The sequence below is a fragment of the Lepisosteus oculatus genome, chromosome 2 (genome assembly GCF_040954835.1).
Source record: "Lepisosteus oculatus isolate fLepOcu1 chromosome 2, fLepOcu1.hap2, whole genome shotgun sequence".
Lineage (NCBI taxonomy): Eukaryota > Metazoa > Chordata > Actinopteri > Semionotiformes > Lepisosteidae > Lepisosteus > Lepisosteus oculatus.
The window spans coordinates 6909964-7054142 of NC_090697.1; the positions used below are offsets into that span (position 1 = coordinate 6909964).

Below are 144179 nucleotides of genomic sequence, written 5' to 3' on the forward strand. Positions count from 1 at the left end.
GGGAATTTCAAGTGCCAGGACACTAGCTCCATCTCCTCAGGGAGAAAACTAAGCTCTTGTGATAAAAATATCCCTCTTTTCTTTCTTTACCTGCAGATTTTACAGGCATACATAAATGATAAATGATGTAATCCTGTTTTTGCATCATTATACTGTCGATGATCTGGTTTCCAAATAAATGTTTTAGTAGGAAATAAGGTTTAATAGCTGTCTTTCAATGTCACTGATTTGTCAGAAAGAACATTATACATATCCCAAAAAGACATAAATGTCTATTGAACAGATCTCATGCTAACGGGTAAAGCCGATGAGCTGTTAAAAATTACTTATTATGTTTTCAGATGCCATATCTGTTTTTGTCAAAAGAACAGGATTTCAATTTAATCGCAAAATATAACTATAATTTTACATCCATTTACAGTAATAATGTGATCTTAAAGCTGCTTTGTGATTCTCTGACTATTATTAAGAAAAGCACTTGGAATGAGGAATAATTGCTAATCTTATTCTTTATGATTTGGAGTTTCCTAATCCTCTGATGCTAAACTGTGAATCCGAAATCTGAGTATTTAGCATTTATAGAATAATCCTGCCTTTTTCTGTTCCAGCGCCTTTCAACTTTGAGTGCTGGTTTAGATTTCAGAAGTCAAACCACAATTTTAAGAAGATGTAAAGCACAATTGTTTCCTGATTTAATTATTTGATAACATTGTACAGGATATGCTTTTCCAATTAAATTCTAGTATCTAAGCCTGTGTTGTCAATCTAGGCCAAACTTTTTTTTGCCTTGCTTTCTTTACTATTCAAAACTTCATTAGATAAAAGTCTGTACTCTTTCTGACATATTAAAGAACATTTTGCAGTGTTGTACATAATGTAGTCTTTTTGACCTTTTCGTTCAACATATCATTAATCTTGGTAATTGGATGCTTTTTGTACATCTGCATTTTTAAGCTAAACTAAATTGTTTACAAATTAATGGCATTAATGGAAAAGACATGTGGCTTCTGTAATGGTTTTAAGATGAATTAAATGTACAAATAATTATTCCCCAAATTTTCCATTTGACCTACAGTACAATAAATTGTTTAGACAGTATTTGTTATTTGCATTTAGGTGATGTATTGGAAAATTAGAAGAGATTAATCCTCAGGTAGCTGGTGGGTATGGAGGACATTTCTTAATCTCATCACATCTTTTATTACAAGAGTTATCTTGTGAATTACAAACACATATCAAAGATCAAAAACTCACAATATAGTATATTACTAATAAAAACCAATACCTAATGACAGATAAATGTACACCTACATAATTAACATCTGATATTATGTTTTGGGCTCTGAAATTGATTCTTTTTCCAAAACTATTTTACATGAAATTATTATCTCAATTATGACTAATTACAAAATAAAATTGTGAGAAATGTTGTTAGTAGTTACATATATTCACTAGGGCTCTAAAGTATTACACTGATTACCATGCCCTTGACCTTGTGTGTGTGTTTTTATGGCAGTGAGCCTACAGATGGTGAAAGCTTTTCTATCATGGTCAAAAAGGCACAGCTGTGAAGTAGCTCATCTATCTGCACTTGCTGCTAGTATGATCAACTCAGTGGTTCAGTCATCCTGGCTTCAAAGCTATTCAGAACTTAGCACATCTGGCTTCTCCTTTACCTCGGCAAAGAATTAACAGATAAAAAGAACAAAGGAACTTTGGCATATATGTGGATCCTTCTAAATCCTATATAATCCCTTTGTTTCCCTTAAGAAAAAATTAACTAAATCAAGTCAAAAGTCCACATGGATGCATAAATGACAGCACCGAGTACGACTGCATAAAGAGCCACAGGCATCTAAATAATGTGCACAGAGGTTATTCATGGAATAAAAAGAGGCTATCACCATGTGTGTGTGTCTTAATTAAGAGTCATAGCATATGCTTGTAAAGGATGGTTTAATATGACTGCTCAATGATACAAAGAGAAAAAAACAGTCTGACTAAAGATGATGCTTAAGTCAATCCAGTATCAACCTAGGGCCAACCATTAATTATCTGTTAGCTCTGGGCCTCTGCTACATCTGGTGAGTGCAGTATTGATGATTTTCCCTGCAACTTTGATACTAGATGTTACAATGTTATTCATGTTTTCAGAATGACAGGTTCTTAACTAATTAGAAAAAATAAGACCATATATTATCGAAACAAAACCAGCATTATTTAACTGCGTGTAAGTCAGATGCACAATACCGTATAAATATGCTAAATAAGAACCGAACAAAAAAATCAGAAACAAAGAGGTTCGATTTCAACCAAACCTCCTTGTTACAATGTACCAAATGGTGTAAATCATCCAAAATTCAAAATCTGTATGTAATCTGAAGTATTAAAAGTGACATAAATGTGATTATAGTCAACCTACAGAATATTGTAAATTAAAGGAGAAATACAATGTTATTTTCATATTTCGGAGTTAGAATTAATCAGCATTGATGAGTGCATTTCAAATAACAATAAAAGTAAAATGCACACAGTAACTTGTAAAACTTCCACTTTACATCGTAAAATAGATAAAAAATTTCTAGGCTTGTATGGCACCATATTCTGCATTTCAGAGCAAGGCAACAACCTTCCAGTGAGGTGAAGCGGCCCTATTGCACTGTAAACAAGCTGGCTTGTAAATACAGTACATCTCTTTAAATCCAATAGAAATATCGCTCTAGAATTCGAGACAGTTTGGCCAACAAATACTGCTTACTTGTTAACTCCGCACGCAGATCGCAGTTGCACAACCTATATTTATTCACTCAAATATTGCATTACATTAATCGTTACAGTGACTAGTGAGCAGGAAGGGATCACTTCACATTGACGTAAGTGGGAACTCTTGCTCTTGGTGAGACCAGCTGTTTTGAACAACATGGTGACTTTCACAAAGTTCACGATTTTGTGCTTAATTCTGAATTTGTAATTTTTTTCTAGACCGTCAATGAATTTATATTTTGTTCCCAAGACTTAAAAGCTGATCTGAGAAATTGGGATTGCAGTTCTCCATATTGTAACAAAACTATAATTCTGACCTGATATTATTTGCAGAATGAAGCTTCTTCCATTTATAATAACTTCTAAATGTTAGCAGCTGGCTGATTATCCATTTCTAAAGTGTAATTGTACAACACCTAAACAAACGTGTGACTGGAAAATTGTTTTGACATTGGAAAAATGTTTTGAGCCCTGCAGTGTCACATCTTTGTGATTCTCTCCTCTGTCCCTGTTGAAATCCAATCTCAGCCACTTGTGGGGTCTGAGCATGCCTGAGTACTGTTGCAGTGGTAGATTTCAGAGTGAGGTAATGTCACTACTGTCATTCTTTCAGTGCACAGAGTCCTGGTACATTTACAATAATGTCTTTGTATAATGATAAGAAAAAACCTGAAGTGCTGTGTTTCTTCACAGAACTGCGTAAAAGATAAGCAATCACATACAGTACAGTAGGCTATATTATCCAGATGCCTTCCAAAGCATGGCCAACTAATGGAGGGACAGCAAGCTCTTGGAGGATGAAAAAAGATATTTAAAGGTAGCATCAGAGAACATGTTAAATGCCACATCACCCTTGCCAAACAGAAAGAAGTGGCCCAAGATTCAGCCAGTCAGAGGAGGATTGTGAGTGAAGGGTCGAACAACATGAGAGAGACCTCTGCTGTGCTGCAGAGCTACAAATGGCAACAACGCAAAGAGAAACTTGCAATGAAGGCTTGACTCACTTCCTCGGTCACTATAACTACACATAAATGCCCATATTACAGTATAATCTATGGATCACATACAGGTATCAGCCTCTACAGCTGTCTAAAGGTCCACAAGTGACATACAGCAAGGAGGACATCATACTTGACTTCAAGTGATCGTCGATGATGATAACTGCATAAGAGATAAGCAAGCACTTAGTGTACATTTAAAAGGCACATTGAATCTATCTGGAAGCTTTATTTATTATACTGTGATTTGTATCAGTGTGTGCTTATCTTAACATATATATTTCTATATTGTAAAATTCGACTCTGGCTCACCCCCAACCCCATACTTGACATAGCAGTTTTGAAAACGAATACATGAATGATGAGGAAGTTGTCTCATGAGTGTGATACTGTAACTAAGATTTGTCCATCCTGTACTGGGAAAGCTGTACAATTTTGGAAAGCAGAAATGTTGAGGTGTTAGGATGTGCTGTATATTCTTTTAAATAATGTTGTTTAGAGAAATTAACACTTTCTACATACAGTATATACCGTATACACACAAATATACTTTAAATTATAAACTGTTTACAAGTACTGTACATAAAATGTCACCTTCTATCAATATCCCCCAGAATATACTGTAAATAAACATTTTTCATCTGGACAATGGGACACCACCCAACAGCACTTCAAAGTGTACAAACGAACGGGAATTCCTCTTTTAACTGCTAATCTTATTATCTGCCAAAGAAACTGCAAGACTTTCTTCTAAGGAAGCTGTAAAACTGGCAGATCCACCAACCAAACAATCTTTGTGCTGAATGTGAAATGAAATACATGATCAGTGAAGAACAAGTACGGAGAAATAACACTATATACTCCAGATGTACTTTGGCAGAAAGATTAAGTCAAGCTTGAGAAAAGACACATTTTCAGGGTCATCAGAGAACTGTTCTATAAAAATATTTTCACATTCTTGTGGAAGCTTGACTTTATTGTAAATCAGATCAGATAAACACACAAAACATACCACGATTTGTTTTAACTTAAGCTCAATTCTCTGAAAAGGGAGTCTTGGTATGGGGGCTAGATTATCCATCTAGTTTATCCTTAACAGGGAAAAGCATAATACATAATATGTGTTTTTCTGTTTGAGCCCTCTTGTGGTTATGAAATATGGGGCATACCATTACTACTCTTACAAAATTACATAGGTAACTAAATTTTAATTTTAAAACAAATCTACATAAAACATTATATTTTAGATAAGATCACATTTTCAATGCTGTTGAATATTCTTATGTTGCTAACATGAGAATATAATATTTTTATTTTATTGAAAACTGGGAAAACGTGGTAAATTAATTCAAAGAAGATGTTGCAGTGCACATAACGGGAATGTGTGATGAAAATATGACATATCTGGTAATGAACTTGGAGAAATACTGTAAACTGTTCATAAATTAATAACTCATTTACAAATTACTTTGTATGGGTAGAAAAATAAAATACTAAGTCATAAAGTCAAAGTCCTATGAAAAAGCAGAGGATTTAAATCAATAAGATTATATAGTGTACAGTATGAGTAAGACTTCAGATACAGTATATAATCAGTTTTGATCACCACATTACAAAAATGAACATTGGTGCACTAGGAAGAGCTTAAAGAAAACAGACTAGAAAAATTCCTGGACTCAAAGGAATAACATACACAGATTAAAGGAACCGAATCCCTTTACTTTTAAACAAAGGCGATTGAAATGGGATTTGATTCAAGTATTCAAAATCCTGAAAGGTATTCACAACATTAACCCAAAGGACTACTTCACGCTCAACAATGAAACTAGGATCAAGGCTACTGTACAGTACATGTTACAATTATTGTAGGTTCATTTAGAGCCTAAAAATAGACGTTTGCACATATCACAGATTTTCTTAGGCCATATGAGAGAATTGAATATGGCACATCTGAAAAGGAGGAAACTCATTTTGCAACATTTAAATGAATTAAAACTAATTACATACATACAGTAGCAACAACTGCAACCATAGTACTGCAGTTACACAAGCAGTAAAGACATCTCGAACTCTGTGCTTCCACTAATAAAATCTGTATACACTCTCTGCATTGTAGTAGCTCAATAGATATCCCTGTGCTCCAGAATGCAGACAGTTACACATACATGGTCAGATCTTTTTCAGTTGGTTATATTGGTTTCATGGACATGTAGGTGGAATGCAGTTAGAAATGTGTCTGACAGCAAGAAAAAGATGTTATTCATGCAGGTAGCTATAATTGGTGGACATACTGTACAGTAAGTGATAGTGACATGTTTTTCACCTGATGAACTGCAGACAGACGGTATACTGTAATGTACATACAGTACAGTAAGTGAGGAAGGTTTTATTCACTTAGATCTGTGTCATGAATTCAGAATATTAATGCTCCTTAAATTAGTATTTTATTGGTCTATATTTAATTATTCTATTATGTTTTTTATGAATCCAAATATGAGGCCAGAGGCTTTGATGAGAAGGTGGTATATTGCCATAAGAAATGTCCTTTTTTCTACTATAAACCAATGAATCACAACCATAAAACTTGCCTTCACAGCCTTCTATCTTAATAGACATTGGACTCCAATTTATTGAAGATTCAGAGGTCAAGCTCTCTATACTTTTGAGAATCTTTGCATAATAGGATAAACTCTAACAATATGAAAGATAAGATCACTTTATTGGCCATATACAATTTCTTGCATTAGGAATTTGTCTTTTCGCATACCCCAGCTTGCTCTCCATGGGACACCCAGATGGGGAGAGAGAAGCCTGGGTTAGAGCTTCTGGGGTCCCCTGGAGCTGTTGGGGTTGAGGGCCTTGCTCAGGGGCCCAACGAAGTAGGATTCCTCTGCTGGCCGTGGGATTCCTTCCAGCCACAGGCACAGATCCTTAGCCACAGAGCCACCACTCCTCCGAATATAAATGACTGTTATGTCCCAGACGTCCAGAACAAGACAAAGACAGAGGCACTAATTACTTAACCTACCGCCTTGCTCAATCACAACACATCCTCTCCCTATTAAAGTATTTACACACAACTCACCTGTTCCACTCTGCTCAGTATTGCACTTTCTTTTGAGCTTCCTACCTGCTTTGGCGTTCACTTTCAGTCTACAGTACATGGCCCCTGACCTTTCACAAACGGTTGTCCAGATATGAAAGGAGAAAATATGTTGTTTGCTTAAATAGAATATTTTGAAACAAATAGGAGATTCTGATGTGAGCAAGAAAAGAACAAAATAACATCTTCCAGATATCTTCAAGCAACTTGTAGATACATCAATCCTATTTGATACATCTTATTGAGGAAAATAGTCTAGATTTTAATTTAAATTAATCAGGAGGTTACTGTATCTTGAAGACATCTCCTAAAAAGAGCTATCTTGACAACAAACAGAATGTTATATTGCAATATTGAAAAATGAACATAATAATGGTTACCAATGAAAGAAAGGCCATGTGACACATTTAGCCAGTTTGGTAGTTAGTAGCTAAATAATCCAAGGCTTCTAGTCCATTTCCTGAATGAAACCAAGGTAATTGATTCAGCAATATGACTGAGTACTGGAATATACTCCACATTCCCACAATCCAAAAGATAAAGTAGGGCCTTCTGCTCTGAGTTTTAAATGCACTTCCACCTAATTTCCATTTATTTCTACCAGTTCATTTCACTGCTGATTTGAAAAAAAGTCCATAAAAATGACTTTTTCAATACCTTTGAGGATTTTGTGTATTTGAATCAAGTCCCCTCATAATCTTCTCTGGTTAAGAATAAAAAAAATAACAAAGTTAAATTAATTTATCCTCTTAGCGTAGTAAATGCCTTTGAACCTTTGTTCTGATTCCAGAATAGCAGTATCTCTTTTGTGATATGGTAAAAAATAGACAAAATATTTTAAATGAGGTCTTCTAGTAACTTGTACAATTTTAGCATAACATCTCTTTATTTGAGGTGGGTAGCTGCGTCAGCATGCGTAGGCTGCAAAGGAACAAGTAATAGGTTTATTCCATGCTGAAAAAAAAGAAGCATTCCATGCTTCTTTTTTTCAGCATGGAATAAACCTATTACTTAACTCTTTATTTGAATGAGGACTCTACAATAGCAAATTTCCAGTCATTGGATATTACCTCCGTTTCAAGAGTTTGCTGGAAGAGTTTTGTTATCAATCATTTATTTCCTGTAGCTTTTAATGGCAAACTGTTGCAACAGGCACTATAGCAAATAAATGATTGATTATTTATGTGTGGTCAACATAGGAAGCACTACAAACAGTCAGGTTACAGGTGCTGTCTTGTGGGATTCTGTCTCATTCCCTTTATAAAACCAGGAAGACTTAGCCCTCGTTGACATATCCTAGCTAATCCTGCCAATGTTGAATGGGGCTTACTTCTTTCATGTTCATTTATCCACTTTGGAGTCATGGCCTATCATTGCTGGACTGTGTTTGGCTGTAGTAATGTGCAAACTGAGGAAAGTGAACACACGAGACAGTAAGCGACAGTATGCTGGCCTTGTCCAGCCTGTAATGTGCCAATGGTACAAAACATTTTTTTGTAAGCTGGATATATTGGTTACTTCTCTTTCTTTCTTTAATGCATTAAAGAGAACAGTGTTGGAAATCAGGATGGCATACGCCAAACAAGGGAAAACATCATCAATAGTCACAAGTCAAAGTTCACTGACAGGGATAGATGGACACTTTACAGGATAGTTGCTTAAGCTTAAAGAATTACTTCAGAATTGAATCTATACCTTCATGACCCAATCATAAATACTGTATATTGTGAGCTTCATAAAGCAGGACTGCCGTTTAGAACTAAAGCAATGCGTGACCTTGTGTAATGAGCACAAAATCCTGACTTCTGAGCAGTATAAAAAACTGATATGATCTGATGAGATGTCTTCTACTCCCTTTCCTACATCTGGATGGGTTTAGGCTTGGAGAAAGCCAAAGGAAGCCTTCAACCCAAACTACCTGTTCCCCAGCTGTTAAACATGGTGGTGGATCTGTTATAGTATATAGCGGCCATTCTGTGGGAGTCACTGGGTCCAATTATTATTCTGAACAGTAAAATTACAACTAAATAATACAAAGCCAGTTTAGTCGACCAAGTGCAGCCAGAGCTACAAACATTGTTTCCTCAAGATGTTTGCATATTCCAAGATAATAGCAGCCTCATACTGTACGTACATACCACTAAACTGATTCAAAAGTGATTTCATGGACATCATGATAAAGTCAAACACCTTCTATGGTCTCCCCAATTACCAGATCTAAACTTCATTGAACCTTTATGGGACGTTCTGGAACAGGGTGTGAAGTAGATTTCCATCTACTTCATCTCTCAAAGAACTGGAGGCCTTTCTTCTTGAAGAATGGTCCAATATCTCACTCATTATCACTTGTATAACAGTAATCTAAGAAAAACTGGAGCTGTTCTGCAGATGGGGGTGGCCAATTCCTCATTAGTTAATGAAAATTCATATATTGCTTGGTGTTTGCGTTATTTTGTCATACCCCTGTATATACTGTATCACCAGTCACAATATAAGATAAAAGTGTTTTTTGACCAATATGGGTTTTATAGCACAGATACATTTATGATATTTTCAGGTCTTTGTTTGAAAACATTTTAAGCAAAACAAGTAAATAAATGGCATTCTTTTATTTTTATATTGATCATTGTATTGATTTATGCTAAACTATCACAGAATGCACATTTTAACATCAAATATAATGCTGCCTCTGTGTGTGTTCTGTGATCATTCTTGGGCTTATAACACATGGTACTGTAGGAATGGTAAGTGCAGTGTACTATATAGGCAAAGATCTAAAGAATGTTAATTGTGATTCTGATAGCTTCATCACAGCACTTATTATGATGGATATAATTAGAACATGTGGATTGTGATATGAACTTGCAAAATGAGGTATAAGGGCCAAATGGATTTCTCTTATTTGCAGCCTTTCTTACATTCTTAATTGCGTGATTGCTATAGGTTAATATGTTACTGCTGGGTGTGTTGCTTTGAGATTGCGGAATAAGATGGATAGTCGACAGAACTATTCTTTACCTGGCTCTTTGAAATTAGAATTGAAAGCTTAATGTCTTCTTCGTTAAAAAGCCTTAAAATGTGGTGATGACGCATTGCAAGTGAGATTAGGGAATACAGGAGCACTACCTCGAAGCATAACCTCCCCCACAGCCATGCAAAATCTACCATTTCTGCACTTCAAACCTGGACCAATTTGTCTCAGATTATAGTGCAACTTGTCAAGAAGCAATGTCGAAAAACTTAAAGAGCCAGCAAATCCCTAAATAGAATGGTGCCTTTATAGGTGAATGCTGACAGAGGAAAAGAAAGCTTAGTTCAGTAAAAAAGGGGTATACTTTTACCATGTGCAAAAGGCATGAAAGAATTAGAAATGGTCAATAAGTAGCTCTCTGGGTTGATGAGCAGATAATTGGAGTCTGAGAGGACATTCATTTATCAGAACCCATCAAGTCCCATACAGAGAGGAAGTTGAGTTCTATCCCTGTGCTGGATCTCACACTTGGCTGAGTGTGTGGTTAGACACAGTCCATGGATCACAAAATTGGATGCAGTCAGCATTGAATACAAGGCAGCTGAGGAAACAGTAAAATTATATACCTTGCTGTTGGACATAAGTGAAAATCAGTGACTGAATTCTTAGGGTTTGAGCACTTGGAAAACATATCTCACTATCATGATAACTTTGCCTTTTTTGCCAATCTTGTTACATCTTAATACAACATTATTACAGCCTTTGGGACAGTCATACTAAGAGTGCTTTTTATTGTGATGGAGGAATATTATATACTGAGAGGCATTAAAATGCAATAAATGATATTGATTCAATGATAATTTATGTTTTAATGCATCTCGATATATTTGAAGTGGTGAAAACCATTTCAGTAGTAATTTTGCACCTTGCAAAAATTATTAGCTTATTAATAGCATTTTATAAACAAACATGAAGCTTTATAAAAACACATAAAAGTCTGAAGTATTTCAAAATTGCCAAAGGGTCATGGTTAGAGCGTTATTTAAATATAAGCCTAGCAGAATAAATTAGCTTTCTAATAATGTTATTGTCCAATTATGAATAAGAATTACAATTGAAGTTATTTAAAGTTGCTTTCAATAAAAGTATAAAACAATAAATAATGGCAAAAATTGCTCAGACATTTTCAGCAGACTTGAAGGCTGAACATCAAAGGTGTTATGCAGTATCAAATACATGCTTATTCAATTTAGTTGATTATACCAGTTCATACTAGAATAAACTACTATAATAATTTCAAGTATTAATCAGCAAAAAAGTACAGTATATGTACAGAGAAGATATCTAAATTAGATTATCAAAAGGCTTTTTTTCTTGTGAGTAGTGATTGGTATTGAAATAAATATGTAACTGCAAACAAAGAGACAAAAAAAACCATAGTGAATAGCTTCCTTTGCTATAGTCTTAAGTATTAACTTAGGATAGTAAGGGGATTATCCAGAATAATCTAAATGTATACTTCTTTGATTGCGTATAATTAAAATGTGTTATCTTTGCTGCTATGTGTTCTGTAGAAATAAGGAAAATGTATGCAAAGTTTAAGGCATTGGAAAACTTTTTAAAAAATTACCCAAATCTAAACTTGATCTACAACAGCCTTAAATATTTCCTCAAATTTTATGAAGCAAAAAATCAAAGAGCACCTTATAAAAAGAGTTCAATTCTAGTAAACTCTAGTAGAATGTATAGAATCTACTAAACATTTCCAATAGACATTTTAGATATATTCTCCTAATTAGAAATGTTTGACTCCCATAGGGAATCTGAAAGGAAAACAATATGTAGAAACAATCAGAACAGTCTGATGGAATCATTTATATTTACTTGACTGCTAAGCGTGGGGCAATATACTGCAGCAGGAAATGATTGTATCTTTTCTGTATCCAAAAAATGTGAGAGGCACACATACAAGTAGGAATTATATTTTCATCTCTCTTGCAAATATGCTGAGATAAAGAATTTTATGGTTTAATTTATTGGCCATGGGGTGAGTCCTGGCCTAGTGAACCTTCCGTATGGAGTTTCCATACTCTCTGTAGAACTGCTTGGGTTTATATCATGCACTAATTTCTCAAACAGTCCAAAAACTATCTACGTAGGTTAGTTAGTCATGTTTTTGCCCTGTATTTGACTGTGGTCCTGTCCAGAGTGCATCCTGCCTTGTTCTCATTGGCTGCCAGGTTAGCCCTGCTTTGGGCAAAATGGGTATTTAACATGGATGGTAATTATGTACTGTATACAACCCCTTGGGTATGCTTAATATTTTTCTTAACTTGTAGTTAAAACTATTGTGAGTTTACATTAATGTGTATAGCTTCAGAAATACATTTACCTCGTACACATACTGAACACAGAAAGTGACACCTTTACAGTGTCTAGTGCCCCTAGGATACTTGTATTTAAAATATTTAAGTGCAGTCTGCTTTTCAGATGTCTTTCTCCAGTCTGTAAATTATGAATATGATTATAAACCTTAACTCAAAATACTTTCACTGGAATTTTAAAATATAGAAAGTTGTATAAAAATAAAACGAATTTCTGCCCACTCTCCTGACAAAATTATGCATCTCCTCATCACAGTGCTCAGAGGATTTGGGACTCGTGGGCTCAAACTTCATAACTTCATTTAAACATGTTAAAGATACATAATATATGTACTGAAAATTAAAAGAAAGGTGTAGTGCTCTGTACACAATTTAACATTTTTTTCTTTTTCAATCTTATATTTTCCACACTATTTTAAGCTTCCTCTAAAACACACATATAATATATGCATATACTGTATGGCAGGTATTATTCTGTAGACCTGGATTGCTCACTTTCTAGGATGACTGAGGTACCTTACTTACAGTACCTGTCGAATACATTGAGAGATGTAAAAGATGAAATAGTTTTATTTTCTGCCTTGGGACTGCATGATTGCTATATTTTTTAGAGCTTTTACCTATCTCATTCCCACAATATAGAGACTGCAGCAGTAGAGAGTGAGATTAACAAACCAGTGTCAGGTGCTAATGGTTATGGGTTATGCAGTGGCAATACCAATGCCTTTTTTTTACCATGGAGATTTCCAAATGGATTTATGGACCATGTTATAGATCTTGTTCCTGAAGTGTTTTCGCATTATTAAATGTGAATTTTAATATCCCTATCTCTTTTTGCAGAATTGTAGCCAAATGTAAGTAGAAGACAGATAAAAATGGCATTGGTGCTTTTGGGAAAAGCAAAGGTCAGGTTTTTAAACATAAACATAGTCGAATCATCATCCTGCAACACACAAGCTGTGTAATTTTCAGTAAAAAAACCTAATTTGTTAAAGGGTGCTACAATGCCACCTAATGAAAGTGAACAAGCATCTGGTCAACTAAGAGAGAGGGAAAACTGAGTATTTTAAACTACAGTCCGCAAAGTAGCAAGAAAACCTACATGGTTCCAAGCTGCCAATGATCTGAGACAGTTACAAAGGACACAAGCCTTTCAATCTTGCAGTTGGTAAATTATTGTGGGGGAAGGGTGAGGCCCCAAAAACTGTGGGGTGAATCGCGATTCAAAACATTCTCAGAGCTTCTCTTGGCAGCCTGGACTAACTCATAATACTGCACACACTATGTTCAGTTCTCAGTCTCCCTTGAACTCCTGGCTTAAACCTCTCCATACTTCTCTCAACGCATTTTCACAGGAACAAGAAAAACCACTTGGGCTACCACAGACTTACAACATTTTGCAATATATCACAAATTAGCTACCTACATATTTCTTATGATTTTTTTCAGTTCAGAAGCTATATTATACTTAACAGTTCACTCATGGTAGAATAAACTGGAAAACATTTTTTTAAAGACTGACTTGTTCATTTTTCTCGTTCATTTAAGATAATGAAATTCATGTGTATATGTCTTGTAATCACTCACCATTCTTTTAAGGTTACGTTAGATTCGCCTGACAGTTTTTTGGGAAACAACACGCTGTTCATTTTAAGGATATTTTTAAGCATAATTTAAGAAATCTCAAAATTGTTTCAGTGAAACAGATTCTCAGGTTCAAGCTTGGGCTAGGCAGGTATCGAAGCCGGAGAGCAGCGATGAAAAGGAAAGCTCAGCTCCCGTCATGGATTAGACAAATTCAAGCTGCCAATAAACCTGCTCGTCAGTGTTTTGAGACATGATGGAACATGAATCTGTGGCAAACAACCTATAACCTTCTATGGCAAGCACGCCACAGTCAGCACCCAGAATCAAACCTTTGACTGCAGTGTTATGAAGCAGCATAACATAATATTGATTTTCAGAATGGTTTAGTTATTTTGAAAATATCTATTTAGTAATGTATATTGAATTTCCAATAGAGATACATTTCAGAACATTGTTAGAGTTCTCACAAAATGACACTGCTCCTTTAAGATACACGACACACAATATAAGACATCTCAATTTCATTTTAAGACAATTAAAATTCCTGAAAAATCAAATAGAGATGAATGAAACATCTCAAAATATTTAAGTGCTTGATAATTTTGGTGATATCTGAAAAAACTGGAGACGATTAAAATGTTTAAGTGTTTTAAAATGTGACTTTACATCTACATGATAATTTAGCTCATTATAAATGTCACTGACTGTGGGGAAAACACTTATGAAAACGTGCTGTGATGTAATTATCTATGCCTTAGCCACCTTAACCTTTTTATATATCTATATAATGATAGTTTTTTTTCATTTTGTGTTATGGAATGACAGAATAATTTTAAAGAACATTGGAGCTCCTTAGAGCTTTCTGAAATTTCTTCTTTGCTACATTAATGTACTCTAATTGCTCTTAGAAACTAATAAGTCACATTCCTCTTTTTATCTGTCTTTAGATACATAAAATCTTAAGCTGCTCATAGGTCCTAAACAGAGCCACTACAGGGCTATCAATTCACAGCTTGCAGTAACATTTTATTACCACTTCACACTAGGATACATGGATTGCTAAAGGAATATCACTCATTCATACTACTCAGAAACCACTTTTGCCTAATGAAATGTAAACCCATTTGGAAAGATTCACATTTGACACATTTGGTCTCTAGTCATCATTCTACAAAAATAAAATTGATTATTGTCTTATTTCTGTGTTAGGTGGAGAACACAACCATAAAAGGCAAAGTTGTACTGTGTGGGGGAAATAAAGTAAATTAACTTTCTCAAATTACTTACATTAAAGATTATTTTCTAATTACAACACTTAATTTGCCTAGCATTGTTGAAAAACATCACCCATTGCACTCCCAATTTGTCGTTTATGGAAAACCAATAAATCATATCATTGTCTAACACTTAAATTTACACTTAACGTAAAATGTATGCTGCTTCATAATCCTAAATCTTGAATTCAATAAAACAGAGAGTGGCACTTTCACAACACATTTCTATATTGACCTTTCAGTGCTCACAGAGACAGAAGTTGAATTTCAATGAACAGGCTAAGAGTACTTTGAAAAAAAGCATTAATGAAAGTTTAACAAAAAATAAAAATGGCTTCTTTTTATCTTGATTGGAGACTAAATTCCTATCATTCACAGAGCAGTATTTAGCAACCTGGGTCCTTCACTAACGTGGCTGTTATTTTCTAAGCTACAGCTCTCCATGAAACAGCTCCTTAGCATGGACAGCTACCACATACTGTAATTAAGACTGTTAAATCGACAGTAACAGCTGAAGCATAGAATCTTCAGCTCCTCTATGGTGTGGTTTACATAATATTCTATGCCTCACATAATATTCTATTTTATTAATTTTCCAAATTATATATCATCACTTCATTTCCAATACCATTTCAAATTAAACATAATAAATAAGTTCTTTTGTAGAACAGTGTAATATAATGCAGGAAATGTAATTCATTAGTGAAGCATTCTGATAATGTTTTATAAAACAGTACACCAATTCAAGTATATGTTATAATGTATTAATATTGCCATGGACAAAATTCAGTGTCACAAATTAAAGTAGTACAAATCATTAATGATGACAGCATTAAAATAATTTCCTATGGAAATGCTCATATCTCAATTCCAATATTCTTCTCATATTCCATTCCCTTACATTTAGAGGAAGGAAATACTACAGTTAACTCAAAAATTGATTATTCTCAACAATTATCAATCCATAAATATAACATATTTTTTGTAAATGTTCATTTTTTGTAGGAATTAATCCTAACACAGGTGTAAATGGGTCTAGATGTTAAGCATTATGTATATAAAAAAATGACATTAAAGTAGACCTTTAGCTCAGTGATTTCTTCCTCTTCTGCCTGCCTACAGAGTTCATGAATGAGATGACTTAATGGAACTGTTGTCATCATGTAAAAGCTTTTAAGATCCCTGATCATCATAATAATGAGGCTTCCACCAGTTTATGACTATAGCATCTAACGTCTTATTTTAAACACTAGTTTCTCCCATTGGTTTGCATATATGCTAGCAAATGTTTATTCGGAGAAATGCAAATAAGATATTTAGCATGTATCAAAAGATTGTAACAGCAGCCTGTCCAATGCTGATTTTAAGGCTAATTAATAAAATTGTAAATTAGCAATGAACTAATGATTTGCATTTTTATATGGGCACAAGATGCAAATACATTTTATGCATTTTGAGACTATAATTGGTTTTACTTTACAACCTTCCAGTTTGGAATTGACATTTGTTAGTCAACTTGGCCTATGGCTACAACACCTGGACAGCACAGGAAGAATGAGGGCTTATGCACACACTCCTCCATCATGCCTCCATAGTGAGACAATCGTCATTCGACACACGGAGAATGTCAAAGTGCCTTACAGATGGAGAAATGTGTGCTCAGAACTGTAAGATTGCATGATTGCAGCAGATCCCAATGGTCTTTTTTGCACAGCAACCTAAGGATATTCTGGCTGACCTAGGTCCCCAGCAGAATTGTGATTTACAGCTTGGGGAATAGTGGTCAAAGCTGGCTAATGACATACTGTAGACCATGTCCCAGCCTGCGATATCTGGATTATAGGTTAATGCTCAACCTGCATTCCAACCAAGTACCATCGCTGGTTGTGTCCCTCAGACGTGTTAAACATGTTTTACTCACAAACACTAAGGTGCATAATTCTATCTTCCCATTGTCTAAACATTGATCTTGAAAATGTAATGACAATATATTGTCATCTGATTCTCTTCGTATTACTAAGTATACTGGTAATCATAATTGTACCGATCCATCAGTCACTTAACTGTCCTAAACGTCGGCGCATTCCCACAACCTCAGTTAATCAGACACCAGCCCGATCCAATTCTCGGGAACGACAGCGTACTAAATAATCATCCAATCACGCCTCTCGTCTTTCACCGCACCTGTTATTTGAACCTTCTTCAAACCACACTTCATCGCTTGGAATTATACAGCCTGCTGTTCTCCTAGCTCATCCACTGTTTCAAAACGTTTCTAAGGAAATCTTCTTGCCTCAGTCTTTTGGATACCGACACTCACCTTGCCTAGCCCTTTTAGATTGGCAAAAACTTTCTCTGCCTTCCTGGAAACAGACTCTCAGCCTGCCTCTTCGACACCAACCATGCCTAGCCCAGTTGTTTTTGTTCGTGACCTGCATAGGGTTCTTCGGTTCGCATCATGACAATAATCTTTCAATCTCTTCATTTTTTCATCTTATAGTTTATTTATTTAAAAAGGTTACATAAAACTTATAAATATGTCAGCTTGGTGGATATGTAATCAATGTGGCAGATAATACTGTAACTGTTCTGTAATGTAAGGCATGACTTATGCAGCTTTCACTGTCACTTTTCAGGATGAAAAACTCAATTAATTTACATAAACAAAAGAGCAGTCAGTTCTAACACAGTGCTTATACTGTAAACAAGATACAATGCTGAAACAGTAACTGCTGCATGGTGATTCTACCTTCATTTATCGTTTAATTTAATCACTTCAACTCATGATAATAAATTAAAGCCAATAAAAGAAATTTCAGTTTGTGTGTAAAATATGAGGATATGTTCTTAGCTGGCATCAATTAAAGAAAGAAGGAAGGATTGATTTTTAGCTTAATGTTTTCACATACCATTTATCTCACTTTCTCAAAGGTAAAAACTCATGCAAACCTAGTAAAAGCATTCTGTACCACATAAGACTGATACTGTATATAAAAATATATAATGCATTAGAGATTCCCTGTTTAAATGTATGGAAGGAGAAGGTAGTCTGTCACTCTTAAAAATGTTAAAGTAAATCATCAAAAGGCTGATGACAGTAAAATTCTAGGAAACTATTGTAAAAATTATGTCTCTTAAAAGGTTGGGTTTGATTATTAACAAATTTTATTTTTTCTCGATCATGAAACCACATTTAATATGAACACAACAAAATGCAAATAGAGAGTACAGATCTGTATTTACTCTCAGCCTCTCTCCAACTGTCCCTTGCACACGATCCAAACTGTTTTACTGTTTAAATCTAAAGTACTCCACTCTTCAAGCACGAAACAAAAGAACACCCTGCAAAGAAATCCCAGTCCTACAATTTTATGATGATTTGCATAATGCAGAATGAGCTCGAGGTCTAGTTCATGCAGAGCTGTGCCACTCATGCCCATCACCCACCCTGCATAGAGCCCGAGCCCCATCCTTCAACCTGCTGGTGGTGATCACACACGACAGATCCACTAGGCCATTTCAGGCAGAACCCAGCTGGGTTACATGGATGTCCCAGCCACCAGGTGCTCACCAGCAAACACCACTGTGACGACCCCAGGTATCTGGTGAGGGACTTCCTTACTTGCCTCCATCCTGGCTCTAGGTGTGGATCCTGGTGACCCTGATCTGGGCAGGGTTCTCTGAGTCTTAAACTGAACCATCACGGGAATCTAGTTTCTTGTCTGGCAGTTTGCCAAGGGTAAAAGTACCAGGAGAGCAAAGCAACTGACAGTATCGCCTTAAGGCTCCCTTGGGCACTTATCTCAGGAGGAGTGGGCAGCTGGGCTTCTCTCCATGACAGGGTAAGGAGCTCGGCAATCTGGGAGGACCCTGAAGAAGAGTCGCTGCTCCTCTGGATCGGGAGGAGTCAGTTGAGGTTGTTGGTGCATCCGATGAAGATGCCCCCCCGCTGAAGGTGTACCAAGCAGTGGGAAGAGACCCCAGGGCAGACCCAGGACATGCTGGAGGGATCACATCTCTCAGACGGTCTGGAAGCCCCTGGGAATCCCGCAGGATGAGCTGGAGACTATTGCTGGGAAAAGGGAAGTCTAGTCTGCACTTCTAAGCCTGTTGACACCACAACCTTCACTGAGGTTAGAAAATGACACGAGATGGAAATGAACTCAATAAATATTTCATATTTTCTTAATAAGGTGTATACATGTTTACAAAACTTTATTCCATATAATGCCTGAATTTTGATTTGTTGTTATACACGTATAATCTGATGGCATATGATAATGACTTCATCTTAATTAAAAAACTTTTGATTCTTATAAGATTAATACATCTTACAAGGAAGTGAATTCATTTAATGCCTTTATTTCTCTTCTCAGGAATTACTTACAAATCCAATAACTGCTTGACATACAAATTTATTTTGAATTAAAATTTAATGAAATAGATAGGAATTACATTGCATAGCACTTTTTACCTCCTCGGGTTCTACACTCTACTAGCCTGCTTTTAAAAAAAACTCCTGAAACAAAATACTGAAACTAGTATTTTACATTGTTTTACCAACATGTCCCTCTGAATTAACTCAATTCAGATCAGTGTAAGAACTTTGAAATATCTAGCACCTGGGGTTGTTGTTTTTTTTATAAGGGCCTTTAGCTAATAAAATACAATCGATGGGTTTAATTGCAATGGGGTCTGATTTTTCTGCCGGCACTTTGATTCAGTCCTTATATTAAAATACGGTCCTGTAATCACTTTCAAGGGTGCTTCTATCACATAGCACTTTTTGGTCCAAAATGTTCAAAAGTGTTTACTTTAGGTTAGACTACTCAGCATGGTCATATACAGTACATGACATGAAGTAGGAAATACTGTACATCCTTAAAGTAATAATGCACCACATTTACAAATACTGTGGGGGTCATTTCATACAGCTGTCACATTTGAATGCAGGAATAAAGCTATTACTGCTATCAAGGTGCAGATTCAATGAAAATGTTTAGCAATCTACTAATCGCAATTTACAAACCTGCTGCTTGCTGTAAGTTTCCGTTAGCTAGAAACTAGCAGTTGACTGCAAACATAAATCATCTAGGGAGAATTTGTATTTTCTGACAGTTCTGTAGGTTCATTTTTTTAAATCTGCCTTTTATTTAAAACAAAGCACTTAAATATTTTGATATTATAAAGAATATAGAATAAAAATAGGATAAAATGCTGCTAGTAAAATATTAAAAATTAAACATTAGCATTTTATTCAGATACTTCTAAAGCAGTTAAATAATTCTTAACTGTTTTACGTAGTCTATGCCAATGTTAAACTAAACTGTGTGTCAAGGGTATAGAGGATTAACGGTAATTTGCATAATAAATATTAAACAAAAATAAGAAGTAAATAAACCTTGAAGCAAGTCCTTGTCCACTTTTATCAATTTGTAGTGATGTACACAGTTTATTAATCAATATTTGTAGGGCATAATTGCCATTGTTTTTAGTTTTACAAGGTAATGAAGATTAATAAGTGACCTGTAACAAACAGAGTACATGTAGAAGGGTAATGAGTTCTTTTTCATAGATTAATTTATCAGTGATTTGTCAAGCTATCTGAGAGACTGTAAATTAACTTTAAACTTTTTTTAATTGTGTTTTGTGTTTATCTTGATTCTTTTGCTTCACTTAAAACCCCAGCAGTTCAATCTTGTTTTTCAGACCTCTCATGCAGGAAAGTGCAAGGTTGAATTTAAAATCCAAGTCACACTACTTTCGCTACAATGGATTCTTGCTATCTTAAGGTCTCATGCCATTGCATAAAAAATGACCACGCTTTGAACACATGAAGGTGGTTCAAAAACTGATGAGCCTAATATAGAAGGAAATGAACATTTCTTTTGCTGCTACTGATAGTCCACACTGAATGTATTCAAACAATCACAACATGCTATCCCAGGTAACTTTGTTCCAAATTGCCTAATATTTGATGAAGAGAAATCCTCTCAAAGCCATCACCAAGTACTGATTTCAGAATTTGCAATTGGTTGCAATTGGTAGGCAGGTCAAAGTCTCATCTAGACCCTTTGCCTTTTGTAGAAAACGCCACAATGAATAAATGGGAAAAATAATGTGTCGTAATCAGAGTTTTGACAAATTGTCCGGTGAAGACTGCACTGTTACAACTACATCCACAAAAATGATGATCTCTTGTGATTTCATCTTTCCAAAAACAAAGGTTTCTGCTCTCCAACGCAAATGCGTCTTATACAGTTCTCCACCAAAGAAGAAAGCTTTTTGGTTAGTCTGTTATTCTGTTTTGTAATAACTGCATAAACGTATTTTAGATTTGGCCAAATGAAACAATTTTACCTGAAATCTGACCTCCTAGAATCAGGCATCTTGAGATTACTATCTGGATTTCTAGTTCTTACTAGAAGCCCTTTACAAGGGTGGAATTACTTAAACTAGGTGGAAAGCAGACAATTACAAGGGGCTTGAAAAGCAAATAGATTTAAACTCACATTTTGAAAAGTAATTTGCAAATCCCCTTTTTACAAACTTAAGCAAGTATCATAGACATTCTGGTAATGGTGCAATATATACTGCATATCAAATAAATATCAATGCTGTATTGTATTTTTGAGTAAGACAATAATGTGATTTTTTTTACCAATTTAGCTCTTTTATGGCATTGGCATGACTTTTGAGCAATTCCTAGGATTTTATCTTTTTTAAAAAAAACAGCATTTTGTAATGGTGAAAACATTGGATAAAGGGAACAATTCATGGACTTTTTGTATTCTTTTTTAGTAAACTTGTAAATTGTTTTACTTTTTTTTTTCAGGAAACAGCTACAGATTTAAATGATGAAGGCATTAAAAGTGATATACTGTATCTAACAAAGTGTCAGTATACTGTGCCCAAAACTTTTTTATCTTCTTCAATTGCACTTTTTTAATTCAGTACATAGTCCATACATAGAATGCACGCAGTGGACTATATGTGTTATTATAATTTTCATTATAACAAGTAACTAGATTAAATAGTATATACTTATTTTCCCTAACAACTTATTGTTGTACAGTTGTTTCACAACTGTTATACATCATTGTCACACTCTTTTGTCTTTTGTTTTTATTTGTTTTCATATGAATCCTTTTTTTTTGTATAATGTTATGATGCATTTTGATATATACTCTAAAACTCCAAAGTACACAAAAACTTGTCAAAATCCCCACGTGACTTAATCTGATCCGGTAGTTTTCCAAACATTTATATTTTTAAAAGAATTTTAAATTATCTAGAAAAGTAATCATGAGCCAATCGTTTTCTTGCTCTTGATCTTGCACAAATCAGTCATATATCATTTTTAATAGGGTTTAATTTTAATTAGTTTAAATTTAACTTATTAAAGTTCAATATTTTTATTAAAGGATTTATTTCATATTTAAATTCAGTGAAATAAAAAAGAATAACAGTAACATCCATTTCAGGATAAACAAGTGAAGACGTCTTGTATAAATTGCACTTGAAAAGCAGGTGAAACAAAAAAAAACTTACTATTACTATTGCATATTGTTTTTACACCTCATAAAATTTGCAGCTCATAAAATAGAATCAATGGATCTAACTACAACGGATTCATATTGGGGTGCCTGCAATATAATTCACTCCTTGTAATCATGTTCTAAAGCACTACTTTATACAGTATGTCATCATCTGAACAAAAATGTTTGAAACAGCATACTTCTAGTGCAGACACAACCAATCTAATCATATGGCCACTTAATAAATGAAGAGATTTTTAAAGATATAGATGGACTTGTGATGTCTTGTGGAGCATCCCACAACAGGAGTACAAGTTCTAGCTGGGCCTCGAGCACAGTCACACCCCACACGCAAGATTTAAAGTGAAAATCTTGTCCTGTAGTAAAAATAAGCATAGCTAATAGAGCTCTTCCACAGAACTATAGGTAAAATAGATTCGGTCTGTGCTGGTTGTAGCTGGGCGATCTGACAGGGCATCTCCTAGGATTCAGCTTGTCAACACTGTCTCCTTCTCTACTCTGAGCTTAATGTATCCTGTCTGAGGCAGGATGAGCAGCTGATCCTGCTCCAGTGATTGCAGGGGTCCTGTCAACCCGCCCGTGTTCTGCACTCCACCATCTTGGGCAGGGGAAAGCTTTGGAAAAATGCATAAGTCTAAGGGAAAGGCACCAGCCCTTGAGTATTTGGCCCCATGCAGTGTCATGGACTGTAATAAAGAGCTCCGTGCTCTCTATATATAGTTTATCGGCATTTGTGTAGATCTTTTTGATTCTAAAGGATCCCAAAGTGTTTTTAATATAAACGGCGGCCCTCATGTGCTAGTAGACCCACAGCATATCGGGTAGAGAAGAAACAATTTAATTCAACATTTGAATCAAGGAGAAACCTTAGGTAGACCGATTGTGCAAGCCCAGCAATTTAGCCAGGACATCAGGGTTAAAATCCCTGCTCTTAAGAACTGTATAATGGGATTTTTAATGACCAGGTAATTAGGACTTCAATTTAACGCTTCATGAATAGGAAAGCACTGTGTCTCTGGTCACCATGCTGGGGCATTGGGTTAAAAAGTCCCGAGGGAAAAGTGTCACCTGTTAGTTCACCAAGGTCACCTGCAGCAGTCCCCTGACTTTTTCTTGGTGGCCTTCCATCCTAGCACTGAACAGGCCCAGCCTTTTTTTAGCTTATGAAATCTGACTATACGTTTTCCTAAAGTAGTCAGGACTTCTGTTTTACATCTCATCAGATGTTAAGTGAGAGAGTACATCAAACAGCACAGTATTTTCTGTCACCGTACTAGTGCTTTTGATTAGCAAATTCTGGTCGAGGGGAAATAGTGCCTCTTATGGATTCTACAATATGACTTCAACAGAAGCTGGATTCCCCATCTTACACCCCATTACTGACTAGGTCCAGCCTTACTTCGTTTCTGAGTTCTTACAGGCTCGTGCTAGAAGGTGGAAAGTATTCTTTCCTTAATGTTTGCTCAACCACTGAAGGGATGGTCATTTCCCATGACACATCTGGCCCTTTCAGGAAGAGCAGGTGTCACGGACTCGCCATGGTCCATCTCTTGCCGGCCTCTGTAGATGGAGAACCAGTGCAGCCCTCTTTGTGCCTGTGGGATGGAGCAAATAATGCCGCACATCCTAGAGACTAATTCCCTCTATAGTCCCAGTGGGGGACTATTCACCCTCAACACAGCTGGACCAAAAGGTATCACTTGGCTTAGGTACTTCACATTCACTATATAAATAGCCCCTGAAATGGAAGGTGCATGTTTACATTAATAAATCTTTTAAAATTGCCCTCCAAAATACACATTAGGGCATAAGAAACAAATCATATTAAAACATTTGAGAATCATGACAAATAAGTAAAAGTATTTAATATTATATAGATGTATATGTATATTATACATAAAAAATGCACTCTTATTGTTTTGCTATTGACTTTATGGGTTCTGGGCACCACGGGAGCTTTTAATAAAGGTTTATTCATCACTATTAGGTGAAACATACTCTTCCGAGTCATTATGTACCATACATCACCATATTTCATTGTTCACATACATTTAAGTGTTTTTTGTAAGTTTAAAACTAGTCAATTATAGCGGGTGGTCAGCAACAGAACGAACTGAAAGGGTAATGCTTTGCTCACATTTTTTAGAACCTACAGCTTCATGCGTTAGCATGTTAAGACAACGGATATGACACTATATTATGAATCATACTGTAAATCCATGCGTGTGCAAAACACTTAAGAGGTCTTTATTTAAAAAAAAAAACTTTTCCATGCTTCAAAATGTCTTCCTTTTTACTTTACTTTGATTAATTCCGCGATCAAAGAAAGAAGACAACATTTCGCTGGTGTCACGGCTGCCGAACCGCTAATTTCTCTTCCTTTCCATCGTGACATTTACAACTGCATATTGCTTCGCAGCCACCCCTCTGACGCCGCAAATTGAAACCACACAACACACACGTACTGTACGTTATGTTAGGGATAAAACTACCATTCTGCCTCCTCTGCCAAATAAAATCGTATTAGGTCATCCCATCAAAGTTATACAGCAGCTCATCCAAAGAAAATCTTTTCCAGTGCGAAAATTAAACAAAAAAAAACAAAACCTTTTTCATTTAGATGAAAACGTTTTGCGCTAACTGTAGGCCTAAATAACTAAGGGAGGAGTGAGATCTACAAGCAGTTAATAATGCATCTGAAAATCGGTCTTCCTCTTCTGGCTAGGACAGCTTCCCCACGAATTCCTCCGGCGCAGGTTCGCCAAGTTTCAGAGGCGGCTCTCTCTCGTTATTAAGTTGTTTCCCCGTGTCCCACACACGAAGTCCGCCTCTGCCCTCCTTCCATTCGCCCGACGTTACTCACCTTGGAGGGCGAGGGGGGCTGTGTTTGGACGCTGTCTCCATCGCTCACGCTGCCTGTGGCTCAGTCCCCTCCCAGCAGCTGTTCCTGCTATTTGAGTGAGAGACGAGTGGAGGCTGCATTCAGAGCTGGTCTTGCGCTGTCAATGGCACGGCGGAGCAGTTGGAAACCAGACACTGACTAGCTAACTTCCGATCGCACCATGGTCTCGACAGCGATTCCTTCTGTGTGGATTGTATTTTGCATTAATTTGTTTCGTTACATGGACAGCGGGATAGCACAAAATGTGAAAGAAGGTAAGCTCGATAAAGTTTTTTTCTCTCTCTCTTTCTCATCCTCATCTGAATATTGCTGCGGTAGTGTTCTGAAGTGATTCGAGGCAAGAGATGTGCTAGTTTCTCAATGGGTAGCAACATTATTACGAGGTGTTAGAAGGTACGGTGCTTAAAAGCGTTTGACAGCTCATGAGAGATGGGGATAATGGTAGACCTCATTTTTTGCTGTCTTTAAATATTTATCTTTCTTATGTAAAGACCATAACGTCTACATGCAGTGTTCAAATTTCATATGCCTCTCCGTAGCGTTGTCGTGCCGCTTCAACTTTTGTCTTGTGCGAATTCTGCACCAAAAGTATGCGAAAATGATAGACAACGCAAAACGTCTGAAAGTTAACAACCTAATGCGGTTTCCGACATGCTTTTGTATTCTACCTGAAAAATGTGTTAGGTGAAGTTTTAAGAATGTTTGCTTCTCGCTAAAGCAGCTGGAGACGGCTCATAAAAAAAGTTCAAAACGTCAATGTACGGAAACCGTAACACTTTGCGGTTGAAGAGGTTGCAATGTTTATGAATTCATAGATATTTTTATTAATTTCCTGAACACAAAAATCACTTCAGTAATTAGCTCGCGCGATACGAAATGCAGCGTTTTCACAAGAGAAGATTTAATACACCATACGTACTTGCAACTGAAAATCCTGCGAAACATACTGTGTAATGCACGTTTTCGTAGAGACGCTTAATGTTTAAAATGCCGTACGGTTTCTGCAATGATAAATCTCAGAAGTTTTTGTGTTTTTTAAATGTTCTACAAAGTGTCCAGCTCACAGGAAGCAGATTACATTTATAGCGCAAATGGCTATAATGTAAGCATAGTGACAGTGTTGTTGCTTTATTCTGTTCATTTGGCCTCAGAAATAAATTCTGCGGTATATGCTGACGTCTCACAGAAATAAAAAAAAATCCTTATATTTAAGTCGGCAATCCATTTGAGAAAATATAAAACCTGTTGTATATACAGCTACATTTCGAATCTATTGCTGAATAAAATAACCTAATAATGAGATACTTTAAACAGGTTGAGAGGCTTCAACAGTAGTATTTACTGTGTTTTTAGCTGGAAAATTAATCTCAGTAGCCCGGAGGCGAAGTGTCTTTTGATTTCGGCGCGGAGATTGGCTCAAAGGGAAAGAAAAACGAAAGTTTTTGTTTTACGTGTACTGCCAAGTGAGCAACTGGAAATGGAGCAGTTTTTTAAATACGAAATGAAATATTATGTAACGGTGAAATACGAAATAAATGGCGTTGCTTCAGCCCTATCCTACAGTAGACGGAATTCCAGTAGCTGCACAATACAAACTGTGTGATCTGTAATCCAGTTGCGTTGCACAGAGATTATCCAAGGCATCTTTGAGGGAAAATGAATGCCAATTTGTTAATTAGGAGGCAGTGACTGCCTTCTATGACTGGATAAAAAGGTTAAAATGTTTAATGAATGCATTTCTAAAATTGCATTTGTAAGAACTTGAAAAATTAAAAATATATATAGTTTAAATGCAGTACTGGTGCTGATTAGCCTATGCTGCCTATTTCATTTGGTCAAAATGGTTATTTCCTCCCTTTACTCTCACAGTAATCCTGCTGGACTCTAAAGCACAGCAGACAGAATTGGAGTGGATTTCCTCTCCTCCTAGTGGGGTAAGTACTAAATTACCTTTACTGCGACCGATATCCTCTCATGACAATCTCACCTTTTTTAGGTAAATCTATATTTGACGGGCAGGGTTACTGTATATGTCGCGGTACTCATTTGCAGCCCTTCCGTATTTTTTATATTGAGGATAAACGGGAAGAGTTTTGGATTTACCCGTTTTTCTTATTTTTTTGTAGTGATTACATTTTCGGCAAGTGAAACACTTCCACCAAATAAACATCTATCGGCACTGAAACATAAATATTGCAATCGCAAATGAAGTTTTATAATATTGCTGCGGAGACTCATTTGAGACCTATATTCATGTTAAAGCCAATAATGTCTCACTGCGAAGTGCACAGCACAGTACTGTACTTCCAAATGAAAAAAAACGTAAACATTAAAAAGCCAGACAATTAATATATACCATTTTAAAGATACATTTTCCCTTCTGTGCGATTAACCAGTCCCCTGCTAAATATTCTAAAGACATGTTTGTAGTCATTAGCTGTTAGCTTCTTGTCTAAGTGAATCATTCTTCGTGACTTGAACAATTTCACCACAGTCGTCACCGTCTTGTAGATAACTTCGAGAGTGTTACTGATCTTGTGACTCAAATGGCCAGAAAAGGCCATTTGCAGACTGTTTGTCTATGTAAATGAAGTCGATAGAAAAAGCATTCCAAAATTGTGTAGTGGGTGACATTCTGCTGGGTGGCTGATACTGTTGTTTAGCTGTTGTCATGTGTTTTCTAAGATAATGTTCTGGACTGGAATGTGGAACATTTGTTTTTGCTCTTTGACGTTTTGGCTATGAAGAGAAAAAATAGAACACCTTTGTCTAGAGAAGCATAAACATATTTTATGACTCTATATAAAAAGAAAAATCAGATTTGAGTCATATGGACCTGACATACAGCATATCTATATAAACTATATAGTGTTGTTGATACAGTATTACTTTATTGCTTTAAGGCAGAATCAGACAATTTTAAAATTGTTCAACACTGCAGATGATATTAGAAAAACTTTCCTGTGTGGAACTGTGATCATAGTTACATTCTTCTATGCAGTATTTCATTGTAAGCTATAATTAAGAATAACATTATATTACTTATAAAACCTTTGTACTTATTAGTTTCTAATGAAATTGGTTTGTTAACACGCAATATTAAGGTCTGTGGAAAATAAATTAAATATGAATCATGAATGAATATTTCCAATCTTTATATTGTTCTTCAGATGTGTGAATGTCACCCTTGTTATTTATTAATCCCTTATGTTTTATGGTCATGTTCATTTTTGTTTCTAGGACAAAATTAAACATAATTAGAATTGTAATTCCACTCTTTGCTTTTAGGCAGCATTCCTGTTGATATTGTTCACATTGAAGCTTTCCCTTAAAAATCAAAAGTGTAGTTCCTATTACTACAAATGTATTATAAGTGAATCATGCAATAACTCTTACTTGATAACTTCACTGTTATAGTTTGTCAATGTTAAATTTTCAGTATAAGTAGAGAGTAGAATAGTTCATTGATTTGTTTTGGATGTATGTTTTTACCATCAGCATTTAGTTATACACGGGCCTGTAGCCTGAAAGGAAAAGAGTAAAACCTTTGCAACATGAATTTAGGTATCAAGGTCTACATTTTACCTTTTAGTGGGAAGAAATCAGCGGACTCGATGAAAACTACACACCCATCCGAACTTATCAGGTCTGCCAGGTTATGGAGCCCAATCAGAACAACTGGCTGCGGACTAACTGGATCGAGAAGGGCAATGCTCAGAGGATTTTCGTGGAACTGAAGTTCACACTGAGGGATTGTAATAGTCTACCAGGTGTGCTGGGGACGTGCAAGGAAACGTTCAACTTGTATTACCAAGAAACGGACTCCGATATCGGCAGGAATATGCGAGAGAGTCAGTATGTGAAAATAGACACTATTGCTGCTGATGAAAGCTTTACCCAGGGCGATCTTGGGGAGAGGAAGATGAAACTGAATACTGAAGTACGCGAAATTGGGCCCCTGTCTAGAAGAGGGTTTTACTTAGCTTTTCAGGACGTAGGAGCCTGTATAGCTCTGGTATCTGTCAAAGTGTACTACAAGAAGTGCTGGTCAATTATCGAGAATCTGGCCATTTTTCCAGACACAGTCACTGGGTCGGAATTCTCGTCCTTGGTTGAGGTGCAAGGAACCTGCGTCAGTGAGGCAGAAGAGGAGGCTGACAACTCTCCCAAGATGCACTGCAGTGCCGAGGGGGAATGGCTGGTACCTATTGGGAAATGCATCTGCAAAGCGGGCTTTCATCAAAAAGGCGATGCTTGTGAGCGTAAGTAGAGCCGCTTCCCGAACAGTATCCAACATTTTTCACTCAAAAAATATTGACGGATATTTTAAAGCAGTATTTATGATCACCAGCGCAGTCCGAAAATCTTATTTGTATTTTCCCAATGAGTGCTATTCAACAATCATGCATATCATATAAACGTATAAGTCTATAAAAAGTATACAGTGTGTAGTATCCTGTGATTTTTATACAACCTTTAGCGTGAATGTCTGCATCCAGCCTAACACGGTGCACTAAGCCTAAGCTGGCAGATACTACTATTGTTGTATAATGCTCTGTTTGGTGATTTATGTTGTAAGGCAGTTTGGTATCATCTCATGGGAAAAACAAAAGCTTTCACTACCTGTACATAATGGACAAAAGGATGTGGAAAAAAAGACATGTAAATGTAAATACAGCACAGTATCAAATTAAGTAAAACATGTACTGTAAGTGCTGTTTAGTATTGAAATTAAGCAGTATAATATTTGTTTGAAGTACTGTGCGGTTAGGTATTCTGCCCTGCAAAGTTCATTAAATTGGATGCTCATCTCAGTTAGACAAGTATAAAAGAGACCTAAAGATCCCACATTGGCACAAAACCAGAAAAGCAAGAGACAGTCAACTGTAAATGCTCCCATATCAAGGTGGAGAGCTAGTGTGGAAATGCATTGTTGATATGGAAGAGATTTTGGCCTTAAAGTACTGTATTTGTTATGGATTTTTTCTTTTATTTTAATACCCCCTAAGCTATATATTAATGGTCTACAAATTTACCTCAAATTAATACACTTTTTAGTAATAATTGGGGTTGTTTTATGTATTGTTCTCCATTGGGCTTCTGCGTTTTGGACCAGTGTGGGACCTGTGTAAAGAGTAAACTTGCACTGCAGAAACAAAAATATTCACACACTGACATAAGTTATCTGTAGAGGTCGGGACTTTATGATGACAAAAACTGCTAAATATCCAATTGACTGACATACCAATCCTGATAAAGTTGAATTTTAAGCCATCAACTATTGAAATTTGATCGCATGTTTTTATATATATAATAGTATACGCTTATTGCGGTTTAGTCTTTCAGATACCGCATTATAGCTGTCTGAACTTTTTCTATATGAGATATTTAGGAGCAGTGACACATACTTTTGTAAACAAATCAGCCATTTAATTCCAGGGGGCCTAGGGTATGATGTGCTAAGATCTAGAACATCACCACAGTAAGAAAACAACAGTAGTGACACCTGAACGGGCAGGGGGTTGTAGGCTAATGTTTAGTCCTCATCTCAATTAAAAATACAAAACGTCAAGCAAACCTTGAACTAAGTTTACAAAGGAGAGCCCAGTGAGTTTACTGAAGAGATCATTGAGCCTAAGGAGTCAACAAGTGAATTTTTTCTGATGGCAGGGACAGCAAGTTTGTTAGGAAAAACAAAGAAGCCGGCTTATGATGGGAAGCGCAGTATATCTACTGATCCATTTTAGCTGTTCAGTTGTATCGTGGAGCTCCTCTAGCTCTTGAGGGATTCGAAAATATTTTCATGGTTGAGAGAAATTTAAGAGCAGAGAAGTACTCGGACACGGTACTGACTGAATTGGCCTTCAGTCATAGGTGGTTCACATGTAGCTTCACATCTGCACTGCAGGATTAAAATTGGAGGCATACAGTGCTGCCAACAAAAGAATCTTATGAAGAGCCATTTCACCACCTGATCATGTCATTTCTAATATGGAAAAGAAATATTCATAAGCATTTACTGAAACATTATTTTATGTATGTATTATGATATATATCCTCCATTATATATTTCTGCATTTTATTTTTTATTTTCAAATTTATTTCCCCCTTGGGAATGTTGTTCCCTGTACAACCAGTACTGGCTATGGTATGAATGAAAAATGGAACCAGATGAGCTGGAAAAGCTGACTCTTTCATCTGTGGCCTTTCTGATGTTATATTTTCACCGCTATTTCAGTTTATTTCCTAGACTTTTTTATATTGCAATGCTTGGGCTGAATCTTATTGAAATGCTGTCTGGAGGAAGCTGTGACTGCTAGGAAGCTCGCTGAGCGAAAGCACTCAGAGTTGCGTTTCTTGCATCAAAGTACAGACGAATAATTCACAAATGACATTTTATTGTGAACTGCAGAAAGCATTCGCTTACCGTGATTGAAATCAAAGGTGGGCATACTGATTTGACATCCTGTTGGCAGTGCATTACGCCCTGCAATGTATGGATGTTAATGTGTAACACACTTAAATGCCTTATTTATATATTTACAAAATATAGAATAAAGAAACTCAGAATATGAGCTACATATATTTTAATTACTTCATGTGTGGAGGTACATAATCTGTACAGGGAATAATAATTATAGCTTAGTTATAACTAGTCAGAATAATCAGAATATAGTTAGTTAATCAAATAGTTACTTAGATGCATAGTAGTAGTAAGGCGGTAACTAATCTTCACTTATTTATGTTACTCACTTAATTATGTTATCTTCTGTCTGAATGGAAGGGTGAGACCACGACATTTTGTAAATATAATTTCTCAATGTGGATGATGACGCATTTCACCACCCTTTGGGTACATGATATGTACCCTGCACCTTCTGGATAAGACAGCTGTATACTTGCTTTGGATTTTGCTTCTTAACAATTACCATCTGAAGCAGTGCATTTTAAATCTCAGAAATAATCTGATGTGATAGTGGGATTTTCTGAAATTGATTTCTGAAACTAATTGCAGTGGAATTAAAGTAGTCTGTGATTACTTTATCAATAAATGCATATTTCTAGCCACCTCTGCAAAATAGTTCTCACATCACCATTTTCATGTAATTGTTCAGGTCTGTGGAACATTTGACTTGCTAATTCCAGAGCCCAGTTAATTCAGTTCAACTTGCAAATGACAAATAAGGTCACATTAGTAAACTGCGATAGCAAACATAATTTGTTTTGCCTGTTTAACAATAATATAATTGAGGATAAGGCAAAGAAGCAAAAACAAATCCTAGTTAGTATAATTGGAATCCATGTTAATTGTTTGATAACCAGGCTTTTAATTTATAACTGTAGTTATGTTGACACTAGGATTAAATGATAACTTGCTCTCTAGCTTAGCTCTATGTTCTCCTGGAAGAGCACTCCCCATTTTGGCTGCTTTCCAAAGCAATCACTTGCCAAATACACAATTTTGGAACAAATCCAACATCTTCACTATCCCTCTGCCCCTATTTAATGACCCTGACAGAGGAAGAAAAAATAGCCACACCATTCTGTGGTATTGAGGCTTCAAGCTGGTTTTGTTAAAGAACCAAATAGGAAAGAGAAACAACAATTGCTCTATCTGCATTTTGGAGTCAGTCAACCAAATTACATGATTATTTGTCGCTGATTAGGATTAAAACACTTAAGGATTTCTGGTGGTCACTCTAAAGGGATGAAGACCACTTGTATACAAAAATCCCCCCAAAATAAGCACTTTGGTCCAAATGTTTTAAACGTCTGGTATTGTCAGCAAAGATCTCGCATGTACAATCTCATAAAATACATATCACTTAAATATTCAATAGTAGGTCTATAACATTTTAGTATCATATATGATTAGAAAACTAGCATGTAACCCATTCATTTGATTCACTGTTGTGAATTTGAGAAGTGATCTGAAGTAAACTGAACGTATTTTAAACTGTTACATGAGATTGAACAAGAACAGCAATACTGAAAACTGTCACTTTTACTAGTATAAGATGCACACTCGATAATCTTGACTTTGTCTTTTAACATACCATATATACAGTACATGTGTATGTCCATATACACCTCACATTTCTGTTTCCATTCAGTGGTTCTGTCAGATCATTTCCTTTGTGTGTAGCGAAGTTGCCAGCTTCATGGCTGAAATAGACAATTCAGTGACTGGTAATGTCATATCTTTTATTAATATTGTGACATCACATTTCCAATACATCATGTACCTCTGTGCTTATTATTTGATAAATTCAATATTTTGTCAATACATGTAGTAAAATTCTCCAGTGATACAAAATTAAATCCATAGTGAATTAAGAGACATTAAAAAACGTAATATTATTGCGTTGTTAGAACTGTATTCTGTGTTCCATGGAGCAGTTCTCTAGCCCTCTCTTCAGGTACTACTTTTTTATAATAACGGTGGTAAGACACAACAATTTTCACTGCCCCAACACATGACAAATCCATGTGTAAAAAGGTGTGTATAAAATATTTAGTAGAAGAGAGCGGGGGAGTAAATGAGGTGAGCTGTCACTCATGTCATTTGAGAAGCCCCCCCCCAGTGCTCATGCATTTTCTCTAAAATCTGTTGTGATCAAGCCATTCATCACAGCCATGAGAGGGGGACAGCTTGTCTTTCACTTCTTTTTTATCTCTGTTTAACTCTTTTATGTAGAAATCATCAGCACTAAATGGCAGTCTTTGCCTCTTGGACAGACGATGCTACGTGTACTAAATAAAATGCTTGTTATGCTAAGCACATACTCGTTTGTAAAATAGGGATATTGCACAATAGAAAAGTGGATATTTTTTATGCTGCTGTTTAGCAATGGCTTGTGGAAATATTACCATTTAGTATCTCTGATTTAGCAGCAGGTGTTTATCACATATTGGGATTTTGTATAGGTAGAATACCAAAGCATACCTGCAATTTATTTTCGTCACTGTTCACCACATTAATAAATTACTGATTTGTTTTTCTTGATTTTTAAAAGGTCAGAAAGTGATTGACTATGTTTACACAAAAAACTTCTGCAAACATGTACAGTGTACTTAGGATACTGGTATCTTGTGTAAAGGGATTAACTATTTTTTTTTGTTTTACCTTCTTTATCTTTAGCTTATATTAAGAAGCAAATTAATCAAAAGATTAGATATGCTAAACAAACATAGACACCATTTATCTTTAAACTGTCAGAAATTAGTTGCTGAGACAGTGATTGATGGCCGACACCCTGGGGTAGGACTGTTTCAAAGTGACCATGACAGCCAAGGTGTGAGATGGCAGAGAGCTAAGAGGCACTCCAGCAGGCCCATGCAAGACCCTACTTTGCATTTCAAATAACCTGAAGTCTTCATGCATCTTAACAATCAACTTGATTGATAAGTTGTGTATTTATGTTCCAAATGGTTGTGCCATTGATTACATGTGTTACCTAGCTTAATTATCTAAACACTGGTCATACCCATTCCGAGGAGATGCTCCCCAGTATAATCACTTGAAATTAAAATCATTTGTTGATGGATGAGGGCAGGATCACTGTCATTGAGAGTGATTAGTGAAAAGCTGGTTTCTGCAAAAGGCAGTAGTCATCACAGCAGAAAACAGAAAAGGGTGGATAACAAATTGATAATCAATAATGGTGCATTATTTGATAAATGGTGCATTCAAATCAAGTGTCACAGCCAACACAGGTTTAGAATTTAAGCTTTTCTGAGCTTTCCCATTTACAAATTTATCTATTTATTGCTTTAAAATGAAATCACAAAACACAGTTTACGTGAATTTGTTTCGAGTGCTTTCAAACTGGTCTGAATTGCACTGCTAAAATGTGAAGTTTCATTCTGCAATCAAAATGAAAAAATTAAATCACGCATCAAAGCTGACAGAAAAGGTGTAAACATTTTTTTTAAATTCCACGGAGAGCCTTGAATTTTCTGATACAATGCAAAAATAGTCAAATTGATTGAGTACTACAACAGCTTTTTAGAAGTGGGGAAAAGGGATGAGAATCAGTGCTTGTTGTGCAGAAGAAGAGCAAGTGACTGAGAACAAATGGTGGATTTTCACGCTACAGAGCCCTTCTAAGCACTCCCAGAAAGTCTCCTCTTGGTGTTAGGAATAAAAGGGAGGTTATGTAATAAGTTATTGATTTTTTTCTCAAAAGAAGATTGAACTGCCGAGCACCCCTTAGATGTCCCTTAGTGGAGAGTTAGCCCTGGCAAAAAGTGCATCCCCACTGGGTCTGAACGGGTTAAGACGTTGGCCCAGTCACATATCACTTTCCCCGAAATGCCAGAGGGAAACTGAGCTAAACGGCAAGACATTGTCTTTGCCGACATGATGTTCGCCTGTCCAATTGCATCCTTCCCAACAGACAGTAGCAAGCAATTACAAAAAAGACATCTGTGCCAAGGTTTAGATAGCTAAAGAGAGTAAGCTTAAGAGCATAAGAGGTATAGAACCCAGATCGATGAAAATGTCCAGACCTGTTAGCACAAATAAAGATGAAGGCTGCTGAGCTGCTCTGAGAGGTCTTGCGTTGCTGAAAGGAGGAGGCTGGTGCAGTGACTCTTCAGGGGACGAGGGTCAACTAGTACTATCATCCATCTTCCGCTATGGCAGTGTCCTGTCAGGTCTCGGTTCACATTACTAAGCAGAAGAGGCAGGACTCCATTGTTAACATCAGCCTGTTTTCAGCCAAGTGTAAATGAAGTTAATATTCACTGACCTTATGCATAGCCAATGAGATCCCCCTGTGTCACCTTGGAAATCATGCTATCTGACACAGAATACAAAATGTTGCAGGATATTTTTTTGTACGTTTAATACTTACAGTTACTTATTTTCGCTCAATTAAACTGTTTTATACATAATTTGTCTAGAGATCCTAATCAACCTTTAAAACTGACCTTTAATAACTGTTTAGTGTCAGAGTATGAAATTAGGAAGCGAAAGGAAATATTTGTCTTCGCTGGACATGACAATTCAGAGGCATCATTACAGTATTAGAGGCAATAGGGTAAAACATAAATTCTGACCCAAGTGCACTGAGCCAATTTTATAACAGTTGATTTCGTATTCAGAAAAGGAGAGCAAGGAGCCTATTAATATTAGTACGACTGTGAGTTTTTAAGATGTAAAAAAAGAAAAGAAAAACCTTTTTATTATATTTATTATTTATTTATTAATTTTTACACGGAAATAGTCTGAACAGTAAGCATCTTGTGATTTAATTTCAGAACAGTTTATAAGGGGTCGAAGTGCTGAACATTACATTGGCAGGATTACTAGATGGAACATTGATGCCTCTTTTCACTCCAGGCATTTGGAAATTACTTTGACAGGATGCTGCATTTTCTAAAAACATCATTTAGTGATGCCTACTGAAAAAATATTTTGAGTGGGAGTTCAGAGTTCTCAGGATCGCATTGCCCAGGAGCAAGATACAACTCATTCGTTGCCAAAAAAAAGGATCATATAATTCCTTAAATGCACATTTAAATATGGTTATTATTAAACTAAAATAATAACAATGTAAAAATGGTATTTTCTGTGAATTTGTTTTTTCTGGGACATCCAACAGGATTAATATTGGGTGGTACGTCTTTGTTAAAGACAGTGTTTGGTTAGCAGAAATGTAAACACAAATAATTCAATGGCCTAAAGCATGTTTGAAGAGGTGATTTAATGGTTGTGGCCTATCTTGGTGACCGCATTGACCTGCACTATTGGAACTGGGATCACTGTGATACTGGCAGAATGAAAAAAACACCCACAACCCTACCTGGGCAAAAGGTCTGATTGAAAATAGAACGACATTTTTTAGTCCTGGGAGCTCTATAGTAGAAACCATGACAAGTTATAAAATAAGGAGTCATTTTTGGAAGAAAGTAAGTGTAGTAATCGTAACTGTGCAGCTGTAGGCAGTGACCATCTGAGGCAGTGACCAGTAAGTACCAGTCAGTGATGGTAACTGGAGGGCTGACAGATAACTGATTACCTCAAGGGTTTGGAAGATTAGAGAGGCACTACGGCATGTAGTTAGGACGATAGGGTATTTGCCCCTGGCATTGTTGGTTATTTCATGGCCTTCTGTGTCCGTACTGGATATATATTTATATCTGTGATATCTACAAATGTTGGCCATTTATTGATAACACAGATATTATTATATCCTCCTGAAAATGTCTTGAAATTGAAATAAAATAAAAAAACACATTATTCATAGATGATCTGTATGTCCAAGTTTAGAAGTCCACTTTCATAAATATCTCATTTAACAAGTTTTGCATGTTCACAAACATAAAGTGGATTATTTTTATAATCCACTGCTTGATATTCATATATACTGTTCATGAGTTAGTTCCAGCAGGTATACAGGCAGTGTGAAAGAAAAGCGTATTACTTCTTGAACAGGACAGAAAACCAAATTTGTTATGTGAACGTTTCATCAGGTTCAGTTATACTGTATCTAGTCCTTTTAAAAATAATTTTATGGCCTTTCCGTGATGATATAAATGACAAGGTTTGTACAGGCTTAACTTAATTTTTTTTTTGGTGCATGATATTTTTTAATCGTTTTTTTATATTGGATGTATTTTTCAAAAGTTTGTGATTCAAAATCACATTTTGTAAGTTCGTCATTTAAGTTCTGAGTTTTACAGAACTTTTAGAAATGGGCTGTATCTGTACATACAATTTGTTCATTGTGTTTTCATAAAAAAAAAATCAGCCATTTTGACTTCTTTATTTATAGCATCTGTAAATTATTTCTTCATATTTCCAAAACATTTATTTTCACTCAGCTGGTGGTACTGTTCTATTTCAAATTTAAACACTTTGTTAGTTGTTCCACTTAAGTATATACTGTAATGTCACTCTAGTAAATTTCAGACAAGGATTTACTCTCTGAAAATGAACAAAAAAACAGTTATAAAGGATGTCAGTTAAAGTAGACATTTAAGCAGTTTTCTAGATAAGTCTGCTGCAATTTGGTAAGATTCTTTATTTGTTCGTGTCAACTGCATTAGTTTATTCAGGTATTTTTCAATACATTGCAAAAAGTAGTTTTTAAGAGATGCATATTTTCAAAACAATTGATGAAATTAAAACATTTTTTGAAATATTTAATCTAAGAAATGTGCACACAAAATTAGAATAGGGTGCCAAAATAGTGCGCAGGCAGTTCATGTGAGTTTATCTGCTCCAGACGCATAGTAGGAATTGCACTTTTTTTCAAAAAAAGGTGACATGAAAAACAAAAACTGAAGTTAACTTCCACCCTTTTTATTATCTGGAGTAGGTGGCAGTGGTGGCAATTTTTTTTTGCTTTTTACATTGACTCGTCATTGCATCATTAATCATATGAGTTTTTTTGTGTCCCTCAATTATATTGCCGCTGTATTGAATTTCTTCACATTGTTGCATGCACGTCCTTGAGGCATTTGAAACACTAGCTTTTTGAAAAAAAAAGTTGTATAAATAGAAAGCTTGTTTTGCATTAATTAAAATGAAATTTGATTTTTGCGGCCTTTTTTTCACACACTTGCCTTTTGTCTCAACTCACGTCTCAGCCACGTCGATTTGCACAAGAACCAACCAAACAGCTAAACAAAGAAAACAACATTGTAGTAGAAAGCGCGTTTATGTGGAAATGCAAAGCCTGCAATTTTCAGTATCCCCACAAAAAACAAGTATAACGATGGGAATGATTGCTATGCATCGCATGATGATGGCACGAAGAAGGCTCATGTAAAATCAGAATCTCCAAATCTAAATGCCGCAAACTTAATTTATGTTCTTTTAAGTGTTGCATTTAACTTTGAATTCGCGACTTGATTTTTAACATTTTGACTGAGCTGCCAATAGGACAAAAGAATTCTCCATGCGGGTATTGATCCCCTCACACTCCGTTGAGGCTCTGGTGGCGTTGTTTGGCAGTAGGAGGTGCATGGAGCACAGAGCCAGGCCTCGAGCCGGGAGTTGTGGGTGGAGGAGACCGCTGTCCTTTTGTTTGAGACTGAGCGCAGGAGCAAGAGAAGCGCAGCTAGCAACTGGTTTAACATTGTCCGTCTGCCCAGCTGTTCCTGTCGCAGCGGCCTGACGGAGGAGCTTGCAGGGAATGTGCAGATAATATTCTCCTTGGAAGACGGGGCCTTTTTTACAGCAGATTAGTCTTGGTAGTAGGAGGCAGAAACTTCTACAGGCCCTCTGGCCTTTATCTTTGAAATAATTAATATATTTTTTCCCTTTTTTTCTTAGTCCTTTATTAAGCATATTGCCAAACAGACCAGATCTCCCATTACCTATGATAAGTTTGATAGTTTTTTTTTTTTTCCACTGCAAGTTAAATGAACTATGTTAGATGTAATTAGGCATGAAAATGTTCAGTGTCAGGAAGACTTCATTTACACAGTGTAACATAACTTTAAACGTGATAATACAAGATAGAAATATAGACTGTTTATTTACAGTATAGTTCATGCTTAAGTAAAAATTAAAGCATTAATTAGAATAATTCCTTGATTTAAAAAAAAACTGTTTTGCAAATCCTTTGAATACACCTTACCAAAAGTATATACTATAAATGAATCAGTTTTGACATATGCATATTAAATATCTTGGCACATTTTAGAGGTTTAAATGAAATGTATTTTATTCACTTTTTCAAAATTATTATTACTTTATTTGCGTGACGTTTTTATTCAGAACCACTTGCATTTGTAGCAATTTATACTGCCTCTATAATACCCTGTTAGTTGCACTAATTGACAGTCAGAAACTGCATCAGTCTTATTCATAAACAAACATTACAGTTTATAGGGAAATCATACATCTGTGTATTACATGATACGGATTGTTAACAAGATGTTTCTATTGTTTTCATCCCATGCCCATCTTTCTTGCTATATCAGGTGGTTTCCTACTACATGTTTATTTTAAGGAAATATTCTATGCATTTTCTAGAGGGAAGCAATTTAGTAACACATGCACACTCATAATTATTATTTTTAGGGAGCCAGGAATGTAAAATACAGTAGTGGTAATTGTAGTGCATTTTTAAAATATTTTTCTGCCTTTTTATCAGAGGAATGTTTTTTTTACAATATTCCAAAAAGTCAACCTGCTGTCCCATCAGAATATCCCTCAGATGCCCTTAGGAGTTTTTTTAATAGGATGCCTAGCTGCTTGTTCAGGAGACTGTAAACAATATGTGCACTCAAGACAAAATAGAAGGCTGTATAACTACGAGAAGAACATGCTTGTTTAAAAACAACAACCAGCTTTTACAGTTTTCCTGTACTTTTCTACACATTTAAATTTGGATTTAAAATGCCTCTATTTCACCATACTTTCGGACATAAAGATTTATGAATATTATTGATATGTATTTCAAACATGAGATGAAGAGATCTTCAGAACATACCTGTACTTTAATTCAAAATGCAAAAAGCAGTCGATCAATGCAAGGAAAACAGTATCCAGCATCACTGGATACACACCGAAAATCTTCTTTAATGGTTCACAGTTGAGAGTTGAGAAAAATCATTATGCTGTGTTTTGGGTAGCCTAAGAAAGAATAAAGACAATAAAACTTTAGCTTCATCCAACAAAATGAAATGAGTGTAGCTATAAAGAGAGTGTAATGCTGTTACCCACATCAATTAAAAGGGTTTATAACCATGCTGATAATTGGCATTCTGTGGCCAGATAAACGCAGTGTAAGAAATCGCTAAGCTTTTCAGGGTTCCTGTTGCAAAGCTACTTATCTCCAGCTAGGCACAGGTAAGAACGATGAATGAAACAGTGTTTCCGACACAACTAAGTCAGCCAGCTCATCTCAGGTAATGTGTGTGCTTTATGTGAATAAGGAAACGTATGATCATTCTTACCCTTTTAATCTGGTGTTTCTAAGGCTTTTAATCAACTGCTACCTTTTTCTGAGATTTTCATTTTTGCCAGCTTTAGTTTCTTTCCAGAATATCTTTTTGTTTATAGGTATGGGAGCTGGAATCACCTCGCTTGGAAGTGGCAGACTTTGTGAAACACAATCCCACCCAGAGCTGTGTTTTCCAAGAGGATTTCAATGCTTTAGTTTCCTTTGTGAATTCAGCCACTGTTTCCAGGATCTGGATAGGCGCCTTTTCTTTTTAAGGTGGAAGATTAAAATGTCTGGGGTTAAAGCACAGATGTTCAGCATAATACATGTTTTTAATACGTGCTTTACAAAGTATTGAGTTGTAGAATTTGAATTTGGGGCATGGGCTTTCTACAGAGTAAAAATGTCTCTAAACACCTGTTGCTCAACATATATTTAACGAAGTATTTATGTATACATGTGTATACATGTTTCTGTTCAATAAAAAAGCTTCCATGGTAAACAAAAAAAGGAAGTGCAATTACAATACTGAGTTTTTAATTAGGAAATATTCACACATTGTTTGGATGAGCAAGGTACAGTAGATCTATTTCCTGAAAGCGCTCTTCTGCATATAAAGGGTGAAAAGGGAAAACGTTAATGTCTGAGACTTGTGGTCCATACAGTAGGCAGTTTGTACTTGTGGAGAGCATTTAATGGTTGTACCATAGATTGTTTTAATTGGATCATGTTTCAGTCTAAAATAGCAAGAAAAAATACTAATTTGCTGAATGCTGGTTTAATTAGAAAAGGCCAAATGCTATTAAAGATTTTTGAAAGGGCAGTCAGATTTACAGGTTGTTGGAATACCTCTGCCTTCAGAAATTAATTTAATGATTCATTGTGGTTATAAGATTGTGATGTAATGCTTAGTTTATTTCAACAGATGGTTAAATTTTTGAACACCTCCTGTACTTAACTTAATGTTCTTTGCATATGCTCTTGAAATATATAACTATATATCTGCAAAAGCTTTAGACATTGTAGACATAGACAGGAATTACCATTTGCAGTATATATATTATGAGAATCATAATATATATATATACTCTGTATATAGGCTCTGGTGGTGTTTTTTCTCTCGATTTAAAAAACAACTTTGGATATTAATAATACAAATAAGAGTTGCAATTTTTATTTCGTATTGATGAGATTACAAAGACTCAAAGTAAACTATACAACACGCAGACAAAATGGAAGTTTTGTTGTAGCTAACCCATCACATTTACCAATCAAATCTAACTATTGTCAGGAGTTCCTTGTTAGTAATATAATGTATTCCTCTACACCAATTTTTAAAGCTAAAGTCTACTTTTTGTGTTACAAAATACAGATCTGTCAGGACATGTGGTATGCTTGAAACATAATGGCCAACATTTCAGTAAGATCACCATAGATTTGCATTTATGCATAACGAAAGACAGGAATAAAACAATTAAAAATGTCTTTAAATATTTTGCATGGGTAGCGTGTGTGTACAATATACTATATATAGTATATGTGTATCCAGGCTTTTGTTTTGATCAAGAAACTTTTTTTGCTGTATTTTACTATAAAACGATACATGGATGTCAGAAAACAATGTAGAAATAGCCCAATAATTATAGTTATAAATACATTTTTTATCTACTGTACATTAGGATAACACAGTATAAAGAAGTATGCTGTTAAATACACTTGGGTTAAAATATTTTTACTTAATTTGTTAAGGGTATCTAAATTTCTCCTCAAAACTATAAATAAATTTCAGAACAGGCTGGGCCAAGCTTCACATCTTTGTACAACCATGTTTAAACAGAATGTTCACAAACACATTTCCCCACCGTTTCTGTGGCGAGTGTTTAAACAAGAAGGCAGTGTTTGAAATAAGAAAATAAACTGTTTCTTTTATCATGTTTGACCCATTCCACCTGGCATTCATCAGCACTGGTGTTGTCTGCTCATCCTGTCAGCTGCTCTTTCTTGGTACCTCCTTTATCACTCTAATGGGGTGCTATCTCTAAGTTTCTTTGCATGTCTTTCTACCGCTTGCTGCAGTGCATTTTTTCTCCATATCCACAGTGACAATGAGGCGGATTTAACACATAATTATGAGAGAGGGACGGGGGTTAATCTTGAGTGAGTGCTTCAAAAATTCTTCTTTACCGAAGTTGGTAACGATAGTTGTGCCTCTCGATTTGCCATATTTCAGGAGCTAAATCAACTGAAGCCAAAAAAGTTAGAAATCTGATATTAGTCTTTCATCCCCATGGACTCTAGATTCTGTCTGCACTTGATGGTCTACAAAGATACCCACTTGATTTCATTTAAAGGTTAATGGGAGGGTGGCTTTTTCAAATTTTGCAAGTTCAAAAATGAAAAGTTGCAGTTGACTGTAGGTTATGGTAATACTAGCTTCAAGGCTTCTAGTAAAATCTAATCTGTCTATCAAAGTACTACTTTAACGAAAGAAAAACAGTTTCAGTGTCATGGCGTCACACATGGACATTAGTAATAATTATCAACTCAGCCACAGCTAAAGGAAATGGTATGTCAGACTGTCACAAAATGTCGGCTTCGGTTTTGAATCTCATCCATCTCTCTGTTTTTTGGCTTTTCTTCAGATTGTCATTTAATCACCAAACATTTTAAGCACTTGGATACAATTCAAGAATGTTAAGTAGCTGAGTAGAAAACTAGTGTCTACAACTAATAAGAATATTTTTGTCCCAATGAGATTGAATTCCTTTGTTTTACCAAAAGCACTTCAATGAGCATTGTGACTGAAATGTTTTCAGGAATATGAGCCAAGTGTCATTCTTCACTTAACTCCAGAGCTATTTCTGTAATATCAATTCTATATGTTAAACAGAGCTGACTAACAACTACTGTGTTCTTTTTCTGAAAATTAAAGTCCAACCACTGCATGGCAAATTACAGGTGCAAGCGTTCTGTGCTTATCTTTGAAGAGAACTTGCAAAAGCTTTGTTTTAATCTTTATACCTATTGAACCCCAACTTGCTTTTCTTCTAAAAAGGAAGAGAAGGGAGTGACTCTATACTGTATGTATTGTTGTAGTTGTTGACTCTAGTGCAGGGTTTTCTGTTTCATGGGGATCACATGTATATACATAAAACATATTAACAGGTTTGAGTTTAGCAAGCTTGTGCATGTATAGTTTTCTGTGGTAAAAAGGCATGTTCTAGCAATGTAGCTATGGGTGTACCAATATGATTCTGACATCTACAAGACTTGCTACATAAACGCAGTTGCTCAATGTTTTTTCAGGGTAGTGATAGGAAGAAGTGACAAGAAAAGTAGGAAAGAGTCCATTAAAAATATAATATACTGTGTAAGTGAAAGTGTGTTTGGGTAATGGAGCCAAGTAAGGGAATATTGCTAGCCAACAGCAATTACTTTGCTTGGATTGGAATGTATTCACTGGTTTGCCATGTTTATATATGTCACTCACATTAAAGCTGGAATAGCAGTGAAATGAGTTTGGTTGTGCAATTGTTACCCATTCCTTGGACGTTTTTGATTTGAAGAAATTTGTAGCCTTGTTAGCTTCTGGGAATCATATAAATGCTTCAGAAAACACTGACATTTGTCTGACACATTAATAAATAAAGTTTGATCAGTAAAGGTAAAATATACTAGGCATACTGTTTTGCATATGAATGAAAATGAGGGGGATTTTTTTTGTTTATTAGACTTGCAGAATACTGTTTGCTTTGTGTCCACGTAAATTAGGACTGCTTTAAGTAATTGTTGTAAGGCTGAAGGTGGTGCTTTTAAGTTATGGCAAGGAACCAAATTTGGAATCAAATTGTAGTTCCCAAAGCTCATAAGCATTTGAAACCTTTAAAAACAAAAGAAAGTTTGTGCAATCTCTTAGAGTTAAGAAGGCACCTATGTCACAGTGCTATATCCATCACATTGGAAGACCTAATTCTGTGACTTGGACTTGGGCATAATTATAATCAGATCCAAAATCACTGATTAGGGTCAAAATCAATTATATTTGCTTATTATTAAATTATACACATACTGTATATATGAACATGTACTGTATCAGATTACAGGTATGCTCAACACATTTCTGAGGATGGGAAAATATTAGCAGACCCTTATAGAAGTTGTAGTGTTGTTCACGATCTTACAATACAGACATTTTCCATGTTTTTTGGTCATATTGATTCAGAATAGAGAATTATATAGATTCCACCACAGTCTCCTTCTGACCACTTGGTTGCACAGAAAAATGTTAAATAAGTTTAAGAATTTTTTTTTTAAGAATTTAAATAGGATGAGAGTAAACTCTTATGAGAATGAAAATGAATCACTGAAACAAAAGTTCTCATTTTTTCTTTATAATCACATTATTAGGCATATACTGTATATAATGGTTCAGTTACCTTCAATGAAAGATGACTTGTTTATTAAATGGCTTGAGATTTGGGAATATATTCATTTATGTTTTGCTATTTTAAATACAAATATGGATGATAATTGCATACACATGAGGGATGAATAAACACATGTTAACTGAGTTATCAGAACTGAAAGTTCCTTTTTACTTTTTGTTATGTTGATCTGTTGCAAGTCCTGCTCCTGCAATATTTAATACGTATGACATATTCAGTATTCATTTTAAGTTTAGTGTATTATTGTGAAATTGTGGTAGAGAGTGAATAAAGGACATATTGTGTTGTAAATATACACTGATACTGAGTGAATCGTTTTACCATATATTATATCTATACAGTATATATATTAAATTGCACTGTAGAGGGAGGGAGCAAAAATGAGACTTGCTTGCATTATTTATTTTAATAGATAGGCAAGTGTGAAAGTATCATTTTAATTAAAAAAGCTGGAAAATACAAGTACGTTTGATAGTTTGACGTTATCTTTCCTTGACGTATCTAAGGGAACAATATGGATAATTTGAGGACAAGATTAACAGTTGCAGTCTGTGCTCTATCTACACATTAATTAGCATTGCATCTGTGTTAGGAGGAAGTGACTTTACTGGAGGCTTTTGAGGGTATTTGTAAATAAAGAGCATGAATAATGAGGTTATATGAGTATATTGTACTGTAATATGTCAATTCTTTCCCATTTTTGTGTTGCACAGGTGTTCTCAGCTTGGGAAGAAGCAAAAATTGTATTAATTAAATTACAGGAAGACTGTCATATTTTGTTATGATTTGCAGAAAGTCTAATGGCAACTGCTGTGTCACATGATACCTCTCTCCTGCAAGACTCTGTACCTTTCTGTCTTTTCTCTGTTCCTGTGTTTGAAAATTATAAGACATCTTAAATCAACATAGACTGAAATATGTATTGAATAACACGATTAATGTTTTTGTTCATTAATTGCATTGCATATAAATATTCAAAGGGAAGTTTTCAGAATTTGTTTTTCCTTAATTGAAAAAAAAATCATGGCAAAAAACTATTATTTAGTTTAGTTTTTTGCTGAATAGATTATGTAGCTTGTTAAGCGTCTTGCCTTGTTCTGTCTCTAATGCCTCAAGGCTGGGTTACTGTACAACGGTGCTGTTTTGAACTGCACCTTTCCTGTATTTATTAGTCAGAGATGTTGTTAGGTTGTACGCAGATCTTCCTAAGGTACACTTTTAGGCTGTTACCTCAACAGGAAAACCATACAGTGTCACCTGGCACAGATTTTGCATGGTCACAATGAAAGGTTTGCTGGGATAGTTTTCTCCACAGCTGATTTCGGCAGGTTTGAAACAGATGTCTTAAGGCAAGAACTTAGCCCTTGATTTTGCAGTCCTGTTTGTTTGTTTTCAAGAAAGGTAAATTTGACTAAAGGAGGATGGAGTGGATCTTAGGGACAGGTTTATTGGATCACCAGCTGTCCGCTGTGAACTGAAAAGTGAACACGAGACTAATTTTCTTTCTGATCCAGCACAGTTGGGGCTCGGTGTTAATTCAAGTGTAAATATGTTTCTTTCTGTTGCAGCCTGTGGCCGTGGATTCTATAAATCATCCTCCCAGGACCTGCAGTGCTCCCGCTGCCCTGCACACAGCTTCAATGACAAAGAAGGCTCTTCCCGGTGTGATTGTGAGGATGGATATTACAGAGCCATTTCAGACCCGCCATCTGTGGCATGCACAAGTGAGTGTTGTTGCTAGGAAAACAAAAGCTGGACAGAAGACAACATATTAAATAGCAGGATCTAGTCTGCTTCTCTCCTGGCAGTAAAGGCTAAAGCAAAGTATGGGGAGGGGGTTAAGTGAAGCTCTTCTCTGCACTTTGCACAGCTCAGAGTTATTTTTCACAACTCAAATCTGTGTTATTTTAGCATCTTTTTTAACGATGACGGACAGACACTTCCTTTTTTCATGATAATTAGTGGTCAAACAGTTCAGTGTTCCCCCCTGCTGAACAATCTCAATTAACTTTAAAGTCCAGCAACTTCTCCAGTTTCTAGTTGTCCTGGTGAGTGTGGCAATTATGTGGAAGGCTTTGAGGATTCGTTTAAAGAGGTAAGTAGATTAGGTAGAAAGAGGGGCTCCAAAACCCATGAAATTTCTACCTTTTAGAGGTATAGCAGAAAGCTTGTTGATGCATTGTTTGAGAAGTAAAGATAGGCCCTACTGAAGGGAAGCAGACACGCTATGAACTAAATCAGTGGTTTTCAAGGGTGGAGCAGGACTTCTTTAACAAGGGATTAGAAAAATGTGAGTCTTTTTTGACAGGATTATTTGCAGTTATACATTCTGGATCAGAAAGCAATCTGTCACCTGCATAAGAGGCTTTCCATTTTAATATCTGTTGATTCTCTAGGGCTGTAAGGGTTTAAATATTGAAGTGATAAATGTGGCTAAAAATATTTCCATTTAAAAAATGTATTATACATTCAAAACCGCTTACCAGTAAATATGCATTTTTGTGTTTTTTCTGCATGTTTTCCCTATAGATCTGTCTATAATTTTGACCTTTAAGCCTTGCCCCTCTATGTAGCTATATCTCCCATGTGATCAGTGATCACTCTTTAATCAATCAAAGATGACATCCAATATGTAAACATAATACCAGCACATTATCTAACAGGCTTGTACAGTCTGCGATGAAATATGATGCCATTTCCTAAGAATAAAGAAAAGCTGACTTGGGAAAAAAAAGGAAAGTAATGTTCCATTTGTTTAAGTAATTTAGTTTATCAGGGACGTGTTAAACCTTTAGGGATGCAATGCTGAGTCATGTCTGATGTAAACATTCACAGTGTTTGGGAGGATGATCAGTACATGTGAGTCAGTTCAAGTTTCCCAGCATTTCCTTATCTATCAGACAGTTCTGTTTTGTGGGAGTATGAAGCAGTATGTCTTAACTGATGTCTGCAGTTTGTAACACGTTATACAATTCTAAAAACATTCAATTACTGTATAGGGCGGGGGCTTTCACTTATACTCCCCAGGAAAGTACCTGCCCATTGCTTCAGGGTAGACTTGGTTTCTTTTTAAAAGTGTTTTTAAAATTCATTGGGGTCTCTCTAATCAGAAGTGGAATCATGACAAGATAATCTTCAAAACCCTAAATAAGCACCATTTCCAGTGAAAATTGTGAGAAACAAGGACAAGGAAAAAAAATAGATGTTAAGTGTTGCTTTGAAGGCAGATAGTGTGACTTTAAAGCAAACCATCCTACAATCTCTTAGATATCTCTTAGAGGGCTAAAGGGCCTAATTTTCATTAAATCATTTGTCATTTGATACATGTATATTTTGCGTTTTTGCATAGAACGGGATATGTTACTATGTGTAAGTGTAAATTGTAGTCGGATGAGGCAGTTAGGCTGCAGTGTTAACTTCTTTTTAACCTTAATTTATTATCTTGAAATTGAAGATATGTGAAAGGGCAGGGGTACCTTACTCTAATCCTGGAGAGCTGCACTCCAGCTGGTTTTACAGGGCTCATTAAATCATCAGCACCTTAAGAACTGCAAAAAGTTGTTAAACTGGTCCAGTTAAGCTAATTGGGTTATTAATAGCCAAGCTGGAATGAAAATTTACCAACCCAGTTGCCCTCCAGGGGTAGAATTGAGCACGCATGCAGTTAGGACAACAAACCAAGGTGAAAAGAGGAAGTTAAAAAAAAAAAGTACAGATAAAATAATAAAACCTAAGTTTGTATCCCTGTTTAAGAAACAATAAGCAAAATAAATAAAGTTTGGTTAAGCAAATTCACTGTTTAATATTAACACACAAATATTACATTCTTAATCATCATTGCCACATAGAAGGGCTTATTCCATTATTTTTTTCCAGCTACATTATAGACTATGCAGTGCCTAAGCAATGTTGACATAAATGGAAATAACTGCAAATTTAGTCAAATGCAGAAAAGAGCTCAAATAATTTTATGAATGACAGGTCCATAACAATGACAGTTGAACTGTGTGGTGTGTTGTTCAGTTCGGAATAAATTACTTTACTAGTCCAGATTTCCATTTTATAGTTACCAAGAAAAAAAAAAACAAAAAAAAAGTTTGGGGTAATCTGGATTTCAGTAACCCATGGCAACATCAGTTATATATATAAAAAACTATTGTTTATATAATGATTCACACTTAAATTGAATAGTCTATTTACTCAGTGGTTTCTATACATATGATCTAAAAACATATGGAAAAATTGCATCAATCACATGATCACACCATCTGTTTTAAATAAAGTATTTGAATTTTTATCTGTTTTAATTATTACATAACTCAATACTTTGTTAAAAGAGTATGTTTTTCATAATTTACAATGACATTTTTTCATTACATCTAAATTCCTGTGCATACTCAATGGAGAGATTATGAATTTTATAAAAGAACGTTTCTGTTTGCAGTGTGTTACATTATACAGTAATTGGATGTGAAAAAAGAGTTCACTGAAAAAAGCAACTTGACAGTTTAATAAATAAACATTTAAAAACATAAAACCTTACACTTTGGGGGTTACGGTAAAATAAGGATCAGTCTGTATAAAAATAAGTATTTAAAGTATTAATTTTTGACTGGAGTGAAGTCTTTGCAAATACACTTAGGCGTTTATCTGTGTTTGAAAACCAGTGTTTGCTGGACAATTTGTCCAGTAGTAGGGAAATTAAAGAGTTTACATGCTTGGTGGATTATATTCTCAGATTTTATCTCCTCTATTTTGAGCCTTTTGAAATAACAACTTGTGTAACGATACCATAAATAGTTCAGATTATCTAGATTATCCAAATATGTTTTGTGGTATGTTCGCAATATATATTTCTTCAAAAAGCTAGACGTACATATATTAAATATTTTTAGTTCTGTGTGAAGTTGTTTTCACTTACTTAGGTTGTGAAATATGTTTCACCATACTACAGATTTTAGTTTTAGTATTGGAATTTTGTCTATGTACACTAGTTACATTTGCAAAAGTAAAATTTAATATCAACAAAGAGGTTATTTATTGAGAACCGATCGTTTTTCCTTTGGGGTTTCAAGATGAATTGTCGTATTTTAGCTGTATTCTCTTACTTCAACCTTCCATGCATGTATGAAGAACAATCTCTCTGCAGACACACCCATGCGTGCCTGGCAAGACCAGTGAATATTGACATTCCTTTACTAAACGTGTTAAAAGCCTGAGCATTTTAAATCTAAGTTCAAAATCAGCTTGTGGCATTGTTTCTTAAAGATGTGACTATTTTCTATCAATGGCCTAATTTTTGCAGACACTAATATTAAACATTTACTCTTATAACTCAAAGAATGTTTGAATATGTGACAGAACTATTTGTTTTAATATCAAGGTATTTCTACACTTATTTTACTGTAATGCACACACTGGGTCATAAATTAACTGAAGTATGCTGGTGCAATCAGTGGTACTTTCCACTGAGGATTTGCAGCTGACTCATAAATGTGTTACATTAAAACTTCCCACTGATACAGTGCTGATGCAGGTTTTCTGTTACCACCGAACTATTACAGTAAAGTATCTAAACAACTGGATTTAAAGTAAACATAGTATTATGTGAATATGTATAGAACAAAAGAAATAATCTAAGCAATGTATTTGAGATCAGCATCAACACAGAATGTTTGAAAATCCCTCCCAGCAGGTTGCTGAAAATGTTCTAATGCTTATAATGTAAATAATAGGTCTGGAGTTAGTTAAGCATTAAGTAAAGGTTTATTTCATGCTGAAAAGAGAAGAAATGAAACAAAATGTTTCGGCTATTGAGCCTTCTTGTGACGCAGTTACGGTACCTACTTGAACTAGTTAAGCATTAGTCAAGCATTGGACGAGATATCCCACTTCATGGTTCAGATGGAACTTCTCCCTAAAGATCTTGACTATTTATTTAATAACAAATAATTTAGGTTACACTCCTGTTAACTTGGTTACAATTGTGATGTCACCTCGTATTTGAACCAACAGAATCTTTGAAGGGGCTTTGAAGCTATTGTACTACTTGAAATATTGTTTCCATAATCATTTTAAAGAAACAATGCAAGCCAATGTATGTTATTGGGTTTATTTGTGGCTCACACACAAACATGGATGAGCAGGGAACACTCCTGGTTTTGGTATAGACTTGTAAATATAAATACACTCTCCGTAACACTAATCACTTGATTTCCCTCTTTTGCCCTTACTTGACTACCTTTTTGGAGGAGCAAATGTTTGATGCTAGATTATGGATGATCAAAAGGGGATCCCACTAGAACTATTTCTATCCTATCAGAGAAGTGCAAAGCAAGAATTATACAGTCAGCCATCAGATTAGTCACTTGCATTAATTAAACAAAGATCTCATTAACTACATCCACATGGATGCTATTGTTCAAACAGTATGTGGATAAGTTGATAAGAACATCGGTTAAAGGAGGATAATTTTTATGACAGCATTATAAATTTGCTAAGACCTTTGACCTGCTTTCACACATTTACATTCCTCAAAGCATTGGAATTAACTTTCCAGAATTATTGGGGGTACTTGTCCTAAAATGTTTTCACTTTAACAGAACTTTTCTTTGACCTCCCCAGTGCATTATTACTGTCATTGAAAGCTTCATACTGTTTGTAAACCGGCTGTGTTACTTTGAGCTGTGATTCTGCTAATAAAGTTATTTCTGGAGTCTTCAATGTCCAATGAAATAGACTCTCCATGAATATGGAACACCAAAATGCATTTCGCTTTTCTTGGCAGAATTTATCATTACTCACACATATTGTGTTCATTATTTTGCTAGGAGCTTCCTAGTGACAGTCAGATTGTTAATGCTATGAACACAGAAGTCAAATTAAGTGCAGATACTTGGGATTGTCAGGATTTTTTATACCTCTGACTTTCCAAATTACAAATTTATCCATTTCTGAAATAAAAATATATCTAACTGTTAAGTTAGCTCATTTGCAGTGGCAATCCCATGCCCACACTTTTTTTAATCAAACCTCAGTTACTTGCGATTACAATTTCATTATGATAGGTTATTAAATGACAAATCTACCGTAACATAACTAGCCAAAAGTCAGATGAGTTGACTGTGAAGTCAGGGTCAAGACATAAGAGTTATGTAGCATTGTGTTTTTGCAATATTATGGTAATCTTCCAAACGTGTACAAAGGAAAAATGAATTCACCCCTGCTTTTAACAATAATAGGATCAGAAATATTCGAGACGCTTGAGCTCACACAGCACCCACCAAGCTGGGGGCTGTGCTTTTAGGTTTGTTATTGTTATTATCTACTGGTCTTTTGACTAAAGGTCAATATAAGGAATAAATATTTATTGTGGCCAGCAGCCATATCACCCTGCAGCTCACAGCTGGCAACCCACTGAAGCAGGTGTGAGCCTGGTCAGTACCTGGATGGGAGACGTCCTGGGAAAAACTAAGGTTGCTGCTGGAAGAGGTGTTAATGGGGCCAGCAGGGGGCGCTCACCCTGCAGTCCAGGTGGGTCCTAATGCCCCAGTATAGTGACGGGGACACTATACTGTAAATAAGTGCCGTCCTTCGGATTAGACGTAAAACCGAGGTCCTGACTCTCTGTGGTCATTAAAAATCCCAGGGTGTTTCTCGAAAAGAGTAGGGGTGTAACCCCGGCGTCCTGGCCAAATTTCCCATGCCTCTTAATAATCCCCCTCTATGAATTGGCTACATTACTTTGTTCTCCTCCCTCCCACTCCGACGGCAGGCAGAGCGACGCGCCGGTTGGAGTATTTCTCGGTCGCAGTTAATGGCAACGTCAGCTCAAAGATTTGGTTCAAACCACCAAATGGAGACGGGCGGGCCGACAAGCGGACCCTGCTGATGCGGGACTAACGCTAGGAAAGAGAGATAAGGAATAAATATTTATTATTACAAATGGCTACACTCTTTTAACCACAAACTTTATGGAACTAAGATACATAAGATGTCAATAAATTACACTGTGAGTGCTTTTTGTGTGAAAATGTTTTGTGGATTTTGAGTTAAAAATGCTTTCTGAAGTTCTGCTGCATTTGCAAGTAACTGCTTGGCATTGGATATATCTTTTACAAATTATTGTGGTCACTTTATACCATATACGTAAGCATTGATGTTTTTTGATCACTTACACCACAAGCTAAATTAAAATAACAAAGTGCATAATTTCTAATGGTCACTTTCATTCCTCTGACTCATGATGGCGAACCACATTCTTAGAGATTTAGCAAAAATAAACCTTTTTGTAGCTATTTAAAAATTTCCAGATGACGAAATTAAAAGTTGGACAGAAAGAAACAGTAATATCTCAAAACAGGATGTGAAACGGGATCTAAAGTGCACTGTTTAACTGTCTGGGTCATCCAATAAATTTAACCTTAGATCTAAGTCTTCCTGCTGTAAAAAAGGTTTCAGTGTTTTGTGTAAATCCAGAAAAATTATATCTGAAAATCATGGCTTTCTGAATTGTGTCATCTTCCTTACGTTTCATGTTTACATACTGTGAGAATAACATACATACTTTGTCATTATGGTACTTAGACATATAAGACCGATATTCAAAACATTTAGGTGCTTATCTCTTTTGTGTATAATGAGTATAAGAGCACAGAGTTAAAATTATTAGTAGAGGATTTTTCTATGTAACTTATTGCTGCAAGCAGCCTCTCTATACCGAAAGCCTGGAAAGCAAGAGATCTATGCATATTTTAAGAAACTTAAGTGTTCATAAAATCACTCTTTTATTTAGAAAATACTAGAATTTGACATAATTAGCCCATGTACAGTATATAGACTATAACTTTACTGTCATTGATCATCATTTTATAAACTGCTCTTAAGTTAAATTAGACGGAGGTCAAACATCATCAGCCAGCAATAAATGACAGCAAAAGAATTACGCAGTGCATTGGAATAAAATATTTGGCATTTTGGCATAAGCACAACTCTGCAACTGTTCTGAAACATACGTGTTCTTGATGCATTTACTCTTTTTTTTTCTTCACTTGCACAAGGACCCCCATCAGCACCACAGAACTTGATTTACAACATCAACCAGACCACTGTGAGCCTGGAGTGGAGTCCTCCTGCAGACAGCGGAGGTCGGAATGATGTCACCTACAGGATTATGTGCCGGCGCTGCAGCTGGGAGCAGGAGGAGTGCGTGCCCTGTGGCAGTAATGTTGGATTTGTACCCCAGCAGTCTGGATTAGTCGATACCTATGTCACCATCATGGACTTGCTGGCGCACGCCAACTACACATTTGAAGTTGAGGCTGTGAATGGAGTCTCAGACCTCAGTCACACCCAGAGACTCTTTGCGGCCGTCAGCATTGCCACTGGCCAAGCAGGTAAGATGATTTGGAATTTTGTTCCACTCAGAGGCATTTTGAAGTTCATATCACAGAGCTGCGGGAATGTGTGAGCAGCAAGGGAACATGTAGCGGATAATTTCGCGTTGAAAAGTATCAAGATGGAAAAGAAACACTTTGGCCATGGAGACATGTTTGGGTGTGTAGGGGATAAAATATGAGACCAGCAACTATATCAATCCTTTTACTTTTTAGCACATCTTTTTACTTTTCATCATGGAATTAACCTCTACTTGTTCCATCAGCATTAATGTTTCATGGACAGCTAAACACATGAAATGTAAAATGTTATTTACAGTAAACGTAAGAGTTATCTGATAATGGAGCCAATAGCGTATACACTCAGGAAGCTAGATTCACTTTGGATGTTGGAAGGTTTTTCCACTGTTACTTGTATGTTGTGTATCTTGTGCATTTTAGCCCACCATTGCTTTAGATAAAAATACCTTTTTCTGACCAAATGCATTGCTGAATTGCTGAAGCAGAGTCTAACTGAACCATCCTTATATATACAGTGTGCTGTCTGTGTACAATATATTTTGCAATCCTTATAGTTCTTTAAATAATCTTAAATGCCTTGTTCTGTTAGAGTGTAGTGGCCTTGTGTGTTTTTAGTATTCTAGTGCAGGTAAGATATTCAGATTCTTGATTTTCCCATACCTGGGAAACTGAGTTAGTAGTTTTTATATTAAATTCATACTGAATTGCACTAGATTCTGAGTGTATATATATATCATAGTGGTTTGCTATGCAGCCACTTTGATGATTGAACCACAAAGTGCAGCTTTTATTCCCACATACAGTAGGAACAAAAACATTATTTTTACATAAGCTTAGTGTAGCTACTTTAAAGATGAAAGAGACTAAGATAGAAAACCATGAAACAGCATGTATTTTGGAGCCACTGCATCTAGTGTTATAATTAAAACAGGAATTAACTTAAAAAATCCCATAAATGCATTTCAATTAGTTGAGATGAAAACACAGTGGGCCTTAAATTCAGGACACTTGGATTATTAAATCCCTGTAGGATAAAATGAGAATTTAAGTACCTAAGTGTTTCAGATATATCCATCTAACACAAAATATTATAACACCATTTCCATATATTGCTGTGTGGTTGTGGTTTGGTTATATCACATATTAGATTTGGTTATATTATGTATATATCTAAAGGTTTTGTGGGGTTGCTGGAAGGGTACAGTTTGTTTAAGTGTGATATTGCAAAAACTTAAAACAATCATTTAGTGTATATGTTAGAACATAAGAACAAAAGAAAGGCTACAATTGAGAGGAAGCTATTCGGCCCATCTAGCCCGTGGTAGTTACTAGATAATTGATCAATATGGCTGGATAGCTTGTTCCATACTCCCCTTTGGTAAAGACGTGTCTCCTGTTCTCATGTTTAAATGCACTTCCATGTAGTTTCCATTTGTGCCCTCTAGTTCATGTTTCACATTTTATTCTGAAAACATCGACTGGGTTGACTTTGTTAATGTCTTTGAAGATTTTGTGCACTTACGTCAGATCCACCCATAGTCTTCTTTGTTCAAAATCCTATATTGACAGGAGAACATTGCAGCAGTATTCTGGTACGGTTACATTTTGGTCTTGACAACATTGTAAAGAATATTTGACAGTGAACCATAGAGCCGGAGTGTAACTATGTCAGAGTGCATTCAAAACTGAGAACAGGAGGCACCTTTCTACCTAAAGGATTTGGGAATCTGGAACAAGCTACTCAGCCATATAATTAAGCCGATATCCTGTGTTTTTACAAGTAACATCTAAATGACCTCCTTGTATCAATAAGCTACTGGCTACCCAATGGACTAGAATAGAATCTAAAAGTTTTCATTTCAACAATATTTCTGTATTAACTGCAAGTTTTTTCTAATATCGCCACTGTGTAATGTGGTTGGCTATGTAGAGGGATCCGAAAGAACTGGCTTCAACAACACGGATCGTTCTTCATAAACAAAACCTCCCATTTTCTCTCCTAAAATTTTAAGATGTGAAATTCCCATTTGTGGTTTTGGATCCATGTTCCCTTGATGAGCATGAAATAGTCCATATACCCAGGAAGTTGCTTGAAGTGGTTCATGTTTCTTATAAAATTAATTAACATTTATGGAAACAAAATAATTAATACAGTTTAAATTTGTTTTGTGTATCCAGCTGTACTGTATCTATGCTAGACTGCTCATAACCTGCCAGATCTAATTTGTGGGATTATTTTGACACTGATGAATTGCATCTGGTGCGGGAAATCCAAAACATTGTGGTGTTTTGGTATTTCCAATAGACTGTGCAACGCAGTCCATTAGTATGTAAACCAATGGAATATCTGTTTTTTACACTCGTAGACATCTGATGCAGTTTAACCAATCATAAATTTTAATTTTCCAGTACCATTTTATAAACACACTTATTGCATGCAGGGTTTATTAGCATGTAAATTACTTTTGACTAATTAAATTTGCACTAATGATTATGTATGTGCTGGTGTTATGATGGCAAATATTAGATTTTAAGATTTCCCGCAACTATTATCAGTATAAGTAACAGTGCTTGCCTTATATTCTCAGGGGAATTCAACAAAATTCAAATACCACATATTCAGATGCATGTTTAGAATGTGGCATGCTGGACCTGTAACCTTTTAAGTCATTTTACAGGTCCAATAAACCAGGTTTATTTTTTTAGTTTAAGCAGCCCTGAAGTATAATTTTATTTAAGCGTGTAGTAGGTAGGATCATTGACAAACATTGCTTCCGTAAGACAGTGATTGTTGTTTGTTAATAGAATGAAGTCCTGTGTATGTATTATATATTTAAAAATCATATTTTCGGCAAATTGAACAGCCTTATGTATTGTAATAATATTGTATACCACAGATTGTATTCAAACATAAATTACAGTTTATACTTTTTATTTTATTATGCCAAAAATAATGCATTTAGAAGATCAGAGTGCAGGTTAACAAATTGAGTAACTAAGTTCAATACTTTAATAACAGCCTTGATAAAGAAACAAAGGTGTTTGATACCTTTCAAAGGTGTTTGATACCTTTACAATATATACCTTTACTGTTATATTGTAATGGGGTTTCTAGATTGAATAGTAACAAATAACATCCTTTTTTATCTTTTTAGATTAAGCATTTGTGAGGATCTATTAATACACACACAGAAACCATGTATTTTAAATATTCAAGCCACATTATAATTAAGTGTCTCGTGTCTTAAGTATCTTGACTTAACACATGGATGATATGCGTTGGAATACAGCTTCAAACCTTCCAGTATTCCCGTAACACAATTGTACTTCCTCAAATGAAGAAATAAGATCCAACAAACCAAAGTCTACCAAACAATACAACAAAACAAGACCATACCCTGTGTATATTCATGTTGCAAAGAGGTCAGGCACAGACGGAGAGGTAATTGCTGCCAGCCAGCAAAATGAATCTGGGATGAGCTGACTGGGATGATGTATGTTCAATGACAAGATACGTGACAGAGATGTACGTATGAGTCTGTTGTGGCCTGCCTTGGCAAGGACGCGGGAAGGAGACCTGTGAAAAACAATTAGCATGGATTCAGTGTGAACATTTCATAATTATCCATGGCATGTTGACAACAGACAATTAGAGTACCAATTTTAACAGTATTTAACCACTAAATGATGTTAACTAAATGTTGGAAATTTAAAAAAAAACCCTCAGCCTACATTTATAACTGTGGCATTTAGGAATATTGCACGACCATTTATTTTAATCAACATTTCCTTCAGCCTTTTCTGTTGTTGTTTCTGCTGTTTCAAATATATTTAAATTTTAGAATTGTCACGTTCACTCCAGAATGTTTTCACAAGAAGAATACATTTCACTAAACAGTGACGATACAGATGAATTAAAATGCATTGGATTATATTTTGTTTTAAGCATACATATAAACATAGTATCTATAACTTGTGTGCATCACTGACTTAAGCATTGAAGTTTGTATATTTGTATATATGTTACTTTAAGCCCAGTGAAACGAGTGGATGTGTCTCGCATTCTTGCACAATATTAACTCATCTACTAGATCTACTGTCAGTGGACCTTTAAAGTTTAATTTTCGCAAGACTGGAACTGAAACGCCTGAGTGAGTTGTAATTGGAATGTCCTGGTATCTAAAACACTGACCACTTCCTGGGCCCACATGGGGTCACTTGTGAGAGTGACTACATTATTAAACCTTACACCTCATCTTCTATTTTTGATTAACCTTTACCAGGAGGGGCAGAGTCAGATTTCTGGCAAGTGTTAAAAAAAACAGAAAGATCCACCAGCAATTTTCAATCTAATCACAGGCTCTGACAGAAGAGCACAGGAACATGCATTGTGTGAATGCAGATGGTAATCCTATTGCAGATGTAGGTTTTATACTTCAGCTGAGTCTACCAAAGAAACTGGCTTAGATGTAAATAACAATAAAGAAATTGTGATCATTCTTTAAAATACGTTGTCCCGCCTAACCTCATGATTGCTTTACTATGCATTACATTTCACTTGACTTTTTCAGCCCATAGAAGGAAGCATAAATGGGCTACCTTTAATGCATCCCTTTTGTAGTGTGATATTGTATGATGCTTGCATAACAAGAGAGTTGAGAGTCTATCAATCAGTCTGCAATTGTGACTTAACAATACTACAAAGCAGCCCTCAAAGTATGTTTATAAAGCCTCTTTTCTGATACATACTTATAAACAAGCTTTTGTATTGTAATAGAAGCATGCAGGTAAAGATACTTTATGGAACCACTATTAATATTTGTTCAGGATAGCATTTATATATTTTAGCCTGAAAATGCACTATGGAGAGCAGTACAAAAGCAGAATTGGATTGGTTAAGGGAATGACTATGGGACCTCTGTATAAGCATACAATACTGAATAAAAAGTAGAAGGAATTTAAGTGTGAACAGCTAATTATGTAAGCAGCATTATAAAAAGGGGGATTTCTGGAAATCAATTTTTATGCCAGTTGAACACTTTCTGCTAGATTGTAATACTGTATATATACATATAGATAACAGATACCAGAAAGTTGAACAGTATTTGTTGTAGTGTTGCCACTCTCCATGGGGGATAACAGCAGTTTGGTAGGTAAGTAAGTGTGCATCAATATTCAGCACTTGATTCACAAAATGAAAAAAAATGCATCTGTTGGGTATATAATGATTTCCTTTCATTCTACCATGAAATATGTCCACCTCTATAAAATGTTTTTTGGAGGAGTCTTTCTTAAGATGTGTTTTGTATTTTCATTACCATATTTTGCAATGCATTGTAGCTACAAATCGTTTGAGACTGATTTGAAGGTATACCTTAGAAAAAACACTTCTCTTTTTTTGGTTGCCTTCTGATCAGTTTTTTTAAACATACTTCTGTAATCTGTAAGAACAGTAAAAGAGGGCAGTTTAAATCAAGAACTGCTATATTAGAATTGTACAGTGCACTAGTAACATTTAGAGTATTGTCACAACAACTGACATGAAAAAATGCTGCACACTGACAAGGTGCATCTTTTAGTTTTGGATGGAGAAGAGCATGAACGAACCTGATTCAAATATTCAGAGGCATTGACAGATTCAACCAAATGAGCTTTTTCACAATCAGAAGTAAAAAGACACATTGGTAAATTTCAAGCCGTGAAATGGAGGCACATTTTTACACACACAGGGAGAAATGTCAGTAAACGCACTGTAGTAAGAAGTGGTTTAATGCAGTGATTAATTTAGTGAGAAACACAATTTCCACAGGGACTGCAGTTTCCATTTTAGACCAGCAGTTCTGATGCTATAATGGAGACACAAGCATAAGAAAATGTATTGGAATATTTCAAGATAACTTTAGGATGTGAAGGAAGTAGACTTACAGGTGTGAATGTAAATAAAACCTTTGTTTTGATTTTAGATAGTTTCTTGTAAATTTTATAAAAGACCTCCCTTTTGACAATTAGACTTGCTGTTAATTTCAACAGCTTTAGGATAACTAGTTAAAAGTAAACAGTATAAATCAAGCAATGCTTATAATTGTATCAATAATCAATTTCAAGTGGATTTCATATTGGTATCAATCATTTTGTAGGAATATGAGAAATAACATTATTCTTTATTTAATTGTTTTTGACTTACAATAGGCGTGCGTTTTGAATAATTAGATTTGAAGCCACAAGCATTTTTGTGTGATTAAAAGAAATTTGAGATACGTGAAAGAGAATATTCAACTAAATGTTCACACCATCCAGTCCACAGACACTTGAATGGAAATTTATACTGTCACTTTATCACTACAAAGGGGATATTGTCCAATACATTTGTAAGCATAACTCTCTGGGGAGCGATAGAGTTATTGATTTATCACTTACTGCTTTTTATGGTCTCACTTGCCTTTATGGCATTAAATGGTATGGATAGATTGAATCTGAAGATTCCCAGCTGACCGCCGGCATGTGGTGTAATTTTCTAGTTAAGCAGATCCTCCTTTGTAGCTTTTGTCCTCGGTTTTATGTTACCTGGGAGCCTTTTTTTTCCCCTTTTCTCCACATGCAGTAATTTGATGAGAGCCAGGCAACGAGGTTTGATTCAGCAGCTGCAAGAAAACCGTGCAAGTCTCCCAAGCAAAAATCTTGCCGCACTTAACCTGTAGCTTTTTGTAAATGCCTCCTGATTTGTCTGTCACCCAATCCGTCAGCAATGAATAATTTTCATGGAAGGTGCACTTTAATTACTTTCCCATTTAAATTGCATTATCATGCCCTATCTAGGTAATTAATCTCTCCAAGTATCCTGTTTCAGCCTTTTATTACTGGCAGATGAGCCCCTAAATCCCCCAGAATCATCTGTGCTTGAGCGCACACTGCTTTGCTATTGCCCCTGTTCTTTTTTCCCCTTCAGTTAGTGTTTATGAAAGATAGCAGCCTAACAGCACCAAAGCCCCTTTCTTCACCAGCGGAGGCCTTTTAAACATCTCCAGTCTTTGTCCAAGAAGCAGGTTATCTCTTCTCTGACAAGGGCATTTTATTTAAAGGAAATTGTGCAAACTTTCATGAAACCTTAGGACCTACATGCACAGATTCCCGATTTCTAGTGTCATCCCCTCCTCAGAGGCCATCCTAGAATTCTTCTTTCCCAGTTCTGTACTGTGTCCTATTAATGACTTCAGTTACACATTCATGAAACTCATAGACCTTTAAAACAAACCCAGGCTGTTAAGAAGTGCTTTAACAGCATCCTTATACTGAGACATTCATTTTAGTATGCTGCAGTGATATATATATATAGCAGATTCATCTTCTAATTATGATGTTTGTGATCATTTGGCACACTGTCGAAGTTGAAAAGAAATGCTTTTTAAATTCAGTTTCATCTGCTCTCCTCTGCTTCTTTTCAGCAGAAAGATCTGTTCAATTATTTAGATATCCTTAAACCTGTAAGGGTGCTATTTTAGAAACTTCTATTTTATTTAGTTATGTTGAATAAAAATCAATTCATCTCCCTATTAAATCAAATTGTGGATATATCTGCGGATATACAGTTTTATCTATAAAAATATTTTTTAATATGAAAATAAAATATTTCTGGAGTTTTGTCAGCATTCTCTTTAGTTACACGCTTCTTTAAAAAACATTGGCTGCAGTGTATAACCATAAACCAATCTTCTTTTATCTGGAATTTTGTCTCCTCGATGTTTTATATTGTCTGTGAAACTGAAGTATTAGACCATTATGGTCTGGAAAGCAGTGAGCATTGTAACTGCTTAAACAAAGATGTGAGGCCAAAATTGTAAAATAAATGGCCTCTAAGGATATATTAAGGCCTGAAGCTCTTTAAGGAAAATGTCAAGGAGAAAGACAATGGAAGACTCTTTAATAATGTAAAGTTGAAGCACTCAGGACCTTTAATGAATTTCTTTTGAATGACAGGGACTAATTGCTATAGTTGCTAGTGGACTAGAATGTAGTAGATGACCATTATGCAGTTTATGAGCAAGATAAATGACTAATCTCCAGAAAGATTAATGGTAATGAAATTACTTTTAACAGTGCTAAAGGCAAGAGTGCAGAGTAAATGTAAAGTTTTATTATTTCTTTTAATAAAATTTCAACCATTCTTATGAATAACATCATAGGACTGCATATTCCTGGTAATGGTAATGCCATGTGGAACCTATTCCTAGTTCACTGGACCACATCCTGAATGGGACTACGGTCCATTGAAAGGCACGGGGACAATTTAGAGATACCTAATCTAGCCTGCGCGTTCATGGGAGGTGAGTGGCAAACCTGACCACCTGAAGGCATCCCATGAAAAAAAAGAAAATGCAAACTTCATATGGCAGGCACCTCAGCATGGATCTGAATAATGACACAAGAGCTACATGGCAGCTGTGTTATCTTACCATTATGCCACCCTAGGAGGTACTGTATGATAAAAATGGACGATAATACAACATTTATGTGCCTTTTTCAGGTATAGTGAGTCAGGTCACCAATCTTAAAGATTAACACTTCAAGACTGTTTTGTAGAGAAAGATTTTGTCAGCATTTTTTCCGGAATTGGCAACAGGTGTCTAAAAGTCAGAACTATGCTCAAGGGAATGCCACGATGCCCATGTATTGTGCATGACCTATAAATGTGAAGCTTTAATGAATTCTACCATTGATCTACAGGGTGAATAGTGATAACAGAGAGGAACAGTGCTCTTGGGATAGTGAGTGCTGGAGCGTCATTGTTGATTACAGTTCATTTTAATGTCCATCCAGCAACCATTTCTCATCTGTTAGGCCATGTTTGGTTGACTGGCTGGGCTCTTGTCATGGTAGTCCTGCTATCAATGCAGACAGAGGTATTCATCTTCTGTACCTTTACTGCTAGACTCAGTCAACCAGAGCTGCAGAAAATGCTGTTGATACTGGGATTCAAAACTATTCCTTTAGTGACGGAATAGATTTAAATGTGGTGGCCTATTTAATTGTTCTATGTACTTTTTTTTAATACTTGAATGGGACATTATTGAAGTGGTACCATTTGTGCAGTTTTGTAGTTTAAATGGCATAAGGAATGTAAGCCAGATATATAAGTCTTTGCATGTGCTTTGCACATTTATAGGGGGGACTGATTGCTTGTTGGCATTCCACCTGTTATTTAACCTAATTATTGTTTAGCTTGACTTGCAATGACTTTTCCTTTTACTGCCTTGAAGAATTGTAAAGCAACAGTATCATTCCCAGTGCACTACCTTGCTCCACCTGCGATTCTGGCATGGTCTGTTTATTTGGAACACATGTTCTAAATGGGGGAAAGAGCAGACACAATATGGAAAATATTTCATTAGTTTAATGGTATTTAAAGTGTTTCATTTCCTGAAGCCAAATAAAGACAACAGCAATAAAATCCAAATAACAGTGCATTGCTTTAGGTATCTACGAATGGCAAAATCTGTGCAGGCAGTCACTGGAATGTAACAGTTACCTCCTGTGTGCTGCCACTATCTCAGGACCTTGATCACTCACATAGTAAAAGGAATATTATTTCCTCTGCTCTGCTGAGGGTGCATGGGGATTTCCGATAACATTGCTGGAGCAGTCAATTTTACCTAGCTTGACAGGTTAAACACTAGCTGTTACTTAACACGAAGAGGCAGAGTCAGTCACATTTGAGAGGATAATATTTTGTGGAGTGTTGTGGGTACCCCCAGTTGTAATAGTATCTCCAAGTAAAACCACAAAATGCAAATATGTAAACATTATTATGTCAACTGATTTATTTTAAAAGGAATCAGTGTTGCCTTGATTGATAAAATTGATTCTTTTTTTATCAATGTGGAATGATTGATTTATGCATGTATTGATTGATTTATGCATGTATTTATTTCACAAGACAGCTGCGTGAGAAAGTCAGGAGGACGGAAGATGTTAAGCTGTGGCCTTTTTGGCTTTGCCACTCTTGTCAAGTTCAGTGCTTTAGTAAGATCGACTCTTAGAAGGCATACATACTTGTAATTTACATTATTCAGAATCTGGATATGTCATCATAATGGGAAAAACCTGCATGCTATTTAAGCCATAAATTACACTTTGCTTGTGATCAAATATTAAAATTCACACTAGAACTAGACAAGAAGAAAACAAAAGACACCATAGGTTAAGTAGCTGTGAATAATGAATTTAAATGAAATTATATTTCAAGTAGTATTCTACAGGATGTGCAGTCTGGCTTTCAGGATTCACTTGTGCTCTGGCATGTTTCAATGCAGTCATATCACAGGCTTCTGAGGACTAGTAGGAATTCCTCGCACAGTTACAGACATACCCAAATCTGTATTTGTTGCCCTTTCAAAGACTGCCCCTTGTTAGCAACCTTATGAGCCCCAGATCTGCTTCCTCATAGTCTCACAGCAAAGCCTGTTCTTCATTTCACCCCGCACTCGCTAACTTCTTCAGCTCCATGTCACTGCTCTCTTAGTTACATCATTTTACAACTAATACCTTTTTATCACAGTGAAGAGAATGTAGGGTGGCCATCTGGTACTATGATTTTAATAATTTAGTATGAGACAACAGCAAAAAGATTGTGTTTTCCTCAGAGAGACTGTAAGATTGTTTTCACAGCAGATGGAGACACATCTGGTCTGAAGGATGTAAGTAAGGGCACTGGGGAGGCATCAAATGAAAAAGTCCCCTTGCTTAGAAAAATTCCTCACTTCCTCTCTGTCAGTGCCCTAGAAGGTGAATCGTTTGTGTTTTCTGCTATTTAAATAAATCAATGATCGGCTCGTTTGCCAGGGGTATTCTTTATGAAAAGCCTGGGCCTTAAAATTTAATTGGACAGGAATAGTTTTTTGGATGTGTGAAAAAGGTCATCAATTAGTGCGTTCTGAAACAACATAGTAGCAACATTATCCGAGGAATTCAGATGTTTTTATTTATAAAGCAAACAACATCCTAGGTTCATTATAAAGTAAAAGCTTTTATTTCTGCGGGGAATGAACTGTGCCAGATAGTTAAATATGTTGGATAGGCTAGATTTAAGTGAGTTATCACATAATCAATAATACTAATGTTCCACATAACCGTACTTAAGATGAAATTTATGGAAGTTGGAATGCACTCTTGTACAGCATGTTTGCACTTACAACTATTATTATGTCAGTAGTGTAATAATACAAAATGACAATATGGTATACTGTACAACACTTTAATGATAAAACTGTAACTCAATCAAAGATCACTGCAAAAAAAAGTAAAGCAGAATTTCATGTGCCTTAAATGCTAATGTTTGCTTGTTTTTCACATCATCTGCAAACACGCAGCAGACGTTATTCCAAACTACACACACTTCAGAGAAGATGCACACAGGAGGCAATGCAGAAAAAGACTGAAGTCTAAAGTAGAATATTGTGTGATATAAATGTCTCAAAATAAAATAGGCAAAGATGGTATGTTATGAGATAGCAAGGGATGATTTTGTACTGAGTTAGGGCAAAGATGTTAGTTACTAGAGCATTATGATTAACAAAAGGTCATACAAAAGTAAAATGCTTTTACTGCATATTCAGCATTTTACTTGAGTTAAAATAATTTTAGAAGCTATAATAGGGTGCTACACAAAGTTGATCCAAATGGCTAAGTGTTTAAAAAATAAATCAACCTTTAAGTAGAATTTTGTTTTAAAGAAATTATTTAAAAAAAAACTGAAGGATGTATTTATATCATAACATATTAAGACAAGTGGAAAAAAAAACACCTTACATTTTTTCCACAGGCTTATTCAATTTCTTTTTAATGTAGATTTTTAATTTCATTTTTTAATTTTTAAATAAATATATGGTGTTGAAACAGGCACTTGGTTTAGTTATATTATTCTCAGTTCAAAAAAATCGTTTCAGACCGTTCTTCCTTTGAGACTGAAATAATTGAATTTTTAAATTCCTCTCAAACCTTTGGTTACTGTAGCACTGCTGAAAAAACAAAGGTGCTGCCAAAAACCCTGTGGCGCACAGTGTACAGGCCATACTTTTCTGGCAGATTTGTAGGGATATATTTTTTTCATATGGGCTGTGCAAAATGAACACAAAGATTAATTTAGAATCGTGAATTGATTGCATGTGCTTTTTCAGTGAACAAAAGTCTTTAAAAAAGCTATACATTCGCCTGTCAAGTTTTATTCCAAATTATCAAACACAGATTTGTGTTGGATTTTAATGTGAGTTTCAAAGACTAAAGAAACTTAAACTGTTCGATTTTTTTTTATCAGGGCCCCAGCTCCCCCGCAACCCTGTATTGGACAAAGAGATTGAAAAGAGATAGATGGATTTTTTGTCAGTGTATATGTCCATTTAATACTGTGTGTATGTAGCTTCACAGTTCTGGGGAACTGTCTTTTGAGAGACACTACTTAAATTCTACAAAGTATTGTTTATTAAAATATACTTATGTAGGATTACAGTTAGGATTTCTAATGAGGTAACTAACTTAAGACAGCAATTGTGAATTAGTATTTCATGACCTAAACTTTCCTTAACTAACCTATTGGTGCATCGTTCAGTTTCACAAAACAAAGAGCAGGCCTCATGTGGGTATACACAATCCCAGCCATATCAGAAGATCGTATTTTTTTATATACGTGCAGAGCAAAATAACACTGTCATTCTTTCACATTTACCTTATTGGTGAAGTAGAATTAAATCTCATTTAAAAAAAAATCCTGCAACCCTTAAAAGCTATAAAAAGCTGTTCTGTCAAACATATTGAATATAAAGAAGGAATGTACCTGCAGACAGCTTATCTGTCCAGTATTGGTTTAACTTTTACACAGCTTAAGAAATTCCACCCTTTATACTTTCCTTCAGTGAACGCTGAGTTTCTTTGCCTTGTTTGCTTGTTGACGATGATAAACCGTAAGTAAACTGCATGACACAGAGCTCTATTTCTAATTTAAGATGTACAGTATTTACACATTTATGAATGCAACACATATAATTGCAAGTGAAGGTAATATTACTATAAAATAATCATCAGCTTTTAGTTAAACTTTAGTTAAACTACTGGTGGCCCATAGGAAATCAGTTTTTTTCCAGCCCCTGGCCAGCCCATGTGCTCAGACCTTACATTGTATCAAACAGAAAGGTGATGGATGGGGTCAGTAGGAGACAAATGCCAGGACTATTCTTTCATTTAATAGTAAGGATTAAGGCAATTCAAAATTTAAGCCCACAAAACAAAGAACAGGCCAGGACAGCTTTTTAATTGTGTGCTTTGATTAATGGCTATTGCGTTAGACCACGCATTTCAAGAGACAGCAAAATTAAATTTGATTCAAGGCATTGACTATAGATTACTTCCACGTGGAGGCCCAGAAATTCTTTTACTAGAAGCACGCGTCTTCATTTGTAAAAGAGGAATTCACATTATTTTCTCTTGTATCATGTAGAAACGAAATGCTACTGTAGAAGCTTCTGTTCATTCTTATGTTTTAAAAGACCAACAACGAATATTGAACAAAAACTGGAGATGGAGTTCATGCTTTTGGCAGTGATCCAAGCTTTAATCAGTCTTCCAACTTCAAAGGCCGAACACGGCCTTCCTATTCCTCTTGCATTTCAATACCTTTCTTTAGTAATGTTCTTTTCATATATGAAGAGGCTGTATTTCATTTAAACTCTACATAGCTGTTTTTTAGCAGACCATATCCTCTGTGTGTTATTACAAATAGCTTACAATAAATTTACCATAAAGCCTAAAAAGGAAGCCTTTCTTTGATCTTAAATTAGAAAATACTACTTTGTAAGTGGAATAATTATAAAAATGTTTTGACAATTACTTAATGACACTGTGTTAATTTCACTGAACAGTATTTACTAAGTACAAAGCAAAAGGTCTTCCTTTAAACAGTACTTAAACAACACATTTAATTGACATAATTGGTACAACCTCTCTGATCGTGTACTTTTAATCTTTAAACTCACTAACTATATTGTGCTTGCTACTGATGTTACCTACAGTCAGCTTTTTTCAGTGCCTTCAGTGAAACTTAACAAGCCACTTGCAATGATTGTTTCTTAAAAATGCTATGCTGTAGATTTAACAAAAGCTGTGGCTGCTTTTGTTGTCGTAATGGTAAGGCAAAGCAGGGACCAAATGAGTGATCATTTTGGTTTGGAGTGCAGTTGCATTGCTTAAATTATCCAGGAGCATAGTCAGAGAAATTACATTTTGAATAGTTATACAAACAGACTGAGCACGAATTAGCAAAAATCCCTGCCGTCACCTGACAATGACTTGTTTGAAGCAACTTAGAAATAATTGTTAAAGTTGATATTATTTAGACTTCAGCCTCAGGCCTCATTATGACAACTTAGAATACCTATTTGCAACCAATCATATCACCCTGCAATCACAGGAATGTATAAGTGAAACAGTACAGTATGCAAAAAAATACCTTCCTCACGTTTTGTCTCCAACCACATCCACTATTCTTTCACTAGATTTACAATCGTCTGACATGGCAGTAGCTGTCTTTTCTAAACATTACATCCTTGGTTGCCTGAGGAGAAGATTGAATAGAAGTAACCTATGTGGACTATGCAAGTCATGAATTCAGAAAGTAACTTTCAGATGTTTTTTTGATGAGGGCAGAGGGGATCACAATCATACTGTGTATATCACAGCTTATTTCTATTAATCCATGTGCCTGCCTTCCACCAGCTGTGTGATATATAAGTTCTGTTTCTTTTATTTTATAAAACACAGAAAAGAGGATTAGGCCATTGGAATTTGCTTCTTTTATCTTGTAATTAACTTGGAACATAGCTACGGTGGGCTTTTCCTGGGCTGGTTTACGTATAGTGCAGTCGGTCGCACTAGGCGATAATGTAATCTGGTAGAGTAGATTCAGGGAACTGGTGGGTTTCTGGACTGCCTTTGTAGGTTGGGGAGAGCTTCTGTGGTTTGGGGTTTTTCAGGGTTCTGTGAGAGAAGGCTTTGTTTTATCAGGTAGCAGATCACTCAGCAGGGTTTATGCTGCAGACATTTAAAATCAGCAACAGATTCCAGGGAGGCAGAAAGCACCCGTGTCTGGCTTCTAGATAATCAGCCTTTTCTAATTCTGGTAACTTAGCTTTACTACACAGTGCAGTGACCAACTAGACACTACATAACATTAGAGTGGCTGCTGAAATATTTCAGCACTGTAGTCTGCTGCATTTGAAGACTTTATAACTGTACTGTAGTACTGCAAAAGCTAATCTTCATGTCTTCTTTGGTGAATACAGTAGAGCTCAGCGCTGCTGAAATAATCATAGAGATTTTTTCTACCTTTTCTATAAAATTTTCAATGCTACATGTAAAACAAAATCATTAAGGAATTCAATCAAAATGCATCTCATCATGGTCTCGTTTAGAATATTGTGCACAATATTGTTTTTTTCCAGAAAATATATTGCATTCTTTGGCTCAAAGGAGTGTCCCACACTGAGAGTTTATAAAGAACTGAACCATAAAAGGACCTGATAAAAACATTCATAACCTGCAGTTATTGACAAAGTCAACCTATGTGACTATAGAATCTGCACTGAAACACCAACCTCAAGACATATGTAGAAAGTTTGTTAAAACATCAATATTATGGTTTTCTTAATGACGATGGTATATTTACAATTGATTTCTGTTATAAAAAACTGAGACACTTATTATTACACTTATTGAGGCACTTATTAACACAAGGGGTTGTGGGAGTATGGCAGTTGCCGCAGCATGTCAAATACAACATAAAAATGGTAAAAGACTAACATGTTACTCAAAGGAAAACTGAAAATAATTCAATGCAGTTGCATAAATGAAAAAAAAAATTACTAAGCAAGCATTACACAATGTTTATTATAGTGGTCTATGTTACCAGCATGACACGACCAGTCAAAGTGTTACTTTGTCAGAAAGTCAGACATAGTTGCCCATGACTTTACTGTTAGTAATGTTACTGTTACCATGACCATCTCAAAATCATTTTTAGTGGGTGTTATGTTGTCACAATCTTGCATATATTCCAGAAATATACCACAACCCAGCTGTTGCTGTGTTTTTCCATGGGGTTTAATGCATTTGAATGTCACAACGCATTGAGCCATGTGGTGAGACACAGTATGCCATAATTTGCACTCGATTTTGAAGTTGCAACCTAAACATGACATCATCACATATGCACCACTATATGAAACATACAAGCTTATACTGTGAATATTCTGCTGGGATCCTTGATAAATCATGTTGTACATGAGTCATTTCCATTTTTTTGTAATGTTGTAAGTAGTAATAAGGACTTAATGGAGTGGATGTTGTGATGGCATATTTCCTCTATGCATAGTTTTTAAACTAGTGGGAATGTGATTCTTTTAATTTGGTAAACATTGTTGCATGGATTAATCTGTCCATGTGTACAAAAGCTTACTAGCATGAATAAAGATCGGTATAGATCCAGGAGTTCAGCACCCCAACAGTCTCATCCCACCCAGGAAATTGGATTCTTTTAAGCTAATTGTGCTTTTATTTGTTTTACTACACCCTGCTAAGTCCTTACTACTGCAGATGTGTAACTTTCCCTAGTTCCTACTTTGTCTGTGCTGGGCATACCATGCTATGAAATGCCCGCAATGAAAGTGATGTGGGAAACAAACGGTTTCAACAAATCAACAGCTTTGGTTGATGCACAGAATGCTCCAGGCAGAACAAGTGTGGTAAACTGGAAATGAATCTAAAATAGAACAGGCACATATCCTACCTTCAGTAAAAATATTCATGGTGTTTAGTAATATTTAGGTATTTCGGGACTGGTATTGATACACCTACTGTATATTATATTAGACATTCCTTTCCATAGAAATCTACAGACATCCATCTGCACACAAAATCCTATTTTAAGTGCGTGCACTGTGTTTTAGCGGTGAACAGATAATCAAAATTTGGGCCACGATCTATGAAAAACACATTTTATAGAGGTAGGAATCCAGCTACACATTTTAACAATCAGTATATTGGCTCTGAATCTGGAGGCAATCAAAGGAATACTTACAGCCAGACTATTCAATGCCAATTATAGTAAATGGTGGAGGGTCTGTTTTGGTTTGGATACAGTTTTGCTGGCATGGACTTCCAATATTGTGATTCAAGAGCATATGGATACTCATTAATATTATGATTCTGACAAATCAAAGTGACAAAGGTATTTTTTACTATCGAGTTCTCTTATTGTCATGCGATAACCTAAAGTTTGTTTGAACTGTCAGATATTTTGTGGCAATTAATAAGCCTATTTTCTTTTTCTTTGCTGAAGAAGATTCTGTCTTCAGTATATTTTAAATCAGAATGCAAATACAGAAGAAGGATTAGCCTTAAAACATGCATTCATTGAAAGGAATGCCTCTCACCCACATTAGAGATAGAAAGTATAAAATACTCATAGCTCCTAATTCTAATAGAGTACCACCATAATGAAAATGATGTACTGTATATTCAAAAGTTTTTTTTTTTAAACCTGATAAGAAATCAATAAGATAACACACTTTGTTCATTAAACACAGACAAGCTGCATCTGGTATTTAAGACATACTATCATAGAACAATGTAGATTCATGAAATCTATGGATTTCACATTCTGAAAGGGTAACAGGAAATGACTTTTTTTTCTATTTGCACTTGGACCACAATTCTGTCGTAAGGATACTGGTTTTCATAATCTCTGTGATGTACAGATTTATTTTTAGTGATCCCAGTGTGTTTTTTGCCTAAGGCTCTACTTTTACTTTAACTAGAAATAAGAACGCAGAAGCCCTTTGGCTGCTTAATGCCTCTTCTGAGTACAGTATCTGAAGGAGTCCTAGCACTAACCCCAGGCATGTTCACTGCACAGCTTAGTCTTCCCAAGTATTTGCCTTGCAGTTTGAAATATCATTTTAAAACATTCTAAAAATGTTAAATAAGCATTCCAATATCTGTATAATAACAAAATATTCACAATTTACTCCTAAGGTCATATTGATAAAAAGCTGTTTTTTTAAAATCAACATTTAACAAGACCAGCTATATTTTGTGAGCTTCAGAATTTATATACATTTTTAATACTTTTATCCAAGTATTCTGTATTCCTTCACACTGTGAACACTTTATATGAAATACAATTTGGGTGTCTGTACAGTTGGACTAGCTTTTAGTGATTTCCTTTGTTGGAACTATTCTTGGCAATAATACACGGAGAAGTTGTGTTGAAATTTAAAATGGTACAAATTTATTTCTGGTCTTTCTTGTTTTAGAATTAGTTTCAAGTTAAATTTATATAAAGTAAAGTACTGTATATAAAACAAAATGCCCTGTACTCTACAATGAACTTTAAATAGCATAGCATGGTTTATGTTTTTAATGTGGTCTTAAATTGGTAATTGCAGTGAGTAGTTCAATAAATACCAAGGGAAAAGCCACATTGTTTCTTGCAATGTGAAGTAAAGGAACAAGAAGCAGCTATTTCTTTTTTATTTCTCTTTTCAAACACATTGTGTTCCTGATACAACTACCAGGCCTTACATAGTTTTCTTTTCAATGTTTATACCCAGATTGTGTCAAAAATGAGAAGTGGAGCACTATAATTTCAGTGGCTAAGGACTTTACAGAACTGTCTGTAAGACAGTATTGTTCTTCTCCAGTAAGGCAGAAAATGAATAAGATTGCTTAATTTGACAAGATTGTCTGGCAAAGGCCATGTAGTTTAACTTTGGAAAATAAACAACAAATTTGGACAGCATCCTTTCAGACGTTTTTCTTTTTTTCTAGTCCCAACTTGGACCTTCAACTAATTTACTTCATCTGCTACAACATTTGCTTTACTGGTTCTTATTTACGGTAGCTGAAGGTTGACATTAATGCAGCTAGTCTCAAACTTCGAGGGACTTTGCTTGGCTTCATTGAAATAATGTTTTCCCTTTGCTTTTTTCGTAAATATGTGACTTGTTCTCACTTTCAAAATTTGAAATTAGTTTGCAAGTTTTGCAGTAAGCTGGAATCAGAAAAATATATGTTAATAACTGTGTCATTAATACTACTATGTAAATAATTATGTAACAAAGCTGGGTCAAGATTGTTAAGCAATTATAACTGTTCAGAACATCCAGGTTACAGTTTAAAGTAAAAAAAAACATCTGGGGTATAGATTCTGTAGGTATAAGTGTATATATTGCATATTTTGGATAGACTTACATTGTGTATCTTATGTCTAACAAATCCTAAATAATATTAAAATAACAGATGTGTTTTACAGGTGGAAACAACATTTTGCAGTTTGGTGAAAATTCCTATGTTGTCAAAAATAATCCTCATGTATATAATCAGTATATGTTAGAAGGAGATTAACTAAGACTAAAAAAAAGTAAATACAGTATACTATATAGTATTATTGTCATGGAATTCTTAATATGTATAGCATTCGATAATCCCAAAAATCTTAATTTACTATACGCTGTATTATGAATTAATTATTTATGAAACAAAGAAAAAAATGTCTTAAAGCACTCTGATAATGACATGAAATTGTCATTTTAGTAGCATTGTTAATTTGTCTATGTGTAAGTGTCAGATACACATATTAATCAGTTTTCTACCACCACTTAAACTGAAATGTCAACGTGGATTCTCGTGACACTCAACCCTTCATCCATTACTGTACTATAAACTGGCACGTCAAGGCTCAAAGCCAGGGTTTTCAATCATTCTTGGCTAATTACTTTCAAGTTGAACTCTTTGACCCCCAGCATTGCAAATATTTTGAAGTCCAACATTATTATGCAGACTCCGTTTTGCACTATCTTCCAATTTCTTGCCTTTACTGTGTTGCAGTGTTGCATTTCAAATAACTTATTTTATCAAAAATGAGAGTGCTCATAAATGACACACTAAAACAAAAGCCCAATCTCCATAATAATGGCCATAATTGTGTGGACCATATCTTTATAATAAAAATAGTGAAACTTAGATATGAAAATTAGGCTGTAGAAAAATAAAAATTCTTGAAGTGTTAAAATTAGCAAGGTCTTTTACTTAGTGTTTGCATTTCATCCGTAAAGATAAAATAAAACGTATCATTATTGTTATTTTTACTGTTGAACACTGGCTTGAATCACTTCATACTGAAATGAAATCGGTAGGAAGCCCAAAGTAGTCTCAGGTGACTGTCATATATGAAGGTGTCTTAAGGTCTAAATTCGCAAACACAAGGTCAGCACCTGTGCTGTCTTTACCACCCTTTCACGACCAGGTACTTCATAGTGTACAAAAGTAATTGCACAAAGTGCCGTTTTATAATTGTGGAGATTTCTGGGTTTGATACAGGATGGTATAAGATGACAAAGCTCGCAACAGCCGGTCCCCGGGCAGCTCGTCACAGGGATGGACACTGAACCGAGGGCCTTGTCAAGCCAGCTCGAGCAGTTTGCTCACATTCATCAAAGTGAGGACCTATCATCGTTCGAGGTTTTGTTTTCTGACTCACTGAGCCACTGCTGGCTGCATGAAACAAAAGTGAATTCTTTTCACTTCTTTTTCATGTCTGCTCTCTACACACAGCCTACTGATTGATTGAATAACCTTCACTCTGAGCCTCAGATGTGTTCCAGCACAAGCAGGGCCTCAGCCACTGTGCGCCGGGTTGGGAGCTTGTGTTAAAAATGAAGGAACTTGAGGATCGCACAGCAAGCTGGGCCTCTTGGTCACTACTCCACCTTTTGTAGACAATGCAACATTTAGTATAACCGAGTACAGTGGGTTTCTTTTTTTAACGTGTTGAGTAATGATGTTGTATTATGAAGTAAAACTTGGTTATTTTTCCTCAAATAGTATAATGCGTACATTCTTTAATCAGTCTCAGAATACATTAATACTCATTTAAAACAATAGCAATACCGAGGAAGATAATGAAAGTCGTAACAATAATTATTACATTAATAAAAAGAGCATTTGCATTATACCATCGGTGGAGCGCTGAAGTCCAGTGTGGCACTTTATGCAAGACCAGGGGTGATATTATGGTTCCATCCCAGGCTTGCACAATTTGTCCTTTTGAAAGTGCTCCCTCAATTCGGTTGGTAGAGCAGTTTCTCCCTTCTCCATCTCCACCTGATCCTCCATGTAATGGGATGGCTGAGGCAGAACAGCTGCCACATGTCTCCCAGATGGGGATTGCACTGTGGTGGGTGAAGTCAGGCTCCTCATGTGTAAAGTGCTTTGGGATCTTTTGGGATAAAAAAAGCACAATGTAAGTATGTGCTTTAAAATGACCACTTCCCTGCAGCCACGATGGTATTTGTTTTTCAAGTTTGTACAGAAATTAAAAGAAAAGATTTCCTGTGCGGCTCATTTGTCTGTTTTTTCAGGTTTTCAAACAGATTAGCTATGATATGTTCCGATTATTGTGAATTTCCTGTTCTCAAGAGTGAGTACAGTAATCTGGTGCACCATTCACTGTTTTACTCCAGTTGTCTTAGAGAAACTATTTTGGTAAAAACATGTCTAAGCCTCTTACTGCTCTTGTATTTTAAATAGATAATATGAAAAAATGATTCTTTAAGCTTTACAGGGTTGACTTGAATTGTTCAGTAATTAAAAAATGAGCTTATAGCCCTTGTATGCTTCACAAGCCAAGCGTAAGAGCAGAGAAAAGAGCTTATAAAATGGAGCGTTATTTCACAGTTAACACTGTTGTAATAGTCAAGCTAACCAGCAGAGTGAAAAAAAGCATTGCAATTCCCATAGGTAATGTATTCATAATGTATTCAAATGTAGGGCATGACAGAAAATGGTTTCCAAATGAATGAACTTTTCAGGAGGAGCCCAGGCCACTTATATCCTCTTTAAAATCTCAGAGGTCTTGCACGAATGTTCTGGCAAACAGTCACTTTAAATCAAAATATAACAATTAAACGTTTTCTGGTACACTAAGCTCCTCAGGTATGTTAGAAGTCTTTGAGTGCCTGGCTGGGTCTTGTCAAGTATGGCGTTAATAGTTATGCTGAAGTTCATTACTAAATAATCCACCAGAGAAATAGCAATAAGAGTAAAGTACCTCAGCAGTCTCAACACTTTTACAGTCACACTTTTACAATTGCCTTCCTATAATGCTAGCACACTCATCGTTTTAGCAGCCCTGCTACTTGTATCATTCAATAGAAAGAGCCTCATACCAGCACACCTAAATGTTTGAAACTATGAAATCTGTCTCATTCTGTTGGACAGTTGTAATTAGCAGCCAGGTGTGCATTTCTACATGAATAAGAGTAAAGTAGTACTTAAAGTATTTGTAAGACCTAAAAGTCCATGAGACTGAACTTTGTGAATGGCTGATTGGTTACTGACTCACCATAACATCCTGAGGGTGTGTCTCATCATCACCTTTTGAGTGTCTAGATAATATGCAGAAAAAGACCTGAGTGTTGCACAAACAGTTTCTGAGGATTTTGTGAGGATTTGGTGCAGAGAAATTTAATAAATACCCAAATGTGCATAAAACCAAGTCCACCTTAACAGCCACTGTGCTCTTCTTTCATACAAGACCCTGTCAGCCAGGCTGAATCAAGAATAAGCAAATCTGGGAATGTTAAATTCGCAGGCATAGATGTAGAGACCATACTGCATTCTCACTGCTTAGTGGAGGTCTTTTGTTTTAGACACAGCAGAAGATGGGGTTGGTACGCCAGTCTATTAAAAAAAAAAGGTATTGATTAGTAAAGGTCCTGCACACAAGACTCCACTTCATTTTCAACGTGAACACGAGGAAGACAGATTAAATTAAATTAAGGCCATTTTCTGAAGTACACCTTTATTTTCAATTGTATTGTGGTCTATCCATCAGACTAGTCCTTCTGTATGTTGAAGCCTTTCTCCCTCTCTGCCTGAAGGGCTGCTGCACGTAATGACTGCCACACAGCACACAGGTGGGAGCTGCGCTTCAGTCATGTGTGAAGTGAGCCCCTCGTATTTGTTAAAGCGCTTTAGGATGATGCTAATAATAATCGTTTTTTTATTATTGTTGCTATGATGAGATTTGTACTGCAGATGGTGAATTTCAAAAGAGGATAAAGTAAAGGACCTTAATATCACGGTGGGAGACAAGCTCTGGGCGCTTTGTTTTTCCTCTTTACTAGGACAGGAAGAGACATTTGTTTTGTGTAAAGGATAGGGTTGACAGCATGCTAGGAGACTAAAATGACCATGTTTACTTAACAACCGGCAATGACCATGTACAGTAACTAGAAATGAAACTTTGAATTCTTCTGGATGTGCAGTGAAGGATTTGTTGTTGAAGTACGCTTGTTACAATCCCATTTATTATGGAGTGTTCTGTGATCGCTTCTGTGGTGTCAGCCCAGCACCATACGAAGGTGACTGATGGTAGCGATGTATGCAATTCTGCCCCACTAGTTGGGGTGTCAACTTCAGAATGTATCAGAGGTCAGCAAATGTTGCACCCAGAGACCTGTAGTACCCGTTGATCACTTAACATCTCACAAAAAAGTCAGCAATTTTATTTTGCTTTGCTTAACAATATGTCCTTTGATACCCTGTCTCCTCTGTTCTGTCCTGGGAGTTTCTTGTATCTTTTTTTTTAAAGTCCTTTCAGAATGTCAGAATCATTCTCTGTATGTGTCTGTCACAAGATACAGGATGATTTTGTCATTTTCTTTTTTGGAATATTTGTTTTTAGTGAAAAAGGATAGAAGCTGTTAAAGCACAGGATCACTTCAAAATAGACATCTCACAATCACACACTGGAGATTACAGTATACATTCATAATTGATCTCAGAAACCAATAGGTAGTGGACAAAAAAATGGAAACCACAATAAAAATAATTAAAAAGGGTATTGAGACACAATGTGTAGCCATAAATGTTCAACTGGGCTTAGATCTGATGATTAAGAAGGCTGTGACGTTTGGTTAACATCAGTGTTGGTTTACGGAAATGGGCCCACCGAAAGACCCCTTAGTTCAATTAGTGAAGTGGTTTCTCTCTTTTGTATCTTATCTGTTATGTATTTTTGCTGGTTGTGCATGACGGCTGCTGGACACCTCCAGGTAGATGCTACATTTCAGTGGAACCCCTCATATAAGCAATGTTCCTAGGGATGAAAAGCTCTATATAAACACAAGACATTGTTGCAATTGCTGTTATTATTTTATTGTTATTATGATTAACAGATTTTAGCGGTACAGCAGTGTTAGCACACTGAATAGTTCTTTGGAAAACAATTTGGATCGGCAAAAGAAACGACCATAATTCATATTAAATACAATGAGTGGATATGTAAAAATATTTTGTAAAATAATAAATGCATTTCTTAAGATACAAATTGCATAGTAACTTGCTATGGTACGTCAGTTGAGACTAAAATGAAAACATATATATATATAAATGATAGATGTGCTTTATTATACCTTTGTTTAGTTGTTGTTACACAACTTTATAAAACCATTTTTAAAATGTTTTGTCATCTTGAGAATATACTGTATACTGTCTGTTCCACCTATTTAACTTATTGTTATTCATAACCCACAAATTCTGGTTCTTACACTGACTGTGATAATGCTATCTTACGCTGTTTGCACTTTAATTTAAATTTCTATTAGGGTTTCTAAACATTTACCAGCTACCATCTGAATATTCATTAGCACCCAAAAAAGAAAGAGAAGTGATTTTTTTAGCCGTATTGAAAGACGCCTGGCATGGGGCTGATTGGCTTGGCGTTTGATTGCGGATGTGAAGTGGGTTTGCCCTGTGCTTATTGACATGTCTTCTTCAAACAGCTCCCTCCCAAGTAAGTGAAGTTATCAAGGACAGAGTGCTGCAGCGAAGTGTCCAGATCTCCTGGCAGGAGCCGGAACATCCCAACGGAGTCATCACGGAATATGAAATCAAGTATTATGAGAAAGTGAGTGGTGGGAACCTATGAATCTATTAATGAGAGGTCTTTTAAATGAGCTAGTCTGTGGCAGAGCAGCCTTTCTTTCCCTCCTGCCTGCCGTCAGGTAAACGTGACATTGTTGTGGCATTAAATATGAAAGTAAAACGCTATAGGATATGAGGCTTCAGCTGAGCGAATTCACAGCAGTGTTTATTTATGAGGAAAGTTACAAGATTGAAGCTTTTTTAGCACGTAACTCCATATACTTGGAAATAATTTATAGTTTACTTCTTCTGAAATGAGGTGTTAACTTCTGTGTGCACACCAAGGTCTGCCAGCAGTGCCCCAAAAAACTTGTAATAAATAAAACTTACAAATTTTATAAACGGATTGTGACACTTTTTTGATGAGTTTTTTTTTCTTTTTGTCATGCACTGACAAGGAAAACTAATTTCAGAGATAAGCAGGAGAAAATGAGAGCACATCAGAGGCTACGTTTTCCTTTTATAAAAGTAAAACAGCAGTACGCTATGGGAATCTTCAGAACAAATCACAGACGTATAATTCCTGTCAAGATTAACAGTTCTCTTAAAATCTTCTCATATATGCTCTGTATATACTGTAGCGTATGACAGAACTAGTGTCTTACCCAAGGCGTATATAAAGATCACGTTCTGGCAAAAAGGTGTGAGTGTGGTTTAACAGTTCAAATCGTGAACTGGGATGTGAGGTTCCAGTTTATGATCCTTGCTCATTTGTGGCCTGTGAAACTCTCTGGAGAGAGGCCTCTCATCTCCCATCGCTGTAGTCCATCCAGCTGTAAAATTGGGAACAAGCATGACTTCACTGCAAACAAGATCTGGCATTCCATTTGGGTTTTGCAGGGTAAATAATTTACAAATCAACAAGATAAAAAGAAATACCGCACTACTTCATGCGGGCAAAGGACCTTGTAGTTACACATAGTAGTTGCATATTCCTTTTTTTCCCGCCTTTTTGATTCTAGCATACTCTGCTTTCTTTTTTGACAACTCTATTTAAGATAACATGATGGGAGGGCTGTGTGAAATAGAAACATCTGTGTAATATAGTTTCATTTGAAGTTGGATATTCTTTTATTGCATCTTAAATTTAAAAGACTCACTTAATGTAGTGTAAATGCTGCCTTATGGCCAAAACATGAAAACTAATTAGGCATCACAATGACATTTATCTATTTTGTTTTGTGGTGAAGGATCAAAAGGATCGAACTTACCAAACTGTGAAAACAAAGTCTACTTCAGCCACTGTCAATAACCTCAAACCAAGCACAGCCTACGTTTTTCAAGTCCGAGCCTTTACAGCTGCTGGCTATGGTACATATGGTCCCAGGCTAGAGATCACCACCCAGGATGAAGCAACGGGTAAGATGTTTAAGAACTTCATTGCATTTATCTAGTTGTATTTTCTTCTGTGTCATAATGTTGAAAATTACTTATTGTGTGAATGCTCTGTGTAACTTAATGTCACACATTTTACTGACATTTAACTAAAATCAACAGCAGGACATTACAGCGGGAGCAACCCACACTACAGACCTCATTCTCACCCATTTTTGTTTTTCTGCTAACAAAAATGATGGCATTGTCTCTTGAAATGAAGCCACTGAACTTAGTCACGGTCAGTTACTGTATGTCCCATGCTGAGCTACTAAACCAATCTCACTTAAACTGCCCTTTTTTAAAAGCATAAAAGATCCATTTAGTACATTTAAACATAAAGGCATTTATATATAATATATATGCTGTTATTTGCTATATAAAATTTATATTTTAGAAGTCAATGACAAATTCCATGGATATGAATTTTATTGCATCTGGATTGAATGATCTAATGTATTGTCAAAGAGTTTTTTTTTATTGCAAGTGTTTTGTTACACAGTTGTCATGACTAAAAAATGTCACCAACGTGTTTGGTGCTAATATCAATTTCCAATATGAATAAATGAAAAATGTCAAGTTCGAAATGAAACCAGCACCTTTTAGTCATGTAAATATGACAGTTTGTAATCTACAGCTTGCATTAAAACTTTTAAAAGTTCTCTCAACCAGCTATTACAGTGAAGTAGTGCACAATAGAGTGTTAGTATAGAGGCATACGATTGTCTTTAAATGAATCTCAAAAACAGATATTACCAAACAAACTATATTTTATTTGTAAGATGCATTAAATACACAGCATTACTTTTGTATTTGCCTGAACATTAACTGACATATCCCGATGATGCTGGTTACACAGTAGGGCAGATATGGGAGGGGTAATTAGTGGTCATCTATGGTTTTGTAGTAATTATGGGAATTGCTGTCGTATCGTGATATTAAGAAAAAATCAACCAAACTGAACTTTCTCTTTATTTTGATATCTCACTCAAAACAATAGAGAGTATTTGAAAATAAAAGTGTGCCCAAAATCTTACAGGCTGCCACCATTTTCTTTTTCCCAAACCTTGCCCTAACCTGAGCACTGGTAAAACAGCCAATGTTTATGTAAAGGACATACACTGAAAAAGCAGCATCATTGTGGCTTTGTGCTAGAAGGAAAAATTGGCTGCACAGATGTGAATTACCAGGTATTTGCATCACAAATATCTTTGGATTCACAGTGTTTGAAAAGGGAGAGTTATGTGAAAAAGCAACCCAATTTTCAATAATCAAAAGTAAACACAAGACAGGTGTGCAATTGAGAAATGCATATATAAAGTATAACATAAACAGGCAAAGTTGTGCACATTTTATAAGCAGGTGTGTAATGTGGGTTAATTTGATGTTGCTTGAATAATATAAAGTCCTTGCTTTACGATCTTTTATACGATAGCTTGGTTACCTCCTTGCTGTGATTTTTATGGGGGGGTAATTTTGAAAAAGCCTGTAATGAAAAGATCAATGAACTCAGAAAAAGAAAAATATCAAAGAAAAAAACGTTTTCTCAAATAAAGAGCAAACCTGAGTGAATAATCTGAAGTGAAACCACTCTTTATGTTTCAAGTTAATCAAATTACACTTTAGATAGAACAAACAACTATATAGCTGTAGCTGTAGCCAAAATGTTAGTAAATTTACTAACTTAATGTACAATTAAGCAACAAAACAATTAAGCAACAAAACTTGTGTAGAGATGCAATCCTGTTGCAGTCCAGCATGTAGTATCTTTTATTAAAGGCCTGCTCTTTTTGAAAAAGAGCTTCTATTCATTTATAGAAGAAAGACAAATACAAATTTTTGCAGGAGACGCGCGCAGTAGACTTCATCTATATGCAATTTTTTGTTTTGATTGATTGGGTGGGGAGATCTTCTAACCTTTCCTGAGCTGAAAATAATTGTTTCTTGTAATGTGCTGCTCTTCCAGCCACAGCTGTCTCCAGTGAACAGAACCCAGTCATTATCATAGCTGTAGTCGCAGTGGCAGGAACCATCATCCTTGTCTTCATGGTTTTTGGATTCATTATTGGAAGAAGGTATGGCCTCTCTTGACCTTCTACTGCTGTGGTTTGGTGTTTGTGAATTAGACTGTGGATCTGCAGTGTCTTTAAATCATAACACGTCGCATCTTCGCTCACATTGTGTAAGTGTTTGATGTGATGGGTTACAATGCAATTTCTTATACTGAAACACCGGCATTATTTTGGTGTATAATTTTGAATAGGGGTTATATACAAAGAGAAATACACAGATGCATCCTTTCAATTTTATAACATATCTGAATATTCTCAGGCAAAAACAAATCCATGTATTTAATCTCTAGGTAGAAGGATGTGTAGCAAGTCCTCTGAACATTTTATTAACCACATAGGGACACATTAAGAAAAAGAGTACAGCCTTGTTGTAAAGCAATCCCTTATAACATGACCCTGTTTGTAGTGCTACTAGCATTTTAGTCATGCTTTTTTCTAGGTAAGGTATATGAGAAAAACTGATTAAAATCACTTTCCATCCTCTGGGCTTGTTAAAACATTGAAGAGCTTGCCAGGACATAAAAACAGTACATGAGTCCACCTTAGAAACAGTGTCAATATTTGTGGGATGTAATTAAAATACTGTCTGGGTTAATTAAAGAACTTAAAACTAGGTGAAATACACAGTCTTTTACATTTAGTGAAACAGTGGACAAGAGAAGAAATCTAGAAAAAAAAGTTACTCACTTTTCTACTTCTAAACAAAATCATACAGACTGCATTAAGCACTGCTCTGCTCTTTACATATGTAAATAAGCCCCAGGCAGATTTGGATGACTCGCTGTCTCTGATACTTGGGTCACAAAACAAGAGTTCTTGCAGGCAGAGTGGCTATGTTTTCTTTTTAATGAGTTTATTAATGTCCAGGATGTATCTCCCTTAGTCATAAAAAAGAATATTCATCTATTTTGGTTTTAAAAAAGGGATTTTGTATCTCAGAGCTTGATTCTCTAAAATCCGCATAACAATACAGTAGATTTGGAGCCTTGTAGTAGTGCTTTTCAAAGACGAAATGTTCTCACTGCAGAGCTCAATTTGTGCATCTCACCTATTGCACACACACAAAATAAACCATTGATGTGCACTTCCAGTACCCAGCCTTTTATGTATTTTAAAATGCTGTTTTTACCTTAGTTTGTTCTTGACTGCACATTGAAGTGTAATAATGAACAGCAAACGTAGATAATGAAGCGCCAGCCTATCATTTATAAGGGAATTGGAAATTATATGCACTTCCTATGCTTTGTAATTGTATGTGCTTAAAAGAAAATGTTTTTTAATATTAACTAAAAACTTTTTTCACATCTTCTTTTTATGTATTAGTGAAATTTTTCACTTATCTATTCTACTTAAGTTTTGCAATACATTTTCTTATAATCCTACAGTTTCAAACCAAAACAGTAGATTACAGATTTACTTTACAAAAGTATTAATAAAAAATACTAAAGAAAGAGCTGTTTTTACTCCATTTGGCCTTTTTGTATGACATTTTATGTTGTTCATAATATAATGAACAAATATGAATGATTCAACTTGCAATCATTATTTTCTCCAAATAATTTGGTTCAAAAACACATTTTAGCAAAGCTGCTTGCTGCTGTCTGTCTGGCAAGAAGGAAAAAAATAACCAAAATGAAACTATCACCCAGTAGGGCAGGAACAAACTTGATAAGTTGCAAAAAGATCTTGCAGATGAAGATCGTCCTGCTGTAGGAATCTGTCTCCGGTATTGTCAAAAGCTGCGCAGCTGTAACTATTACATTGATTTTGAACTGTAACCATATTTTAAGGCAAGGGCCTCCCATTCTTATCACAGAGAGCCCCAGCCCAGCAGGTTTTGTAGATAGCCTTAATGTTATCAATTTCTAAAAGCCGGGAACAATTTAACTGTGATCAATTAAACAAGTGGTGTTTTCCATTAAGTAATCTAAAGATCCTATGGAACAAAACTCAGAATAGCTTCTGGCCTTCAAAGACCAGTGTTCCCTTTATTTGCTTAATTGATCAATTGCATAAACAAGTGTTCCTTATCTTTAAATAACAGATTATTTAGGGTGACCTACAGTATATTAACTAGACTGCAGTTCTCCAGGACCTGGGTAGGAAAGCCCTGTTCTAAGGAGAAAAATAAAGAGACAATACAGTAGATAAATAATTTATGATTTACTAGAATTACATTACATGCTAGTTTATTAATATTAAAAGTCTTTTAGGTTTCTGGTTTTGATTGACTTCTTATTGTATCCAAACTTTATTTTTGTCATTAAATGTCAGCAGAATGATTCTCCCGGGCTTAGATCCATCTCAGATTACATTTTAATTAAATATGACTGTGCATCTATACTTGATCATCATAGCAGCTGCTGTGATTTTTATCTTCAAAAACTAAAAGAAGTTTCTAAATACACTTTGATTACATAACCCTTGGTAAAAATAACAGCTGGACAAAGCTATTATGGTATAAACAAAAGATAGCTTTGTTCAGCAAACTTATAATTTATACATTGGTGTCTGGACAAAAAAGGCTGCAGTATATCAAAATATTGTGTTAAAAGTGATTTTCTGAATTGATTCTCATTCAGTGGGGCACCCAGAATAAATGTTTAAAATCCCTTTAAGAACTGAAAAGTGCAGTAATACACAATTAAAGGCTTCATTTTTTAAACATGACAACTGCAAATAGTGGCATCGCAATAACCACTGTGTTTTCTTCATAGTAAACTTGGTTTTAATCATTTTAACCCTGTTTCTTTGTTCATTATCATGGTAGACTGTTTTTACACCATCTTTGCCTGTGTAGAAATTCCCTTTTTGTTCCCACATTTTTGCCCCAAAAAGACCTCAACAGCATATATTTTGTGCCACATGACCTAAAGTATTAACTGTATAATGGTTCTAGATGATGTGTTAGAATTGTTCATTAGTAAAATTCAAAATAAATTATTCGTAATAAATTGTATTATAATTAAAATTTTAATTTCAATTATAGAATAAAACTGATGCAAAAAAGATATATTTGTATTAGATTTCTTCAAATTCTGTCCATTAACAACTTGTGTTCTTTTATTTTCATATGAAGGCACTGTGGGTACAGTAAAGCTGACCAAGAAGGAGATGAAGAGCTTTATTTTCAATGTAAGTAGTACCTACTGCATCTGCACAGGAAAAGAATAACATTTATATTTTTGTTTTAAGGTACACTTTTTGTGTGCTAGTAGCTTATTGTTAAAACAGCTGTTTGAGATTAAGTAAAGTAAATTAGGTGAGATTAATTGAGTAAATTAGGAACAAACCGTAATACAATGTATAAGTGGCGGCAATTCTATTTAAGATTTACAATATCTAAATACATAAATCTCGAAGAGTTGAAACCTTTGGTCAAATATTAGCATCCTGTGAATACCTGTATACTGTATAGCATATTTGATCATTTTTGTTTTCATTTTGCTGTGCAGCGTTACGATTTACAGTATAATGTACAGTTCATCTATTTCAAGGTTTTCTCCTTTGGCTACTTTTCCAGTAAGTGTTCCACACCATCCTAATGATCCCCCCCGAGATGCAGCTGCAGATAGTTTCTTAGCCAACTTGTGATGATCTTTGCTGTAGGCAAACTGCTGATTAGGAAACAAAGGGTCAGCGTGTCACATGGCTGTGCGGCAGAAAGCTGGCTGGCAAAGCAGGCTGAGTGCACAGTCGGCCCAGTGCTACTAAATATCTGAGAAAGTCTGGGAACACACTCTCCTTCCTGTTGGTTTTCAATTGAAATTGCTGTTCAAGCTAATAAAGGTATCCGTTTCTTGGTATTATGTTAAGAAATACTGCCAGGAAGACGGATGACAGAGATCACAAAAATTCAAGTCATAGGCCCAATTTGTCTTGTTCGCGGCTTGGGAGACTGTGACAAGATGTCTCTGATAAGATCCCACTACAGCCTGAATGGACAAAGCAATTATAAAAGGGGGTTGGTATAATGTAAGCTGGCATCATTACATAGCTCAGTGTTGCTTTATATTATTGAATAAAACTGATTCGGCTGTGAAAAACAGGGTTATCTCTTGTTTTTCCAGCAGTTCCTGTAGAGCTGATTATCCTCTTAATGATGATTTTTTTAATGTATCAGTTATAGACCTTGTGTCCCATTACACAGCTTGGAGTATTGAAGTTGACAGGTAATGTTGTAATTAGGGAAATGCAATGTATGAAAAATTAGGTCAGAGCAGAACATTAAATTGCCCTGATATAATGTGATACTTTACCCTCTAAGTCTGGTGCTCTAATTATACTTAGATCTCTCTACAAACTCTTTTCTTCTTCCTGACAGGAAATAATAATAAAAAATCTATAAGGCTAGCAGCCGAGAAGCTGTTTGTTTATTGAAAAACAAAGACTTTTTTTTTACTTTCTTTAACAATGCCAGTGCAATATGATTTGCTGCCCAAATAAAAGTTACCGTTCACATAAATGTAGAAGTATTTTTTTCATTGTTGATTTTTGGGGTTTAAAAAAAGTTTAAAAAAAATCTTTCAAAAAAACCCTTGAGTCTCAATACCTCATCCTCTTTTACGGGTCTACCATTGAATAAGAATAATTTGTGGTTAAACAGGTTTAACATTTAGTGTCAATAAAAATATACATTTAACTAATTTGCAAACAACAGAAAGATTAAATAAGACTTGTTATATGGTAAATTATATTCTTTATCCTTATTAATATGTTCTATACTGAGAGCCTTTCAGTATTTGCCAGCGATGTACAAAACCATCATGCATGTACACATATTTTAAAGAACTGGGCCATGCAGTGCTACCTAAATAAACTACAGGATGTCTCTCTGTTAACATATATATATATATTATACTTATAGTCTCTTTTGTGACAAGGTAACATGAAATTATAAAAAAGCCTTACTGTCAAGTAGAGAAGGAAATAATACTTTAAATGTTCTCATTCAAGCCTTATGACATGACTCTTTTTCATCTGCTTATATTTGTGTAATTCATTCTGAATTGGAGCCCTTTGTAATTGTGTTCCTGTCAAGCACTCATTGTGCAGTATGCATACTTAATCGTAACAGTAATCCTCTTACGCTTTTACAGTTAAATTTCCAGGCACCAAGACATACATTGACCCTGAAACCTATGAGGACCCGAATAGGGCTGTCCATCAATTTGCCAAGGAGCTGGATGCCTCTTGCATTAAGATTGAACGAGTAATTGGAGCAGGTGAGGCTGCTTTTCTGGTGTGCTCCATTTAGCCACCATATAAACCCATATATCACAATGACAGCTAAATATTTATACCTTGAATAGGAATGTTATTTTCTACTCTTCGTTTATATTGCAATTTTAGAGGGGGGAAATTGCAATTAAGAATTTATTTCCATCTTGTGGTAGTAAAAAAAAGACACTGACTGCAAACAAATTACTTTCACACGAGATTTAGAAATATTGTCAATACTACTAACTGTATGCCCACGATGTTGCTTATTATCGGGTTCTGGCATCCCCAGTGACTTGTCGAATAATCCCAAAGTGTTTCAGTAGCAGCGCTGTTAGCTGTGAGGGCAGTACAGTAATACTTTTACCGATTCTACAAAGACAAAGTACTGGGTTTTGTATTGATGACATGTTGGCTTTTTTTTCTAGGGGAATTTGGAGAAGTATGTAGTGGGCGGCTGAAGCTCCCGGGAAAGAGAGACATGTCAGTTGCTATTAAAACTTTGAAAGTTGGCTACACAGAAAAGCAGAGACGAGACTTTCTTTGTGAAGCCAGCATAATGGGGCAGTTTGACCATCCTAATGTTGTTCATCTGGAAGGAGTGGTTACACGAGGTAAGGAGTACCACTCATGCCAGAAATACAATGAACCCATGATTAATTAAAAAAAGCCTTCACAGTTAGCTGGGAGGTCACATTCTCAAGGAAGCCTTTTTTGCTTGCTCACAATCACAACAGAGAGCACATGCTTCCCATTGAAAATTATAGGGGAAACGAAGAAATCAAAATTCACCAGGGGTCAAGAGGCAAAAAAGAACAAAGGCTGACTTTATGCTTTACCGCATATTAAGGGATGGCAGAAAAGTAAACAGAAATCTAAAACTCAGTGAGTTTCTTGTTTTATTTTTATCAAAAAAAGCTGTGGGGTCCATTTAGAAAACAGCAAATTGAGATGTTCTAATGAGAGTGTTTCTAAAAGGGCATTTGCAAAATCCGTGGGTAGCTAGGTTGCCTCAGCATAAGTTCTAGTCTGCTCACCTTGTTTGTTACAAAAATAAAGTATTTATAAAAGAAAGAACATAGTTTTCTATACAATTTCATTTGAGGTTTGTGCCTTCTGTATGAATGTTTCACTCTTTCCTGATTAGTGACCATTAAAACATCTTTGTCGGTTTCTTTATGTTTTAAATTGCACCATTTCTGTGTTTTCACGAAGTTGGGAAGTTGCAGGAATTTTGCTGCTCCTTCCTTTCCTATAATTGGACCTGAAATGGCTTTTGGATATGTAATGCATTAATATATAAAGACATCCACATGTTGAAAACAAAGGCAGTAAAGAGTGGAGAAATCACAACAATGATCAGGATGGGAAACAGTTGCAACATGTGCAGTGTTAGAACAGCTGGCACTGTAGTTTATATTTTTTAGCAAACATTATGTTTGATCATAGTGTTTCTACAGTTTGGCTATAACCCTGTCCAACAGTGGATTACAATCCAAGTTTTTTTGTGCTCCTATCTCCTTTTCAACATTGTCAAATGTTCATGTTTGTTAAAGTAAAAACTATTTTTTTCAGGAAAACCAGTCATGATTGTAATAGAATACATGGAAAATGGAGCATTAGATGCTTTTCTTAGGGTAAGTTCCATTTGCTGTTTTTTGTTTCAGACTTTATTAACAGTAAAAAATAAAATAAAAGTGTCATATTGCACCCTAATTATCTGTTTGTATTTCAGTACATGTTAAATTAAACTCATATTTTGGATGGGATTAGAAAATGCTGAAAATTGGTTCAGCATTTTCTGAAAAATAATGTTGTGGAAAAATGTCTTAAAGATTGTAAACTAGAAAAACAATGATTTGATAATGTATTTTTGAAAGTAACTATAGGTCATTTGTTGTGAGTTTGTGTTTGTGTGTTAAAATGAAATACATACAGTAAACCCTACATTAGGACAGGGCTTGCTAAGACTAAAGCATCTTTTGGAATGTTTGGAAAATTGCTGCTTTTGCCAGATAACCTGACATCTTTACTTCCTAAATGCAGAAACATGATGGTCAGTTCACCGTGATTCAGCTGGTGGGGATGCTGCGCGGAATAGCAGCGGGCATGAGATACCTGTCTGATATGGGATATGTTCACAGGGATTTAGCAGCACGTAACATCCTTGTCAACAGCAATCTTGTATGTAAAGTGTCTGACTTTGGGTTGTCAAGAGTGATAGATGATGACCCCGAAGCTGTCTACACAACAACAGTAAGTAAAGAAACCCAATTTTGTGTCTTTCTCAAGTTTTAACATAGATCCTCTAAAAGAATAGTAAGCAAAACTAAAGCAAAGACTCAGCAAGTGCACGAATGTTACATATGCAAGAAGTGGTCTTTAATTTTTTATAAACATCATTTTTCAAGGCAGCAAACAGATTTAACCCTGTTGAATTTCTTTTTCACTTGCAACGTAGCATCTACCAAATTTGAGCTGTACTCTGACAAATAGTGTGTGTTTGTCTCACCAGGGTGGGAAAATACCCGTGCGGTGGACAGCTCCAGAGGCCATACAGTACCGCAAATTCACATCCTCCAGTGACGTCTGGAGCTATGGAATTGTGATGTGGGAAGTCATGTCCTATGGGGAACGACCTTACTGGGATATGTCCAATCAAGATGTAAGATTTTTTTTTAAACTGTGGTACTTCCCAATTCTCAGTCTGGTACATTGCTATTTTACATCATTTTCAAATGTACGACAGATGTTATGCATGATAGATCCTTACTATTGTTGGCATGTGTCCTTCTGCTTGGAAATGTTTAGGTAAAATAAACTCTGTGGAAAGGTTGCCCTGAAAAGCAAAATACATGACAGTCTAGATGTTTGGCTTAGATGTTTTTTTTCCTTTTTTTTTTCTAATTAGTAAAATTAAAATACAAGGCAGTGTTTCTAAGGAACTGTCTGAAGATAATGTGGAAATAAGCTATGGATTGATTTCAGGTTTACAAAAGCACATTTAAACATAGCTGGTATTAAATCTTCATAAACAGACATGATGTGAAATATGTTTGTTATGAACACAGCTCTGTAATTTCGGAGAAATTTACTTAATCATATAATAACTAAAGTCTTTGTTTTGTTTTGGTTAATTTAGGATAGATGAAAATTATGATGCTGTTCATTATGCCGATAACAAAAGTGACTTTATTAGAGTATGGGCAAATTAAAATTCCATGGGAGTAATGATGGAGAACATGACATAAAGTATTTTAATCCAACAGTGTTTCCAAGGACTTGTGTGATGGATGCCCAGTGTTAGATGGAGCCTATGCTCAAATTCTAATTACGTAAGACTGCAGATATTCATAACAGATAAACACCCCTAAATTGCTAGGACTAAACATAATTTAAAATTCATCTCATGGCTAGACCTTTAAGCCCCGCTGATTGAATGATAGACATCAAAGATTAAAAAAGACAAAAGCACATGACAGTCAGTTAAGTGACGTGCAAAAGTGTTAATATTTGACAGGCTTCAATGTCAAAGATTTTATATGCTGTCAGGATGTGGGAAAACAAATCCTTTGGGGTGCAGAAAAAGAAATATTTACATTTTCTAGACAGTTTCAGTGTTTTGACACTTTTCTTCCATAGCTGATTCACGTTTAAATTGGCCTGACAAGAATATAAGATGACTCTGTGGAGAAAAAAAGCATACCTATGTTAAAAGAAGGAAAGGAGTTCTCAGCAGAGACCGTGTTTCCAGAAGTTTGAAGCTGTGAATTGCTTTCAAATAGGCAGTACAGAACTCCTGTCTCGGTCAAACAGTGTTTTCTCATGCTTGGTTACCATTTAGTTAAGTAAATCAGACTTTAAGGCCAAAGAGTTAAACTTTATCAACTGATAAAATCTGAACTCTGATTTTGTTTTGTTTGATAAATACGTTTGATAATGTATTAGACATATACACCAGTAGGAATATTTTTTGGTATGTACATGATTTTAACTGCTGATAAGGTATAAAAGAAAAAAATCTATAATGTTTCTTTTTTTAAAATAACAGACAAGTATGCCTGTTGGCAAAATTAATTTATTTCTCCATAGAAGCATTTTTTCACTTCACATTCTGCCTCATTTGGACATTTGTACACAGTGACCTTGTGCTTAAAATAGTTTTAACAAGCTGACAACCAGCAGTTACTTCTGGTTAGCCTACTTTTCCTCCTAAAGCCTATTATGGCTAGCCACAAACAATTATCCAATGAATCTGTTGTTACAATATAAAGGATTACAGGATCAAAAGAAACACAGACAATATTTTTTTTTAAAAAAAAGCTCATCTTTAAGTAAAAGTCTGCAAGCTTGACAGCATTCTTTCTGCTGCATTTTCTCTCTGTAGGTAATCAAAGCTATTGAGGAAGGTTACCGTCTGCCAGCACCTATGGATTGTCCCCCAGGCCTGCATCAGCTCATGCTTGACTGCTGGCAGAAAGATCGGGGTGAAAGGCCGAAATTTGATCAAATAGTCGGCATTCTTGATAAAATGATTCGCAATCCTAATACCTTGAAGACTCCCCTAGGTCCTTGCAGTAGGTAAGGAAAACTCGTATGTAGAATTTCTTTTGAGTTTTTTTGATGTCCATGAATAATAATTTGACAGTCTCAAGAACAACAGGAAAAGTTTGAAATTGATTCCCTAAGACCAAATGATTGTTAACAGTCTGAATAGGTGCCCGGGTTGTGTCAGTGCATATATTTTATGATTTTTTTTAATTAGGATCAGATATTCAGCCTACGGTGATTTTGGCTTTGGATTAAAAAACTGTCAATGAAAGACAGAAAATTTTCTAAAAATAAAAAAGTTTAGAACTGGTGAGGAAAGTCTTAATGTTCACCACTGTTACTTTATTTTTTATCATTTGAAATGTAATAAAGACTCAAACTAAGCTTCTAATTTTGTCTTCTGTGACAATGAACTGCCTGGTTTAGATTTATGAATGAAAAAGGACTCAGCTAGCTCAGTGTGTGTCTTATTTATGTAAACCATATTTTACATTTCACACTGAACTGTTTCTGCTAGGTGACCTTTTATCTGATATCACATCTTTATTCGAATGGTCCTTGAACCAACCAGGCTGTTTTTTCCATAATATTTGTGCAGTTTTGTGCAGACCTACCCATTAAAATAAAAAAAATTGGGAGGACTGCTGAGTTTTGATTAAATAGAGGCAAGTACTGTATATAATAAAGCTACCTAATTCTTTTTAACTCTTATAATAATAATAAACTATAACATTATTTAATAACCTGAAAAGCTTTTAATACTGTTGCATAACTTTATGATTAGATCTCCCTTTGAGTCAACCTACAGTTTCCCCAGCTGAATGTCAATAAAACATAAATCCCACAAAATCAATAAATAGAAGTCTATTTATTGACTTTGTGATCCCTATGGCTTTCTCAATCAGCTGTTTTAATGAGTTCCCGTTACTTTAAGAATCTGTTGAAAGAAGCGACCTCATAATGAGAGTTGTCCTAAAAAGTAATATATTTACTGTCAGAATCTTACAGTACATCTCTGTTTTATTAAAATATACAACCCAAAAATACCAGTAAGAGGAAAGAACAAAAGGATTTTTTAACTGATGTTGTGTTTCATGCAGCTGGACACTGGTCTTTTTCTTATTTAGTTTAAAAGCTTACTGCAGATGTATTAACCGTACATGAAATAAAAAATAATAGTTGCTTCAACCTTTTTTCAAATTCCTACTAGTTTGAAGTTACATGGATTAATGTAGCAGATGCTTGAGTCATAACAGTAATCAGTTATAACCTTGGATTTCAGCGGTAGCTGTGATATAACCAAAGCTTTTAATCTTGAATTTTGTTTATTAGGAGTTTTATATAATACATGACATTTACATTTTTCTCTGTTTATCCTGCAGACCAATTAGCCCACTTTTAGATCAGAACACTCCAGATTTCACTACTTTTCGCTCAGTGGGAGATTGGTTGGAAGCCATCAAGATGGAAAGATACAAAGATAACTTCACAGCAGCAGGGTACAGCTCTTTGGAATCAGTGGCCAGAATGACCATTGAGTAAGTATTTTCTTTGTTAACAGATAAACAGATTTGAAACATAGAATGCAGCAATCAGTGGGTGACTTCCTGGCCATTTTCTGGGAGTTTAGTAAAGCAATAATTCCCCAGACTAATTTTAATACTAAATGATTTGCTACGTAAAGCAGTCATAAAAAATTGCATTATTATTTTTCTTGTTTTGTAGGAGGTACAGAGAAATACACTTTTTATTTTTAAATTGAACTTCTGTTACCACTCTAATAGTTCTTCCTCCTCAGGAAAAGAAATATAATGTGCTCTAGAAAACTGAGACTTTTGAGCAGCTTTGATATAGCCATTGTTTTTACAGTTTCAGCCATGGCGTCTTAGAGTCAGGAAACGGTAGTCTTGCGCCTTTGATTTGCATTCTAAGCCAGCATTGTTAAATGTATCAAAGTTTGTTCATTTTGGAATAGGTCCAGCTGTAGATTCTCCAGTTGTATTTCTTTTTTCAGAAACTTAATTATTATACAGTATGTTTATTGTGCTGCATCAATGTAATTTCCCCCAAACCGTTTAGTCTTCAGACTAATGTATTTTTCACAATAACAATAGTATTTTCACTGAAATTATGCTGGCTCTGAAATGCTCAGTGTGTTGTTTTAGCATTACTTTTGCAAAAGCACGTTTTACTAACAAAAGAGAGTTTGGAGTAAATTTGACAGATAAGGTTCAGTTTCGAGGCATGCAGTAATTAAGTATATGATTTCAACAGTCTGTTGCTGCTATTTGTGACTTTTAATATTGTCATTCCCAGGGACATGATGAGTTTAGGAATCACCTTGGTGGGCCATCAGAAGAAAATAATGAGCAGCATACAGACTATGAGGGCACAAATGCTGCATCTACATGGCACTGGTGTTCAGGTGTGATGAACAACATTTCCTCCCTGCTGGGAGGGCACAGACTTCTAAAGGACAACGTGGACATTAGTGAAGATAATCATTGACAAAGTGTTGTTTCCCATATTTGACACTAGGGATTAACACATTCCTTGTCCCTTGATGCCACCTTCAAAAGAATGAAGAAATTAAACCAGGGCCTATTATACGTAAATAAGAAGGTGAAGAAAAATACTACCTGGATACATGGAATTTTTGAAGCTCTGTGGAACTCTTTAGCAGGATATCAAAAAGAGACGGGGCAATTTTCGTTCCTATTTAGTTCCTTAAAATTTGTAATGTATGTTTTATTACCAGTCTAGATATGAGTTTCTTGAAAACAGTGTCCATCTGTGGAAAAGACAGAACGGTTGCTTTGCAGTGAAGATTTTAAAGTTGTTGTTTTTTTTTACATTTTTCTTTATGTGGTGTGAAAATGACTTTTTTTAACGTGGACTTGGCAACAGGGTAAAATTTCCCATCCATGATGGAAAGGCAATCATTAGAATTTAGATGTGTTTTTCTGGCACTTTAGGAAACCTATTGTTAGGCATAAGTAGCTACAGTTATGAATGTGTGATGAAGTGTAGTTCTGATATTTTTATGCATTTAACCCTTTGCAGACTACCATATGTGCATGAATCCTTTTATGTGTTCCAAAAATGCATTTCTTTGCAAATGTCTTTCAAAGTGGCCTTTACTAATTCTGCTACGTAAGACTGCAAAAATGGTAGTAATAGTCAAAACTCTCAGGAACTATGATGACAATAAGCATTTAAAAAATGCTACAAATTTATTGGGCTTTTCAGAATGTTGTATGACACATCTACCCTTTGACCAATGTGTTACAATAATGAAAATAAGTATTATTGTAGTTTCCTGAGAAGCAGAATGTGTACAGTTATGTAAATTCTATTGATTTCTGTTTGCCTTGAAATATTGTTATTTTCACCATACCTTCATATTTATGTATGGCCAACCCTGAGCACCAGCAAACACTGCAAACAATTGAAGGATATAATTTACAAAGTAAACTAGTTAAGTATATCAGAAAAAAAAACAAATAAATGCACCTAATAAAACTAAAGTAACCAAGAACCATTTATAGTTATAAAACATATGACCTTGTATAGACAGCACATAAATTAAACACATAAAATTGTATTTCTTTCCAATAATTTCTCTACTTCTTGTACCCCATTATTGTATTTCCTGATACTTTATTGTTGAGCACATGTATTTTTTTCTCTTAATTACTTGCACTTTGAATTAGTTGTGATGGATTAATTCCAGACAGAAACCAAGCAAAAACAATAACCGGAAACTAGCACAAAATTTTATTTTGAATACAGATGAAGTGTGTTTGTATAATTCAGACACCCTTGTAATATTCTTTCTGCAAAGGGTTAAATTTAACATTTTTTGGTAAGGATATGAGAGTACTTTCCCCACTTAATGTGGAATCTCAAGCCAGAAACACATTTTTATCAAATTTGAATGTTTACTGCTTGAAGTAAATTCATTTAACAAGGCTATTTGTAAACTCTGATGTTTATATTCTGTGCATTTTGTATTTAATGACGATGCTCTATGGATAGCACTAGAAGAGGATCATGATAATACAAAGTCTTACTTCCAGGGACAATTATACTGTATTGGGATTCCCTGGTTATGGTTACTTCCTTCCTTTAAAAATCCATATTTTAATTTGGAAAATACAGTGTAAATGATGCCTGTATGCGATAGGTTAACACGACCAAACAGAGCAATAATAACTCCTGATGGTACATGGCATCTTCTGAAATGTCAAGGTGCTAGGTTTTTCTAGATATTTCGTGTTGTGACAATACTTTGGAAAATTTCAGTCACTGGGGTGATAAAGAATATACATTGAGATTTTGTAGCAACCAATTGCCTCAAAAGTACTTTTGATTGTTTATTTGTATTTCATTCATTGTTACAGTTATTTACCAGTCTGTGACATCGATTTAAGTACAGTATGTTTCTTTTTTCCTCATGTCTATTCAACAGGGCACTATGATATAAAAAAGGTTCTGTTATGTATGTGCTATTAGCTACTATCCACTGGTGCCATTTGATTCCATTTTATACAACAAATGATTGTCATGTTTTAATTTGTCTTCAGCATTGTAGACAAATTATTTACAGTTAATAAATTGGGTCTAAAGGAAGAATTGGTATGCCCTATAGTAGTAGCCTAAGGGGTTGTTCGTTAATTTTCATTTTTTCAAGAAAATACTCATATGAATAAACAGTAAATTACAATAATGTAAATTTAAGTAAAAGGAAGGGAATTGTCACTGTTACTTCATTAAGTAATAAACCTAAGAACTATTAGTAACAACATGAGTGTTTTATACCTGAAGAGGCTTTTAAAGATCCATCCCTGAATTGAAACAACTCATATCCCTCGTCATAGCTGCTTTAGACCTGATTTTGTTTCTTCTACAGAGTTTACACCGCTTTTTGTAAGTGGAGAAAGAAATACTAGTGTTTCAGAAGTAGATATAAACAACTTTGAGTGCATGCAGACATATACAGTAAGTACTAAACTACAACTTATCCTTGCTTCTTTTGACTTTGTAAAGTTTTTGGAATCTTGGCAGTAAAAAAACAAACCTAAACCTAAGTTTGTTTTATGACTTGCTTTTCTGGTCCAGAGTTTGTGACAACCTACCTGTTGCAACATTGTACATCATTCCAAAACATTATAAAGAGCTCCTGGGCCAAGCTCCTGGGAAGGGAATAGTGTTTTTTTTTGTGCTACTAATGCAAAATGTATACTGCTATGTTTTGTTTCTACAGAGTAACATCAGTAGTTTTTTTGTTAAAGTTTGATTTTCATTCCAATTTTAGCGCAATAAATCTGCATTTTACCTACTCCTTTACAACTTCTTCACATCTCAGTCTCAGTTCTGCTCTTAAAGAGCCAGTCTCCATAGGAATATATCTATTTTCTTGACAGCAGCTGTGCCACGGACTGGTGTCATTCCAAGCATGACTTACTATACATCTGGCAGCATACTGTAGGTCTTCACGCAACCTTCCTGTAACCAAGGCACACTAACATTACGTGTAGATGAAAAGTATTTGTTTCAAGGACATTTAGAGGAGAGGGTAGTGTTGAAAATTGTGGACTTCCCCTTAGAAGAGTGGCTGATAATTCCAAAGAGTTTAGCATTGCTGATTGTGTCAGAAAGATCCTAGGGATCAGAGGAAAATTTGTATATGTTCTAATGTAAAATTTGTAAATTTTATTTATACTGTCATTTTTTACACACATTACTCTGTAGTGAGCTCTGAATACATTGAAAATGCACTATATTTTTCTATCTCAGATTGTCTTCACCCATATATTTTCAGTTGTACATAGTTTCCCATTTAGGACCAAAGATGGCTGTAGGTTGTTTTGTGTTTATTTTGCTTTTCACTTTTTGCGTTTTTGTTTCTTTCTTCTTTCAGTGTGATGTACAGTGAATTGATTTCTCAATTTATTATTTATTTCTGTTTGAAAAGAGAATTAAAATTATCCACTGGTCAAAAGTATTTTTCAAACAACCACAACAACAGAAAGTAATGCTGTAAATCATTTATCTAGGTAATTTCTTGTTACATAGACATTTTTGCTTTGTAACCTTTGTAATAGACTGTAAATATATTTTTGGAAATATAATACAATCTCTAAAGAAAACTTGCTCTTTTCATTTGAGTCTCTGGCAAAATTGTCTGCATAAATGATATGCATTTTGTGAAGAGTTTTTGTATTATTCACTGGCTTCTTATATGACACTTGCAAATGTTAATGAGTGTATACTATAGGATTTAGGATCACTGTGGTTTAATCCTGATAATTCCAGGCCAATTTAGTCACCATTCTGTAACTCACTTGCATTTTTGACATTTTACAAATTGTTTCCAGGTTATTGTAGAAAATAATCTTTAGAGTACATCACAAATGGATGTTTTGATTGATGTACTTTGTACATAGAAGATCAAACATAAATAACAGGGAAAAACGTTTTGTGCAGAGCATCAGAAAAATTTGGAAAAAAAGACATTCTGGGCAATTGTGAAGATTACATCTTTCCAGGTGCCTTTCCTAATAATTCTGTATTATGTTGCAAATGTTTAAAAGGAATGAACCTTGAATGTTTTTCATGCCACAGAATGTTTGAAATTGTCACACAATAGGTTAAGACAAAAGTCTAGGTTTTGGAGTAGCCCAGAAAAGAGAAAATTAATTAACAGTCTGGGAGACTCGAGCAAGATTCTCAGCTTAGTGCATTTAGTGATTTATTGGTAGGTACGCATAAATATTTGTGGTTACTTTTTGGCTCAGACCCACCTCGCTTCAAAAGTCCTTGGCTGAAGAACAGCAGCCTGGCACTAAGCCTTACATGAAACTAAGCGCGTGGAAGCTAGAAAGGTGATGAGGTGGGAGACAGTATTATTCCCCACATAAAAGACTTATTACCTTTCTTTATTCCTGGACAGGTATGTGGCATGAATTTGTTTATTCTTTTTTCATCCAGGTGTTTCAAAAAGTTCATTTTTATAAGGCAGTTTCACTCTGTCTTCGTTATTTCTAATGTGTACTCGAAATGTGGCATGGTAAAAAAGAGACTAGTTCTTTCAAGTTTCTTAAAATCTGGCACTGGGCAGAGAAGGGTGACACTGGCAGCATGCCCGATCAGGGTGTTAAGTTCTTCTCGGCTTCAGGGTTCACACTATAAAGCTGTCAGTTTATTTCAATGCAGACTTGCTTGCATAGCAGACAGAAACAGTAATCAGGTACAGGGACCTAATTTTTTTTTTAATAAAAAATAATTTTGAAGAAGCATCCTAATGCTCTTTTTTACAAGACAAAGGTTAGGAAGGGGTTAGGAATTGTATGCATGCACTGAATACTAAAGGTAAGAGGCACATTTTCAAATCTATGATAGCCAGGAATGACAAATTAGCCAAAACAGTGGATCAAAGACCGTAAGAGGAAGTACCATTAATCCTACAATCAAATCTGCATGAGCAGGTGAAACACCATGATTGACAAGATCAGCACAAGATTAAATTGCGTGAAACTGCAATTTTGCTGCAACCACCTGTTGAAGTCTTTTTGCAAAAAGGGCAAAATGAAAATAAAATGGCAGCTGTTAAGCCTTTCTGTCACGACCACATTTTCTTAATGCAGTTGTCTTCAGGTACAAGAACACATCTCAAGGACTCACTGATAATATGTCACAAAAGAAGAAAGAGCTGAGAAGCTAGGTTTTAGTAAGAGTGCAGAAATGGGATTTAAGACATAGTAAGCAGTACATCTATTTGTAGCAACCAACTGAGTTACATAGGATGCATCAACAGCAGGAGAATGAAAGCTACTCAAATCTGTGAAAGCAGGAGAGAGTGATTGTCAGGACTGCAGGAGGTGAGCTCAGGAGCTGATTTTTAATCTTACGTATTCTGTTGTTAAGAATTGCCTGAATGTGTTACACTATTCAGTGAATGAAGGAAAAGAAGATTTCTGAACTGATTTTACAATGTTATTGATGGTGGAATAAAATACTATTATTACTGTGAACCATATCAGTAAGACTGGAAAAGAATGGGGTCACCGTTCATTGCCTTACTGTTGTACAGTTGAGATTGTTCATAGGCATGTAGTTGAACAGTCGGCCCTGTCTCCCTTCTGTATACCAGATGACGAGCAAGCAAAACAAAGTCAGTTTTACAGTGGCTGGGCTATCAATGACTTATGTAAAGGTGTCATTGTAAGGGGTATCAGAATATGTTATCTGTAGACCTCAATGAGTAACAAAATCCTTCAATCTATCAAACTTGTGAATAAACCAAACTCTGTCTATGGGTGAGGTCATATTCTATATACTGTTCATAAGAGGTAGAGAGACTGTGTGGTTCATTAAGACAGCTTTGTGGTCATAAGTCCAGTTCAAGTGCTGGACAGCTAGAAAAACTAGCATCACAAGCATTGATTCAAAAGCCAATATACATACATGTTTATATGTTGGGAAGCTGATATACAGATTAAAGCTGGAACAATCTAGAGAAGCTAGGAAATCACTGATAGCTGAGCAGTTAGAAGGAAGCTCATGCATATTGAAATTGCCAAGAGAATGAATACTGACAGAGTCTGATGGAGCTGTTTTAGTAGCCCTTGAAGTTTCATTTCATCCAGAAGTTTTCAGTAGAAACCGAATAGTAGATTTAGAGGAGTAGTAAACAATAACCACTATCAGAGGCTGAGACTATTTCATATTAAAAAAATCTAACATTGTATCCAGAAACTATATTAGGAAATTTGGTGAACAATGTTTTAACATTGCCTTTGCATAATTATCTTGTAACTCTAATGATATAGTTGTGATACAGTTGATTCCATGATATACAGTATACTGTATCCTTTTTTTCTTAGTAACAACACATTTAAAAGCAACATATAGAGCATAAAACAATGTAGGACAGCCTAGTACAACACTTCATAATGAAAAATGAACAAAATACCTATTAGTGTATTTTAATCACAGAGCTCCCTGGGCAATATATTAAATTGTCCTCTCCATTCCACATGGTCATACAATGCAGCTAAGAGAAAAACACAGCATTAAATGAAAATTAACTTAATCTATTAATTAATTTACATTCATAAATCTTAAGAATGTAATATGTATTACAGAGGCGTCCCGTCTAGAGTTAAGTGTTCTTCAATGTCATGAAGACTGTTAAAATTCCTAAAGTACTATAAAAAATAAGCACAGTACACGTGTTGTGTTAATAAGACTTGTAAAAGATTATGGTAAAAAGGTTCTATTTTCTGGAACCATGAATGGATGGACATGGGCAGTGATTAGTGGACATCAATAACTGGTACATTTTCTGTACACCTGCAATGGACAAGAAATATTTTTAAAAAGCAAGTCTATAATTGAAATACACAGTGCTTAAGGGCAGTAAATCAAAATGGAATCACAAATATGTAATCGACTAGGTACTGTGCTATTTATGATGACTATTCCTTAGGTTCCGCCATTGATGAGACAGGTAATGCTAAATAATTGCTGTTTATGCTATTATCTTTGTAATTGCTATGCATGCTATTATCTGTGGAAGTGTGGTGAAGGATAGGATAGAATATTTTTAATATGAAAAGCTAAATTTTGGCTTTTAAAAAAATTGAGCATTATAATGCACCATATTTACATGCTATAGTACACCATATAGATTTAATGATGCATTTGAAGACAAGATGATGATTTAAAATTTATACGGTTAATTACTTATCTGATCTTATAGTAAAAGATTTTGGTAAAAAACATGTTTTGGTGGCTATTGTTTTTTTTTTGTTCTTTTGTCTTGCATGAAGAATCAGAATATAAAGGAATTACAAAACTGCAAAGTGAAAATGTTGAATTATAAGACTGAGCCTAAGCCCAAGAAGCACGATAAACTTTCATTTGATTGATTCCATAGTAACAGTATATTAGGAAATTCCATTACATCCTGCCTGCTTCAGTAGTTTTTTTCCCAACCCTAAAAATGTGAAAAAGAATTTTGCACACACTCAAACTCATAATAAATACATCTGTGCTATGTGCATTCTTTACGTGAGTTAAATGTACATGTTACAACCAATGCCATACTGTATGTTATTGATTATATCTTTACTGACTTCAAAAACTACAATGGAAGAGGGAAGAATCCCCAAAATATCTGCAAGGGAGACACAAGGAGATAAAAAGCAAATCTAAGGAAGAAACAAAACATCAAAGGACCAGGTAATTAAGTACTTATGCCTGGATGACAGGAGTCAGGAGACAGAAAAAAGTAAAAAATAGAAACCACTGCATTAGCAGATCATTTTGATAATGAAGAGCAAAATCGAAAAAGGTGAAGGAGTATCAACATACATCAAAAAGAACATTCAGATACAGGAACTGGACCAATATGAATCAATATGGGTCACAAGTCAAAATGTTAGGAATATGCTACAGACCACCAAATTAAAATTATTAATTGGAATGCAGTCTTCAATAATGAAATAAAGAAAATAAATGCAGGGGAAAAAGTGGTTATCAAGGGAGATTCTGATTTTCCTCATAGACTGGCGAAATGAAAAAGGGACATCAGCTGAATATGAATTGGTAAACATAACTATTCAGGTGGGTAGCTACGTCAGAAGGCTTCACAGCCGAAACACTGTTTCCTCTCTTCTCTTTTCAGCATGGAATAAACCTGTTGTTCCTTTGCATAACTATTGACAGCATTCTTACTAAAACTGGGGCACCTAGGGAAGGTAACAGCGATCATAAAGTGCAGTGCTTTGTTGTATGTTTCCAAAATATACAAATTCCAAAACACGGCTTATAATTTCAGAAAAGCAGACTGAATGAATGAGTCAGAGTATAAGGAAAGCAGAGTAAGAAAGGAAGAAAGGATAAAGGCAATAGTTTAAATAGTTTTTGCTTGAAGCTACTATTCACCTGCATAGTGTCTCACGGGCAGAGTCTTCCAGCTTCTTATAGGTTCATCCAATAGAGGATTGGGGGGAGGGCGGGGGGAAGAGGGGGGTAACCTGGCAAGCAACAGGTGCAAGGCCAGTTTTCTTAAAAGTCCTTAAAATTATCCTACCAGTATGTCTTTGAACTGTGGGAGGAAACCAGAGTACCTGGTAGAAACCCGTGAAACCTTAAGAAGGACATACTGTACAATCTCCATGCAGAGAACATCCCAGGAATTAAACCCAAGGCCCCACGGCTGCAAGGCAGCAATGCTAACCACTGCACCTCATCGCCAGCCTTCTCAGTATTACAACAAACAACTCTCCGATTTATTCGGTGTACTCTGATGTACTAAATTAAGTCAGCAACATCTCTTAGGCAGTGAAAGGACAAAGTTCATTATTAAATATTATTAACATACTGTTGAAGAGGCAGAAGTGTTTTGGGTACTATAAAAACTTAAGATGGATAAATTCTCAGATTCCAATGGTGTCCTGACAATTGAAATATTAATCTGAATCCATTGATGCAACTGCTCCAACAGCCACTCAAGGCCTGGGCTTTGAGAAATGTTAATGTAGCATTCATTAACGAGACAGGTGTCAAAACCGAACCATTTACTTATTGACTAATAACTCTTATTTCTATTCTATAAACATACTGTATGTCTATTCTATTGTCATGTCATATCATGTCATTTGCCAAACCGATTGATACCATACGGTGTTGCTGGAAATCGGAGCCTACCCAGCAAGCAATGAGTGCAAGGCAGGGCACACCCTGGATCGGGCACCAGTCCATTGCAGGGCAAGTTCAAGCCAATCATACTGTACATGGGGACAATCTGGAAGCCATGGTAAAGGCTAAGGGGGGAAATTTGGCCTGGACACCAGGATAACTCCCTACTCTTATCGAGAGATGTCTGGGGATCTTTAATGACCACTGAGAGTCAGGACCACGGTTTAACATCTCATCCAAAAGGCGGCACCCACTACAGTATAGTGTCCCCACCCCCTGCTGGTCCCACTAACACAACTTCCAGCAGCAACCATAGATTCCCAGGAGGTCTCCCAACTAGGTACTGACCAGGATCAACCCTGCTGAGCTTCAGTGGGTAGCCAGATGAGAGCTGCAGGGTGATATAGTTGCTGGCCTCTATTCTATTATATATATTTTAATATACAGTATATTTCTATTACATTAAGAATATGAAAACAATAATTAGAACTAAACAAGGTGATAACCAGTATGGAAATAACACTCTATGAAACTAAGTAGTGACTAATTTGGGGGGAGTTGTGGGCCCGTCCAGAGGAAGGGGACTCCGAAGAGAACATTAGCCTTTACCCTGGCTCTCCTAGAGGAAGCACTAGGCTCCAGAATGACTGATATATGAGTCATGTGCCACATCAGGTTACCAGATGAATAGCGTGTGACCAAGGGGAGAGAAATCTATTGAACACTATAAAAGGTAATGAGTAGACCATCACTTTGTAAAACAGGGGAGAGTGTAACCAGGTGATGAGATAGTGGCAGGGGAGTCAGAAGTAGCGTCCTCACAGACTGATAGTTCCCTGCTGCCAGCTGCACTCTTGTCATGTGCTGTCCCATGAAAATTTCCAGAAACCTTCCAATTATATTTTTGCATTTTTTTAGAAAATAAGCCTTTAAATTAGGGATGCCACATGAAGTCATTCTCCATGCGTGCCTGTGACAAGCGATCCCAAAGGTGCTGCGCAGAACTCGCAGGATGTCATCAAGGGCAGTCAATTTTGAGATTTGTGATATAAACGCTGTCAGGAAGTCGCCTACTGGGTTTCTGGGAATTGTAGTTCCTCTTAGCGAGCGCAGCAACTCCGAGCCTTCCAAACAACAATCCAGTTTCCGTACCAGGCTCCCCACAATTGATGTTAACTTGTGCACCCTAGTAAACTAGTAGCTACTGCTTGGGAAGTATTAAGACAGGGTTACATTAGAATATGAAAACAATCATTGCCACTAAATTAAAGGATACCCTATAGGAAATAAAACTCTATGGAACAGTAAACACTGTGATGCCGCAGGGTTACAGTCACCACATTGGACACAATGAAACGGGACCCACGGCACAAACATCGCAAGGCCAGCAGTTAAGTTTCAGATAAGTACTTTATTTACAGTGCAAAAACTCAAAAACAATCCAAACAAAATAAATCCTAAGCTCCTTTGAGCTCCTATCTAAACTTCTTTCCTTTCTAATAATGCATGGCAGCTAAGCTTCTTACAAGCTTCTCAACAGTTCAGTCTCACAGCAGCTTACAGGCGCAGCTGCATAGTGTCCAGCTTCTTAGAGACATAGTCTTCCAGCTTCTTACAGGCACATTCTCCCAAAGTGTTATAGACATGGTCTCCCAACGTCTTACAGACACAGACTTCCAGCTTTTTTACAGGTACATTCTCCCAGAGTGTTACATTTACAGTTTCCTAGCATCTAACAAGTACTGTCTCCCAACATCTCACAGGTACAAGCGCATCTTTGGTCATCTTACCGGCGCAGTTTCAGACAAAGCAGCTTCAGGCGACTTCACTAGTTCCGCTTCTTCTTTCTGTTCCCTGTGCCTCTCGCTCTCCCAGCTCCACACTGGGTATCACTCCCCTGACTGGTTCTCTCCTAGCTGTCTGGTGTGCTCTTCCTGGTGCTCGGTGATCTATTTAGACAGTACATGGCTGGAGCAGGGTGAACAACTGTTCCCTCCTCCCTTGATTGACGGCAGCAACTATTACACGGCTGAAAGGCCCCGATATTCCATCATGGCACAGGGGATTCTGTCTAGAAACTTCAATACGCTTCTGGGAAGGATCCTGTGGCGTCAGTTCTTAAGAGTTCTTTGAACAAGCAACAGTAGTACTGGACGCACACAAAGTATGTGATATTTTCATTTTCGGAAGACTTTTGATCTAGTTACTTATAAAATAATTCTCAAATTATGGGCAGTAGGCATTTGGAGAAATAAGTAATAGGTTTATTCCATGCTGAAAAGAGAAGAAAGAAAAGACAATGTTTCGGCCGTGGAGCCTTCTTCAGGTGTGGCTCTCACACCCGAAGGTTCTCACACCTGAAGAAGGCTCCGCGGCCGAAACTTCAGCATGGAATAAACCTATTACTTGTTCCTTTGCCGCCTACACATACTGACACAGCTACCCACTTGAACTATTTGGAGAAATAATTTTGTTTGGATTTAGAGTTGCTTATTAGGTGTTAAAAAGACGGTATGGATAATGACCAAATTGGGGTTGTTAAACGCCTCAGTTTCCCTTTGGGATCAATAAAGTCTTATCTATCTATCTTATCTATGTAGTTGAGTGGTACAGAGATACAGTTACTTTTTTCTGTAATTTATTTAAATGAACTTGTTCCTGGTAATGTTAATATACTAGTAAACAAGGAAATAGTTAAGGAAACACTGTAAAAGAAGAAAAAATGATTTATATAAAAGACTGGGCAAACTCCTGACAGATGATATTTAATGTAAACAAGAACACAGTGTTAAGGTAGTAGAAGCATAAACTGTAGATACAAAATAATAATACTGCTGATATGTCAACTGAACTTGAAGAGGCTAGTTATAAAAACACTTTATTTGACTTATTTGACTTTATTTGACTAAAAGTAAATATTTGACTTTATTTATTTGACTTAATTAAGTGCAGATATATAATTTTCATTTCATTCATAATTTTCATTGTTAAGACACTGAGAGGAAACGGAGAGCCAACAATATTTCTCACAAGGGTATAAACTGTAGTCAAACTTTATAATTTAAATAAAGGCATATTATGTTAAAATTGTACAATACACTAGTAAGACCTCTTTGAGTATACTGTGTACTACTATGGACATCATACTATATTGCCAAAAAGACATTGGTGCTCTGGAATCAGTCCAGAGAAGAGTGAGCAGACTATCCTCAGGTTAAAGGAATATAATCTTTTTAGTCTTGAGCAGAGACTGAGAGTATATCTGATTAAAATACATCATCCCAAAGAAATTTTTCAGAGTCCTTAGTGAAACATGAACCAAGGTTTAGAAAGTATGGGGAAGTGCTTTAAAAAGAGATGCATTTAGAAACACAACTCTGCCAACGGGGTTTTCAGACAAGGGCAGGACTCTTGGACTGGAGCATTGCTAATTCATTCCCATTCATAAAAACAGTGAGAAAACTGAACCACATAATTAGAGCCAATAAATCTGACTTCTTATACGGGTAAGGCATTAATAACAACAGTGAGAACTAAACCAGAGGATCACGGATGTAGGAGTAATATCCTAGGAAATATTCAAAATCGATTTGAAAAAGGTAGGTCTTGCCTAACCAACTTGTTACAGCTCTTTGGACAAGCAGTTCTATGAGCTATGTTTTCCAATGAACAGTAGTAGTTAAAAAAAAGTTCTTTAAATTTTCAGAGGTTTTTGATTTGGTTCAACATAAAACATTAATTGTGAAATAGTAAGCAGTAGGCATACAAGGAAAGGTACAGTATCTGAATTGAGAACTGGTGATTAAAAAACAGTGTACAGATAAAGAGTGAATACTCAAATCTGTTTGATGTAATTAGTGGTGTACCACATGATCTAGATTGTTAGTGAAATAGTCAAGTTTGCAGATGATACCAAATTAGCAAGCACTATACAAGCAGCCAGTTAAATTCAGAAAGATTTTGATACAATTCAACACTGAGTAGACACCTGGCTGATGACATTTAATGTGGACAAGAACAGGATTTTGCATGCAGGTAGTAAAAACATAAATTATAAATACAGAACAGGAAATGCTGAGCTTGCAGAGGCTACTTATGAAAAAGACTTAGGTGTTTATGTTGACATGTGGCTTACATCTTCTAGACAATGAAGAGAAGCAATTAAAAAAGCCAAACAAAATGTTAGTATATACAGTAGAGTGGAGAGCATAGTATTTAAATCAAGGGGTGTTATTTTAAAGTTGTATAACACACTAGTAAGGCCTCATTAAGAATACTGTGTACAACTGTGGTCACTATGTTGTAGAAAAGATACTGCTACTGTGGAGTCTGTCCAAAGAGTAGTAATTAAGTCCCATGGCTTGAGTGAATGCTGACAGGCTGAAGGAACTGAGAAACCTTTAGTTACCTCAGGGGATTTCTTCACAATGGATGAAGAAACACAAACCAGAGGGCACAAGTGGAAACTGTCAAAGTGCAATTAACACTGAGCACAGGTGATGGTGCTTCAACCGCAAGGTTGTGGAGGTGTGGGAAAAGCAACCCAGCCATGTAGTAGAAGTCAGTACGCTGGTTATCTATCTATCAAACAGGCTAGATGGCCAAATGGACTCCTCTCGTTTGTGACCTTTTTTTATGTTCTAGGACTCAGCGGGTCAGGGAGCTGAAAAAAAGAGAAAAATGTCCTAGTACTGCTGGAAAATTGGAGGGATTTAGGAGCAGACTTTTCCCTCAGAACTAGAGAAATTGATGATGAGGCTTGTTTAACCAGAATATAGATAGATACTTTATTGATCCCGTGAGGGAAATTGCAGGGAATATTTGTAGGTGGCTATACTTGTACTAATCCTGCAGTGACTTGGAGAGGGAGAGGAAAGTCAGGATGAGGACACAACCACCATTTCTTAAAACTGCACAATAAGGTCCATCTCTGGTGAGAGAAAATGCCAAATGTGAGAACAAAACCTGCAAAAATAGTAGGCAAGAAGCATGATATTTATATTATTATATCATGATATTATTATAACATCACTTTATTAGCCCTATACAATCTCTTGCATTAGGAATTTGTCTTTTTGCATACCCCAGCTTGCTCTCCATGAGACACAGACAGGGAGAGAGAAGCTTGGGGTCAGAGTGCAGGGTCAGCCATTTATATGGCACCCCTGGAGCAGTTTGGGTTAAGGGCCTTGCTCAGGTGTCCAACAGAGTAGGATTCCTCTGCTGGCTGTGGGATTTGAACCAGCAACAGGCACAGAGCCTTAACCACAGAACTACTGCTCCGCCCCAGTATGCACCTTATATACACTGTTATAAGATGTGGAAATGCCTAGGGGTAGAGCTTCTCGGAAGAGAAGCTACAGTAGTGTTGCTACGCAGTCAGAGCTGATGGAAGACTCTGTTCTTATAAGACACAGCTCTGGTGGTTCTATAAGAGCAGGATGGATAATTCCCTGCTTGGCGAACAAGTTCAGGACAAGTGAGTCCTGAACTAGCCTCAGGTCTGAGAGGTAGTAATATTGAGAGGCTCTCATTCGATATGCATGATAATGAGCTATAGATCCAACACAGCAAGACGAGACAGATGAGCTAGCTGAGCCAGAGTGTCCATGGTGCCGGTGTACAGGCATGACCAACTCATGCTGAGACACTGCAGCGAGAGTGCTAAAGCTGAGAGAGAAACAACTATAGGAGAAACGAGGAGATATCTGCATGTTAGCAGCGGACGTGGGATATGGCAGCTGTCTCTACGGAGAGAGCAAGTTCAGTGCTACGAGCAAACTGAGAGAGACTACGGGTCTGCATAAAACAGTTGCTTTTACATTAACAGGATGAAGGTTGTACAGTATATAGTGAGTTAGCCTATCTATGCTGAAAGCATACAACTGTGTGATGTGAGTGAGCTTAGTTGGTGTTTGAGTAGCATCCGCTTATAATAATATAATTATATGCAACAGAAAGCTGGAATCTGCATGTGTGAGCTGGATAAGAAGAAGCGGCAAATGAGACAGGAAGGGGAAATGAAAAGTCCCAGAGGGGATAGGGAAAAGATTGAGATTGTGTTCCATAACAGACTGTGAGGGTGTATCAGCTGCTGTGGAGACCTCTGTTCCTGGCTCAATAATGTCAAACGTGTTGGCCATATCCCCATAGCATCATAGTACGTAGGCTGAAATGGGCACGAATGAGGTTTGACTTCATCGTGAACTTTTGTTTTAATCTCAATTAGGCAACCACACAAAATAGACAGGCTGAGTAGTGTCTTCTCATTCTTAGCCCTTTTATGTTCTTCGAAATCAGTTAAACTTTTGCTGGAGGGATGTCCCCATTACATGTAAAGCAATTTGAGTGGAGTGTTCAGAAAAGCAATTAAGCAATTATTATTATTAAGTCTTTGGACTGTGGTAGGAAACCAGAGAGAATCCATGTGAACACAGGAAAAATCTCTACAGCTATAGCACCCTGAGAATTGAACCCAGGGTCCCAGTTCTGCAAGGCAACAGTGCTAACCACTGTACCACCACTTTTGGTTCATATTGCCTGTGAATGATATGCTGTGCATGATTTAGCGCGCTTGGTGCATGTGTAGTGACTACATAGCATTACTTTCTGTAAAGAATGTTTCATAATCGGTTGCACAAACGAAACCACAGGTTGCAATGTTTGTATCACAGAATACAATCTCTTTTAAAAAATGTACTGTACCTGAAAGACAGTTTTATGTCATGTCCATCACTGATCTCTGTCAGGCATGAATGTCACTAGTGGAGAGCACACCAGATGTGTTATTGTACTGCTCCAGTCAGCAGAAATGTGAATGACACTACATCTGTAACTTTTTTTTCTTGGTTATCTTCTTAGCTTTCTTTCTCATAATTATAAAGAAAGTCAGATGTTACCTGACAATAGGATCATTCTATGCATTCCTTTGGAAAACAATACATATAAGACAAGGACATTATACTTTTTAAAATCTAAAATGATATGATTAATCTAAAATGATAAGGTTGAATTGGATGGTTTTATATATAAAATGCTTATTTAATATTATAATTAGTAAAAACAACTTTCCCAAAACTTTTAATTAGTATAGGCATACAGTATAGTGAATCTGTGTGTCTAAGAAATTTGGGAATAACCCTGCACAAGGGTTAACCCTAAAATCACTGCCTACCTGAAGCATGAAGCAGATAATTTCTGGAAGTGTAGGTATTCCTTTTTTGTTTGTTTTTTTTATGGATATTCACCAGCTGCAGTTAAACACAATTTTAATGGGGTTTAGTATCTTTGTTGCTAGAACCTGACACTTACAACATTTCATAGATCTGTACGAAATAATCTATATCGATTCTCATTTTAGAGCAAATTATGAAGATGTGTGTGACCTCTTGAATAAATCATTGCTAATGCCTGGTGAGGCAAATGAGCAGATTAGATACTGTGAGTTGTAAAGGGAGGGAAAGATGCCATGAGGGATGTACATGTAGTTATGTTAATGACCAGAAGGAGTTCTTGATAAATCAGCTCATCTGACACTCTGGGAATCACTACCCACACAAAGACAGAATATGGGCATTACATCTTTGACTGACCAGTCACAGGAAGCCAACTCCTTTTGGTGTATGCAGGTTATACTGTACTCAGTCTTTTCAATCCTCCAACAACCTGTTAAAAGTGACAAGGTCGTTTTTTCAGGAGAATTGGAATACTCAGACAGCCTTTTGAACACATATACAGTAAAAAATAACTAACAAAAGCCAATAAAAATGCTACCTTGTTAAATAATACATACAATACTTAAATAAATCAGGTACAGAAACAGAAAATAAACCTTTTCCAAATATCAGTTCTTCACTTTGCAGTTCTAGTGCAGTATTAATATAATGGCAACTTAAATCATTACATAGCTAGCATAATGATAATTACACATCATCTGAAAGGCATATTTTCAATGTTACGCACTCTAACTGCAGATTACTAATGAGATTCAAATTGCTTTTACAATAAGGACATCAATCATAAAAGAATAACCATCCTCCATCATAGTAGGGAAAAATTGACACTTCTAACAGCACATATATTTTAGGAATGACTCATTCGAAAAATTCCAGTGCCAGATCAGATAAACTGTATGCCTTGCACAGTATAATAAAACAAGCATTCAACTTCTAAGAGTTGTGTGGGTGCAAGCCCATGTATGGCCAATGTGTATTTCACACATACATCTTTTTAGAAATCTCTATCAATGGCCAGTAATTTAAGGAACACAATGAGATTGGATCATGCCCTGTTCTGGCAAAAATGTGACCTGATTTTGTGACACACGATGGCTTAGTTCTATAGGAAATGTTTGTGACATCTGAGATATTACTCAAGAGGAATAAGGAGTGAGAGGCATCTTAGGTGTAAATGGTTTTTAGGCTGGATGTTTATGTAGCCTCCACAATGTATCCACAATGGTGAAGACCATTCTCAGATTGTTTCTTCCTGCTTGTGATTTTTGAATGGTTTTAAAACATATTTTTCATTCATGCAGCCATTGGCGAGTACAGCTGGAACATGAGAAGGCAGTGTTACAGGTACTTTATGTACGCCATCTTTATCTGGCGAACATCTTCTTGCTGGGACTATTGTTTGCCAGAAACTACAAGCTGATAAATGCTTGCTGGGGCACAAGTGATTTGGTGTGTATCCAGAAAACAAACATCTGTTGTCATTTTTCATCTGTCAGAAATTTAAAATTGCAAGATATTTACATGGCATGATGGCTACTGCACTTGACAACATTATTTCATAGTACAGAACTGTTAATATTTATAATGGGTCTTTGCAGACCAATATAATATATTCTAGGCAAATGTAATGTTAGGAAGCATACATTCAAATATTTAAATTCCCACAGTTCATTACCCATTAAGTATCATATTTTAATATATAAAACAATAAATAAAAATAATTATAAATGTACTGTAAAAAAGTTTTCCAATTTTAACGCTAAACTGTTTATTTATACAGTAATTAGGTCTATATATGTATTACCTGCCATGATTTATACTTGTTTGTTAATATTTTAAATTCTGAAATGTTCAGTATTTTGAGATACATTTTACAGTTAGGTAATGCCATGCCATGTGGTGATGTGTATTTTTATCAAACATTAACTGGTTAATGGAAGTGTTTAGTCAAATGGGCTGCAGTGTTAACAACAAAGTTGTGTATCATCACAGCTGACTTGCTAATATTGCACTCCTCAGAGATTTACCTTTCAACATGTAGCATCACTTATTCCTAAGGGGTTTATATATAGGTATTCAGCTAAAATAAATGTTTGAACATGCCCTCACAAAACCCCGAAGGGGAATGAGCTTGCTAACAAAATCTTGTAGTTGGAGCACATCTTCCTTTATTATTAAGAGCACAGCTTAAAACCTTCAGCACAATCTGATGGGTTTATTTCCAATTAAATATAATGAGGCCTAGGCAGAGTTAGCATCCAGCTGTTACTGAGTGCCACAGTAAACCTTAATTTTAACATTTACTCCATTATAATTGAGCAGTCAATCCATCACAGTGCATTTTCAGGAAATAATTATCATTTTACAGCTTGATTAAATGTGATTGATATGTCTTAGTTCTTTTTTAAATCAGAGAGTTTTCATGTGTATTTTTACTAAAATGCTTATCATCATTCTGAAATACTTTATGTATTATGTAAGGAACTACTTTTTCTGAAATTTGTAAAATGAGATTAATCAAGAAAGCATGAAGAATAGAGCTTTATGTTAAATCTAAAAAAAACACTTGCAGAGAGTCTTTCAGACTACAGAGATAATCTGCAACAGGTCTAATTGTAGGTCTTCCACTTGAATTCTCTAAAATTTTTTGTATAAATTAGAAAAAGTTAAGATTTAATGATTCATGATGATCACCTACTACACAAGATGGATTATCAATTATATCAATGCATTTAATGATTCTATTGAAATATTGTTAAAAAAATAATTTAATAAATTATAAAACCAATACAAATTGTGCTACTTCAAGAGCTGAACTGACTGAAGGGAAGAGAAATAAAATGATGGCTAAAGACAGTGATTTGAAAATTTCTTTAAATGAAAAACAAAACCTTTAAGAGTTTGAACTACAATTTTATTACAACTTATTCCCCAGTCCATATCTCCATTTTATTTTCCTAAATAAATAAATGAAGCATCATGCTAAAAGGAAAAAGCAACACAGAACATATGAACTGTACATGCCAGAATACACTTAACAATGATTAATTAACCCCTTCTTGCACAGAGGTCAGATGTACAATTTACATGTCATAATATTATCCCTTTGGTTAATGTGATATATTGGAATTGCCCTTCAAAAATAATCCCTAGTGCCTGTAATCAAAAACACATGATAACTCATTTATTTTACATTAAAGAGAAATTGAACAACAAAGAATAGATCATAATGATTCATTGTTTATGGGCAACCAAAATATACGAGTCATACATAGCTTAATAAACTAGCATGGTAATCGTACTAGTGCTCAAAGCTCACCCATAATTGGGTTCATATTAAAAGAAGTCTAATATTATGAGTATATTGTTGAAGAGCATGTTAAGGATAGTTGAAATTAAACTAAAAATACTGTACATCACAGAAAAGAAATACAAACGTCAAAGAATATTAACAATATTTACTCACTCAAGAATCCCCCAAAATATACTTTAAAGTATTTAACAAAAAACACAAAATATACATGCTCTTTAACAACAAAACTAAAAGTTACATAACGTTAATTAAGATATGCAAATGTTTAGGTGTTCTAGAGTTACATTCTGTGAGGGTGTTTTTTTTTGTTGCCATGTTATTATATAAGGCATATATTTTAGAAAGAACTGTAAATAAACTTACTATATTTTGTTCTTAATAGGAGAGGAAAAGTGTTTTTCTTAAGGAGATTGACTGATTACCAAACTATCTTTCTGTCCATCATTGGTTTGATAATTGCAATGAAAGTCACATGAATCTTTCATGTCAGTGATTTTTTTAATTACAAATGCAGCTGTCAGCTGCAAAATACATCTGCTGGAAAATACATGTGAATAAAATCTGTATAAAGTTGTTGCAAAAGAAAAATATGGAAAATGCTTAAATGTTGCATTGACTGTACCACTAAAGAATATGGTAGATTAAAGCATTCAATATAAATGAAAATACTGTATAGAAACATGGTTCCTGAATTTGAAATGGTCTGTCTGTTTAATGTTTCTGTTGGTTTTGATCAGAAAGGGTAATGTAATAATGTGAGACTTTTGAATTTGCTTAGCTTACTTAACTACTGTAAATCGAAATTACATTAATTGATATTAGAATTAGAAGATTTTTATCATCCCAAACTTTGGCAATTCATTTGGCAATATTGTTTCACAACCTTCACCGCTAAAATAAATCGGCTTCATCACTCTGCTCTCCTCCCCACTGAGAGCTGGTGTGTGGGGAGAGTACTGGTGCACTCTGGCTGCTGTCACCTCACCCAGGTGGGGCTGCTTATTGGTGGTGGAGGAGGGGAGTCCCCATTGCCTGTAAAGTGCATTGAGTGGAGTGTCCAGAAAAATATAATAATAATAATAATTATTATTATTAATAATAATAAAGAAAATGTATTGATATATTGATATACAGCACAAGTACAGAACAAAATAAATACAACATTAAGTGTTGTATAATAAATTAAAGATACATTATACTATACTACAGTGATTCAGTCAGTGCTCATTTGTATTATTGTACAATATTATGGCCGCAGGAAAAAAAAAAAATCTTCCATATCCATTGGTGTTTATCTTGTGTGGCAAAAAAACGGCTGCTCCCTCTCCTGCTACATTAACACAACCTGTTCTAAAGGTGGTAACTTACTGTACATCTCCCATCATCTCTTCGGTCTTTTCCTTCATATGATTTCATAGAGATTAAATTAGCAAGATAAGTGGATTATGACAGAGTGTCAGCTAGTACTCTATTGAGAGACTATAGCTGCTGATCATTAGGGCCGTGCAACTCTCCACATAAAACGCAGCGCTCTCTTTACTAGGCATGCATGTGGAGGTAGAAGCTACTGTAAGTACAGAGCATGTAACACACCATGCAGAAGTGTGGTGCTGAGCTTCCTTCACTGAAGCAGCATGACGGCCGTGAGAGAGAGACGAATGAGCCGCTGAACCAGGCTCATGGAAGTAACGAGGAGCTGACGGCTGAGATAGAGAGACGAACGAGTCCTAATGAGCAAACTTAAGTGAAGCAGCTTGAGAGACTGGCAGCTGCAAAAGGGAAAGACTGACAAGCCACACAAAATAAGAAGAGGTTTTCTTTGCTTCTTTTTATTGTGTTTGAGAAGAAAATAAAGAGCACTGCCGCTCTGGTTGTACTTCACAAAGTCTCTCACTGCAATCATTGGACTAGCCTGGTCCTAACACAAATTACTGTGGTATGCCAGGAATTATTTCTCTTTAATTAGAGCATTCATCTTTTGTTTGTGCTCTCTTGAGAGGTTGTGAAGTTGAATGATGGCATGGTCTTGTTTTTCTTCCTCAGTGCCAGTTGACCCTTCTGATGTACAAAGAGCAACGGAGGATTTGAATATCTGAAATCACACAAATTAGGCACTGAATAGTATAGGAGGTTTTATTTCATTGACTTTACAGATTTGTCTGAAAAAACAGACTTTTCCACAGAGGTGGCCATTTCGTCCATCTGGCCTGTTTGGTAGTTAGTAGTTACTTGATCCAAGCATCTGATCTGTCCATTTCTTTCAAACAAAACAGGGTTTTTGGCTTCAAAAAAAATGGCCGGGCAACAGGTTTTCATGTGTTCCCTCGTTTAATTCAGATGTACTGTACATGTAGTTGGTTCCTTGCTTACCCCAGTAGTTTTGCTAAATTATTACTTAAATCTACTATTCTATAGTTAGATAATATACATATACTGTATAATGTATTAGTGTATTTATATATACTTATAGTATAAATACTATAAATCATTACTTGAAGTATTAACCAAATCGCATTCACAGCCTTGGCTGTCTGGTTTAACTGCAGATGAGAACTTATTGATTTTGAGCTGGAAAACTCTGTAGTTGCTCTCATGGTATTGGTGGATCCTCTTTTATATTGACAGGGGTGGAGGATTGGAGTCAAACCTTTAATGCATTTAAGATATCTTCCCTCCATCATAGCTGTCTTTTGTCGCTTGGAGATCCTTCTCCTGGAATCTTGGAGCAGGTATCATTGGGAATAGGGGCAGGGGGTAGGGTGTGCCTTTTGTGTTGTGCTGCTATGTTCTTGGTTTGTTCTCGACCAAAGATAACTAAAGTAATAAAAAACTGTTTCAAAGTTATCACAAGAAATATATATATATACACTGTATAGTAACTGATTGACAGCCATTTTGTTTCTTCTACAGGGCCAAGAAAAATGTTTGTGAACCCCAAAGCTAAATATGAAAATTTGGATGTTTAAACACGGCAGCCTTCTTGAATCAAAAGCAGTCTTAATATAAATATCAAGTAAGGTGTATAATAACCATTGATATGTCTCATGAACAAAAATGATGTATGAATCAAACAATGTACAGTGAAAAACTAAGAGAAACCCCAATTTCATTAGCTCAATTAAGGGACTATTTAGAATGAGGTGTTTAAATCATTAGGTGGATCTCGGGAACTGAGTTTGGAAAGCCCCACTTCTGATCCATATCAGGATCAGAAACATTGTGAGGTTAGTCTTTACTATACAGGTGTGTGGAAACAAGTCATGAAATCACCTAAGGAAATGTCTGGAGACCCCAAAAAAGAGTTATTGATTCTCATTACCATTCCAGTCTAAGCTTGTGGGGTTCCTCAAATCCACAGTCAGACAGATACTATTATAAAAATGCAGAAAGTTCAAGACCATAGTCTAACCAGGAGCAGTCATCCTACGAAAATCTCTCCTAACACAAACTGGAGAATTATCAAGGAGGTTACAAAGAATCCCAGAGTAACATCCAAGGAACTGTAGGCCACTCTAGTCTTGCCAAATGTGAATGTTTGTGACTCAACCATCCTATAACTACTGAACAGGAATGGTGTACATGGAAAGATAATGCGGAGAAAACCACAGCTCTCCAAAAAACAACAGTGTTGCCCCTCTGAAGTTCACACAAAGAACACATCTGGTTCCACTGGATACCAATAGACGTGGCATGTAATGACTATGTAAGGGTTGATATATTTTATGTAATGTAATATTTATGTAATGTTTACTTAAAGTACTGTTTGTACTTGTACATTTTTGTAAGTCTCTGTGTGTGTGTAAAACATGGCTGCTTGGAAGCGAAACAAACTTCTGAGAAACCAGACAATGAAGCATTATTGTATTGCAGATGATCCATAAAGCTTCTGGAACAGAGGAGTGAAAGGCTGGCACAAGGGGACCTAGCAACGACATGAGTTCATTAACAGCTAGCGATTCCAAAATTGGTAGGTTTAAAAAATAGTCAATTAAAAAATTAAAAAATGAGCATTCACACTAGACAGGGTTTTGGCACAATTGCATGAAAAATGAATACGTCTCAATGATGCTGTTCACAGGCTGAGCTGTGATTAGGGAGTCAGGCAATCTGTTGCTTTTTCTATAGTTAAGTATTTTTTAAATATTTTTGATCATTTGCATTGTGCTATGAACTAGGCAGTGAGATGAGAAATAGGTGCTGTCTAAGGTGACCATCTGGCCCTATTATTCCAAGCACACTTTAAGACAGGACATAACTGATTTTAAACTAAAAATAAAACAAATAGGTGTAAATTCCATTCTATTGAGATCACCACTAAATTACTGTTCATCACAAATAATTCATAATAATCAGCGAGTTGCTTTTTCTGCCACCAATCAAACCAAGTGAACAACAGAGCTTACGACTAATTTCTTGTAGCAGAATCAGAGCAAATTAAGACAGTTAATTAGGAATAAAAAATATATGGTACATTGTAATGGTAATTGCAAAAAAGTAAAAAAAAAATATTAATGTGATTTAATACTTAAATATTATTTTATTACCATGTTTGTTTCATATGATAATGGGAACAACAATATTCAGTTTAGCAATGCTTTAGTGCTTAATTAACATGGTACTGCTTTTCAGTTTAAGGACAACTTTACTTTATCTTGACCTCTCTCAGATCATTTTTGTAATTCTGGTTACAGAATTACAGCTTTCATTTGATCTCAGTGCATAAAATGTTTATCAGAAATACTAGTCTAAAAAATAAAGTAAGTTCATTTTCACCTTTCCTTCAGAAAGTGTATCAAAGAAACAACATTTTTTAATATAAATTATTTTTTAAAGGTATATTATTTTTTAATTTAAATTATTTACAGTACGAAGAGAAAGTTTTTTCTAATGTGCTTGGTCTGATTTCATAATGACAAACAAGGTGGCTCTGCTTCCACTTCATACTAAGAAATCCCTGTTCGGGAGGTAGATGCTGAAGGAAAAGCTTGTTGTTTCGATGTCAGGAGACATCCTTCAGTTGAGCTGCTGGAAATCAGCATGAAATACATGAGTTGCTGCAGGGCATCAAAAACATATTATATGTCATTACTATGTTATTTTTCCCTAGAGTAAGCCAATAAACGAATGAGTTTTTTTACATGTCTAAGGTGTACGATCCAAGAGTTAAGGGCAGAAAAGGGTGTCAAGATGTGTTAAATTGTACATACACATAGGTGTGTATATAGTGCTTTTTATTCAATGCAACTGACAAGATATTTCATTTGAGGCCCTTAACATAAGAAGTATCGCAAGGTTGTTTGTAAAGGCACATGGCCACTCTCAGAGGTAATCCTGGTGTGACGGCATGGATTTTATACTGCAGGGACTTTCAGCTGATACACACTGTTTATTCTGAAAGCAGATGCTAATTGCATTTTAATGTGTAATTAAAATAAAGTCATAAATCAACTGGTAGCACAATAATTGTGGCTTAGTGGCGATTCTATGCCCCTTAGGCATTCTGAACCAGATTTCAGAATAGCGTTCTAAGATTGCAAAAACAAAGTACATATCAAAATACAGACCATAGCTGTGTGCCAAAGACTACTAGTGCTTTGTCTTTAAAGTTAATAAAATATAGTATTCCAGCTTGGCTGCAGCCAGTCCAAAGCCTAAGAAGGGATGCACAAGCTAATGTGCAACCTCCACACAGTAAAACTGCCTTGTATGTACTTTTTAAAATAAATAAAGCTTAAACAACCATTAGAGGCCAGTGCTTATTTTACTTAAATAAATGTTTGGGTTATGAATGTTACAAGCCAAAATAAATGTGAACAGTAAAAGTCTGCAATAACTCCACATTATGTGCAACAAATATATTGGGGCAGCTCCAGTAATACCTGTGGGTAAATATAATGAATTAAAGAAAAAGATAAATTGATCTCAAACTGTACTAAACAGAAACTTCTGTACGAGTCTAAACACCAACTTTACTATATGACATTTCTACGTGTACCCATATTAAATCTGGATATAGACCAAGCTCATTTACATGTCTGTTTAAAATGTTTCCCCCAGTACATGATTAGTTATCTTTCTTGTTCTTTAACAAAATGTTTCAAACTTCTCGAGCTGAAGAGTTTACAAGGATTGTAACTTCAGCCGTCCTAAAATCTTAAAATCCATCCACCGTCTCCCTTTGAACTTTGTGTTCAGTTAAATACCTTGTGTTTTATATTTCTAAATACCTAGTTGTGTTTTACATTTCTACAAAACTAGACTCTCTCATTCTGTCTGACTATTTTGACCCTTAGATTCCTTATAGCCCACTTGTGGTTATCTACTGCTGGAATGTTTGAGGTTCCGTAGACAGGATCACTTAGATCGCTAAAATGGAGAAACCTATTATTGCTAAGGCGTCTCCAATGAAATTAGACTTCAATTCCAAACACCTTCTTCACAAAAGTGGTCTTAGTTTTAGTTGTTATACAGTATCTTCTTATTACATATCAAATACATCACCAGTGTATGCCACCAATGGCATATAAAGTCAATCTTAACTGATACATTTGGTTAGTGTCCAGATAAAAACCTAAAATATTTTTGAGGCTAACAAATTAATTCGCAAATGTTGTTTGTTGTATAAAATACTGTTCATTTGCTATGAAATAGAAACATATGTATAACTATACAGTATATATGGTGGTTGTACAGTATAAAATACACATATTCGTCAATACATATGCTAACCAAAATTTGTGTTGAAGCTTAGACTTAGGAAGGCTAAAAATGAATTAATAAAGTGTCCTACAGTACATACAATCAGATTTTATTTTTAGTTCAATTTCAGTGCTGTCTTTTACTTTTGATTATTTTATTCTACATAATACATAAAAATAATAAATATGCTTTACACCTAGAAATCACAAAGAAAAATTCCTTTATCTGGAACACATCCTACACCTACCTTACCCAGTTAAAGGAAGAGAAATTTAGCTAGGAAGTACCATAATGCCCTAGAAAGAGGCTGTGACTTAAGTTCATGAAGACAGCTCCAGTTTCCTCCATGTAACACGTTTTTCTATATAAGATTAATATACCTAACAGTATTTGTGAACTGCTCTGTGAAATGTTTAATTTAAATTCTGAGACATTGTTTCCTTCAGCATTACATTATATAAAACCAGTAGCAATATTTTGAGCAGGTTATTTTGAAAAGTAAGCTGATTTTCATAATCTCCTTATTAAGTTAAAAAAACGAATATAGAAATATTTATCCTTCTTTATTTTTCCTTAGTATCTTACAAGCAAGTAGTAAAATATTCTTTGTCCTGAAGCTGTTTAACTGCCTTATTTGGCTTTAACAAGCCATTGTTAAATGTTATTTGTTTGATGTGTGTGTCAGTACATTGATTAGTTGAATTAATGGTCATATTCCGAATGTATTAAAATATTACAGTTTAACATTATTCATCTGATATCGTATTTGATTCCATTTAGAACAAATAGATATCCAAATATTAATATTAAATAATTAATGATTGCCATATATGAAATAAAATGTGAAGGTAAAAAGTAATGTAAAGGACAAAAAGAAAAAATGTCAGGTTTTGATGTGGCCTGTGATTTATGCTTCTTAACAGAATTAAGAAGACATAACTAGAGCTCATGGCTAGCCTTGGCAGACTGTGTTCAGAATACTCAATAAGCAGACTTAAAAATTCCAATGAATTTTATACAACCAGCTGACTAATATGGTGAGAATAAAAAGATTTATAGTGCACGTATACTAAGTCCCTTGGTGCAGGAATGTAGCCTTGCAATTTATGTCTGTGGGGGTCATAACAATAATGTGAACAGATATTACAATTCACACTGTGAATCTGGGATTACACAAATTCCAAATTGATTACTTCTACGAAAAAATAACTTTTTCTTTTAATCTTAATATGTATTGATGCCCTGTCAAATGAACCTTACCTAACTCCCATTGAATGATTTGTCATAGAGTGATTTACTAGAAGGGTGAAATTAAATTTAAAATATAAAGTATCAAAGTTACTGTTTGTCATTCTTTTTGTTTTATTAAATCTTTTTTTCCCATGCATCTAAAGGTATTTATTACATGTACATACACAATCTATAATGTTGGAGAAACGGAGAACTTTCTATTTTAAAAAAACATTAAAGTCAAATGCTAATTCAAATTACTATTTGGTATTTGAGATGTTAGATGCTTTAGCTTTGTCAATAATGCTTAAAGCTTAATACCTTACTCAAATGATCAGCTTCATTATGAATTCTTGTTCAGTCACATTTCAAAGAACTGATCTGGCAAATCTGGCCAATCATAATTAGAACTGGTAGAGCCATTGCTCATTTCTCTATCTATAGTGGTGCCGCTGGTGCATTATTATTATTATTATTATTATTATTATTAATAATAATAATAATAATAATAATAATAATAATAATAATAATAATAATAATAATAATAATAATAATAATAATAATACATATAATCACTTAAGTCTGTGACAAACATTTTCTTTAAACACATACAGTACCTGTTTGAAACATATTGACCAGAGGCAAATCGTGTATCTTCCATCCACAGATTTTCCAAACTTTTTTTTTTCAATACAGGGTCACAGGGGGAGAGAGAGCCTTTTTTCAGCAAAGAACAGGAGCAAGACGGGATTCGTCCTGGACTGCACCTCTTTTGACAGACACGACACAAGTTAGAAACCGGAGTGGGATCCGGTGCAGGGACGAGGAGATAAAAAAGGAGTGACGGGGTCAGGCGCTCCAAGCAAACTCTTGTTTGCTTTACTTCTCAGTGTGTTCCTCTGGAGTCTGAACATTGATGCAGCTCCCACTCGGATCTAAAAAGCCTAAGGCGATCAATTAGGTAGTGACGTCTGAGTCAACCTGTGAGGTTGTTGTTATTTTAAATTAATGTACTTTCAGTATCGTATTAATATTTAAATATCCTTATCTTCAGGTATTAAGATAAATATTAACATTAACAAGTTACTAAGGAATTTGAGCATTACTTCCTGAACAGTATGTATCATGAATATGCCAATGATCAATAAAATTGTTTTTCTTCTGATAGTAGAATACTTACAAATGTTTGGAACTTAATGATTGTGACTCTAAATTGTGAGTAGTTTAATTAAATAGTTAATTGTTACTATTTCTATTAGTTAACGAAAAAGATGCAAGAAATAGTTCTTTCCTAATTCACCCAAGCAAAATGAGTACAATGTTTTTCTATGTGAACTGACACCATTTAATTGAAAAGCAAATTAGTTTACATACCTCTTCAGACATGTCTAGATACAGTATGTAATCTATTCAGCTATTATGTGTTTTAAAAAAAATGTCAAGTCAAATGCCAGTTTAAATTATTATTTTGTATTAAAGCTGTAATATCCATTATCTTTGTCAATAGTTAAAGTTTAAGTGGTTACTCACATGATCAGCCTGAATTACAGTATGTACTTTTAAATAAGCCATGTTATATCATATCTTCAAAGGACTGATCTGACAAATCTACACATCTCCTATAGATGAGTTGGTCACGCAATTTTTCTAACCACTGCTGCATGTACTTTTTTACTTTTTCATTCACCCAAACTCGCCACTTTTTTCATTCCTTCCTGTCCTTCTAATCAGATTGTGTCAGAGTTAAATCATAACTTTATTCATTCTGCATGACTTTGCCACACTACCATGGCACAGTTCTGTTTTGTGACACCCCAGAAAACAATGTTAAAAATAATGAAAGTTGAGCAGCTATAGAGCCAGCATGAGAACAATGTACCAATACAAAAGTACCATTCCCGATAAGAGTGAAAGCTCAATGGAGCTCAGTACATCACAAAGCTCACAGCTCCACAGCAATCTGAAAAAATCCTGACCCACGTGGGATCACCCATATTAGTCAAACCAATAAATATATTACTTCTTTTTTGATGATATAGTTGAACAATATATATTTATTGGAAATATGCTGTAACAAATTATCATTTTTTTCTTATAAAGCTCGTGGACAACAAAATCATTCTTTTCAAACTATATTTAATATTATTATATATAATATGATAACCATTTATACCCTGCATTTTACTTGGATAAATACTTTACTAGCATTTGTATGAGAAAATGTTGCCTTAGCCATATGCTCGGTTTCTGAATCATACATTTAAATTATAAGTAATTAAACTTAATTTAGCCAACAAGAAATGTTATTTTTATTATTTCATATGAAAAATACTAGTCATAGCAAAAGTTTAGATATTTCACTTACCTTTAACATTTTCTGTTTTCAGCGTGTACTCTGAAAATCAAAACTCCAGACAGATCTCTTTTTCTATTCCTCAGTTTTCCACAAGTAATCTCATGTAATAAGTCTAGTCTTGAGCTGACAAAGCAGGTAGGGATGCCCCTTAGGTTAGAAGTTAACTTATATTGAAGCTGGTAACCTTATATCTTGCTTAAAAAGCTTATATAAGAAAAGATATGACAAAATTAATGTAATTACGCACAGAGGAGCTGAATCATTCAGCCACAGAAATTGTTCTTTTTGAAAGCTCAGTGTAACGGGACAAATGAGTTGGTTCTTATGGAAAAAAAATACTGTTTTGACAGCATTATCTTATTCTTAAACAATTAGTTCCACTATGTACAACATTTTAGTGTTAAGTTTTAATTATGATATTGTATAAAGGAGCTGTTTTATATATGCACAAAGATTTTAATTCTGTAAATTGAATGGCTGAAACTGATATTTTTCATTTTTAGGCAATGAAGTTTGTTATCTAAGTTTGGTTGAATGCAACCTTTTGAATTTTATTTTGAATCTCTGCAAAAAAGGAACAATAATTTTAAATTCAACTCACATGAATATGGTCATTTAATCTCTCTATTAGATCGCCATTCTTATAGAATAATTAGAAGACCATTTTTTTTCCGGTTCATTTGGACCTGACCATGCTTATGGGCTCATGCAGCTTTGCAGTCCATACAACATTCACACTGTTTAATAACGAATCAGTATTGCAACAAAGGAAACGTGAAAACACGTATTTGCACATTTAGTTAACTAAATCTATTTGATGACCAGTGGTGGATCGGCATTCCAAGGCAGGACAGGAGGCACCCAGGGAATAGCATGTCCAAAAGGATTACTGCCTTTCCCTCATCAGTAAGAAATGATAGGAGCTTAATATATTATAGGTAATCATAGAGAATTTATTTGCACCCTCTTAATCAAAAACCTGATATTTCCAGAGCAGGCAAAAGTGAGAGAGTGTGAGGGAGAGAAGATTAGAGTTTAAAATTCTAGTCATCTTTATTGTTGTCCTGAAGCAATATGTCATTGTCAAACGCTTTATCTGTCAGGCGCACTCTTGCCCACAGCCAGCCGTGGGCCCTCTGGGAGATTTCACGGTGGCTTTTTTCGTCTGGCTGCAGCAGGTGTGAAGTCATCACAACTCTATTAGCTCTACCATGGCAATAAAAGCACATTAATGTAATGGAATGACATCCTTACTCATTACCGGGGAGTTTAGTTGTTTCAGGAGCTGCCCTCTCGGCACCGGAGCTTCACGCTCCTGCCAAAGCTCCGGGGAATCAAAATGGGAAAGGGTCAGGAGAATGAAGACATCAAACACTCAGCTGGATTCAGGCCACATTCCACTCAGCTGTCCTCACAGGCCTGGCTCGGATTGACAATCTCCTCTTACTTTCCGGCTGACAAAGCCTGGAACAATGGCTGACCACTGACAAGACCTTTTTTCCCTGCTGCGGTCATTATCCCAGGAATCTTCATTCACATGGAGATAATGCTCACTCGCACTCGTCTTGTAGGGGCCACAGCTCAATCTGTCACAGGGCACGTCTTTCCCTTTCCATTGCCTTTAATCCAGGGTTTACCTACTGAGCAACGGCGGGACCAAATAAAGTAAATGAGGGGATCTCTGGCAAGCCTACAAATCCATAAAGGTTTGAGATAATTAGCTGAAGGATCTTTGTGTTTCTCATATCCTTATGTGTTGTTTCTCTGGGAACAACCTTTAGTGAAAGAGACATTCAGTAAGTCTGAATGGGTTCTGGAGCTGGGGAGGAGCACAGGCAACATGTAAATCCTACAAAGAGCTGGTTATTGTATTTGGCTTCTACTTTGCTTTTCTCTTAAAATAAATCAGGCTCTAAGCTTTAATGTTCAATTAAAAGCTTTGTATTTTATTGTGTAATTAATACAGTAATAAGGAAATAATTATTCTTAACAAAAATAAAATAGATTTTAAATATTTTCTTTAAATTATTTTAAATAGGCAAATTGTTTACATTAATGTTAACAAAAAAAAATCAATTTTCTTTTATCTCTAGTGCGTGTCCTATGGATACCTGCATATGGTTTAAAAGGAAGTTAATATGTCCATTTCACTTTTTGGTCAATAAGTAAATTGGTGGCATGTACTTATGTACTTATTTCCCAAATGCTTGAAATAATAATCTGAATAATAAGCTTGAAATACCTAATATTTAATAATACAAACAATAATGTATAACACAGACCAGTATTCTATTAATAAATATAAGCCAAATCCCATAATAGAATTTATATTTTAGTTCTTATCTAATCTCACATGCAAAATTGATTATGCTCAAAGGTGTTAACAATACTTTTTCAAAAAGAACAAGATAGACAGTGGAAATTTAGTTTTAATTTGACAGAGCTCTTTGAGCAAGCAACAACAGTAATGGACACATACTCAGAGCGTTAGATATGGTAAGTTTTGATTTTCAAAAGTCTTTTGATAATGTTCATCACAAAAGATTAATTTTCTAACTACAGACAATAGGAATTACAACTGAGATTTAGTTAATAAATAGAAAACGAAGTATAGATAAGGGGTACATTCTCAAATTGGGGTGATGTAATCTGTACTATAACAAATGCTCTTCATAACCTATTACGATAATCAAGATTTTGGTATTGTTATACTATAAATTTGCAAATAATAGGAGTTTTCCAAGAACATGAAAACAGGAACATATTGGCCCAAACATATTGTATTGTATATTGTAGAAAAAACTAATGAAATTCAAAAAGGTTAAGATAAAATTGAAGATTGTAAAACACCTGGGATATAATGTGTAATGTAGAAAAGTGCACAGTATCACAGGTGGCAAACCATAAACCAAAAATGGGAAACTGTGCTTGAAGAGGCTACTTTTGTATACTTATTTACTGTTGTCATATCATCTTCATCCTCAAGACATTGAGATGTAATAATTAAAAAGCAGAAACTGTTTGAGTATATAGATGAAAGTATTAAATATAAACCATGAATATTTACATTAAAATTTTACATTCAAGGTTTAGATAGAAGTAAAAAAATATATTCCTGGGTTTAAAGGCATAATTTAATATGTTCGGCTATAAGACCTGTGCATTTTTAGTCCCGAACATCCAAGATCATGAAGAGGACCTAATCCAAGTATCTAAAATCCTCAAAGGCACTGAGGTCAACCCAAAAGACTTCTTCAGAAACAATAGTGGAACAAGAAATAAAGGACCAAGTGTAAATTAAACTAAAAGGCATTTAAAATCAAGAACATGAAGCATTTCGATACATAAAGGTTTCAGGGAATCCAGTATGGAGCATGCTACCCAGCCATGTTGAAGAGCCCTTGGCTTCCATCAAGAAAAGACTGGATAACATTATCGGATCAATTACTGTAGCTGAAAATTACTAAATGGGATAGATGAGTCATATTTCTCCCATGTGTATCTTTATGTTCTCATTTTGACTTCAAGTGAAGCATCACAATGAGAAAACAATGTTCGTTTTAACTCAGCTAAACTACAAAGCAAAACCTTACAGTTTACATTCTGTACATTATAAGCCACATCCTTAATACTAAATACTTAATATTGGCAAAATGATCAATATTACTTGCATTGTCCTTATTTATATGTTCTTTCTGGTTCATGTACAAAAGCATCCAAACATTGTCTATCATGTGAAAGAAATACAGAACTCCAGATTAAAATATTTCAGAACTGTATTGTAAAAATATGCATTTATGTGTTTTTAGTGACTCATTCTATTAGGACAGACACTAAAAAATATTTGCATTTTGGATGTCTGGGCACTTAAACACATACATACCTCCCGTACTATATTCTATTGGGTGGTTGCCAGTATAAATCCAAGCTCTGCCACTCATTTGCTCAACAACAGATTAATTTGTACAACACTGAATCTTAGGTCATACAGCACCATAACAGTATCATGTACTACTGTCCTCTGGCTGACATAAAGCTTCATTGTTTCTAAATAAAGTTTGAAAAAAGGCAATTAGCCTGGAAATAATTTTTCTCCGGGGATACATTTGTTTGTCTTTTGTCTTCCAAAAATCACTTCACAATGACTACGTTCAACCGACTATTAATTGCATATACAGTAAAGGGTTTAACACAAAATAGTTGCAGAATGTTAACTGAAATATTTAATTTCTTCAGCACTGAGTTTACCCCAATCTTGTACTGGAGAGCTGTGATTTTCATTTCATCAGCTAATTGAATATTCTCAGATGTTTTATCTCTAAAAAAAGTACAAATACATATTATCAGTAATAATATAACCAATAATAATAACTACTATTAATAATAATTAATAGTATATACTATATATATAATTAATATATATGATATTAATATTAAGCAGTGATTATTAGGTACAAATACATTTCAAATGCCAGCTTAAATTTACAATGTATCAAGAAATACAATGCCACCAATGGAGCTAAGATCTAACTGTTTTTTAAAGTTATTGTAGAAAAGATCTACTTGATTTTGTGACTAATATTTCATCACAGGTGCTAACAAAATGGTGTTTTAGATAGTTGGGCACTTAATCAGACAAAGGTCCCTGTAGACTATTTGGCCTAAATCTTGGAAGGTTGCCAGTATGAATCCAGGCTTTGCCACTCACCTGCTCAATAGATCAATATTGTAAGTTTGTGGGGTATTATGGCTGCTGAAAGTTGGGGCTTTCAAATTTTAACATTTTACAGGTAGCTTAAAACCTCAAATAGCAATTTCAATTATTAGTTCAATTATGGTTTCAATTAGGTGATTAACTGCTCAGCTAGAATTAAATTCTGCAGACACAGAGGTTCTTGAAGAACAGGGTTGAAAACCTATCTCTACTGGAAAAATAAAGATAGTCATGCAGAGATTATTAAGTAAGAATGAACTGCATATGCCAATTTTAATCATAATGACCATGAGAAAAACGAACTTCATTTTTAATTGCATCATACTCATCATGCTGAACAACAGTACACATTAATTAAACTGAGAATTCTGAATCAACTCCAAGCAAATTGCCTAAGATAAGCACATAAAATGTATTACAATAATAAGGACAATGGTGCCTTAGAAAAAAAAAAGATTATAGCATGCCATTAAATTATTGCTCAGTTTATAAACAGCAAACGTATAAGGTATCCCACTAAACATTATTATGAAAATTAAAATAATATTATCATCTGTAATGTGAAAGTTTAAAGTAGTCTCTAAATCAGAGGTATGCAAACCTGAACCTGGAGAGTCCTAGAGAATAAGGATTTTGTGTTCTATTGACCTTTGAATGACTTTACTGGATCAATTATCTGTGTAATCAGAACATGTTAATATGTTTTGTACTGTAGCTCTGATTAAATTAAAGTTTTGACCATACCACAGAGCACAAATTCTTTTACTGAATTTGATGGTAGGTTTCTATATGGAAGGATAAAGACATATCTGACAAAGAAAATGCTCATAGATTCTAATACTTAAATGAGCAATTAGTGGGTGGCAATGACATTTTGATCTGTTGGTCTCCTGGACACATTTTAAATAAGTTTTAAACTACAGTGCCTAATGTACAGTGTAAACTGAACATTAGATTGAAGATTATGTGTCTTTGTGCACTATTTCACAAAACTCTGTTCACAGACACTGTCACTGTATGAACAGGCACACACGTCTTTGGAGTGTCCAGAATGAGCTTCAATCCCTCTCGACTCCTGTTGGCAGTTGCAGGAGGTGGGTGATTTATATGAATCATCTGTGGAGAGGGAGAGGATTTGAGACCGGAGTTAATGAGGTGGCTGATGCTCCAAGCCATTTTGCAAGCATTCCTGAGAGACATGAATTTTCATGTTTATAAATGATCTTGAAAAAGATGTAATCATGACCCAGACATTCTGGGTGCCAGCCCGGGTCACGTCACTAGCTGGCTGTGACCTGGACTCCCCGGGTGGAGGCAGAGTTGGCTCAGTGCCCTCAGGCGTTGCGTTGCTTTGGATTTCGCTGACCAGCGCTCCCTCAGCCACACAATGACACTGTGACGTCTTCATGCTCAGTAAATACAACCATCAGTTTATTTCAGGCAGTTTAAATTGTTTGAAATGATTTTAAAATCCTTTTGCGAGCAGAGCTACCTGTTTTTAAATCAGGGTCTATATCCCTAGTGTTTGATTATTTAATCACGTCAATTTAACTACAGGAATGGGGGATGCCTGTCCTAAAATGTACCTGCATACTGTACATATTTCCTACACTCAAATTTCAATTAAGTACTAAAAGAGTTTGTGAAAAGACAAGACAGTAAACTCTTGGTTTGACTGATAGGAGGGAAGAGGTGTCTATTACTGCTGAATATAATGTTAAATGAAAAATTTAGCCCCATATATTTTAGCCCCATAACACCCTATTATATGAATATATATATATCATATAATGTAAAGCACATACAGTATACTATATATATATTCTTAATGTATCTTTTTTTACTTTTCTAACAATTACAATCAATAGTGTCAACACAGTTCCTTTTCATGTTAAAAATACAAGCTCTTTATTTCATGTGTCGTTCCTGTAAATACTCCGCACTGTGTAAAATTTGCTAAAGCATTTGAAACACAAGCAACATTCTTTGTAAACATTTCACATACCCCTATAGAGCACCATTGCTATTCCTGAATTTATGTTGAAACTGAAACTTATGTTGTATGCACTTTATTGTTATAGTGGGGAAGGTCTGGTATTTCTGATTTACAGACAAAATTCCACTTTAGCAGACATTGTCCATTAAATCAGAAGTTTGTTAATCCAAAGTCAGTTAAACCAAGGTTTTACTGTAATTTAAATTCCAGTGGATTAAGGGTGTTTCACATCTGAAATGCTGTGCATGGATTAATGGATTAAGATGAAACAATGACAAACGCTCAGGTGCAGTATAGCAGACAATCTGTTTCTTTTTCTTTGTCCTGACCTTGACACTGATTGCCAGGACAACATCCTCAGTCAGTGGGAGAGTATCCTGGAACAGGGAGATCCATGAAGCCATCCAGGACAAACACCTCAAAGTCAAGTATTGTACATGCTTGAATAACGCTAGCATGTTTAAGAATAACATTATTTATGACCCATGACCCATTATTTATATTGTATCCAGTCCTTCCAAAATGTGAAGAAAAAACAGTAATCTTTTTATATCTAAATGGTCCTGAAGATTTATGATCATAGCGACTTACAAAGAAATATGAAAATGTTACTTAAATATTACATATATTACATATTGTAAACATTTTAAAATCTTGGGACCATAGAGGGAGATCGAACTAATAGGAAACAGCACCTGGCAGCTATTGTCACTTTTTGCCTCATGATTCTGTACTTTATTACCTAATTCCAACTAAAACCAACTAAATTAAGCAAAAACAAATTAAGCAAATTAAGCAAAAACAAAAACGGAGTTGTAGTCAAGCACTGTTTAACCAAGTGTCAGCCTTTCATGATGAAGTTTCTTTTGCCATAAACTACAGTAGTTAAGCATAGGAAACTTGGATTTCTTGAGAATGTATATGATCTAGTATCTGGTAAGAAAGAATTAATAATTTATTTTCCAGACATGATTGGATTTACCTATTATTGTTGCTACTGTCAAATTGCACCTATCTCTGTGTACATATTGTATTGCACTTCTTTTTGCTTTCTTTTATTTCAGGTATTCGAAACGTCAGTTCCGAATTAAAAAAACATTTTGTGTTTGTAATTATTTTGAAGAGGGACAGTCTGCCAACGGAACAGCCCACTTAAATAAAAACATACATTTAAAGAAAAGACATACAAATGTGGATTTGCCATTCGTCAAATAAAAGTCACTTATTTAGAATGTACACATTTAAAATGTTTAGTCAGCTTTTAGGGATAACATGATATGTTGTTGATAATCTAAAACATTCAAAAATTCTGCTAGCATTACTACAGAAAGAAAGGTTTTCTTTAAATACTGTACTTAGTCTTTGCATTGCAGATCACAGCTCCCCTGAAAGATCTAGTTAATTCTGAATTTCTTGAAAACGAATGCTAGATACATTATACATTTTACTTATTAAATATCCTCTTATTCTGATTGTGAGTGCATTCAATTGAATGATATCCCTTAAAAACACAATCATACATAAGGTTTTTTTTCTCATGACCCGTGACTGAAGCGGGGCCCAGAGCATTTGTCCAACCCTTCTACAAAGCCTTTTCACAAACAAGAGAGAAGAATAACGTGAAGCGTTTAAGTAAAAGGGTAAACAGTGAAAAGTAGTTAAAACATTTGAATCTGAATTACCGACTAATGATCCTTTAGGTTTCTCAACATGTTCAAACATGTTAATCCATGTTTTTCTTGCTTTTTAAATTTGACTTCTTCCCATGATGCTCGCAGTCCTACAAAATAATTAAATCCGCAGTCACAGGATATATTGCTGAGTATGCCACGAACTTCCCTCCGTGTCCTTGAATGGCAGTGATTTGAAGACAGAAAGATAACAAGCAACACGTGTTAAATTATTTAGCAAATTGAGTCCAAAATTATATAATGAGAAGGGGGAAGGAGGTTTCAATGTCAGACTCTGAATACTGTAATTACATTCATTAAAACAGAATAACGGTACTTGAATTTCTTGTTTTTATTACAATGCTTTTAACATTTGTGTCAAGTTCAATGCCCAGTGGAGAATTTTAAATGGAAAATCGTCAAGTTAGATGAATGGTCAAGGCAAACAAAAAAATCTAATTGGTCATTGAATCAGGATCTCACTGTGCACATAAACAATGGTGTATGCACTATTCTGTAGCAACCAAAAAGGTTTGTTGATTATTTGAAAAGCATTGTTCCTGGGGTGATACAGCACTGAGCTCTGGCCATGCGGTATACAGTAAGGTGCTCTTGTGCTCAGCTACTCATTCTTTGGTATTTGATTTGAGTGTTGTGTATAAATACAAACTGAGTTAAAATGGCTAAAATTACTTGATTAACTATGTGTTTACATACTGTATAACATTGCTAGAGGTGTATAACAAGAGTGTTGAAACATCCCACAGCAAGTTCATTGAAAAGCTGATGAGGGTATGATATACATAATAAGCTTGTACCTGATACTAACTGTTTTTATTTTGACAATGTTTCATGACAAACTTTTTGTGATTCCTGGATCTTATTTCTTTTGCGCGTCTGTGCAATTGGATATGCAAATTACAATACTTCAGTTCCTTTTTTATTAGAATAGAAATTATGTTTTAAAAATATATCCTGCCATTGTGGGATGAAGGCATCTCTCTATCAATTTACTTTCATGTAACTTCTGAGGTCCCGTCTCCACACTGAACATGCCTCCGCGTAATGCCACACCATTTAATTTTGAGTTTTAATTGCTTTGAGAACTAAGGTTCTATCTCTGAAAATGGGCTCCTAATGGCTGCTGAAATTTCTTTTTTACCCCTTCTTCTTCCAGCATGCCCTGTCTAGGGGAAAGCTGGCCTTGTGTGCCACTTCTTCTGCCTGCTGACTTTCAATTCATTTTATTTGCAAACATTTTGTGTCAGTTTCTCAGGCAGACCAATGTTATCCAATGGATATGGCCATGAGCCAAGATATATAGAAAAATTCATTTTCATCATGGAGCTCTCCGATCTCAAAATCCCACGAAAGATAACTCTTAAATGTATATTTTTTTCCATAAAGAACTCTTGAATTTCATTATGTAGCATTATACTACTATGTCTTCCTGGAAAGTGAAAACTCTTTCGGAGACTTTGAAAGAAAACCTTTGTTTTATAATTTTATATTAAAAAGAGTTTTCTTTACACAGTACATACTATACATATAACATGAAGTCCAAACATTATATATGAATGATTCTTCAGCGTTTTAAAATAAAGAAATGGAGAGGGCGAGATTCACAGAAGAGATATAACAAGTCTTAATACCAGCTAGCATACACATATTTATGGTAGTTCAGGTGGGGAGCTGCGTCAGCATGCGTAGGCTGCAAAGGAACAAGTAATAGGTTTATTGCATGCTGAAAAGAGAAGAAAGAAAACACAACATTTTTTAGCTCCACAGCCAAAACGTTGCATTTTCTTTCTTCTCTTTTCAGCATGCAATAAGCCTTTACTTGTTCCTTTGCAAATTACGTATGCTGACACTTCAACCTACAGTACGTCTGCTGCGACCCACTATGCCTTCCTCTAAATCTTTTTCTAGATCTCTTCGTCGTTCTTTCTCTTCCTCCCTGGGCTACTTGTCCCACTTTTTTATTAAACCAGCATGTCATCTCTTCACAGCGATCTGTTCCAAGACCAGGCTATATAACCACCTCCTATTCCTTTACAGATGTCGTCGTTATAATATAATTTTGCCTAAAATTTAACACATATTTATAAATACCAACCCCTTTGGACAAATGTAATGAGTCCAGACTATTTATTTTTCTTATTTTTGCACAAATGTATTAAACATTCTAATGCAATAGGCAGAAATTAAGCAGATTGTGTTATATTAATTAAATTATGATTGCTTAATGAACTTACTCAGGGCTTAGCCAAGGAACCTGAATTTTTTCTCCACAAGGATTTTCCCTTATATGTGAGACATTTTGGAAGTTGAGCATCTGTGGTGTCAAGGTCTGTCTTGTGCTGTTTCAGTCATATGGAGGAATCGCAAAACAGATTTAATGGAGTTTAGAGGCAAAAGGATTTTTTAAAAACGTGTTGTTTATAGGGACAAGATTCATTGATCCAGCACCAAAATAAAATTAGTACTGTAACTGCTGAAGAATAATGTGATGCCTTTATTAAATGTAAATCAGCATCTCTTTGAAACCTTTATAAATACAGTGTTCAGCCAGTATTCCCATTCCTATTGAAAACTGTAGGAGAAAAACTGAAATAACTTTTCTTTATAATAACACAATATTTCTAAACACTTACAAAACAAATATTTGTATCCAATTTTTAAATATCTAGAACCTCTTAATCACTCAGTATGAAGCTTTTTCACCTTTAATTACATGTAACTTGTATATGTAATGTGTTTCATGAAAGGTACTGTATTCTGAAAACCAGGTACACGTGTGGCCACGGTTCTCTAGGGGTTCTCCGGGACAGACTTTGAAATCATTTGATATGATATGACATATCAATGTTTGACACTGTGAGTGAACGTAGGAAGGCTGGAACACTGGTGATAGTCAGTGTGGGGCTCTGCATGAAATCCTTCTAAATTCTTCATGTGTTCATCTGTTCGGATTTCGTAGATGTTTAAAAATGGTGGCAGAAAAAAAGTCCAAACCAAAACACTAGGGTTACTGTAGCATGGCTGCATGTTTCTCTAAAAAAAGATTTGTGGCGAACCGTAAATAAATGTGTAATGCTGCATACTGTATAGGCAACACAGGAACAGAGAAAATACAATACTGCATTAACTGTAACAAAGATTATCATGTTTTTCTTTCTTGTTATTTGTTTATGGAAGGAAACAGTTGCTGGGCTTTTGGAATGTTATTAAAAAACAGGTATGATTTATTCACATGAGGATACCTGTAATGGTTTGTGGCTTGGAATCAAATTCTGGTATTATTCTCATTGAAAGCCTGCATTACGTGTACTTAAACCGTCTGAAGGTGAATTATCATGTCAGACATTGCTGTGGGTATGTTTCGACACCAGGGAATGAACATCACAGAGTTACAGACTTTCCCAGCAGTGACTAATCAAGCAACTGCGCATGAAAACATGTGCTTTAGACCAACAGTCACCACCAGACTGTGGAGGGGAAATCAGCCCTGGATATGAACAATCAAAACATTGGTAACAATATCTGATCATTTGTACCTTTGTTTTTCAAAGCATTGCTGAGTTTGTTTTAAATAAACATGACAAAAATGTCTGCACTCAGCCATTTGTCCACAGCATTGTAAATTATGTTTGTATGTTCAATTGATTTTAAATGACTATTATATATGTAATAGTCCTTTGAAGTATATAAGACAGCTGTCAATCAGGAATTAAACTGATTATACTAAAGAAGATACTGTGGGCGCTACTGCAGTAATGAGTAATTCTAATGTAGAAAGGTGAAAGTCTGAAAGTTACTGCTCTGTGGAACTGGAGATGGGACTACACATGTAGTATACTGTATTTGTTGAACATGGTGCATGTTTCCTTTTGAAAAATGGAGTAGATGTCTTGACATTTACACCCATAGAAGTTTCTTGATCAAATACCTATTTAGTGTAGGGTGAAACAATTTCTTAAAAATGGACAGGTTTGGGATCTGTCATTTTGTGTATATATATTTTTTTCAACTCTGTAGAAAAAGGAGATAATTTGATCAAAATGGCTAAATCTATTATCCAAGGTATTTATGGTCAAACTAAAAAACAGGCCAACAACACAATCCTATAGAACACTATCCAGTACATACAGTGTTCTTACTCAAAGCAGGTAATTCACTACCTTGTTTAAAAATCTCATAAATTAGGTATTTAAAAAGACATCATATGTTATTACAGGTTCAATACTGTTGTATGTCATGTCATAACAAGATTCTCCATTCAAAAATTTGGAGTAAAAAGAGAGAAGCAGTTCCCTTTGTCATGTAAATTAGGTAAAATAGAATTACTTTTTTTTTATCTTGACGTTGCAAATCGGAGCTTGAGGCATGCCATTAGCCAGTTGTGTCTGGGATTTCCAGGGTGGTAGTGTAAAATTATTTCAGCACAGGTGACGTCAGGTGGGCGTAAATCAGCCAGGGTTTACTCAGCTTGCCATAAAAGAGCAACACCCAGGCACCTACCATCTTCTACTGAAATAAGTCCATGGTGTTGAGTCAATTACACATAGTATATTAACTACATTAATTAGATATAGTATTTCATACTCTTATTTTTATTGTATGTCAGAGGATTATATTGATTTTAGAGCAGCATTGTCATATTACACTCATCCTTTGTTAATCAAGCACTTTAATTACCCCACTAATTAGAGCTCCAAGCATACAGTATACTTTGTTCTTCCATTTTTCCATTTTTATTTTTCAGTCCTCTCAATTATTGGCATCTTAACTATCTTAAAATTAATTGTAAGAGTATTATACTAATTATGATGTAGAATGATATTTATTAATATCAAAATTATTTTGATTAATAAAATTGAACAATTTACACAATTAAATGTTTTATTTTATTCTGTCTTTGAATGCACACATTTATTAACTAACATAATAAGCAATTGTTGTTTGATAAGAAAGTTTGATTAGTTCATGTCATATGAATTGCTCATGTTATCTGTAGAGATTATGCAAATTTTATTCCTGAACAGCTTCCTAACCTATTAAAACATAATGGCTTATGTAAAAGGAAATGTTAATAAACTCTACTTGTTGTAACAGGTACTTAGCAATTGACGGTAACAAACTATTCAACACATCTGAAAAGTAATTAAACTCAACTGGCTTATGCCCAGTGAAGAGCACTCGGAATGAATCAAAGACTTTTACGTGTAATTTAATGGGAATTTAGTGTTGCTTTTACTTTTTTTTTGCCTACAAGCACAAATTTTGGAACCAACTGTGATTGTGAGATAGCGAGAGATAAGTGTATTATAAATTGATTTTTAAAACACTGCTATTTTTAATCCCCAAACTGTCCTGATTTATATTCTAGTGGTGGGGTAGAAATAACCCCGATTCAGATCACATGAAACCTAAAAGTAAATATTCTTAACAATTCTACTTTTCAATTCTTAAATTTCTACTGTTTTACTACTTGATTTATGCTACTGCTTTCTAGGATAGCTGTTCAGGGATCAGTTAATCGTTTTAAGGATCAAACTTTACAGTCCAGGAGCCCATATATTTGTGCGACAGACATAATGGTAGACAGGCAATTAGAGCAATTCATTTAATCTCCTTCCTAATGATTCACAACCACTTTACTCACTTAATGAAAGGAAACAGCGAAACAAAATAGATGTTGCCAGGAAAATATTAGGCAATGTACACTACACAGTAAAGCAGTAGATTTTTGAGACCTTAATTTTAATCTCCATTTCCTTTATTGTGTGAACTTTGTGCTACCTCTTTTTTAATATAAAATATGAAGTGGATCCATATTTAGTATAGAGAGCAAAGGAAATGTAAAGAAGATTAATATATGAAATTGAATATAATGTTATCATGTCTGCTTTTTGCAATTAATTAATCACTGTTTATTAATTTTATGATGTACTGTTTTGTGGTATGTGTCTGCCATTTGATCTGGTATGCATTTCAAGGGGGTTATCAAAGCCCTGGATGCAGAGAAGTCTGGAAAGTAAATGGACAGTAGAGAAATAAAGAAGACATCACCATGAATCAGGTTACCTGTAAATGCTGCATGAGACTGCACGTATGTTGAGCTGAACTATGTGGTACAAACCTATGACTTCCAAGAAAAGGATCAAGACCAGACAAATAGTGGAAACTAGCATTCCTGGGTGTCAAAACATTGACCAAAGAGCGTCAGGTCAGAGAAGCTAGAAGATTACCAGACATGAGTCTCCAATCCTTACCTACCATAAAAAATACAGCTTCAGTAGGAATTCTAGCAAACAAAAAAAGTATTTGAGTTGTAGAAGCATAGCTAATATGCTGTGTTAGCTCCAACACATTGTAAAGCTTTCAGGTTTGGAGGTACAGATGTTTGCTGGGAGGTAATCACTCCAAGTGAAGCTTGGGGAGTGGAAGACAGTTAAGATGATTCTACAACAGCTGCAGCAAACAAAGCCAAAGGTTTTCCACATTCCTGTGTCCTAAGAGTCATTGTTTCTACTAAACCAAAACACTACACCGCAAATCTCTGGAGGCTGAACTTTTCTTAACTAGTGCTAATCTCCCTTCTGATTTAATTTTCATACCAAATTTCCACATAGCAAAAGAGAATGGTAACCAAGTGTGTTTGAGAAGCTGCTGTAATTAGGAGTTTTGCAGTTCAGTTTGTCACAAAAAACATCAATAAAGGAAATATTAAGATTGGTGTTATAAGCAACGGTGAAAGATTGTTTTGAATACCTAGAACAGTTTCAATGTAAGGCATACAAAAAGAAGTAAAGAAAGACTGATTGTACTGGTGCCCACAAAAAATAGTGGTAATACAAATGTTTAGGATGAAAGATTAAAGATATAAGATTAAGATTTTAAGAACTGACCCTGAATATGCAGACAAAAACTAAAGTACTTAAATAACAAGGAAGGAAAAGGATCTTGAAACACGTACATTCTTTACCTTTCACCCAAAGTTAAGATTATTTAACCGTTTACAGATTAATGTCACAGGATAGATAAAAACAAAAAATAATACATACAATCTTTTCATTTCAGTTAAGAATGCTGTCAGATGTATGCATTGTGTTTACCCAACTTTTAGGCTCTTGCAGACTAATATCTCAAGATATTTCAGTATATTTTGGGATCAAGATAAAATAGGCTCAGATAGCTTTTGGACTACAGTCTGGTTAGTTATCAGTTAAATACTCATTTGACTGAATGCTTATTCTTCAGGTTCAAGTTTAGATCTTATTCTAAACCTCTCTTTATTTCTGCCCTTAAATCAATCCATCTATCCATTTCCTAACCACTTTAATCCAGAACCTTACCTGGCAAGCAATGGCAACGCAGGATACACCCTGCACGGGACACCAATCCATCACAGGACACACAGACATAAATATGCACACATGCACACCAGGGCCCGTTTTCCCAGACGCCTACCAGTATGTCTTTGGACAGTGGGAGGAAACCAGAGCACCAGGAAGAAACCCATACAAATATGAGGAGAACACACTCCACACAGACAGCACCCCAGGAATTGAACCAAGGGCCTCAACTCTGTGAGGCAGCAATGCGAACCACTGTGTGACCCGTGCTGCCCTCACTTTAAATGAATCAGGGGACAAACCAAACCAAAATATGAAGCTAAGCCCTACATGTGCCACAACCTCTCTCAATTAAGTCTAGGTAATTAAGCAATTGGGCAATATAGTTTAATCAATTCAGGCAATTAATCAACATCTATAACAATAACTGGACTGTTCTTTATAATACTTACAGTAACACAATGTTTTGGAGCCTTCTTGAAGTGTCGCCGAGAGTAACACCTGATGACACTGACACCTGAAGAAGGCCGAAATGTTATATTTCTTTTCTTCTCTTTTCAGCATGGAATAAACGTGTTCCTTTGTAGCCTATGCATACAACATTTTGGCAGTGGAGCCTTCTTTGGGTTTGAGTGTTTACTTGTTCCTTTGTAAAATTCTTAGATACTTAGAATGTGAAACAGATATTGACAAGCATCTATTAGTATCTCTAATTTCCGTTTTCTTCTGCATACTTCATTTCATCATTGTACCATCCATCTAACCTTGCTACTTCAGCAGTAGCCTTTTGTTAGTTTTATAGTGCATTGGGGATCCTAGTAAAATAAGGCTTCTACAAACCTACATTACCTTTGCTTACTGCAATATTGATCAATACTCTGAAGTAAAATGAAAGAAACCTCACCTCATTTGAATATATTAAAATATATACTGAGAAACATTAAAACACAATAAATGCTACGGTATGTGTTGCAATATTAATTTATTACATTTTAATGACAATCATTACTGTAGTATGTCTGCAGTGTGAATTGCTTTGGAAAAGTTTGCAGAAAGCAAGAATTTTCATGAAAGTGAAAAAGTAGAGGAATTAAGAAGATTAAAACAAATTACCCAATATTTGTTTTGACAACACTCCACTCCTGCAAAATTCAGGTAAGTTTCAGTAGTTATCCTTTTGGATTTACAGTGCTTTCAGCCCAATGATTCTTAGAAAAATAATCAAAACACTAACTTCAAGTTTAAAGATTTTGAATGCTTTATGGATTAATATTTTATGTAAAAGGATTTCACACAGTAGTGTAGGTTTAAGGTCATTTCCATTTGTAGGGATTAAAATAATATGAACATAATCCTTAAAATTATTTGCAAAGCCTGGATTTTAAAACTGTAATAATTTTATATGCTTATTGCATAATAATGCTTAATCAGCATCAATTACAAAACAGAAATAAATCACTTTCCTGCATTGATATTTTACATGTATTATTATTATTATCATTATCCTGTCCATGATAAAATTATAAATGACATGTATGCAGTTTATCTTGTTTTGGAATGCTTTCAGAATACAGAAATAATTTTTTTACTATGGATTTTTACATTATAGTTATGTTTTGGAGCAGCAGATATACACTGATAGTGGAAGGATGTTGATAAATGATATAAGAGAGTACATATGAAAAGACAAGATTTATAATGGGCAACAAAGCAGGACATTACAGGTCAATTCTACAGTGCTTTGCTGATTTCCAAAATACAACTATTTTATGAGTTACATGTTATGTTTGTACATTATAGTATTTTAAATTATATTAGCTCTCTAATTTAATGTAGATTTACAATTCTTCAAGTTTTTGTAGGATTTGAAGATATGCACAACTCTTTTTATATCAAAGAAACAAAATGTGGATTGTCCAGATACTCTGTAACACATCTTGCTCGCTTATCCAGTGCAGGTGTTTGTACAATCAGCTATTAAATTGATTGGTTAATTCATTCAGTTTTATTAGAGGAGCTTTTGTTACTGAAATAAACTTCTTTAATGTCATTTACCTACAGTATCCACTGTAGCTGTACAAGCTCCATATTTACCTCTATTATTGTAGTTTGTATTTCCACAAATAACATCGTATTATTTCATGAAAATATTTTATATTAGAGGAATCACAGGCTTCAATAGGACATAGAGGTCTGAAAGAGGGCATATAAATGTCACTAGGGTATTGGGCTCCTTGAGAGACAGCTTGGGTCAGGTGTGTAAGTATCAGAAAGATTAATATGAAATCAACAGACCTTGGGCATCAACATAACCATTAACTTCAGATTGTGCTTTCAGGCAGAAGAGCA

General features: G+C 35.3%; 1 protein-coding gene across 2 annotated transcripts; it reads left to right on the forward strand.

Moving 5' to 3' along the window:
* The first annotated feature begins 25608 nt into the window (after positions 1 to 25608).
* On the forward strand, positions 25609 to 99702 carry epha7 (eph receptor A7). 2 transcript variants are annotated; one of them, XM_006626158.3, is made up of 17 exons: positions 25609 to 25795; positions 27411 to 27475; positions 29134 to 29803; positions 47460 to 47615; positions 54951 to 55286; positions 80192 to 80316; positions 81524 to 81692; positions 83674 to 83782; positions 86859 to 86914; positions 88879 to 89004; positions 89428 to 89613; positions 90575 to 90636; positions 91046 to 91255; positions 91515 to 91664; positions 93387 to 93580; positions 94933 to 95088; positions 95867 to 99702. In XM_006626158.3, exons 1-17 carry the CDS (start codon positions 25702 to 25704, stop codon positions 95979 to 95981), a joined length of 2979 nt encoding a protein of 992 aa, XP_006626221.1. In that variant the 5' UTR covers positions 25609 to 25701; the 3' UTR covers positions 95982 to 99702. The 2 variants fall into 2 exon arrangements, with proteins under 2 accessions (XP_006626221.1, XP_015210582.1); XM_015355096.2 differs by having other exon boundaries at positions 88891 to 89004.
* The last annotated feature ends 44477 nt before the right edge of the window (positions 99703 to 144179 follow it).

What these genes read in the sequence shown, in the direction of transcription:
- epha7 (XM_006626158.3), top strand. Translation starts at nt 25,702, where the DNA reads ATGGTCTCGACAGCGATTCCTTCTGTGTGGATTGTATTTTGCATTAAT. An exon ending in AGCACAAAATGTGAAAGAAG is followed by an intron (nt 25,796 to 27,410) that starts GTAAGCTCGATA and finishes TTACTCTCACAG; the next exon opens with TAATCCTGCTGGACTCTAAA. An exon ending in TGAACGAGTAATTGGAGCAG is followed by an intron (nt 89,005 to 89,427) that starts GTGAGGCTGCTT and finishes TTTTTTTTCTAG; the next exon opens with GGGAATTTGGAGAAGTATGT.